The sequence below is a fragment of the Mobula birostris genome, chromosome 11 (genome assembly GCF_030028105.1).
Source record: "Mobula birostris isolate sMobBir1 chromosome 11, sMobBir1.hap1, whole genome shotgun sequence".
Lineage (NCBI taxonomy): Eukaryota > Metazoa > Chordata > Chondrichthyes > Myliobatiformes > Myliobatidae > Mobula > Mobula birostris.
The window spans coordinates 63,452,786-63,562,872 of NC_092380.1; the positions used below are offsets into that span (position 1 = coordinate 63,452,786).

At 41.2% G+C, this 110,087-nt stretch overlaps 2 protein-coding genes and 1 long non-coding RNA gene across 3 annotated transcripts; 2 read left to right on the forward strand and 1 right to left on the reverse strand.

Moving 5' to 3' along the window:
- The first annotated feature begins 1,169 nt into the window (after positions 1–1,169).
- Positions 1,170–51,033, forward strand: LOC140205518 (uncharacterized). Its single transcript, XM_072273140.1, has 17 exons — positions 1,170–1,318; positions 3,574–3,669; positions 4,397–4,731; positions 12,461–12,506; positions 15,641–15,704; positions 15,800–15,923; positions 19,842–19,887; positions 24,858–24,972; positions 27,668–27,802; positions 30,052–30,152; positions 32,481–32,592; positions 33,015–33,128; positions 39,105–39,286; positions 44,524–44,653; positions 47,014–47,211; positions 48,761–48,920; positions 50,626–51,033. Exons 1-17 carry the CDS (start codon positions 1,170–1,172, stop codon positions 50,832–50,834), a joined length of 2,316 nt encoding a protein of 771 aa, XP_072129241.1. The 3' UTR covers positions 50,835–51,033.
- LOC140205519 (uncharacterized) lies at positions 21,654–35,293 on the reverse strand. Its single transcript, XR_011887863.1, has 3 exons — positions 35,236–35,293; positions 22,073–22,192; positions 21,654–21,765 (listed from the first exon to the last, which is right to left on the reverse strand). It is a non-coding gene; the product is annotated as an uncharacterized lncRNA (long non-coding RNA).
- A 5,806-nt stretch (positions 51,034–56,839) lies between the features above and the next one.
- fth1a (ferritin, heavy polypeptide 1a) lies at positions 56,840–71,334 on the forward strand. Its single transcript, XM_072272381.1, has 4 exons — positions 56,840–57,129; positions 60,417–60,563; positions 69,204–69,329; positions 70,945–71,334. The coding sequence occupies exons 1-4, from the start codon at positions 57,028–57,030 to the stop codon at positions 71,101–71,103; spliced, it is 534 nt and encodes a 177-aa protein (XP_072128482.1). The 5' UTR covers positions 56,840–57,027; the 3' UTR covers positions 71,104–71,334.
- Positions 71,335–110,087: the final 38,753 nt, after the last annotated feature.

Genomic DNA, 110,087 nt, shown 5'->3' on the forward strand with positions numbered 1-110,087 from the left:
TTATCCCTCTTTACAAAACTGCTCAAGCTTTGTCAGATTGCATGGGGATCATGAGTGAACAGCCCTTTTCAAGTCCAGCCACAAATTCTCAATTTGTCTGGACTCTGACTTGGCCACTCCAGGACATTAACTTTGTTTTAAGCCATTCCTGTGTAGCTTTGGTTTTATGCTTGGTCATGCTGGAAAACAAATCTCCCAAGTTGCACTTCTCTTGCAGACTGCATCAGGTTTTCCTCCAGGATTTCCCTGTATTTTGCTGCATTCATTTTGCCCTCTACCATCACAAGCCTTCCAGGGCCTGCTGCAGTGAAGCATCCCCACAGCATGATGCAACCACCACCATGCTTCATGGTAATGATGGTGTGTTTTTTGAAATGCGGTGTTTAGCTTGTGCCAAACATAACATTTAGTCTGGCCAAAAAGCTCAATTTTGGTTTCATTAGACCATAGGACCTTCTTTCAGCTGACTGTGAGTTCTCCCACATGCCTTCTGGCAAACTGTAGCCACGATTTCATGAATTTTGTTTTCCAACCATGGCTTTTTCTTTCCACTCTCCCATAAAGCTACAACTGGTGAAGCAGCTGGGCAACAGTTGTTGTATGTACAGTCTCTCCCATCTCAGTCACTGAAGCTTATAACTTCTCCAGAGTTGTCATGGGTCTCTTGGAGGCCTCCCTCACTAGTCCCCTTCTTGCACAGTCACTCAGTCTTTGAGTTCTGCAGGTAGATTTACAGCGGCTGAATACTACTTATTGTGTGTGTCATGTATTGGATTGTACTGCTGTGCCAAAGTTAAATTTCATGACATATGCTGGTGATATTAAACCTAATTGTTAAGTACATATTTCGTATTACTTTAAATTTCTCTTGCATTATTCCTCGAATTTATCTTTTCTCAATGAAAATTACAAAGCAAAGTTTTTTTCAATTGCTGCCTTGGTGTTGAGCTACAAATAGAAGTTGTTAACAATTTTGTTAGTGATCTTTATGTAGTGGCAGGGAGCAGAGGGAGAAAACTACTAGAATATTGAGCCTAGTTCAGGTTAGAGTACTTAATGGACAAAGTAAATAACACATCAATGTAGTATGAAGTGTATATATAATTTGAGGCAAATAGCTTAATTATTTTCTTTTTATGGGCTTTTTTTGATTCCCATTTAGGGATGTCATGGCTTCTAGAACAGCAATCACAATGGTGGACACTGATAATGTGCTGAAGTTCTTCGGTGAGAAACTTAATGGCATTATTGAAAGTTTCAAAGAAAATGAAATATGGTTGAATGAAATCCAGGAGGAAGCTACGATGATGTTTGTCAGGTAAGAATTTTCTTGTACAACAAGTTGAGCAAAAGGATTTGTAAGCCAAAATGTCTATTATTGACAATGTTGCATTTGTATAGTGACCTAAGGTATTTTGGGGTTCACCATCAAGCAAAATTTGATGTTATTGCACAGGATGCAGCTATTCAGTATTTCATTTCTGTACTTTTTAAAAGAAGTATTTAATTGTAGCAATAAAAAGTATAAGATCAGGCAAGTGATCCAATCTTTCAATGTGAAGTTTTGCTGTTCCTCATCTAACTCTTATTGGGATATAAAAACAACTAATCCCTTTTCATACCCTTAATACCTGAACCTCAAGTATTCCATGTAATACCAAGGTCCACACCCTTAGTTGCTGCCAAGTAGCACTTCTGATTCCTTGGGAGACTTAATCTTGGTTTTGTACTTGCAAGTGGTAATTTACTTTGCCCAATTTAACAAAACTTTTTTATTGCCATAATCTCAGTTGGATTCCAGTTCTCCAATCCTTTCATTGGATGTAATCTTTTGGATACCATCACTGAAAATCATTTTAATACCATCTTTTGCCTCTTTTTTTTTTAAAAAGAAAAAAATCCTGTAGTTTATTACAAGCTGAGTATAACATTTATACTTGTCTATCATTCTTTATTGCTTCTGCCCTTAAGATCGATCATTTCCAAGCTGTAAGCATTTTTTTCCTTTCAAACTTGTTAGTTTAGCTTTTTTTTTCTTGCCTTTAGCTGAGAAAATGTTTGTGTTTTTTTTAAATCAAGTTTCCCTTTGGATTTTAAACGGAATCTGAATAAAACAGACATTTTGCTGAAGAAGGATCGATAAGTTTTTTTTTTAAAAAATGGAATGTATTAATCTTTCTGGGTTACTATTTTTGAGAATAATTTGTCTGAAGTTAATCAAATTTTAAAGGATTGGTCCAAGACATGGGGGGGGGGGAGGGAAATGAGAATCACTTTATGGGACACAAGTCCCATTGAGGAAAGGAACTGTTCCACTGGGGTGGGATTTAAATGAAAGGAACTGGGACTAGTGTCCTGACAAATTGAATAACTTGGGCTTCAAACTACGTAGTTGTGATGTGGGTTCAGGTGAACAGAAATTTTTAAAGTTTGGAAGAAGAAAATAGTGTAGGGCAGTGCTCAAGTATGGCAACAAAGGGGAAAGCATGCAAATTTAAGAATGTACCTGTACTTTGCCTTTTGCAAAAAGTCAAAATTTGAGGTCTGTTATCTGAACCTACAGAGCATTTCTGTGTGATGGGTGGCGCAAATATCATACCTGAGTGTATCTAATAACTATTTCAGAAAAAGTGAGATTGGATTTTCCACATTATTTGGCAATTTGGAAGGTAGCCGGAAAGTACAAGGTGGGATTGTTCAGGTAGCAAGAAATGATCTTGGCTTTGGTAATAATATTGACTTGGTTTGGTTGGACTTAATAAATAGCAAGAGAAATTATTTTTGTGGGAATAGTGTTTAGAGTCCTTAACATTCTATCTACTTTAGTATAGAATACAAGTTAAGAATTTGCTTAAAAAGTAGTACACAATCCTTTGAGATAAATTGTCTTTGAACTTTTTAGTGCCCTGTCATGATCAAAACATAAGCCCTACAATTAATTTAATTGTTCATTCAGGGGTATACAATTCCCCAACTCTGAAATGCAAAACATTTTAAGATAGTCTGATTTATTTTCTTTTACTTTCTCTATTTTCAGGAGGGCTGTAATGGACATTTGCTCACTGGTCAACTACTGCATTAAGATTTCTGGTCAGCATTACAGATTGGCAGTCAATTAATATTTATGTTTTTGTAATTTAATTTGTTGCCTTCTGATTGCTTTCCTACCTTGGTTCTGAAACTTATTCAAATATAGTCCTCCAACTGTTGAGATGACTTTCTATATGTGTGACCCATTCTAGATGAGGATTTGTTATGCTTCCCTTTCCAATTCTTTGAGACAAAAGACTGATCTCAAACAAAGGAATATCAACTGCTAAAGATCATGGGATCATTGCCAGAGGTTTATTGTTCTGGTGAGGAACTGGTGTTCAGACCTTTGGAATAATACGCATGCACAGATGTCTGTTGTCTAGGCTTTGGTGTCATTAGGTTGAAGGTTGTGGCTAATCCATCCAAACCTTGTGGTGGGAAACCACTGGTGCCAATAAATTGTTGTATTGGAGATGAGTATAACATCAGACTGGAGCAGATTGAAGTTATTAATAATAATAATATAAAATTGTTTATCAGTGGTTTTAATGCAGAGCCTGAACTGATGCCAAAAACTCCTTCAGAGAGGAAACGGCGTAGGAGATTTCCATCAATGGTCCAGGATCCAAATAAAAGGTAACAATGTTTAATAAAGAAATGCAGTTAAATGAAGAAATACAGTTTAACTTCAGTAGTATTGTCTAAGCACATCTTGAGCTTAATAACTTGATTTTTTTTTCCTGCTAAAAATCATCTTGTTATCCAGGTTCAAAAAAGTCTCTCAAATTGCTAATGCATGGAAGTCAATAGACAAAGTATTAGCAAATGGGGTTAGTTTGGATGGGTATTTGGTAGGCTTAGACTTGGTGGGTCAAAGGGAGTGTTTTGATGCTGTATGACTATAATTTCAGTAATAATTTGTGGAATTTTGATTTTACTTGATAGGTTGCCAAAGGTATTGATTTTTGGATAAGAATTAAAAAGGGGTGAAAGAGAAAGGAGTCTGTGCAACAAAAAACTGAAGTGTCAATTTAACATCTTAAATCCCCATCCAAAAGTTTTAACGTGGTGAAGCAGGGATTGGTGGGGGAAAATTTATTGTCATTTAAAACAAAAAAAAAAAAGACTTGGATATGAAGTTTTGTGCTTTCCATATGACTTTTTTAAATCTGAATGGATTGGAATATTTTTCTATTTTAAATATAAAGCACAAAGTGCAATACAGTATACTCGTCAGATAGACGGCTCCATCTATGGAGCAAGAAATGGTTAACATTTCAAGTTAATGACCTTCCATCAATCGTTTGATTTTGTATTTATTTTGATTATCCAAGTGTGTTTCAACCTTTTTAATATTTCTCAGGTTTTCAAGAAGCAGAAGGAGTTTAAGACGTTCCTCAGTCAAGCGGATAAAACTGAGAAACAGGGTCTTCGAGGAAGATGACAAGTGCACTAAAATGGTTGGGCAGACAGAGCCTGCAAGCCTGACTCGATCAGCATCATGTGCTGCAACAACAGTCAGTCGAGAAACCGAGAAGACTATTGTGGTCCCTGTTGCCCCTATAAATAGCAGAGTTCCATTGGTTGACCTGTCGCCCAATGGTTGCAAAAGTGCAGAATTGCATGGGAATACTGACGAGCCTTACATGGGGCAATCTGTACAGATTTCTGAATTTGTGAACTTGCCCCAGAAAGCAGGTGAGACAAAGTTTCCATCTCAGAATGTCACTGCTTTAGAATCATTAACTCCTGGTGCCACTCCAGGAAGAATGTTTTCCATGCTGGGAGAATCTAGGACAAGAGGGCACAGCCTCAGGATAGAGGGGGAACCCTTTCAAAACAGATGCTGAGAAATTTCTTTAGTCAAAGGGTGGTGAATTTGTTGCCACATGCAACTGTGGAGGTCAGGTTGTTAGGTGTGTTTACAGCAGAGCTTGATAGGTTCTTGACTAGACATGGCATCAAAGGTTACAGGGGGAAGGCTGGGAACTGGGGTTGAGGAGAGGATAGAAAACAGGATCAGCCATGATTGAATGGCAGAGCAGGCTCGATGGGCCAGATGGCCTAATTCTGCTCCTATATCTTCCGTTCACTTTCTTGAACCTTAACTGCTGTATTCCTGAAACAAATGGGTTGATAATAACTGCAAACAACAGGAATTCTGCAGATGCTGGAAATTCAAGCAACACACATCAAAGTTGCTGGTGAACACAGCAGGCCAGGCAGCATCTGTAGGAAGAGGTGCAGTCGACGTTTCAGGCCGAGACCCTTCGTCAGGACTAACTGAAGGAAGAGTGAGTAAGGGATTTGAAAGTTGGAGGGGGAGATCCAAAATGATAGGAGAAGACAGGAGGTGGAGGGATGGAGCTAAGAACTGGACAGGTGATTGGCAAAAGGGGATACGAGAGGATCATGGGACAGGAGGTCCGGGAAGAAAGACGGGGGGGGGGGGGGGAATGCAGAGGATGGGCAAGAGGTATATTCAGAGAGAGAAAAAGGAGAATGAGAGAAAGAATGTGTGCATAAAAATAAGTAACAGATGGGGTACGAGGGGGAGGTGGGGCCTAGCGGAAGTTAGAGAAGTCGATGTTCATGCCATCAGGTTGGAGGCTACCCAGACGGAATATAAGGTGTTGTTCCTCCAACCTGAGTGTGGCTTCATCTTTACAGTAGAGGAGGCCGTGGATAGACATGTCAGAATGAGAATGGGGTATGGAATTAAAATGTGTGGCCACTGGGAGATCCTGCTTTCTCTGGCGGACAATTCGAAGGTGTTCAGCAAAGCGGTCTCCCAGTCTGCGTCGGGTCTCGCCAATATATAAAAGGCCACATCGGGAGCACCGCACGCAGTATATCACCCCAGTCGACTCACAGGTGAAGTGCTGCCTCACCTGGAAGGACTGTTTGGGGCCCTGAATGGTGGTAAGGGAGGAAGTGTAAGGGCATGTGTAGCCCTTGTTCCACTTACGCGGGTAAGTGCCAGGAAGGAGATCAGTGGGGAGGGATGGGGGGGACGAATGGACAAGGGAGTTGTGTAGGGAGTGATCCCTGCGGAATGTGGGGGGGGGGAGGGAAAGATGTGCTTAGTGGTGGGATCCCGTTGGAGGTGGCGGAAGTTATGGAGAATAATATGTTGGACCTGGAGGCTGGTGGGGTGGTAGGTGAGGACCAGGGGAACCCTATTCCTAGTGGGGTGGCGGGAGGATGGAGTGAGAGCAGATGTACGTGAAATGGGGGAGATGCGTTTAAGAGCAGAGTTGATAGTGGAGGAAGGGAAGCCCCTTTCTTTAAAAAATGAAGACATCTCCCTCGTCCTAGAATGAAAAGCCTCATCCTGAGAGCAGATGCGGCGGAGACGGAGGAATTGCGAGAAAGGGATGGCGTTTTTGCAAGAGACAGGGTGAGAAGAGGAATAGTCCAGATAGCTGTGAGAGTCAGTAGGCTTATAGTAGACATCAGTGGATAAGCTGTCTCCAGAGACAGAGACCTGCTGCGTTCACCAGCAACTTTGATGTGTGTTGATAATAACTGCAGATGTTCCTAAAGGAAGTACAGGTTTCCCCCGCCATCCGAAGGTAGAGCGTTCCTATGAAACGGTTTGTAAGCCGAAATGTCATAAAGTGAAGAAGCAATTACCATTTATTTATATGGGAAAATTTTGTGAGCGTTCACAGACCCAAAAATAACCTACCAAATCATGCCAAATAACACACAAAACCGAAAATAACAGTAACATAGTAAAAGCAGGAATGATATGATAAATACACAGCCTATATAAAGTAGAAATACTTTTCCACAATCGTTACTGCACTGTTCTCCGTAGCAAAAATCTCACGCAAGCGCTCTCCAGCCAGATGTCGTGGTGCACATTGGTACCAATGACATAGCAAGGAAGAGTGAAGAGGTCCTGGACAGTGAGTATAGAGAGCTTGGTAGGAAGTTGAAAGGCAGGACCTCAAGGGTGGTAATCTCAGGATTGCTACCTGTGCTAGGTGCCAGTGAGGGTAGGAATAGGATGCTCTGGAGGAGGAACAAGTGGCTGAGGAACTGGTGTAGGGGGCAGGGTTTCAGATTTCAGGATCATTGGGACTTCTTCTGGGGCAGCTGGGACCTGTACAAGAGAGACGGGTTACACTTGAACCACAGGGGGACCAATATCCTTTCAGGGAGGTTTGTTAGTGCAATTGGGGAGGCTTTAAACTAGATTTGCAGGGGGATGGGAACCAGAGTGCCAGAGCTGACAGTGTGGCTGGGGTGAAAATAAATGATATTGAAAGTTTAAGCAAATCCGCTGATAGAAAGGTTGTGAGTGGTGGTAAAAATCTTCTGAGGTGTATATATTTCAATGCTAGGAGTATTGCAGGGAAGGTGGATGAGTTGAGGGCGTGGATTAACACGTGGAATTATGATGTAGCAATTAGTGAAACTTGGCTACAGGAGGGGCAGGACTGGCAGCTTAATATTCCAGGGTTCCGATGTTTCAGATGTGATCGAGGCAGAGGAATGAAAGGTGGGGAGTAGCATTGCTTGTTAGGGAAAATATTACAGCAGTGCTCAAGCAGGACAGATTAGAGGGCTTGTCTACTGAGTCCTTATGGGTGGAGCTGAGAAACAGGAAAGGTATGGCCACATTAGTGGGATTGTATTACAGACCACCCAATAGTCAATGAGACTTGGAAGAGCAAATCTGCAGAGAGATAGCAGGCAACTGCAGGAAACATAAAGTTGTGGTGGTAGGGGATTTTAATTTTCTATACATTGATTGAGACTCCCATACTGTTAGGGGTCTAGATGGTTTAGAGTTTGTAAAATGTGTTCAGGAAAGTTTTCTAAATCAGTATATAGAGAGACCAACTAGAGAGGATGCAATATTGGATCTCCTGTTAGGAAACGAATTAGGGCAAGTGACAGAAGTCTGTGTAGGGGAGCACTTTGGTTCCAGTGATCATAACACCATTAGTTTCAATTTGATCATGGACAAGGATAGATCTGGTCCTAGGGTTGAGGTTCTGAACTGGAAGAAGGCCAAATTTGAAGAAATGAGAAAGGATCTAAAAGGCGTGGATTGGGACAGGTTGTTCTCTGGCAAAGATGTGATTGGTAGGTGGGAAGCCTTCAAAGGGGAAATTTTGAGAGTGCAGAGTTTGTATGTTCCTGTCAGGATTAAAGGCAAATTGAATAGGAATAAGGAACCTTGGTTCTCAAGGGATATTGCAACTCTGATAAAGAAGAAGAGGGAGTTGTATGAAATGTATAGGAAACAGGGGGTAAATCAGGTGCTTGAGGAGTATAAGAAGTGCAAGAAAATACTTAAGAAAGAAACCAGGAGGGCTAAAAGAAGACATGAGGTTGCCTTGGCAGTCAAAGTGAAGGATAATCCAAAGAGCTTTTACAAGTATATTAAGAGCAAAAGGATTGTAAGGGATAAAATTGGTCCTCTTGAAGATCAGAGTGGTCGGCTTTGTGCGGAACCAAAGGAAATGGGGGAGATCTTAAATAGGTTTTTTGCGTCTGTATTTACTAAGGAAGCTGGCATGAAATCTATGGAATTGAGGGAATCAAGTAGTGAGACCATGGAAACTGTACAGATTGAAAAGGAGGAGGTGCTTGCTGTCTTGAGGAAAATTAGCGGATAAATCCCTGGGACCTGACAGTGTTCCCTCGGACCTTGAAGGAGACTAGTGTTGAAATTGCGGGGGCCCTGGCAGAAATATTTAAAATGTCGCTGTCTACGGGTGAAGTGCCGGAGGATTGGAGAGTGGCTCATGTTGTTCCGTTGTTTAAAAACGGATCGAAAAGTAATCTGGGAAATTATAGGCCGGTGAGTTTAACGTCAGTAGTAGGTAAGTTATTGGAGGGAGTACTAAGAGACAGATTCTACAAGCATTTGGATAGACAGGGGCTTATTAGGGAGAGTCAACATGGCTTTGTGCGTGGTAGGTCATGTTTGACCAATCTGTTGGAGTTTTTTGAGGAGGTTACCAGGAAAGTGGATGAGGGGAAGGCAGTGGATATTGTCTACATGGACTTCAGTAAGGCCTTTGACAAGGTCCCGCATGGGAGGTTAGTTAGGAAAATTCAGTCGCTAGGTATACATGGAGAGGTGGTAAATTGGATTAGACATTGGCTCGATGGAAGAAGCCAGAGAGTGGTGGTAGAGAATTGCTTCTCTGAGTGGAGGCCTGTGACTAGTGGTGTGCCACAGGGATCAGTGCTGGGTCCATTGTTATTTGTCATCTATATCAATGATCTGGATGATAATGTGGTAAATTGGATCAGCAAGTTTGCTGATGATACAAAGATTGGAGGTGTAGTAGACAGTGAGGAAGGTTTTCAGAGCCTGCAGAGGGACTTGGACCAGCTGGAAAAATGGGCTGAAAAATGGCAGATGGAGTTTAATACTGACAAGTGTGAGGTATTGCACGTTGGAAGGACAAACCAAGGTAGAACATACAGGGTTAATGGTAAGGCACTGAGGAGTGTAGTGGAACAGAGGGATCTGGGAATACAGATACAAAATTCCCTAAAAGTGTCGTCACAGGTAGATAGGGTCGTAAAGAGAGCTTTTGGTACATTGGCCTTTATTAATCGAAGTATTGAGTATAAGAGTTGGAATGTTATGATGAGGTTGTATAAGGCATTGGTGAGGCCGAATCTGGAGTATTGTGTTCAGTTTTGGTCACCAAATTACAGGAAGGATATAAATAAGGTTGAAAGAGTGCAGAGAAGGTTTACAAGGATGTTGCCAGGACTTGAGAAACTCAGTTACAGAGAAAGGTTGAATAGGTTAGGACTTTATTCCCTGGAGCGTAGAAGAATGAGGGGAGATTTGATAGAGGTATATAAAATTATGATGGGTATAGATAGATTGAATGCAAGTAGGCTTTTTCCACTGAGGCAAGGGGAGAAAAAAACCAGAGGACATGGGTTAAGGGTGAGGGGGAAAAGTTTAAAGGGAACATTAGGGGGGGGGCTTCTTCACAGAGTGGTGGGAGTATGCAGTGAGCTGCCAGACAAGGTGGTAAACGCGGGTTCTTTTTTAATACTTAAGAATAAATTGGACAGATACATGGATGGGAGGTGTATGGAGGGATATGGTCTGTGTGCAGGTCAGTGGGACTAGGCAGAAAATGGTTCGGCACAGCCAAGAAGGGCCAAAAGGCCTGTTTCTGTGCTATAGTTTTTCTATGGTTTCTAACTTTAAGCTATGAAGCTGCCAAATCATACCAAATAACACCTAAAAATACACAGCCGATATAAAGTAGAAATAATGTATGTACAGTGTAGTATCACTCACCGGAATTGGTTCAGCGCCGGGCACACTGATGATGGTGTGTTAGACTGAGTCGTCGCAGGTTGGGTGGTGTAGTGGCCCGCACCCTCCAGGCCGCTGACAGATACCGAACCGCGAAGCATGCAGGGGTGCAGCGGTAGCCAGGAGGTACACAGCACATCTTTAAGAAAAAAGCCGAAATAAACATGCCGATTTCCAATTGCATCGTCTCTGATCTGGGCCGACAATTACGTGTCAGGCGGCACCTAATTAATTAGCATGTTTATTTCGGCTTTTTTCTTAAGGATGTGCTGTGTGTCTCCTGGCTACTGCTGCATTCTCCGCGAATTGGTATCTGTCCGTGGCCTGGGGGTTGGGGTGTTGGGACACTGGGGTGTCATCTCGTCATCTGTTTCCATTAGAGCAGACGGCTCATCTTCTCCTATGACTGCCTGCCTCGATGTAGAAGGTCAAGGTTCGTCGTCTGATGTAGAAGGCTTGCTTGACTGCTGAGTCTCGTGCATTTTTCTATCATACAGTTCTTTGTAAGGACTGAAACCATCTTGCAAATATCTCCTAAACCGACATACCCTTTCAAAATTAAAGTCGTACTTTATCATTGCAGCAAAAATCTCACGCAGTTGCTTCACGTTCAGTTCGCTATTGAATTCGGTTTCGATTGTTATCCTTTCCTCTTCCAATTGCATCAGCTCTTTCTCTATCAGTTCTTGGTCATGGGATGCCAAAACCTCTTCAACATCATCTTCGTCAGCTTCCACAAGCCAAACTCATGTTGTCCTTGCTTCGTTCACCACAATTGAAATGCTTAATTATGTCTAGTTTTACGCTAAGTGTAACACCCTTACGAGCTCTTTTAGGCTTTTCTGACACCTTAGAACTCATCTTGCAAACGGCTGCTCACAGGTATGTGTTAAAGCAATGCCGGCGAGAATGCCGTTCCGACTCTGTGGGAGAGCGGCTGCTCGGGGCGCGCGCTGATTTTTTCGTGCACTGCCTTTCTTCGTAACAGTGAAAACACCTTCTGAAAGTGAAAACAGGGAACTAGTGTAGGTCTTTCGTAACAGTGAGGTTTCGTAAAGCGAACGTTTGAGAAGCGGGGGACACTTGTACAGTTGGTGAATAGCTTGGGTTATTGGGAGCTGAGTCATGCTGCAGATGCTGAGATCTGCATCTCTGAGGGAAAACTTAAATGTCTGCCTGTAGTAGTAGCAGAAGAAGAACACGAATGTTGATGAAGAAATGCACAGCTGGCTGTAGATCCAGTTGTGTAAGGTAGTTGGACAAGTATTCATTGACTGTTCAACAGACTAACATGGTGCAAGAATCCACCTGGAAATCATTGCACAAATCCATTGCCAGGAGAAAGAATATCTTACTTTCTTCTGCTTTCACTTGCAAGTATTGCTATCAAAAAAGATATTGAAAATGTGTTTGTCAGGGGACATCTATGGAAAGAAGCAATCTGCTCAGGAAATTCTCAAAATTTTAACCGGTTTAGCTAGTATAACTTGAGGGGATTGTCCCCATGAATGGATCATTCACTGACTGGGGTGCACACTGTAAATGTATTTTTAACTGAAATTCAAGGGGTGTGTTGGGTTGATAGGGGTAGGGGCAAACGATGAGAAAGACTGAGTGATTATGTTCTCAGAACTTGCCTACAAAGGTGGTGAACCAAAAGTCAACTGAGACCATTTCTGCCTTGCCTCATTGATAGTTTCTCCTTCCGTGTGATCTGGGTGATTTACTTTTCTCTTGCTGGAATACACTTCATTCTGAATGGCAAGTCTTGCTGTTAATGGGTTTAAAAATTCCATAATAATCAGAGGGGTAAACAATGTATTTCAAACTATTTGAAATGTGTAAACATGAAATTAAAAGTGAGAATCTATTCAAGGTTTTAAAAATACAAAGAAAATCACATCTTAACCATTGGTGTCTTCTCAACTACCTAACCTCATCAATATGCTTGAATCCTGGAGTGGTTATATTTCTGGGTTCAGTTTTTGCTTTTTGATTCCATATTTTCAAGAACTTGCCACTTCAAAAATTTTTTGCTCAATGTATCGATAACTTTTGCCAGTGTTTTGTATAATGCTGTTTTACTTCAATATTTGTCTATTTCATCCTCAGGCAATAATTTCATTGAGAAAACCAAAGAAAACTTGAACAACGAATGGTGAGGTTTTCATTTAACATCCAGACTGAAAAGAGTGCTCAATGTTTCAAATCCTTAGTGTTTTTTTGTCATATGTGGCTGTATAGAAATATGTACACATTTGTGTATTAGTTAAGTCTGATCTAGAATTGCCAGCAATGGCTTTTATTTCCACACCAGCATCATCACTGGTATTATTCAATGATGGGATGCTTGTCTTTTCCATCTCTGACCCCATTCCAAAAAAAACCTGTCAGTTTCAGTATGTGAAATGATACTCTCTCAGGCCACTTCCTGTCTACAATTTCAAATTCAAGTTTAATTGTCATTCAACCATAAACGTGAATACAGCCAAATGAAAGAGTTCCTCTGGGGCCAAGGCTACAGTACCAAAGGACACACGTGGCATGTATAGCACAGATAGTTTTGTGCTAGTGTAACTTGGTCACAGATGTACTGTGTACTGTGGATTCTGGTTAATTGGGGCAGCCGTTTATTTGGGACAACTCTGAAGGAGCAAAAACTAATTGCAAATTGCCGGGATTCCCTCCATTTATTTGGGACACTATGCTGCTTCATTAGGGCAGGAGGCTTTTGCCAAACAGGTTCTAACTAGCGTCAGTCACGCACACTTGTGTGGTTGTTAGGCACTACATGGTGCTTAGAATAAACAGTTTTTAAATGACATCAGTTGTGTGTTTTTGTTTGTGTTTTAAAATCAGTGATTTTTTTTGTCTGCCTGGTTTTCTTCATTGTGTACACTGGATGAATTCCTGTCAAAATTAAAAGCTAATACAATTTTATCAGACTGTAATACTATTGGTAGTGTTCTAATTTGTTCAATATTTCACTTAATTTGTTACCTTTTTTTTAAATATCTTTGTAACTGTTTCCATGGAACTTCAGCTAAATGGGGCTGCTTAACTGGGCCAAAATGTGCTGGCCCTGATGTGTTCTCAATTAACCTGAATTCACTGCACGTATCCCAAATCTGTGTGTCAAGGACTATAGATTGATGGTGCAGCAGTCCTTACAATGCACTGGTGCAGCTGCAAATGAATGCAATCCAACTAGTGTTCCGGCAGGCAAATGCTGAGGGCAGCATGACTGAGGGGCCTGCCCCTAAGCCAGTAGGATTTGTCAGGACTGTCAATCAGCTGATACTTAATGAGCATAAATTTACTCTTTATTCACCTGTAAATTTTATCTTCATCTCCAAATTTGTTCTCTTGCTGGTTTCATTTGTTTTTTGAGCTGCTGTTTGTTTGTTTTTTTTTGAAGTTGCACCAGCTTCTGGCGGTGTTCTGCCAACTGCAACTTCTTTCTAACCCGTTGGTCCTTGCCATATCCATACCTTTACAAGTTGTGCAATGTACATTTTGATATTTGACCATTCTACCCAGCCAAAGCCCTTTTTCCTAATGTGAATTGTTCTGTTTTTTAAAGTTCTGAGCTGCTTTCTTGAACTGATGCAGTCCTTCCTGTAAGTTCTCCATTGTACTGCTTGTTGGAGAACTCCGGTCTTTACACAGTCACATTAAAGCAGGGGTTCCCAGCTTTTATTCTGTGGAGCCTTGCCATTAACTGAGTGGTCTGTGGACCCTAGGTTGGGAACCCCTTGCATTAAAGGAATTTCCAGTTAAGGATGGTGAATGACTTGTAGATTGGTAGTACATAAACCCTTATCCTTATTTGGTGGTGGAGGTAATTGGTTTGCAAATGAAAAGAGGAATGCAGCATGAAGGAAATTGTAGACCATTCAGCCTGAACTCGGTGGTTGAGAAATTGTTGGAGTCATTTAAGGATGAGGTTATGGAGTACCTGGTGACAGGATAAGTTCGGACAAAGTTGGCATGGCTTCCTTAAGGGAAACTCTAGCCTGAAAAAATCTGTTGGAATTCTTTGAGGAGATTACAAGTAGGGTAGATAAAGGGGATGCAGTGGATGTTAGAAATTTGGACTTTTAGAAGGCCTCCACCAATGACCTCTACCACCACATAAGGATAAGACCTCCATCATGCTGTTTGATGGAGAGGTGCCCCACACGAGGCTGCTTGCCAAGTTAAGAGCCCATGCTATTTCAGGAAAGTTAATGGCATTTGAGACAGATGCAGAGAAATATCTTTAGCTAGAGGTGGTGAACTTGTTACCACAGGCATCTGTGGAGGCCAGGTTGTTGGGTATATTTAAGGTGGAGATCGATAGGTTCTTGATTGGACACAGCACCATAAGTTACGCTGAGAAGGCTGGGGAGTGGGGCTAATGAGGGGGAAAAAGGATCAGCCATGATGAAAAGGTGGAGCAGACTCAATGGGCCAAATGGCCTAATTTTGCCCCTATGTCTTGTGGTCTTAAATGAGTGAAGTCATCCCCTTTTGTTCAAGAGCCTGATGGTTAAGGGGTAGTAACTGTTCTTGAATCTGGTGGTGCGAGTCCTGAGGCTCTTGAATCTTTACCGGATTGCAACAGTGAGAAAAGAGCATGGTCTGGTTGGAGAGGATCCTTGATGAATGCTGCTTCTCTATGGCAGTGTTTCATGGAGATGTGCACAATGGTTGGGAGGATTTTACCTGTGAAGCACTGGGCCAAATCCACCACCTTTTGTAGGATTTCCACTCAAAGGCATTGGTGTCCCCGTACCAGTCTGTAATACAACCAGTCAATACTTTCTACCACACATCTATAGAAGTTTGTCACGGTTTTCAATAACGTGCTGAACCCCCACAGACTCCTGAGGAAATAGTCACTGTCATGCTTTTGACACAGTAATATTTATATGACCCAGGAACTTAAAGTTATTAACCCTCTCCACCTCTGATCCTCCAGTGATTGGTTACTGGCTTATGGACCTGGTTTTCCTCTCCTGAAGTCTGTAATCAGTTCCTTGGTCTCACTGACATTGAGTGAGAGGCAGGAAAATCGGGCTGCGAGGGAATATTAAGCCAGCCATGATCATATGCTGGAGCATACTTGGCTGGCCCAGTGGTCTCATTCTGCTCTGATGCCTTGTGGTATTAGGTCAGTAGAAATGAAGTCTTCCTTGTTATTGATCTGAGTGGTTTAACATTATTTGAGAATCATTCAATGCCTTATTCTTGTAGTAGAGTACTCAATGTCTGTGGACACTTGGGAACAAATGTATCTTGTTATTGCAGTGTTGAAGCAATTTCATTTGCACTTGAACCCGAGCAACTTGAAGAGGAGCTGCCAGCTGCACTGGTATTTATAATATAAATGATGATCTTTCTGTAGTTTTGTTTAATTTGTATTTTATCACACTTAATACCAAGATGGAGTTGTCTATTTGTATATAGGCTTCTGAAGAAGATTATAGGAACTCTCAAAATCCCACAAAAGTTGCCATCAGCAGTTCAGAGAATATGACTGTTGCTGCAGTTAAGCCACAAGCCTGCAAAACCTCAAGAATTCAAAAGAAAGGTCTGTGTATATACAGTATCTTGCTTCGTAGGTCACTGAAGCTCAACATAGTTGCATGTTGTGTTGAGTTATTGTGCTGCTTTGAGTTTTCTGTACAAAATGTGTTGGTGTTGTAGAAAGTTTCTTTAAACAGCAGTCAAGGATGTCTATAGCAGGAATAGTTGATATTTCCTTATTTCAGTAACACTATGTAAGGAAAAATATCTTTCAATAGGCAGTATAAAGAAATGTGCTTTTGCATTTTTATAAAAACGACATATAGTGGCAACAGTAGCCATTTCAAAAACGAGAGTATAACTGATGTATCTATATAATGTTTTCAGATTAATCTAATATCAGCTGAATTTGAAGAGCAAAAATTAACATGAAGTTGAACTGTACCCTTCAAATATAGCAACAATTTATATTAACTTGAATAAACATTCCAAATTTGCAGAAGTTTGCATGCCTTTTTGAAGAAAAAAAAATACACATGGAACTTTGCAAGTCTTTGTCTCATCTTCATAAGAACTGGAAAGCCCTGCTGCTCTTCCAGATAAATCCCTTTCTTGTCCTAAGACTAGCATGTTGCTTTAGGCAGAGTTATTTTGGGATACTGTTTTGTTTCAATGAGATCACTTGTCATTCTCAATGTAGACTTATTGGGCTTGATTTTTCTTTGTTGTCGAACTGGCTTTTCCATAGATTGTAAATAGCAAAGGTACCAGCAGTGATCACACGGTCAACAGACTGGATATATCTTGCAAACCTGAGAATGGTATTTATCTAAAATCTCACTCTTAATCCTCAATATTAGATTGGCACCCTTACTAAGTCGTATTGTAGAGTAACTTATTAAGTAGCATCTGTTGAATATCTTCTATAATACTGACTTTTTTTTAAACCCTCTCCATTGGTACTGCCTCTCCTACTGGCATATCCTACAGTTCTTGCACCTTTTTCCAGTTTGTGCTCTCTGCTGTGGCTTTTGTTTGTGCTCCCTCTGCCATGGTTTGTGTTCACTTTTCCTCTTTTACTGCCCCCAGTATAACCTATCCCCATGGCACACTTTTCCTTTGAGCCTTCACTGTTTTATTATAGAATGCAGTACATCCCAACGATGTCTTTTATCTATGCTACCAGTTGTATTTGAAGAAATATGAATAAATTGGTTAGCTATGTTGCTAAATCAATAGGTACATTTAATGTCAGAAATGTGTACAATATGCATCCTGAAATTATTTTTCTTTGCAAACATCCACAAAAACAGGAGTGCTCCAAAGAATGAATGACAGTTAAATGTTAGATCCCCAAAGCCCCCCCCCCAGCTACCCCCTCCCAGGCATGAGCAGCAGCAAAGCGACACCCCCCCCCACCAGCAAAAAAGCATCTGCACCCTCCACCGAGCACTCAAGCGTGCAGCAAAGCATCAATAAAGGTGGACCTTCAGTACCCCAAAGACTACTCATTCACCTGGTTATTTGACGTACCACGGGCTCTCTCGCTCCCTAAGAAAGGAAAAAGAGAAATTGTGTGTTCCTGTAGCTTTTGTTTATATAATTGATTCTTGGCAGGCTTGATTTATTACCCCAAACTCCTGTTTGTTTTTAATTCTTGCATAGCAATGTTATACTTGCTGTTTTCCAAACTCTGAGACCTTTTTAAAAACTTTATGGACTTTTTGAAGACTCCATTAGTTCTGCGATAGTGGAAATGTACAAGAAGTCGGAGGAGGTAGTGGAGGTGCTTAATGAATACTTTGCTTCAGTGTTCACCAGGGAAAAAGGGGGGTGACACAGTGGACTATAACACTTGAGTGTATAGATATTAAGAAAGAGGATGTGCTGGAGCTTTTGAAAAGTTAGATAAGTCACCGGGGCCGGTGAGATATATCCCAGACTATTGTGAAGCAAGGGAGGACATTGCTGAACTTTTTGTGGTGACCTTTGTGTCATCAGTAGGGACGAGAGAAGTATTGGAGGGTTATAAATGTTATTCCCTTGATCAAGAAAGGGAATAGAGATAACTCAGGAAACTCTAGACCAGTGAGTTTGACTTCAGTGGTGGGCAAGTTGTATGGAGAAGATCCTGAGAGGCAGGATTTATGAGCGTTTGGAGAGACATAATCTGATTAGGAATAGTCAGCATGGCTTTGTCAAGGGCAGGTCATGTCTTACAAGTCTGCTTGAATTCTTTGAGGATGTAACAAAACACATTGAAGGTAGAACAATGGATGTAGTGTATATGGATTTCACTAAGGTATTTGATAACGTTCCCCATGCAAGGCTCATTCAGAAAGTAATGAGGGATGGAATCCAAGGAGACCTTGGTTTGTGGATCCAGAATCATCTTGCCCACAGAAGGCAAAGGGTGGATGTAGATGGTTCATATTTTGCACGGAGGTCAGTGACCAGTGGTGTTCCACAGGGATCTGTTCTGGGACCCATCCTCTTTTGTGATGATTTTTCTTTGTATAAATGACCTGGATGAAGAAGTAGAAGGGTGAGTTAGTAAGTTTGTTGGGGGTATTGTGGATAGTCTGGGGGTGGAGGTTGTCAGAGGTTACAGTGGGACATTGATAGGATGCAGAACTGGGCTGAGAAGTGGCAGATGGAGTTCAACACAGATAAGTGTGAGATGGTTCATTTCGGTAGGTCCAATTTGAAGACAGAATATAATATAAATGGTTAAGACTCTTGGCAATGTGAAGGATCTGAGGGATCTTGAGGTCCGTGTCGATAGGTTGACAGTGTTGATAAGAAGCCGTATGGTGAGTTGGCCTTCATCAATCATGGGATTGAGTTCAAGAGCCATGAGGTAATGTTATGGTTATATAAGACCTTGGTCAGATCCCACTTGGAGTACTGTGCTCAGTTCTGGTCACCTCACGACAGGAAGGATGTGGATACTATAGGGAGTGCAGAGGAGATTTACAAGGATGTTCCCTGGATTGGAGGGCATACCTTGTGAGAGTAGGTTGAGTGAACTTGGCCTTTTCTCCTTGGAGTGACGGAGGATGAGAGGTGACCTGATCAAGGTGTATAAGATGATGAGAGGCATTGATCGTGTGGATAGCCGGATGCTTTTTCTTTCCCAGGGCTGAAATGGCTAACACGAGGGGCATAGTTTTACGGTGCAAGTAGGTAGAAGGGGGATGTTGGAGGTGTATTTTTCACAGTGGTGGGTGCATGGAATGCACTGTCGGCAACAGTGGTGGAAGCAGATACAATAGGGTCTTTTAAGAGCCTGTTAGATAGGTACATGGAGCTTAGAAAAAGTAGAGAGCTATGCGCTAGGGAAATTCTAGGCAGTCTCTAGAGTAGGTTGCATGGTCAGCACAATATTGTGGGCCAAAGAGCCTGTAATGTGCTGTAAATTTCTGTGTTCTGCAGCCACTTCCTATGATGGGATATCTGTTCTGGGAGTTTTTTTTTTTAAAAAGCTGTGGACCAATTAATTTGCTTAGTACATGCTTATTAAAATAAAATGTTTTGCATTCTCATTCTTTGTTTCTTGGCTAGTTTCTTTTTGAAATGCGTATGGTAAAAAGTCTACAAAATATTTGCTTGACTAATCTGGCATTTTTGTCTCCCTGTTAATTAATTTTTCCTTCCTCAACTGTTATTTTGTCTATCCTTTTTTGCAAACCATATTGGATTAGAACTGTGCAGTTTACAAATACTGGAACTGTGATGCCCAATGCTTAGAAATTCAGTGATGGAAAAATGAGCAATGAAAGGGATGAGAAAGAAATGAAAGGGATTCACTCCTTGGTTTACTTTTTAATGTACCTGAAGGGAAACTCGGTAATGTGAGTGAGGGATGGGAATGTGTTATTTTGAAATCTAAATAAATGGCATGGTTTGAAGCTGAATAACTCCAGGTACTGAAATAGGACTTTGGCAGTTGATATTTTGATTGTGTATTTAATTTTCACAGATAATATTAATTCTGATAAATTCAACTCCGCCAACCGGACTGATGGGTGAGTTTCTATATGATTCATTATGTTAGGTTTTAACTGCCTACTGAGCCTATTGTCCTAAACCTTAAACGTGCTCATCTGATATCTCTATTTAATGTACTATACTTCTATCTTCAAAAATCAAACTGATGGTTTATGTTGTTCTGTACACCTGACATCACAGGGTTGTCATAATTGAATTTCCACCAAATATCGGGGAGACCAAAGCTCTTTGGTTCTATCCCAAAATAGACTGCCTGGTATATCTGTATAGGATTATAACTGAGCTCATCTTGGTATCCAATAGCACCTATTTTTAGATCACTTGCCTATCATCTACCTTACCTTTGCTTGCCTGCATTGAAAACCACATGGCTAGCTCTAGACTGCAACACTGGGCTGAGTAGTGTTGGCCATCTGTCATTCTACCATATGAATACCCATGCTCCATTTATCCTTCATTTCTTTGCTGCAGTTCCCAATTAAGCAGTACCTAAATTCTAAAATGTTCTTAAATCCTTTAATACTTAGTCCAACTCTAAAATTTGTCCTAGTCAGATTCTATCACTCAATGACAAATTTGGAGTAACTTGTACTGGCCAATAAACTTAAGTCTGCACATCTTTGAAATGCAGGAGGAAACTATGGTTAGTCAGATTGCAGATGTCACCAAACTTGATTATAGTGGAAAGCAATGAAGATTATCTCAGATTACAGCAGGATCTAGCTCATCTTGGAAAATGGCCCAATGAATGGCAGATGGGATTTGGACAAATGTTCAGTGTTGCATTTTGGTAATGAAGCTAGTGGGTCTGCCACAATAAATGGCAGGATCATGGAGAGTTTTGTACAACTGAGATCTTGGGGTGCAGGTATCTACAGTAGTTCCCTGAAAGTGACAACACAGGTAGACAGGGTGTTGAAGGATGTTTGGCATGCTTGCTTTCATCAGAGTATTGAGTACTGGTGTAGGATCTTGTGTGGCAAATGTACAGGTCACTGAGATTGCACCTGGAGTACTGTGTGCAGCTCTCATTGCCAAGCTAAAATAAGGATGCCATTATGCTGAAAAGTATGCAGAAATATTAACAAGGTTGTTACTGGGACTCAAAGGCTTGCGTTACAAGGAAAAGCTGAGATTCCCCCAGCCAACAGAGCATGAGTTTGAGGAATGACCTTGTAGGGGTATATAACATAATGAAGGTCAAAGATGGGTGGAACAGCCAGTTTTTATCCCCAGGGTAGGGTATTCTAAAGCTATAAAGTATTTAGGGTGAGGGGAGAATTTTATAGGACAGCGAAGGATGACCTTTTTCACACAGGGTGATGGGAATGTGGAATTGGCTACCAGAAGTGGTAGAGTTGAGTACAATTGCAATATTTAAAAGACTCTTAAACACGTATATGGATTTGATGCATTTTTAGATTAGATTGAGGACATGCAGTCCTCGTTTATTGTTATTTAGTTTGGTGGCATCTGTTAGTCTCGTGAGACTATGGATCTGTGCCTGGAAAGTCTTGCTTCAGTCTGTGTTAGAGCAGCGTCTGTTGTGGCTGTAGAGTCCCACACGGGAGTGACAGTCTCGGCTGCAGCGACTGCACTTGAAGGCGCTGTCCTCCCGCGTTGTCTTGGTGCTGTTTTTCCCAGGAGTGTACTTTTCTTCAGCAGCACGCCTCAGCTTCTCTTCTCTTTTTAGACCTCTGCGTAGTTCCAGCCTCCAGTGAGAGCGATCGCTTGCGATGTTCTCCCACCTCTCAAAGTTCATTTTCAGTGACTTCATGTCTCTCTTGCAAACGTCTTTGAAACAAAGATGGGTCCGCCCTTGTGCTCTCTTGCCGGAGGCCAGTTCCTCGTACAGCAGGTCTTTCGGGACCCTCGGACAGACCAAGTCTGAAAAACTAACAAAACCACATAATTATAACATATAGTTACAACAGTGCAACAATACCATAACTTGATGAAGAACAGGCCATGACACAGTAAAAAAAAGTTCAAAGTCTCTCGAAAGTCCCACATCTCACGCAGACGGGAGAAGGAAGAAAACTCTCCCTGCCACGCCCGACCACAGTCCGACTCTGAGTCGTCCAAAAACTTCGAGCTCTGATCAGCCCCCGACACCGAGTACCGAGCACCATGTCTGTCTGAACGTTTCGACCTCAGCCTCGGTCGCCAGCAGCAGACAAAGCCGGGGATTTTGGGGCCTACCCTTCGGAGATCCTCGATCGCACAGTAGCAGCGGCAGCGAACCGGGCATTTCAGAAATTTCTCCAGATGTTCCTCTGCTTCTCACATCTGTCTTCATCAAATCAGAATTGTCCATGGCCCCTATTTAACAGAAACGATATCGTTTTTCACCGGAGAGCTGCGCGCACGTGTCTTGCTGCCATCTTCTCCTGCCTATGAGAGGGATTTAAAGGGGTATATGCCAAACCCAGGCAATTGTGACTAGGTCAGATAGACATTGTGGTTGGGATGGACAAGTTGGACTGAAAGACTGTTTCTGTACTACACAACTACAAGTAAACCCGTGATTACGGGGAAAAAAGTGCACACTTAACATGGCACCTATGATTGCACCTGAACCCAGGTCTCCGAAAGGCACTGATCTACTAGCTTTGTCATTCTGCTACCTTGTCTCCTCACCTTTTCCATTTCTGCCTCTTAATCATCCCAAATTGCTTCACTTCATCATTCAGCTGCCAAGTTTAAAGTTCTGAAATTCCCTCTTTCCCAAATTCTGCTGCCTTTAAAACCAGCCTTATCAGTTCGGTTTTGGTCATCTGCCAGCCATTTTAAAGTTTCACAAAGTAAAGTTATAAATTGGCTGGCAGTTGAGCTGAACCAAGGTGCTCTTTGTAAAGCACTTCAGGTCACTCGGTATCTTTATTGTAGCAGCATCCTTGTTGGTTTTTATCTGTTCTGCATCGTGAAGTGAAAAAAGATCAGACAAAAATGCAGCTATGGTTGTATCAAAAGTTATTTTTGATGTCGAAGAATCTATTTTCCCCATAAATGATTTTTCACAATTTTTGAGGTTGTGGATAATCATTGTATTATAGAAAACAGTACCTTTATTGTCTGATAAGAGGTAAGGGGCACAAAGTTTTGATTTAATTGAGACCAGTCTTTTAAAATGTCTGTGTAAAACTTGTTGTATTAGAGTATAATTCCCACCCCCCCCCCCACTCCCTTCATTTAATTGTGTAATAGTGATAGAACAGTGTTGGCGCTTGGCCATCTGGTTAACCCATTCGTCTAGTGATTTGAAGGTCGCTAGTTCGAGCCTTGGCTGAGACAGCGTGTGTGTCCTTGAGCAAGGCACTTAACCACACATTGCTCTGTGACGACACCGGTGCCAAGCTGTATGGGTCCTAATGCCCTTCCCTTGGACAACATTGTTGGCGTGGAGAGGGGAGACTTGCAGCATGGGGAACTGACCTTGCCCAGGCCCGCACCCTGGAAACCTTCCAAGGCACAAATCCATGTCTCATGAGACTAACGGATGCCTATTTTTTTTTTTTTAAAAAGTGATAGAACACTACAGCAGAGAAACAGGCCTTCAGCCCATCTAGTCTTTGCAGAAACATTTAAACTGCCCAGTTCCTGCACGTGGACCATAACCCTCCATACCCCTCCCATCTATGTACCTATCCAAATTCCTCTTAAATGTCAAAATCAGACCCACATCCACCACTTGCACTAGAAGCTCATTCTACACTTTCCCCACCCTCTGACTGAAGAAGTACCCCCTCAGGTTCACCTTAAACATTTCACCTTTCACCCTTGAAGTCGAGTTTTAGTCTTGCCCAACCTCAGTAGGGGGAAAAACCTTGCATTTAGCCTATCTATACCCCTCATAATTTTGTATACCTCTATTCCCTAGAACATAGAAGAAAGAGGAGAGATTTGATAAAGTCCTAAACCATTCAAACTCTCCCTATAACTAAGGTTCTAAAGTCTTGGCAGCATCTTTGTAAATATTCTCTGCACTCTTACAATCTTATTTACAGCTTTCCTGTAGGTGGGTGACCAGAACTGCACACAATTCTCCAAATTGGCCTCACCAATATCTTGACCACTTCTACACAACATCCTAACTCCTGTACTCAATATTTTAAATTATGAAGGCCAATGTGTCAAAAACTCTTTACCATCCCATCTACCTGTGAAGCCATTTTGAAGGAATTGTGGATTTGTGTTCTCAGATCTGTTCTATTGTACTTCTCACCTATACTGCTCACCATTCGAGTCCTACCCTGGTTTTCCCACTTATGTGCAATGCAGGCCACTTTTAAAGCTGGTCCAGATCCCACTGCAAGTTTTCATAGCCTGCCTTGATGTCCATTATGCCTTCAATCTTGGTGTCATCTGCAAATTTGCTGATCCAGTTTACTACGTTATCATCTAGATTGTTGGTATAGATGACAGATAACAATGAAGCCAGCACTGGTTCCTGTGGCACACCATTAATCACAGACTTCCTGTCAGAGGCAACCATTTATTACCACACTCTGGCTTCTTCTGCAAAGCTGGTGTCTAGTCTAATTTACTACCTCATCTTGAATGCCAAGCAACCTTGGCCAGCTTCCCATACAGGGCCTTGTCAAAGGCCTTGCAGAAGTCCACATAAACACTATTCTCCGCCTTGCCTTCATCAACTTTATTAGTAACTTCTTCAAAATTGCATAAAATTGGTTAGACATGAGTTGCCAAGCACAAAGTTATGTTGATTATCCCTAATCAGTCTCTGTCTATCAATGCTTGTATATCCAGTGTTGTACATCCTGAAAAGTATCAAAGCTACTGCTGTAAAATTAAAACTTTATTCTTTGGTTGTGGCAACAAGACCAATATTTAAATACCTTTGAAGGAAAGAATATGATTTTAAACTAATGCGGACTAAGGCATGGGTATGGAAAACATTTGATACGGAATCTTGTTGATTATCCAATTCAAAACTTTATTGGCTGCTTGTGTTGCTTTGTCTCAGGTGTAAGAATAGTTGCAAACATGGAGTGGAAAATGTATCTAGTGATCCTGGGGTATTGAGCAGTGAGGACCTTTTATTGAGAGGAACCGCTTCACCACCTATTTCTGCCAGTAAGGTAATTCTTGAACATGATTTTCCATAATATCCAAGTTATTTCAAGGTTTCTTTGTAAAACTTTCCAATTGAAAATGAGTGGAACAGAAGAATTTTTTTCATTTATTCATCTTGTACTTGCCAGTAAACAATGGTCACATTTACTTGTGTATAGATTTTCCCTTGTTTTCAGAATATGGTTCCTATACATGGAGGTGTTGAGGTGAATAAGCAGGTTGATTCTTTGGCCAAAAAAGCTGCTGAGAGTTCATCTGTGGATGTAGACCTTCTACTTAGCAAATCAGAAGCTAAGGGGTTGATGGAGCTAGGAATTGGAGGGATTATGGCAAGACTTGGGGATAATGAGCATAAGGAGGATGCATTTACAGAACACAAAACTGATTGATGGGAGAAGGGGAGAAATTGTATTGACTTAGAATTGGGCATACTATGCTTAATTATTGCTTGTATCTTGTTGGAAAATATCACTGGGGTGTGTAGGTGTTATTGTCATTATGAAACAGGTCATTGTGAAGCGCATAAGGTCGAAAGAAAGCAAATGCAGGCTGCACGAGTAGCTTTGGGGGTTTTGGGGTGTAAAGTAATGGAAGTGATTTAAGAAAAATTAATTTGTAATATTTCATTATTTGCAATCCATAGGGCTCTGAGGTAATTTAGTTTTCATTTGGTAAAGAACTAGAAGGGGTTTTATTTCCCAACTCTCCTACACTGCACTCCAGTCCAGTTGGTGGCAGTAAAGCACCTTAAGTTGGGCTGCCAACCACCATTAAAAGTCAGAAGAATACAACAAAATTTGTCTATTTATTTTATACCACTTCTACAGCAGAATAGTTTACCCATTTCTTCCCTTTTTAATGTACCTTTTTTGTTTCAAATTTTATATTTATAATTTCAGCAATTATGAAAAGACCAATGTATTTTGTGGCATTACTAAATAGTTTCATAAGGGGAAATTATTTTCATTCTAGTAAACACTTCTAAAGACAATTGGTAGCTTTGTCTAAAATTGGAATCGTTTTAAAGTTGGGAATGAATTTTATTCCATGTACAGCACAGGTGTGTTAACTATATCCACACTTGGCACGCAAATTGGCACATCTTTATTTGGTAGTACAGCACAGAGCTGATCCTTCGAGCCATGCCACACCAGCAACCAATCATTTAACCCTAACCTAATCACGGGACAATTTACAATGACCAATTAACCTAGCCAATACGTCTTTAGACTGTGGGAGAAAACCAGAGCTCTAGGGAAAACCCACACATCCCACGGGGAGGGTGTACAGACTCTCTACAGAATTGATCTCTGAACTCTGGAAAATCCTGAACTGTAATAGAGTCATGCTAATTGCCACGCCACCGTGGTGCCCAAGGTGGTTTTCTAGATGATTCAACCAAAAAATGCACAAAATGCATGCAGTTCAGAATAATTAGTTATTGATTAGATTGAGGATATGCAGTCCTCTTTTATTGTCATTTAGTAATGCATGCATTAAGAAATGATGCAATGTTTTTCCAGAATGATATCACAGAAACACATGACAAACTGACTGAAAAACTGACAAAAAGCACATAATTATAACATATAGTTACAACAGTGCAAAGCAATACCATAATTTGATAAGAACAGACCATGGGCACGGTAAAGTCACAGAGTCTCTCGAAAGTCCCATCTCACGCAGATGGTGAACTTCCAGCGCCGCAAATTTGCTGATGAAGCATCCGACCACAGTCTGACTCAGAGTCCGTCCAAAAATTCCGAGCCTCCGACCAGCTCTCTGGCACCAAGCACCATCTCTGCCGAGCGCTTCGACCCTGGCCCCGGCAACAGGCAATAAGCAAAGCCAAGGATTTGGGGCCTTCCCCTCCGGAGATTCTCAATCGCGCAGCGGCAGCGAAGCAGGCATTTCAGAAGTTTCTCTAGATGTTCCTCCGTGCTTCTCACGGCTGTCTTCTTCAAATCAGGATTGTGCATGGCCCCTAGTTAACACATATCGATATCATTCGGGACGGCCGTGCGCGCTGCGTCACCATCTTCTCCTCCCTCCTTGAACGTTCCTGTTCCATTAACTTAATCTTCATTCAGCAACTGTTTGAAATGTTCTTTCGGATTAGCTTTTTATATCCTTTCATTGGTTAGGATGCGCACCTTTTTTGTGCTTTAAATCTGCGCCTATTCCCATTAATAATTCTCAATCTATGTTCTTATGGCAATTTAATAAGTAAGACAAATTGAGTACAGTTTATTTGCTTTTCTTTCAATTAACTTTTTTTTGGGGTGGACTAAAATCTATTGCTTTGTTTCCTTTCATACCCTATTGAAATTCACTTTTTAACTCTTGCCTTCATTACTTTTTGTGATGGAAATTAGTCACAGTTGCTAATATGAAGAAGTTGCATTTCAGGAACATTATACCGAATGGTGTAAACTCTATTGATTTATAGAATTTATACTCTTATTATTTAGTTTGTATTGAATTTATGCTGTACTTGGAAACTTTACAATTAGCAGTGTTTGAATAAATACTCTTGTGCTTCAAAAATACAATTTTATTGGTTCAAGATGCCTTATTGTTTTCAAAACTAATCGCTTATTTTTTTTGAACAGCTTTAGACAGTTGATTCTTAAAATATTTTCTGGTTCCTCAACACCCATGTCCTATGAATTAACCCAAATGGTTTTTTTGCTTCTGTAGGTGGTTCAATCAAAGCACACAAAATTTTTTCATGCAGTTCAGAACAATCAGTTATTCAAGACTCATGTTTCTGTTGGCCGTTCACTGGTGAAGTCCTTTATTTTGCGCAAGACTCCGGTGAAAGTTGATGCCAAGGTACTGTATGTTTGTACTGCCTTAATAGTTTCATTCTCACAAATAGGCCTGAAAGAGTACAGCCTAATAATCTCAGCTGGATTTGTCACTTGCTGCTGGTGAATTTTTTTTAATGTTGGTCTGTATGTACCAATACTTTGTATTGTCTTTATTTCTGTCTATTGATCATCATTATGTGCCATGTTGAAAGATGTGGGTGGTCATGGTCTATGATCAGGATTGTTCTTAGCAAATTTTTCTATAGAAGTGATTTTTGCCATTGCCTTCTGACTTGTAAAGACACTGCCCAGGTGATACTAGTCATTATCAATACTCTTCAGAGATTGGCGTCAGTGGTTGCATAACTAGGACTTGTGAGCAGCTGGTGCATATCATGTGACCATCCACACCTGCTCCAAAGGCTCCACATGACCCTGATCAGGGGACTAAGCAGGTGCTACACCTTGTGCAAGAGTGATCCACGGGCTAGTGAAGGGAAGGAACACCTTCTACCTCATGCGGTAGCGACATATCTCCACCGTGTTTATTGAAATCTTTTATAAACCTACCGACTCCCACAGCTACCTCTTCCCACCCTATAACTTGTAAAAACATTATTTCCCTTTCAGTGCCTTTTGTCTACTCTGCATCTGTTCTCACGCAGAGGCTTTGCTTCTGAAAACATCTGAGATGTCGTCCTCCTTCAAAGAACATGTTTTCCCTTCCTCCACCATTGATGCTGCCCTCACCCACATCTCGTCTACTTCCCAGACATCTGCCCTCACACCATTTTCCCGCTACCTTAACTGGAGTAGAGTTCTTATCCCACTTGTTCTTGACTACCATCCCACGAGCCTCTGCATCCAGCATATCATTGTCTGCAACTTCCAGTCTACAACAGGATCCCACCACCACACACATCTTTACCTCCTGTAGTGCCTCCCCCATTCTCCACTTTCTGCAGGGATGGCTCTCTCTGACTTTCTTTTTCCCCTGTCCATTTGTCTCTGCCCACTGATCTCCTTCCTGACACTGCAAGTGGAACAAGTGCTACGTTTGCCCATGTGCCACCTCCCTCACCACCATTAAGACCTCAACTAGGCCTTCCAGGTGAGGTAGCACTTCACTTGCAGTTCTGTCTACTGTATCCAGTGTTCCCGGTGCTGCCACCTCTACGTTGGTGAGACCTGAAGTAGATTGGGGGGGACTGCTTTGTTGAGCACCTTTGCTCCATCTGCAATAGGGAGGATTTCCCAGTGGCCAATCATTTTTATTACACTCTATTCCCACTCCAATATATTATTCCATGGCTGCCTCTGCTGCCATGATGAGGCTATTCAGGATGGAGGAATAATGCCTCATGTCAACTGGGTAGCCTCCTACCTGATGGCATGAATATTGATTTTCTTAATTTCCTGTAACTTGTAGCTCTCTCTCTCTCTCTTCTCCCCACCCCATCTTCTCTTCTCCTCACCTGCTTATCGTACCCCTCTGGCGGTTGTTCTCCCTTCCTTCCCCCCCCCCCCCATCAGATTCCTCCTTCAGCCCTTGCCTTTTCTACCTATCACTTCCCTTCCCCTCCTGCACCCACGTGGCTTTCCCATTCATTTTTCAGCTTGTGCTCCTTCCCCCTTCCTTTCCAGTCCTGGTCTCAGCCCAAGACATCGACTGTTTATTCATTTCTGTAGATGCTGCCTGACCCGAGTTCCTCGAGCATTTTGTGTGTACTACTCTGGATTTCCCACATCTGCAGAATCTTTGTAGTCATTTAATAACTTTAAAAAATGCCAGTGTATACATGCAAAAAAACTATATGTAAAGATCCTCTTTGAGGGCTGATATGATTAGGCTTACAGTATTCTTGTAACATCTTGGCATTTCTGATTTTTTTTTTCTTTGTGAGCCTGGAACTAAAGGAGTCCTATGTAAATGAAAAGCAACAGCTGAATATTGAAAGTAGCTTAAAAACAGATGAATCCCAGCTTTACACTATTGAAAGTATTCACATGTAAATACTTCATACATTTGTGCCATTTTCCAAAACACGATTTCCACAATGTAATAATTGGAAGTGCCCAAGCCATTTAAAAAATATTCAATTAGTTCAAGAGGTAACATTTGGATTGATAACTGATTTGGTTTTACTGTGAGGAGAATTGATGCTGGCACTGTGATTAAATGTGCACTCACAATGGTAATTAATTGTACATGAGGAAAAATCTGTCTAGTTTATAGTATTCAGTTTATAATTGTGCGGTTGTATAATTTAGGAGGTGATCCATATGGCAAACCTTAAGAAACAAGAGCAAGAGGGAAAAAGAATACACAAACTGGAGGAAGAGAAAAAACACAAATTGGGAGAGTTTAAAAAGTAAGCACATTCAGATTTGATTGCAGTTTTCCATTCTGAGCTAGCTCTGCATTAGAATACATTCTGATAAAACTGCTAGGTAATGATTCTAATTACTTGTCATGACTATTGCCAGTTTATCTTCCGTTGCTGCTTGCCTCAGAAATCTCCCCCTTGCCCTGCCAGTTAGAGTTACAGCTATGATGCAATTACAAGTGAAATTTTGATACTTTTTTTTGCTAATTCTCTTTGAAACAAACCATTGAATCACATTTCATGCTAGAATTGCTTTCTATCTTTTGCTTGTGGAATTCCACAAGATTTTGTTTGTATTTAAGTTAAAGTATGAATTATTATTGGATGACTGCATCTTTTTTTTTTCTGCCAAGTTTTTTTTGGCATGTGCGTCTGTGTGCATCTGCGTGTGTGCGTCCATGCGTGCACGATGTTGGCGGGACGATGTCTTTTTTTTTTAATGCCTTTATAAGGTGTGGAGTGAGAGAGAGACTGTGGTGTGCCACTCCTCACACAAACATTACGCAGTATTTTTCCCTTTTTTATTTTGAGGTCGAGTTGCGATCTCGACACTCAACCCGGCACGGATGGAAAGCGTACTCAGGAGCAGATCCGACTGGGTTTGAACCCGGGAGCGGAGGTTCCCGGGTCCAGTGCTGATGTCATTGCGCCACCAGCCGGCCTTTTCTGCAAAGTTCGAAGTACGACCAGGATATTAGTGCTGTGTATGAATACATTAAGATGTTTAGAGGTCAAGAAGGAGGAAGTGTTGGGCCTAGTAAGGAGTATTAAGGTGAAAAGTCTCCAGCAGTTGATGAGATTTACCACAGGTTATTGAAGGAGGTGAGAGACGAGATTGCTGGGTCCTTGACCATTTTCTTCATGTCTTCAGGACAGGAGAGGTCCTGGAGGACTAGTGAGTGGCTAATGTTGTACTTCTATTTAAGAAGGGAACAAGGGGTAAATACGGGGAACCATAGACCAGTGAGTTTCGCGTTACTGGTAGGGAAATTGCTGGAGAAAATTCTTGGATAAAGATATTAGCATTTGGAAAAAGCTGTGGCCTAATTGGAGAGAACCAGATGGCTTTGTGTGGGGCACGTCATGTCTTACCAACTTGGAAGTTTTTTTTGAAGGTGTCAAGAGAGATTGAAGGTAGAGCAGTGGATGTTGTCTACATGGATTTTTAGTAAGGTGTTTAACAAAGTCCCTCGTAGAGGCTAATCCAGAAGATTAAGATGCATGGGGTCTGTAGCAAATTGTTTGCATTCAGAATGGGTTTGCACATAGAAGACAGGGTGGTGGTTGAAGGGACTTGCTCAAGCTGGTGGTCTGTAATCACTGGTATTCTACAGGGATCTGCTGTTTGTGATGTACATAAATGACCTGGATGAAAACGTAGACTAAGTTTGTGAATGATGCCAAGATTGGCAGTGTTATGGATAGTGTAGAAGACTGACAAAGAATACAACGTGATTATAGATGAGTTGCAGATAGGGGCAGAGAAATTGCAGAAGGAATTTAACCCGGATAAATGTTGAGGTGTTGCACCTTGGTAGAGCAAATGCAAGGAGACGGTACATTAAGGGCAAGATCCTGAACAGTATTGCTGAGCAGAGATCATGTGATCCAAGTTCGTAACTCCTTGTAGGCGGCTTCACAGGTCAATCGGGTGGTTAAGAAGGCTTATGGGACGCTTGCTTTGATTAGTTGAGGCATTGAGTGCAAATGTCCAGAGGTTGAGTTGCAACTTTATAAAACCTTGGCTAGGCTACATCTTCAGTGTTGCATACAGTTCTGGTCACCCCACTCTTAGAAGGATGTGGAGGCTTTGGAGAGGGTGCAGAAGAGGTTTACCAGGATGTTGCTTGGTTTAGAGGGTGTGTGCTATCATGAGAGACTGGATAAACTTAGGTTGTTTTCTTCTGAAATGGTGGAGGCTGAGGGGAGATCTGATAGAAATTTGCACGATATGAGAGGCTTAGATCAAGTGGACAGAGTACCTTTTCCCCAGGGTAGAAACAGAGGGCATGCATTGAAGGTGGGGGGGGGTAGGTCAAAGGGGACGTGAGGGGTAAGTTTATTTTTCTTAGTGGTGGATGCCTGGAGTACACTGCCCGGTTTGGTGGTAGAGGCAAATACATTTAAAAGCTTTTAAAAGACATTTGGTTAGGCACATGGATATAAGGAAGATGGAGGGATGAAGACATTATGTAGGTAGGAGGGATTAGTGTTTGGGTGTTTTTGCTTTTTAGCTGGTTCTACAAAGCTTTGTGGGCCAAATGGCCTGTTCCTGTACTGTACTGTTCTATGATTTCATATTTTCTCCCTCAGAAAACAAGAGCTACGGCTGAAACATGTCTTAGAAGCTCGTTCCAGAGTTGAGCAGCAAGAGGGAAAAAAGAAAAAGAAAATTGAACAAAAGCATTTGCAAACTGACAATAAGGTATTGTACAATTCCAAAGGCATTAGGGAGTTAGATATGGCCCTTGTGGCTACGGGGATCAGGGGGTAGGGAGGGAAGGCTGGTGCAGGGTTCTGAGTTGGATGATCAGCCATGATCATAATAAATGGCGGTGCAGGCTCGAAGGGCCGAATGGCCTACTCCTATTTTCTATGTTTCTATTAGTAAGAAAAGGAAACTATTGCTGGGGATGGGGTAATATGATGGAAAGGCGGGGAATGAGATTAACAGGATTGCTCTGAGAACTGATTCTCAGTTCATTCACCCATCAAGTCCTTAATGAAATATGACAATGTTCCTACCTATACAGTGTATTGAAACTGCTCAAAGCAAAATATTGTACCTCCCTGATGTGTTCTGTTGTATCTTGGTCACCTCGTGTAACATGCCTTGTATCATTGCAGGTGCGCAAGGAGAAATTTTCTGAAGAGAGGGCAAAAAAACTAACTCTTAAGAAGACAGAAGGAGAGTCTCAAAAGTGCCAAGAGGAAGACAGAAAACGGAGATTACTACAGATGGTAAACACAAGATTCTGCAGATGCTGGAAATCTTGAGCAATGTAGAACAAGCTGGAGGAACTCTAAGTCGGGCAGCATCCATGGAAGGCAATAAGTGGTTGACTGGGCAGAAGCTGGTAGAAGCCAGAGCAAGAAGGTTGGCGGGGGGGGGGGGGGGTGGTGGTGTGGGATGAGTATAACCTGGCAGGTGATGGGTTAGGCCAGATGAGGGGAAAGGTAGATGGGGGAGGGATGATGAAGTAAGAACCTGGGGGGGGGGGGGTGTGGAGAAGGTGGGAGAGAAAGTCTGGATCCCCTCACTCTTTTCCAGTATTGAAGGGTCTCAACCCAAAATATCAACTCCATGGATGTTCCTGACTTGTTGATTGCTACAGATGGTATTGCATTGAATACCCTTTATTAACAAATTAATTTTTCTAACTTCACATAACCTGCAGATGACATAAAATACAGTAGAGTATAATAACTTGGAAGACAAACAGAGTTTAATTCTGTCAAGTGTGAGATGATTCATTTTGCGAAGAGCACTCTCCCTCACTAATGAACACAGCATTGTGTCAGAAGTGGTTGATCGTCGATGGATTGGTGCTACAGACCAAGTGAGCACCCCAACAAGAAATGTATAGTAAGGAGGTTATTACTCAATATATCTATGAAAAATATCCAGAGATTAAACTTTAAACTGCTTATACTAGTTTGTTAGCTTGTGCCTTAAGGTACATGCAATTAGCAAAGGGTCAGGGTTGCCAGGCAACACCTTTCAAGCTACACCCAAAAGTGGATGTATTATAATAATCTGTGAGCCTCTAGCCTAGGGAAGTGCACAGAGACACAGACACTGCAGAGGTCAGAAGTCAGTGAAACTCAAAAGACTTTTATGGTCCAAATAAATAAACAAACAGGAAAATGGAGCAAATACCTGCAGTATCTGCTTGCCTAATAAAGCCCCCCCTGAGACATTTGATTTCTCTAAACCAGGGACATTGAGAGAAGGCCCAGACACTTTGAGGGGTTTAGGGTTGTAAGTAATCTCACCTGGGCTTCAAAAGAGCATAAAGTAACCATGCTGATGTACTGCATGGGAGGACTAGGACTGATGGACGCTCAGGAAAAAACACAAGCCAGTGCAGGCCAAATTAAAAGAATATTTCAAAGGGAAATGAAATATGATATGGGAGGGGGAAAAGTTCAAGTCCTGAAAACAGGAGCCAGATGAAAATCTAAATAACTTAATCACAGTATTGTATGCCCTGTCAGACGCCTGTGTTTATGGAAATCTGAAAGCTGAGCTCATTAGAGATAGGATTGTTGTTGGGCTGGTAGACACAAACCTTCGAAATCGAATTTAGAAGGCTAAGAGGGGATCTGATTGAAACATATAAGATTATTAAGGGATTGGACACGCTGGAGGCAGGGAGCATGTTTCCGCTGATGGGTGAGTCCAGAACTAGAGGCCACAGTTTAAAAATAAGGGGTTAGGCCATTTAGAACGGAGTTGAGGAAAAACTTTTTCACCCAGAGAGTGGTGGATATGTGGAATGCTCTGCCCCAGAAGGCTGTGGAGGCCAAGTATCTGGATGCTTTCAAGAAAGAGATGGATAGAGCTCTTAAAGATAGTGGAATCAAAGGTTATGGGGATAAGGCAGGAACTGGATACTGATTGTGAGTGATCAGCCATGATCACAGTGAATGGTGGTGCTGGCTCGAAGGGCCGAATGGCCTTCTCCTGCACCTATCGTCTATTGTCAGACTTCAGTTGCAGGCAAATCACACACTGGAGGAAGCTGTTTCTGTGGTCAGGTAGAATGTAAATGTTCATCAGCAACAGGCAGGACTCTGGCACAAAAACAATGTGAGGGATAGCTGAAGCTGAACAAAAGGATACAAACAAGGTGCAGTCAAAAGACTACGAAGAGGTGACATAGAGCTCAGCTCAAACAAAAGAAACAAGTGAAACAAAGAGACCATTAAAAGCAGACTGTTATAATGTTAGCAATTATTTTTCGTTTCGGTAAGGAGCACAAATTGCGTGCTATGGGTAAAGTGAACTGAATTGCTCAGTCTCAGTGACTATAATTTCAATGCAGTTCTATAGACAAGTACGTACCTAGTTTTCCTTTTTCAAGATGGGGAGATGTAGTGGTAGTTAATGGTGTTATTCCCATGCCACTGTTGGCAACTCCCACATGGGAGGAGTTCACATACTGTACAAGCAGGGTTATTGATAAAGATCAGCTGAATATCCTGCATGCTGGCTTCCTGGTATGCTCTGCACTATCCCTCAATAACAAACACAACAATTGTATGCTTGCCTCTGTTTGCCTGTGTGTAAACTTTGAAGTCCTATGTAACTGTATAACACTGGCCACATATGAACAGTTCTTGTGTATCATATTACAGGAAGGCTTTGGACCGGGTGCAGGAGAGGTTCACCTGGATGAAGAGATTGGGCAAACTTGGGTTGTTTCTCTGAATGCCGAGGGGCAATCTAATAGTGTATAAAACTGAAGCATTGATACTCGAGTGAGTCTTTATCCCAGGATGGCAATGTCAAATACTAAATAGCTTGGGTTTAAGATGAAAGGATAAAGTTTAAAAGAAGATTTGAGGCAAGATATTTTAAACTCAGACAGCAGGTACCTAGAATGTGCTGTCTGGGGCTATATGAAAACAGATCCAAAAGCGAATGTTTGGACAATGCATGAACAAGCAGAATTTAGAAGGACATGGACTTTGTGCAAGCAGGTGGGATTAATCTAGTTTGTCATTAGTATTATGGGCCAAAGGGCTTACTGTAGTTCTGTATTGTTCTCTGTTCTGACTTTGACCTTGGTATGCCTCCTTTGTATGTCTGTGTTTACTCTATGGAGAGTTTGAGGATGTAAACTGAGATCACAGCTGATTCTTATTGATGGCTATAATGCACAAAAATTAGTCAAGGCAAATTCAAAGAGTAAAATGAGTTCTTTTAAACCTGCTTTAACAGTTGGCTTAGTAAATTTCCTCAATTATAGTTATTTCAAAAGGAGAATACAAAATGCAAAAGGAGTATTTGTAGACACTTTAGTGCAACACTTTTTAAAAAAAAAAAAATGTATTTAAAAACCACAGATAATTTAGGATATATTTCCTGATGAAGGGTCTCGGCCTGAAATGTCGACTGTACCTCTCCCTAGAGATGCTGCCTGGCCTGCTGCGTTCACCAGCAACTTTGATGTGTGTTGCAGATAATTTAGGACTGCCTACATAGCTATCATAGGAATACTTTCTTGAGATGAAATGAGGGCTCTAGGAAGTTGCAAGGTAGGTATGAAGGGTTTAAGAATGGACTTAAAAGAGCTACAAAGGGGCATGCAAAGGCCTTGGTGAGCAGGATTAAGAAAAGTCAAGGCATTCTAAACATGTGAAGAATAGGAAGATGACTAGAGTGAGGGTAGGGCCAATTGGAGATAGAAGAGGAAACATGCCTGGAGTTGGAGGAGGTAGGGGAGGTCCTTAATGAATACTTTGCTTCAGTATTCATTAGTGAGTGAGATGGTCCTTGATGTTTGTAAAACAAGCTGATGTGCTAGAGCTTGTCAATTTTAAGAAAGGATATGCTGGAACCTTAGCAAAACATAAGAATAGTTAAGTCCCTAGGCTGGATGGGATATATCCCAGGTTATTACTGAAAGGGAGGAAGGAGATTGTTGCACTTTGGACTTTGGCCAGTGAAGACACAAAAATCAAAGGAGTGATACAAGATAATTGGAGGTGGCAAATGTCTGTCCTTTGGGGGAAAATGTCCATCTAGAAAAGGGAGTAAGGATAAACCTGGGAATTGTAGACCAGTTAGTCTTGCATCAGTGGTGGGCAAATTGTTTTTTTTTTAGGCTTGGGATTTATGAGCATTTGGAAAGGCAGAGTCTGATTAGGGATAGTCAGCATGGCTTGTGAGGAGTAGGTCATATCTCACGAACCTGATTGAATTCTTTGAGGATGCCACAAAGCACATTGACGAAGGACGAGCACAGGATGTGTATATAGATTTTACTAAGACCGTTAATAAGGTTCCCAGTGGCAAGCTCATTCAGAAAGTCTGGAGGTATGGGATGGGGAATTTGGCTTGTGGATTCAGAATTGGCTTTGAAGGAAAGAATTGGCTGTAGAAGGAAGAGGATGGTTGTAGATGGATCATATTCTGCTTGGAGGTCGATGACTAGTCAGGATCTGCAGGGACCTCTTCTGGGATGCCTGCTTTTTGATTTTCAACCCCCCCCCCCCCCCCATAATTATTTAGATAAAATAGTGAAAGGGTGCCTTGGTAAGTTTGCAGATGACACAAAGGTTGTGGATAGTGTAGAAGTTTGTTACAATGAGACATTGACAGGATGTAGAGCTGGGCTGAGAAGTGGCAGATGGAGTTCAACCCAGAAAAATGAAGTGATTTACTTTGGAAAGTTGCATTTGAAAGCAGAATATAAGGTTAATAGCAAGCTACATCCTCAAACAACAGGAATTCTGCAGATGCTGGAAAGTTGCTGGTGAACGCAGCAGGCCAGGCAGCATCTCTAGGAAGAGGTACAGTCGACGTTTCAGGCCGAGACCCTTCGTCAGGACTAACTGAAGGAAGAGTTAGTAAGAGATTTGAAAGTGGGAGGGGAAGATCCAAAATGATAGGAGAAGATAGGAGGGGGAGGGATGGAGCCAAGAGCTGGACAGGTAATTGGCAAAGGGAACATGAGAGGATTATGGGACACGAGGTCCAGCTAGAAAGATGGGGGGGGGGGAAACCCAGAGGATGGGCAAAGGGTATAGTCAGAGGGAGAAAAAGGAGAGCGAGAGAAAGAATGTATAAAAATAAATAACGGATGGGGTACGAGGGGGAGGTGGGGCATTTGCGGAAGTTAGAGAAGTCAATGTTCATGCCATCAGGTTGGAGGCTACCCAGACGGAATATAAGGTGTTGTTCCTCCAACCTGAGTGTGGCTTCATCTTTACAGTAGAGGAGGCCGTGGATAGACATATCAGAATGGGAATGGGATGTGGAATTAAAATGTGTGGCCACTGCGAGATCCTGCTTTCTCTGGCGGGCAGAGCGTAGGTGTTCAGCAAAGCGGTCTCCCAGTCTGTGTTGGGTCTCGCCATATATAGAAGGCCACATCGGGAGCACCGGACGCAGTATATCACCCAGCCGACTCACAGGTGAGGTGTCGCCTCACCTGGAAGGACTGTCTGGGGCCCTGAATGGTGGTAAGGGAGGAAGTGTAAGGGCATGTGTAGCACTTGTAGCTACACATCCTCAGTTGCTGCTCAAGTTGAAAGGTTGTTATGAAGGCAATTGGTGTGATGGTCTTCATTAGTCTGGGAATTGAGTTCAAGAACTGAGGTAATATTGGAGCTCTATAATAGCCTGGTTAGATATTCCACAATTGGAATAGTGTATTTAGTTCCGGTCACCTTATTGTAGGAAGAATGTAGAAGCTTTAGAGGGGGTGTAGAGAAGATTTGCTGGGATGCTACCTGGATTAGAGAGCGTGTCTTGTGTGGAAAGGTTGAGTGAGCTAGGGCAAAGGAGGATGAGACGTAACTTTATAGAGGTGTACAAGATTATAAGAGGCATAGACTGAGTGAACAGCCAGAGACTTCCCCCAGGTTGGGAATGTCTAATATGATAGGTGATTATCACAAGCATGCAATTAGCTGCATCTTGGGGGTGCATTATACTTGCCCACATCAGCTTAAATTATCTACAGGCAATCTTAACTATTAGTAAATTGGTGCTGTAGATTTCCATTTACTGTAATTTAAATGCTGATTACTTAAGCAATGTTTTAAACAACTTGTAAATGAACTTGGTGATTTGATTTTTTTTTATCTTTTGATCCATACTTAGTCAACACTTTAATTTTGCAGGTGTCCAGCATTAATTGCTTCAGATTTTGAAAAGCTGACAAGAACTGTCAGAGTGCCTTTAATTAGTGTTTGTTCAAACAGGAGGAACAACAGCAGGAGCCGCGGCACACGGAGGAGGGAGAGCTGCAGCGGCAGTGTAAACCGGCAGAGGCCAAAAAGCTTCAAGAGCTTCAGAGACCTGAGCTGAAGAGAGAACAGCATGATCTACTTTGGATTGCAGACAAGAAGTGTGAAGGAAAGCAGCAAGATAACTTCCTGGTGAAGTATGTAGTAGTATTTTTATAGCAGCTTGCATTGCACCTTTTCTTTTGATGGAAATGTTTTAACACTAAAATGACCAACTTCGGAAGAAAGAGTGAAGCATGGCTCGATCAGAAATAAAAGCAGGATGATTGACAAAGAAAAACCCCTCAGGACTGCCCAGTCAAAAAAAAACCACAATTCTAATAGATCCACCCTCCCTCCCCCGAAACCCAGAAACCATCCAATAGGCAGACAGCATGCTATTCTAATAACCTTTAACCTGTCTCCAGATAGCAGCCCCTGCTGACAAAGTAAAACGTTACCACCACCAAAAAGACATAACAAAGAATATAATAAACAGATTCCAAATATTTTCATATTATGTTTAACAATAGTTAAGACTGAATTAACGACGGCCATCTTAAATCCATTTGAAATATGCAGCCATGTATTCAAAAAAAGGATAAATCCAATCAACTAATATACTACAACTAATATTAAAGCCTGCGCGTCAGATTATAAAATTTTAAAATTAAACTTTAATTAAAATTTGAGCAAATCTGGTGACCTTCAATATTTTCATTTAATTTGATTCATAACTCTTCCAATTTTTTTCAAAGTTTTAGATTTGATCAGAAAGTCTTTCTTTTTGGTTGTATCTTCAGAATGGACTGCCCAGTCCCCTCCTTTTTTTTGTTTTTTTTTGTATAGTTCTTTTTTCATTTAAAATTCAAAGGTTTTTCTTTCCTCTTCATGAACTGATAAGAGGAGAATTGCTGTTTTCTTTTTTATTATATAATAGCTTAACACTATGTATGATTTTGATAATGTGTGTATATATTTGAGATAATTCTCCTCTTGTTTGTATTTATGTTCCTTTTAAATCAGTAAAAAGATTAATAAAGAAAATGACCAACTTCTACTCTGGTTGAGTTGGCACAATGTTGGTGGGTAAATTATTAGTGTAATGCTGAGGGACAGTACAAATTGAAGTGCATCTTGGAGTTGAGGAACTCAAGTGAATGTTGTCAAACTATTATTTGAGAGAACCAGGAAGGATTCTTTAATCCATGTGAGTATTAAAAAAGTACCTGACAATCGAATAGTCAAGTTGGCGATATCCAAAAGAAAATTACATGAATCCAAAATTGGCTCAGTGAGGAGTAGATGTTTTTAGTGACTGCAAAGGTCTTGCAATGTGAGTTTTGCATCGTAATAAAATATACGATAGCTGAAGTGAAGAGAAGCCACGCCTTGGGATACATGTACATTGACCTGCTCTGTAAACAGATCTATGAGGCCAGCAGAATATTTTATTTTGGATGAGACGTAGAAATGAGTACTGATTAGCCTCCAGCTAGGGTGCAGTGTGCACTTCAAGTCGCCACATGAAGGGAATGACATCTAGCATGAAAGGCAGCTTGGTAAGATGTTTTAAGGGTGTTGTCATGAAGCAGTTTGTACAAAACATCTGGTTGGTTAAGTAGAAAAATGGCAATCAATCCAGAAAAATGAGATTATAAATGAAATTCAACAATGCAAGTGAGGTATTTGGAGTATAATGACTGGAAGAACAAAAGAATAGACAATTGCAGAACCTTGAATGGTGGCATGGCTAGTCAACATGGTGGTGAAGGAAGTGGGATTTATTTGGGAAGGTTTTCTTTAAACAACACACTGTTTAAAAAAAACTTGATCCTAGATTGAATCAATTGCAATTGCCAATTGACTATTCTACTTTCTTCAGAAAGAAATCCATGTTTTGTTACACCCATATTGTGGAGAACATTTGAGTCACTCCCAATTTAGGATGTTAAAGGTCTGAAACAACAGTGGAATAGAAAACAGCTGTGTATTTTTAACGTAGAATAGATATTTTCTACGTTTGTTACAATCTTAACCACAGTGATCTTTTTATGATACTAAATCAACATCGTGTTAATTGCAGAGTTTGGTGGGGAGAAAAAAATTTATTTTGACTTTGCATTGCTTGCCCATTCTAGATTTAGCTTAAATTTTTGATGTGAATTGATTTTGATGCTGTACCCTTTGTGAAACATTGGGCATTTTTATAGCTGTTTACTATTTGATTCAAATGATAGTTTAAAAACTCTTGCTAATCTGGTATGCATGGAACTTTGTGCTGGTTTTCCAGCCTAATGGATGTTGTTCTGTTAATATTCAAACACTTTTGGTGCCTGTGTTTGTTGTTTTTTTTTAACATGTTATACAGAATAATACATTTTCCAGGAAGCACAGGAACTGTCACCTGGTGATCCTGATGAGTCATTAGGATTAACAAATCCTTTGTGGATTATTGAACTCTTAACATAATTGTATATGATTGGAGTATAGCTGGGTATAACTTTAGAAACTGGCCTGAACTAAAATCCCATTGTAATTCTTAAAACAAGATTTTTGGAGTGTCTATTTATATTTTTTTTTAAAAATTAGGAACTATTATTGGTCCAAAAACATTACACCAACACATTAATTTAAATACTACCAGCAGATGAAGTCAAAAACAAAGTAAATTTATAATCGAAGTATACATGATTCACTTTCTTGCAAGCATTTCCAAGAAAATAAAATGCAATATAATTTGAAAAACTGTATATAAAGACTTGCAATCAATGTGCAAATGAAAACATTTTGTGCAAATAAAATGATATAAATAATAATAAGAACACAAGTTACGGAATCCCTAAGTGATCCTGTAGGTTGTGGAATTAGTTCAGTATTGCAGTGAGTGAAGTTATCCACCTGGTTCAGATGGTTGAAGTGTAATAACTGTTCCTGGCCCTGGTAATATGGGGCCTAGGCTTTTCTACCTCCTGTATGATAGTGGAAGAGACAATGGCCTGGTTGGTGGGGTTCTTGATGAACGCTGCTTTCTTCTGGCAGTGCTCCTTGTAAATGTGTCAAATAGTGGGGAATGTTTTGCCTTTGATGGACTGGGCTGTAGATTTTTTCAATTTCTGGGCATTGGTGTTTCAATACCATGCTATGATAGTTGGGATGGTCTCCATTGTGCATCTATAGAAGTCTGTCAAAGTTTTAGATGACATGTTGAATCAGCGTAAGTTTCCCAGAAAATAGAGGCACTGTTGTGACACGTTGTGATGGCACTTTTGTGCTGGTCCCAGGAAAGATCTTCCATGGTAACTCCAAGAAATTTTAAAGTTGCTGACCCCTCTCATCTCTGATCCCTTAACAAGGACTGGTTCTTGGACTTTGGGCTTCTACCTCCTGTAGTAGATAATCAGCTCTTTGATTTTGCTGCCATTGAATGAGGCACCATTAACCAGGTTTTCAACCTCCATCCTATATGCTGATTCATCACCACCTTTGGTTCAGCCAACAGCAGTGGTGTCATCAGCAAGCTTGTGTGGCATTGGAGCTGTACTGCCACACAATCATGGGTATAAAGGCAATATAACTGGGTGCTGAGCCACAGCCTTGTGGTGCACCTCTGCTGAGTGAGATTGTGCAGGAGATGTTGTTGTGAATCCACACAAGTGAGGAAATTGAGGATCCAGTTGCACAAGAAAGTATTGAGTCCTAGGTATTGGAGCTTAATGATGAGTTTCAAGGGGATGATTGTGAATGCTGGGCTGTAGTTGATGAAGGGCATCCTGATGTATGCATCTTCATTGTCCAGATGTTCCAGCACTGAGAGAAGGGCCAATGAACTGGCATCTGCTGTTGACCTGTTATATAACCATATAACAATTACAGCATGGAAACAGGCCATCTCGGCCCTTTTAGTCTGTGCTGAACTCTTACTCTCACCTAGTCCCACCGACCTGCACTCAGCCCATAACCCTCCATTCCTTTCCTGTCCATATAGCTGTCCAATTTAACTTTAAATGACAACATCGAACCTGCCTCAACCACTTCTGCTGGAAGCTTGTTCTACACAGCTACCACTCTGAGTAAAGAAGTTCCCCCTCATGTTACCCCTAAATTTTTGCCCTTTGACTCTCAACTCATGTCCTCTTGTTTGAATCTCCCACACTCTCAATGGAAAAACCCTATCCATGTCAACTTTATCTATCCCCCTCATAATTTTAAATACTTCTATCAAGATCCCCTCAACCTTCTATGCTCCAAAGAATAAAGACCCAACTTGTTCAACCTTTCTCTGTAACTTAGGAGATGAAACCCAGGTAACATTCTAGTAAATCTTCTCTGTACTCTCTCAATTTTGTTGACATCTTTCCTATAATTCGGTGACCAGAACTGTACACAATACTCCAAATTTGGCCTTACCAATGCCTTGTACAATTTCAACACTACATCCCAACTCCTATACTCAATGCTCCAATCCATAAAGGCCAGCATACCAAAAGCTCTCTTCACCTGTGAAGATAGGCAAATTAGTGGATTCAGGTCACTCCTCGGGCAGTAGTTGGATATGCTTCAAGACGATCCTCTCAAAGCACTTAGTAACATCATATGCAAGTACTACTGGATGATAATTGAGGCAGGTTACCATGTTCTTGGGCACCAGTATTATTGAAAGTTGCTTGAAGCAGGTGGAGGCCTCTGACTGCTGAAGCAAGAGGTTGAAGATGTCCATAAACACAACAGCCAGTTGATTAACATGGGTCTTCAGTATTTGGCTGGGTATGCTGTCTGGGACAAATGCTTTTCATGGATTCACCCTCCTGAAAGGTACACTCGTGTCAACCTGAGAGAGTGAAATCACAGGGTCATTGGGGGCTGTGTAGTTCATGAAGATACCTCCATGTTCTATTGGTCAAAATGAACATCTCATCTGGGAGTGGACCTTGTTCATGTTGCTTGGTTTAGTTTTGTCAGAGCTATTGGCATTCAAGCCCTACCACAGCTGTCAAGCACTCTTCTGTCATTTAAGTTTGGTCTTCTAATACTACTTTGCCTGTGCTGATCAACTGGATGGAGCGTTTACTGAGATCTTTAACATCTCACTTTGGCACCGGGCAATGTCATTTGATTCCAGTATGTCTCTGCTTCCTGCTCTCTCCCTTCTCCTTTTCCAACCATGATTCCCAGCTCCAAAACAACATTATTTTATAAGTTGTACAATAGCAAGCTCATCAATTTAAAAAATGTTAGGTATTTTCCTTACCTGTATACCTTATTTAATGAGATCCAATTGTATAATACCTTTCAATGTTGGAGTTTAAGAATGGTAAACAATTGATAATTGTCATGCTGCATCAATATATTGAAGAACAAACTAGAATAAATTGCTAACTTTGTATTAAAACAGGGAACAGGGATGCCTGGCAAAAAAGGGGTCTGTCCAATTACAGAAAAAGCAGGAGCAGACAACATGGAAGGAAGCTCAACCAGTGAAGGAAAAGCCGTCGTCGTCTTCACAAGAGAAAGTCACATCACGGGTAAGGGGATCTCATCATGATAGGTGCAGTGGTTTTGGTCTTCATTTCACCCCTTGTTTAAACATGAAATTGGATTTTCTCAAGTTCTGTTTGTGACTTTGGGATACAAGTTGTTGAAGTAGACTTTCCATATCTGGGGTGAAACAATTGACAAGCCAGATTATAGATGGGGGCTACCACTTGGTAAATTGTAGCTATCAGAGCTGGAACTAATTACATGGGAATTGAAGGTAAAGTTGAGATCCAGCATCTGAGGTTAATTGTTGATTCCACTACTTGAGCTGGGATGCAAAATGAGTGCCTAATTTTGATTCCTAAACTTTCAGAAGTTGCTGTTGAAAGTTTGAATGCAATGCTTCCTTAAATAGTGATTAAAATATTAGTAAACTCCTGGTGCGCACACAAAGAATATCCCTGATTGAATTGAGTTAACTAATTTAAGCAGTGCCGAATAGTCCTCTGAAACCTATTGTGTTCTGTGTTAAATCTGTCTGGGTGGGATAAAGCTACACAAGACTTTTAGAATGACACAACTTGAATCTCAAACTATATTGAAACGAAGTAATGTTCCTACTATAATTATTAAAATATTACAAGAAATGTGATAAATTTAGCAAATATAATAAAATCCCAGGTACAGTCATAGCCTTTGTGTTCTACTGATCTTACATAGCGTAAATTAACTAAATCTCCAACTTGTCGTTCTGAATAACTTTAGATGTAACCTGCTTAGGGGTGGCCCCATCTGTACAGATTAATCTGACCACTCAAGTTTCTTCCCAAATTGCTGAAGTTTACCCTCAAACCTGTCTTCATAATTGTATCCATGATAATTGATCAACAAAATCCCCCCCCCTTGTGATTTATCCATCTGTGCCCAGTTTATTCTTTAAATCCATACATCTTAGCTGAAGTAGTCCAGAGACGTCTGTTTTCACAGGTTGTTTTGATTGGGAAGTTTAGAGTTAATCTGCACCTTAAAGTTCTTACTCGGTACAGTAAAGATCTTGTAGGCAGCCAAACTGTAAAGTAGAATGTAAATAGTGCCACTGAATTCTAAATTGTTTATAATCAGAAAGTACTCTTCCTCTCATCTTCAAATCAGTCTTTTTCTGTTGCTCCAGAAGGTCATATGGCATGTTGGCTAACCATTTTGTAATCAATTTTGGACAACGTTGATCAGCTTAAATACGCTTTTTCCTTGTATGAAGCTTGCTGCCTACATTGGGAAGAGTTTATACTAAAATTACACTGCCAGGAGATGAGGAAAATGCCAAAAGTTTGTGTTTGTGCAGGACTTAAAAGTAACACAAGCCAAATAAAGAGATTGTTGCAACTGACGAAAATGTAGTCTAAGATTCTGAAACATTTTTTTAAAGGAAGAATGAAAGATGCACAGCTCTGGAGGAGCATGTGAGTATTTTGGAATTGGAGCTGTACATCTTGCATAGCTGAGGATGTCCTTAATAATGAATCCAATAAATCCATGGCTGGCATGAATCCAGAATGAGAGAATAGTTATCTTGATATTTTCCAGATGGGGTGAAGAAGGGCCCTGATAGTACAAGAAATGGGTAAAATCAAAACCTGACTTATTTCTCAAACAGGTGCCAAATGTAGATCAGAGGTAAAGGGAGCTGAAAGGAAAAAGTGGACAGTATTTACATATCCCCCTGTTTTGTGAAAACAGTTTATTTGATTAGAACAAAATTAGAAACTTAATTTTTTCTGCCACTACATCCTCATGTCACTCAGTTGTCAAAAAGTTGATCCCACTTGAAACCAATGTTAGTTGGTCATCTGATTCAAAGTACAATCATTATCAAAGCATATATATTTATTGCAGTATACAATCCTGAGATTTGTCTTTCCACAAGCAGCCATGAAACAAGGAACCAATTTAAAGAAAAACATCAAACCCCAATGCGCAAAAAAAGAACAATCACACAAATGGCAAGAAGAGACTTAAGAACACAAAACACCGTATCACAAAGACACGAGGGTCCAGGCATATTTAGCTCAGTTCTGTTCAATCCATTGCCGTGTCTCTCACTGTTTGCAGGCCACAGCACTACTCCACCTTGGTCAAAATCACACAAAACAGTAACAAAATGTGACCTGTGCATTCGATTTGGTAAATCAATATAGTTGATTCTAGTAAGGATCAATTTGTTGATTACATAGGGAGGGTGAATTGGATTGGGAATTCACTCCAACACTTATCTAGCTGAATGACTGATAGAAAAATAAGCAAACTTGAGTTGGTTTGTAATTTTATTTAATTCTGAGATTGTGCATTTATTTCCCTCTGAATACATATCATTGGCTTTGGTGGCTAATATTGGTATTTTTGTTTGTAGGAAGAACAGCAAATGGGAGAGCCAGAAAGTTGGAGTTTAAAGAGTGAGAAGACTCAAAGGACATGGTTGGAACATGACCAACAAGCTGAAGAGTATAAGCTTGAAAGTTGGGTAATAAAGTTGAAGAAGAAACAAGACGGAGAAGCCACAGAAGTTGTATCCAACAAAAATGTACTGAATAAAACTATGGAGGTGCATGTGAGTATTTTGGTATTTGGGGGCTTCAAAAGACTTGTCCATTAAATCTGGTAGTAAAACCTCAAATGTATGTTTTCATCCTGAATAAAATCAATATTGTCACTCCTTAATTTATCTTTCTGTTTGTAGTTAGGATAACACTTGCCTTTATTTTAGTAACTTGTGGAATCTATAAAGCACATTTAAGGACATTCACTGCTGTTTGGAAACTCACTTAAGCCTACCTAAAGAAAGAGAACAGATTGTTATCTGGAGAGAGAAGCAAAAGAATAGGTGGTTAGGGTTGGTGGTGAGTTTACTGATGGGAAGAAGTAGGCAAGTAGAATGAACGGGTCTTTTTTTCCCTGATGAGCAAGGCCAAAGTCTTTCAATCAAACCATGATTCACTGCCATACTAAGCTCTTGTAATTTATGGAAGATTTTAAACTGAGATTTAATTATTTGTACTATTTTCATAAAGATGTACAATAATAATGCATAGATTAACCCAGTAAGAATTATGTTTTACTTTATGGTCTCCTTGTTATCAAATGGATTACTGAATACACATTTCAGGAATTGTTCTGGTCAACATCCTTGTACGTTATCTGAAACCCTTCGATAGTATTAACAGTGTAACTTATCAAATTATTGAATATTTTACCAGTTTAAATTTGTGATGAAGACCTGTATTTTGGGGATCTTATCTGCACTACTAATATAAAATCAAATTTCTATTCTTCCCTTCTCTTTCTACCTTCTCTTCCCCACTTTAAGGGAAGACATAAATTTATCACCATTGTACAGAAAGGATGTTTTGAAAAGGTGGGTGCATCCCACCGGAGATTGATTGGAAAATCATTTTTGCATTTTGCTGCCATGCCTGTTGACAGATGCATTAAATAAATAAATTCATTCAAGTGTGTGTATTCGTGTATACATTCAAATAAAAATTTCTGAATGGAAGCTTCTTTAGAAAATGGTACAGTAGTAGCAGAATAGCTAAATTACTGGGGTAGTAATCTGGAGGTTATGACTAGCAAAGCTGATGGACTTTAAATCTCTATCAGCTACGGGATTAAATGCTGCAATTAATCCTCGAATTTAAAAAATCAGATTGAATGTACAACATCTGTTCAGCAATATCTTTCAGATATGAAATCACCGTTTTGGTATTTTGGTTGTCTAGTGGTTAGCATGATGCAATTATAGCTGGAAGTGGCGGAGTTCAATTCTAATGTATAGACTCCTTACAGATGTTATCCCCATGAATGCGTGGGTTTTCTCTGGTTCCCTCTCACAGTCCAAAGACATACCAGTTAGTTGGTCATTGTAAGCTACCCCAAAGATTAGACTAGAGTTAAATCGGGGGGGGGGGGGGGGTTGCTGGGCGGCCTGGCTTGAAAGGCTGGACTGTATCTCAATTGTGATTGGCAAACCATTTTGTTCAAAATGCATGTTGGAATGGGCAATGAGTCATAGGCTTGAATATGATTTCCCAGCTCTTGGGGGAGTGAGGAGGGAGAATAGTTTGAGGTTTAATATATTGATTTGGATTTTTTTTTTTCAGCACCCTGCAGAAATGGAATCTTACAGCATGACTCCTGGTAGCTATTCCAAAGTAAAGTTGCCCAAAATAAATCTTCAGAACTATGGAATGGACTTGAACAGTGACGACTCAACAGATGATGAGGAGATGCCACGCAAACCAATCCCATCTTGGGCTGATGGTACGTGAATATTTTCAGATTGGCTTAGAAAAATTCCTATTTGTTTTTAATACATTAACTGAATTCATTAAGCTCTCCATTTAATCTCAAGGCAAAGTTTCAACTTTATTTCTAAGAAATTGTTCTGTAAATCACTTGATAATTATGTAAGCTATATTTTAAAACTATGGGAGTGCCTTTTCAAGCAATTTCTTTGTTTTGGGTAACCTTGTGTGAGATGCTAATTTCAATTGCATAATGATGGTTATTTAGTGGGTAGCTAATCCATAAATGTGCAATAATCTAAATCATATTCCTGTGTTCTTAACTAAATGATTTGGTCAACAGCAAAAGGAATATGATTTCTTGTACTTGGAGATGAAAATCATTTGATTTTACCTGCTTATTAATGATTTGTAATGTTACAAGGATGACCATTAGTAATAATGATCAGTTAGGCACGTCGGATCTGTATTTACTGAGCACATTTGTGTCTCAAATAAAAAGCATGTCAATTTACACACCGGAATCCCTTTGTGCACACGTAAGTTTCCCTGACCCTCCATGAACAGCCAAAGAATGAAAAAGGTAATATCCAGGAAAGGAGTCTACACTGACCTGATATTCCTGAGCTAAACTTTGTGTCCAGTGTGCGATTATTTATGATCTGTGATAGTTCAACTCCAGAAAGTTGTTGCTGCTTTGTATTTGAAGCTCCTTGCTTTTAAACACTACTTATTAGTTTAAATGTTGCATTTCAATCTCATTGGCTCAAGGTTGTTTGACTTGTCATCTTATTGGCTCTAGTCCAAGCCAGCATCCATTGATTGCCCTCTTCTGCAAATGACAACTGGTAATTTATGGGTTTGTTCTAAATCAGTTACCAAACCAGTAACCAGCTTGAATCAGTTGGGGTAGACACAGACCCCACCGTTCACAAACCTGCATGTTGTATCATACTGAAGAAAACCTCACAAATAACTTATTTGGAAATGAACTCTAGTTCAGCAGATTATCTAGAACATTTAAAAACTGATTCAGCTGAGCAAAGCTAGTTCACAAAATGGAGGATACAGAGCAGATTCACAAAATGGCAGCCTCCATTCCTTCAATCTGGTGGCAAGAACAAAGGCAATTGTTCTGTCTAATTCCACTGTCCTTGATTCATTCAAATTCACTGATTTGTGTACTGTAGTTTCAGACCAATAGTAATGTATAACAGTGTATGTTCAAGTGATTTTTAAAACTAGCACATTGTTTACATTGTGCAGGAGCTAGGAGGGGTTCTGTTGGTTTCTTTATAAACTATTCCATAGCTTTTCTAGATTTGAATTGACATGCTAAAAGCATTTTGTAAATTTGCTGTTTGTCTCCATCACTACTTCAGCTCTTCCACTTAGAGATTTCAATAAACCCATAAGTCTGTATGATTTTTGCCATATTTGTTATGTTTATTATGGCCTAATCTGGTCCATTTCTTTCCCCTTGCTGACCTTCATGCCTACTGTATTTGCTAATAGTTCACACCCGCTTGCTCTCCCCATGATCCTTTGACTTTGCTCAACAGTTGCTGGAGCTTTAGCATTTCCTGGATAAATATTTTTTTCCACTAACAATGTAAAGGATAATTGCTCTGACTTGTGGATTGTATTTTCAAGTTGTGTTGAGACAATTTGCCTGTTGTTATATGTTGAATGCTATAATAATGAATGTTGTTAACTGTTAGGTAAAGAACTACAGCAGGCACTGTTAGAACAGTATTATCATCCACTTAACTTGGACGAACTCTTCAGTGTCATCAAACCTCCCAACCTTGAAGCCATCTTTGGCAAAAGGAAGCCTCGTTACCTGAAACGCACAAGTTCTGCAGTGTGGCATTCACCACCTGGATCAAACGTGTTTCAGAATATATCGCGTGGTTTTGTTAAACACTGAAATGTATCTATTCTGTTTCACAATAACTTTAAGTACTGTAAGAAGTGAACAATTTCTGGTCTGCTTTGACCTTTTCTGTATTGTCTATTTAATTGTACCTGTTTGGAAAAATGTGGGCTTAGTAACCAGGGCAAGTTTCTTAAACTAATTTTATTTAATTTGCTTAAAGAGTTATGCATTTTAAGTTTGCAAATTTTATATTAAGATCACTTTCAATTGATTTGTTTATTTGGATGCAAATTCTTTGCCTTTTATCAGGGTAGTGTACAAACATTTTAATTGTGTTGGGACTGTGTCCATAAGCAGAATTTCCTAATTTGGCATAATTAATACACTCTGTATCCAGTACATTTAAGAGTAATGGGATGGCTGGGTTTGGAAACTCAATGGGTCATTAATGGGTGTTTCCTTAGAGTTGAATTGGCAGAGCATGCAAGGAGCTTTTGCTATCAATCCAGTTGTCTACTTCTCACTGCTGCTGAAATGGGTTGGCATTCACTTTCCAGCATGTCTGTCCCACAATGAATACTCCAGTGGCATCTGGTGTTTCCATGGAACTAATTTGTCTTGAAGAATATTCTTCTAGACTACCACTGTTTTCCACCCCTGCCCCCAATTCTAGAAAATCACCTATTGTGTTTAGAAATAAACAATCATTTGGATTGAGTGCATACAAAGTTCACATCCTCCTCTGTGCTATGTTAAATATAAACCTTGCTGGGATTTGTTAAGTGTTGATGTGATTTGGAGGCCTTGGAATTAGAGGAATGAAATGAAGTTCTCTCATGGAAGGTGTGTGTGTGAAAATAAGAGGGATGGTTAAGCAAGTCTTGTTTATTGTTCCTCCCCGAACAGCTTGCTGACATCTTGTTACTTGGGCTCAGATGTGCACGATGGACACTTTGGCAGATTTCTCTTGGAACTGCATGCTTTGTTTGGTGGGGGAAGGCAGGGAAGAAATTGGAAACAAGGTTTTTGTGTTTCCAGTACTGCATTGTAATAATGTGACCATTTCATACTATGAAATATTAATTATTTCAAATGCAGTCAGTTGTATTGAACCCTGCTTTATATTGTGGAAGTGTTTTTGTAAATATCCCACAGTCCAAATAATGAGGAAAATGCTTGTTTAATAAAGCTTTAGTGATAGTAAACCATTTTTTTGGTTTGAAACTGCTCAATGCCACAAATCACATTACTCCTACTTTGACTTTTTTAATGTATAACTAAATTTCAATAGTCTTTAGAACCAATTGACCAACATTTTATTCTGTGTAGCACTGCTTGACCAAGGATTGGTGAACAGCTGTTCATCTGCATTTCGTTGAGACTGATAGTTTTTAAAATGAAGATCCTATGTGAAATTTAAATTTGAAAACAGAAGTGTTTTCAGATGATGGAATCTGGAGCAAAAAAAACTGCTGGAGGAACTGGAATTTAGGCAGCATCTGTGGAGGGAAAAGAATGGTTAATGCTTCAGGAGGGAGGTTTGCCAATATGAAGGAGGGAGAGGTGAAGTAGGTCGATTGAGGATGATAGACATATACAGCCAGCTAGGGTGGAGGTGGAAGATGGGCACTGAGGCTAATGAGTGGAAAAGGAGGGCAAAAAGAACCTGCACAAGAGGGTGAAGATGGAGGTAAAGGCTAGAAAGTGCTGAGTGGAAGTATAAAAGCTGAACTTGTAAGTAAGGAAAGGTGATAGAATTGCATGAGGGCTGATGTAGAGTCTTCCTCTACCTTTACCTCTCCTATCCTACTTGGCTCGTCCTTCCTTATCCCTGTCCATTTCCATTTATTATTCCCAGCCTCTTCTAGCTCCACCCCTTCCCCTCTACCAGCTGGCTCCATCTGCTCCATCCTTCACTCAATCTAGTTCCATTATTGCTTACCAGTCCCTATCTCATTTATCCCCCTCTTACTTTTACAGTGGCTATTCTTTCTACAAGCTCTCAGACCTGATGCAGGGTCTTGACCAGAAAGGACCCTGGCTTATTGAGCAGAAAGGGTTTGTTACAATGCTGTGTCTTTTTTTAAAAATCTTGTTCCTGACCATGGATTCCAACCCTTTCCCCAGGAAGTGTTTGAAACTGAACCAGACAGATTATATACTTGGCCATCTATCTGACTCTGACATGAGTTTCTCAAGTTTTCATCTGTGTTTTTGCTGATCCACTTGATTGATCTAATGTACTCCTTTTTATCCTTGCATGCAATCTACTGGTATTACAATAAATTTGAATTTGAAAATGCTTGAGTTGGATATTTTAATGTAGAGTTGCAGCTTAATCATGAAGCCACAGCACAGAGTGGTAGCAGAAAGGAAATGTGTCACAAAATAGAACACAGGACAAAGACAACTGGGGAGTACAAATTTGTCACTTGTCTTTGTGGTCTTTACATTTTGTATGTCAAATAAACAACAGGCCCCCATGAGCACAAGATACAGATATTAGTTGTTTCTTTGTAATACTTTGTTTCTGCCATCTCTTGCCTCACCAGACTCATTTCTTGAGGTCTGATTTTGTGCTATTTCCACTTGTTCTGTCCATTCCCATAGATCCAGGACACCCCTCATGCCCTTCATTTTGATGACTTCCACTTCCCTAGTCTCAACTGGTTTATCTTTACCATGCATATATTATCTGTAAGTCTCCACTCCCCATATTGAATCTTGAACAAAGGTTGGTTCTCCATTATTCCACTCATCCACTTGGCACAACTTTGTCCTTGCCCTTTAAAATGTTTCTTCCAATTCCTGTCTGAAGATCAAAGGTGTGGGCACTGGGTATTGTCGGCTGTATAGAACAGGCCTTGTAACAAGCTCACTCCAGTTCAACTCTTGCTTCACATCAACAATGTGATGGTGCTGCTTCCTGCATTCATGTGGAACTCGTCAATTTCATCATCGTTACCATTAACTTACACCCTGCCCTCAACTTCACCCAGACCATCTGATACCTCTTCCTTTTCCTGGTTCTTGCAGTCTTCATCTTGGAATACAGACTTGCCACTGACATGTCTACAAAACACACTGAATCCCATCCTACCTTCCTTGGGGATGCCATCCTTTCAATTTCTCCATTTGTGCTCTCAAGACAAGGTCTTCTGTTTTGGGGTTTCTGAAGCATCATTTTTTTCCTGAAACAGCTTCACCTTGGCTATTAATGGAGTCTTCCACATATTTCTTCCATTTCACATATTGTTTGCCACAGACCCCTCTCCAGACAAGTGATGAGTAATTTCTAAAAAAAAGATTCTCTCCAGATTTGCGTTCATTTGTTATTTCAACGTTGCTATGTTGGTTGATCGTCATTTGGCCTCGGGTTAGATAAACCCAATCTTAAAATTGATAGTGACTTATTGTTATCTTAAAATTGATAGTGACTTATTGTTATCTTAAAATTGATAGTGACTTACTGTTAGCATTGTAAATACATGTAAGGGCAAGGTTCCCAGATAAGAACCATCCAAGTAAGACCTCAAAGGAGGAGCTGGTGGAAGATGATGATGTGACGCAGTGAAGGTGGAGAAAGACTAACAGTGAAGGGTAACACAACCAAACCCGATTAAATTTAAGGTAGCTTTTCTTCTTCAAAAATCTCTTTCTAAGCCCACTCTCTGCCACCTCCAGTTTAAATTCCATGCAGAATATTTTGGAGAATTTTTTTTTTGGCGGGGGGGGGGAACAATAATACAATGTTTTTTTCCAAAAATATACTCTATTCAGAAATATTACAAAATAAAGTTACTTACATAGAAAAAAAATTTGTTGACCCTGAGTCCTTATTCAATAGTTATTTACAATAAAATTATGCGTTGACTCTCAGTTCATATTCAAATGAAAGATGTTTACAATAAATCGTTCGTTGACTGTCAAACCTTAGTCAAGAATTAAGATTTATTTACAATAAGAATTGATTCTAATTCCTTTACGGTTCTAAACATTTTCAGCCACTACTGGGGCACCAAGTTGATTCATCTATCCGCACAGCTGATGAGGGGTATCCTTCTCCCCAGCCGACCCCTCCCACGGGTGACGAACCTTAAACTGTGGTCCTTCCCCACCGGGCCTTCGCGGTGGCTGCACCAAGCTTGAGTGCATCCCTCAGCACGTACTCATGCAGGCGAGACTGAGCCAGTCGGCAGCATTCAGTCGCGGACATCTCCATGTGCTGGGAGACCACCAAGTTTCGGGCGGACCAAAGAGCATCCTTCACCGAATTGATGATCTGCCAGCAACACTGGATGTTTGTCTCCGTGTGTGTCCCCAGAAACAGCCCGTAGATCACAGATGTCCTCGGTTATGCAGCTGCTGGGCATGAATCTTGACACCGTCCCTTCCATCCTCCAAATATTCTTTGTGAACCCACAGTGTGAAAAGAGGAGAGAGTCACTGACTCCACCTCATTACAGTCCTCCCGTGGGCAGCGGGGTGTGGAGATGACGTTCCGGAAGTACAGGAGGGATCTGACTGGGAGGGCCCCTCTCACCGCCAGCCAGGCGAGGTCTTGGTGCCTGTTGGTGAGGTCTGGCGATGAGGCATTTTGCCAGATGTACAGGACAGTCTGCTCAGGGAACCACCCCACTGAGTCCATCTCGTCCTTCTCCTGCAGTGCCTGCAGGCCATTACGTGCCGACCACTGCCTGATGTCCCTGTGGTCAAAGGCCTTGGCATGGAAGAACTTTTCTGTGAAGGACAGGTATGGAGGCAACGACCACAGTTGACAGGGGTGTTGGGTGGGGAAGGGGCCAGACCCGTCCTTCGTAGCCAGGGCGACAGGTAGAACCTGGGCACATAGTAGTACTTTGTGCCCATGTATCTGGGATCCACGCACAACCTAATGCAGCCACATACGAAGCTGGCCATCAGGGTGAGCGTGACATTGGGGACGTTCTAGCCCCCATTGTCCAGGGACTTGTGCATGGCGGCCCGTCTGACTCGCTTCATCTTCGATCCTCAGACGAATCTGAAGACGGCTCTAGTGATTTCTGAGCTGCAGGAGCGGGGGACGGGCCACACCTGTACCAAGTACAACAGACCTGAGAGCACCTCACACCTGATGACCAGGTTCTTGCCCATTATGAAAGGGACCGCCCTCCCCATAGTTCCAATTTCTGTTTCACCTTGGCTGTCCTCGCTAGCCAGTTCTTCCTGCACACCTCGGCCCCTCCAAACCAGATCCCCAACACCTTCACGTGGTCAGACCTGACGGTGAAGGGGATACCGGATCGGCCGGCCCAGTTGCCGAAGAGCATAGCTTCGCTCTTCGTGCGATTGACTTTGGCCCCTGACGCCAGCTCGAAATGTAAGCAGATGTCAGTAAGTCGGCGAACTGACCTCGGATCAGAGCAGAAGACGGTGATATCGTCCATGTACAGGGAGGTTTTCACGTGGGTCCCTCCACTGCCTGCCAGCGTCACTCCTCTAATGCCCTCATCCCTCCTGATGGCTTCAGCAAAGGGTTCAATGCAGCAGACAAGCAAGACAGGGGAGAGGGGACAGCCCTGCCTGACTCCAGACCTGATGGGGAAGCTGTCTGTTGACATGGACTGCAGTACAGATGTCGGTGTACAGCAGTCTGATCCAATTCAACAATAATACACTGTTACATAGAAAATACAGTGCTGATGAAGATGCAAGGGCCATGTTGAGCTGGATTGAGAGAGCAAGAGCTCAGCTTTATCGTTTATTAGTCTTACGAAGCGGGACTGAAGCGTGGCGCCTGGTCCAGCGCATGGAGATTAGAAGATGCACCCATCTGGGAGTGGTATTGCACTGGACTGCTCCTAAAAGGATAACAAAATCTACACCTGGCTGGATAATCCGGGAGTGAAGGGAGAATGTGTTCTAACGAAGGTTCAGCCAGCCAGCGTTAATTTTGGAAACGCGCAACGGCTGCAGCGCGCGCACGGGCCAGCACGTGGGAGCGGCGCGCGGCGGGTACGTTTGAATTGTCCGGAAGTTCTTGCCGAGCACGCACGCGTCCCAAGGGTACGCATGCGCGTCGGGGCCCCTGTCCCGCAGAGAAGGTCAGTCAGTGAAGGGGAAACCGAGGGAGCGAGTGTTCCTGCTTCAACAGTGATTGAACGGAACCTTCATTCCCAGCCGCTTTTTCCACGGACACCATCTTCGCATATTCTGCTATACTCTAAGCTTTTTTTTCCCCCTCTCCCCTTCTTCGCTAATCGAAATGAGCTCCCAGGTACGACAGAATTATCACCCTGACTGCGAGGCCGCCGTTAGTCGGCAGATCAACCTGGAGCTGTACGCGTCCTACGTCTACCTCTCCATGGTGAGTGCCGGTGTAGATGAGGGGCGCGGTAGTCCGAGGAGAGAGGGGGCTTTTGCCGCATCATTGCTGAGCCGGAGGGTGGGGGGGGGGGAGAGCTGCGTAATGTCGAAGGCGAGGGGAGGATGAGGTATGTGTGGTTATCTGGTGTTTTCTAACACTGGGACGGCTGAGGAAAGGGCACCCTGAAGGCCCTGAGCATTAGTGTTGTGCTTCCCCGGTAGCTCAGCACACGGTGAAAGAAAGAAGAGCAGGTGGAGTGCGCGGGAATCCGCCTTTTTACAACATCCAAGAAGTGCGTAATGGTCGTGTGAGTAATGAACTATTTTAAGGTTATGTGACGTGATTAAGTGGAGCAGCCATCTTGCACCCTGCAGACTAGAATCAATAATAGAGAAATTTCTTCTGTGGTGGTGCTCGATAGGATTGTCGGCAACGAACTTGGATCGATTCCTGCTTTCATCAACTTAATGCTTCCCTCCCTCCCCCGCTCCGTTATGTTTCAAAGGATGAGCGATGTCCTTTGCATTGCATCATCCCTTCCAAGAACGCCAGGCTAGATGGTATGACATTCTGTATGGAAGGCGTCCAGAAAAAAAAATTAAAGGGAATGTGATTTATTTTTTGTTTTATTTCAGTGTACAACGCGGTAAGTTCCATTGCTACTTGCTCGGTATTACTCGTTACCGAAAAAGCTGAAAGGTTTCGTAGATTTTACAGTTTTTATTACAGGATAACCGTCTGGTTATCCTGGTTGAAATCGAATAGAATGACTGAATATTTTGTGTTTGCTTTATTCAAGGTTAGCAACTTAAGGTTTACCGTTTGGTTGGAGTGGTGTTTCTGAATAGTATAGAACAGGCTTGGATGGACTGCTAAAAGTTGCAGCATTTGGTCAGCGCAGCCCGAATTCTGTGTTGTGCATATTCGGCTTCACAGCATTCTGGTAACGCAACCTGTCCATGTAAGAGGTACTTTGCCATTTTATTGTTGCAACACAGATTTGAGGACGTGCTGGTAAACTGTGGCCTGGAGTAATTGTTACGCTTGTTATGTATTTTTGAAATTCTTAATTATTTCTTTAATGGAGGGAACTTGTATTTTTGCATCTCCCAGAATTTGCTCAACTCTTTTTCTGTGCAAGTGACCGGAATAACAGTGGGATAAGTTCCAGCAACATACCGTGGGCAACACAGTGGCGTAGTGGTTCACACAACACTTTACAGCACTAGCGACCCTGCCACAGTCCTGTAAGGAGTTAGTACGTTCTTCCTGTGACCACATGGGTTTCTCTGGGTTTCTTCTCACAGAGGTTAATTGGTCATTAGGCTAGGGTTAAAATGGGGGTTGCCCTGCAACTATTCCGCATTGTATCTCAATAAATAAATAAAAAGTATATCAAGTTAATAAATTTTCAATTATCAATGTTCCACCTGCTCTGATTTTGTTTAATAACTCCGAGTGATACCTTCCAAATGTGCAAACACACCACATCCACGAGTTTCACTCTTTTATTCTGCTAGTTATTACCTGAAACTATTTTAGATATATTTATTAAATCCATGTTACTCAGCCTGAATTTTGAGTCCTGATATAATTTCCTTAATTGGTTCTTGCATTTTCCCTTCAGCTGGATCATACTAACTGTTTCCTGTCTCTCCTTTCTGAAATGAGTTACATTTGCTATCTGCCAATCTCAAATCTACTCTACAAGTTGAATTTTTGGAAGATGGCAGCCAGTGCACATCTCCAAAGCCCTTTTTCCAAAACCTTGTGCAGCATCAGATGCTTGGGCTTTATGGCTTTTGGTGTCATTTATTACTGCAATATTGTTTGGAAAAAATATATTAATATTATTCAGCTTCACATTCACCCTTGACCTAGTGTTTTGTTATTGCTGTGTAAGTTCATCTTGTGACAAAATAATTTATTTAATTTATTTGTTTAATTTCTTTGTTTAAACACAGACTGTTTAGGGAGCATTCTGGAGTTATGTGAATATAGCAGATATCAATTCAAACAAGAACCAGTCTTAAGTTCTCAATGTAATTTGTAAATTTCCAGCAGTAAATTGAAGTTAAACTGGTCCACAGACTAAGATAATTTGCAAAATGGTGACCATGAACTGTTTGTATATGTATCAGCCAAACTTTAAGACAGTGTTAATTGCTGTGCTGCAATCTGGCCACTATTACCATTGTAAATAAGGTCAGGGAAGCTTGCAATTAGCAAATTTATTTGACCATTCAGAGGTGTCTTGCACTGTAGGTATCCAATTCAGAGGAAGCATTGTGAACCCAAAGTATTGAAGTAAACAATGTCATTGTCATTATTGAAACTGTTGAATCACCTACTGTTACCATTGATCAAAAGTATATAAAAATGTGATGTACCTTGAGTTTGAGAGACTACTGTGAGTGTCTCCACAAGAGTGCCTGCTTGTTATAATGAATAAAGACTTCAATATCACCAGCTTCAGTGTCTCAACGGTGACATTAATCACAATTGCAACACAGACGGTGGTGGGTATTTTATTTATTTAGAGATAAGTGCAGAATGGGCCCTTCTGGCCCTTCAAACTGTGCTACTCAACAACTCCTAATTTAATCCTAACCTAATCAAGGGACAGTTTACAATGACCAATTAAACTTCTAGTTATGTATTTGGACTGTAAGAGGAAACCAGAGCACCCAGTAAACACCCACACATACCACAGGGTGAATGTACAAACTCCTTACAGGCGACGCCAGCATTGAACTCTGAACTCCAATGAGCTCTAGTAATGTCGCACTGCTACGCTACCATGTGCTTATGGAACAAGCTGCCTGTTGCACTGTCAAAAAGCAACTGGGACTGTCAGAGTCCACTTGTGATCATAGTGGAGAAAGCAAAGGCTTAGTTTGATAGTACATACAGTTTTATATAAAAACGTGGCAGCTGTTTTGTGATTTGGGTGAACTGGACAGGCTGATCGTTGTCAATATAATTTGATGTAAGTTAGAATACTCTTGGATCAAAGAAAACCTCACACGGTGTCCATTTATGATCACTGGCCACTTGGAGAAGGAAACAACTTTTGTGTACATAAGATTCTAGCCAATGAATATTAGTTTGTATGTGCAACTTTTTTTCCCCAAGAACAATGGAGCTGTTTTATGTGATCTAGGGTGATTCTAGCTATGGAACCACGGTTAATTGTGTAGGGTGTTAATTACCGAAGTCATTTGGGGAGTATGAACTAAATAAGTATTTTATTTGTTCTTAGAATATCCATTGTACATTTTTTCCAGTCCTATTACTTTGACCGTGATGACATTGCATTGAAGAACTTCGCCAGTTTTTTTCTGGAGCAGTCTCATGAGGAGCGTGAGCATGCTGAAAAGTTGATGAAGCTACAGAATCAGCGAGGAGGCCGCACTTTACTCCAGGACATCAAGGTTGGAAAAGCTCTTTAATAAAACCCAGTGATTTCTTTCCGTGTTTAAATGTTCCATTAATAATTTGGACTGTAAGGGCAATCTGATGATTTAACTGGTTAGTAACTTTAACATAGCAGATATGATTCCAGGAGCGTCACAGAAATATGTACAACATGATTTTATGTTTTATGTTTTGAGAAATATTTTCATAGACCTGATGAAAGAAAGTTCTAGAACTTTTGCAGTTGAATGTAAACCACAAATGGTGGGATGAGGGTAGGCCAGAGGGTGAAATCAACACAGTACAGAGTTGTTGGATTGGAGGCAATTATAGATAAAGGGGTGATTGCAAATATTGAAATTGAGGCTTTGCTAAATGTGTTGTCAGTATAAATCATACAAGTCAAAAAGTACAGTGATTGGGACTAGGAATAAGCTAGGACATGAACAGCAGACGTTTGGACCATCTTTAGAGAGTAGAATGAGGGAAGCTAGTTCAGAAGGATGTGTCAAATAGTTGAGACCAAGGCTAGCGTCCACACTAGTGTTGGGGCTTCCATTTGTGATATATGTTAATGACTTATATGTGAATAATGGAGGTATGGTAATTAAGTTTGCAGATGATATGAAATTATTGTTGATAGTGAAGAAGGCTAAGGCTATTAAATTGAACTTCCTGAGGAGACTGAGGTCTTTTGGATTATGGAGGCCTGCCCTTCACATGTTCTACCAGGCTGTTGTTGCCAGTACAATCTTCTGTGGGGGTGGTGTGTTGGGACAATGGCATCAACAGAGGTGTCACCAACAGGCTGATTAGATAGGCTGGCTCTGATATAGGAATCAAACTGGACACACTGGAGGTTGTGGTAGAACAAAGGGCCCTACGGAAAATCCTGGCAATTCTGGACACTGTTTCTCACCCTCTGCATGTCACCTTGGCTGAACAGAGGAGCACTTTTACTAATAGACTAAGCAACTGCGTTGCTCCAAAGAGCGCTACAGGAGGTCATTCTTACTCTTGACCATTAGGCTCTATAATGAGTCAACCCCCTCCAGTTAGTGTGTTTGAGTAACTTTTTAAATTCTTTATTGCTTCTCTAATATTTGTATATCTGTGCACTTGTAATGATACTGTGACACTAATTTCCTTTGGGATCAATAAAGTATCTATTGCATGATATAGATCAGCTAGAATGTTGGGTGGAGCAATGGCACGTGGAAGTTAATCTGACAAGTGTGAGGTGATGCATTTTTTTTTGGGAGGTGCAAACAAGGGTAGCAAATACACATTAAATGACAGGAGTCTGGGGCATGTTGATGACAGAGATCTTGGAAGTGCTATCACAGGTCAATCTGGGAAGATCCAGGTTTCAGCAGAGTTCTGTTCCTAGATTGGAAATAAGCAAAGATGGTCAGCGGGAGAGGATCACAGAAACAGCAGGCTTGGGAAGAGTGCCCCCAGCCAGTCTCACTGACTTTGGTGAGTGAGCACGTGTATTTGCTCAACTGGAGTGAGAACGGAGGGAGAGAAGGCATGTTGAAATGTCCATTTCCATTCAACAGAAGATGCCTGCAGCCTTGCAACAGCCAGTAAATCCATCCCAACAGTTTCTAAATGTTCATTCTTAAGTACGGGGTACCCAAAATCAGGCACTCAAACCCTGAGGAGGACCTGTAATGTGGTGAAGAAGGAATATGTGATGCTTTCCTTCAACTGGGCACAGAATATAAGAACTAGGATGTCATGTTGTTACAACTTTATAAAATATTGGTTGTAGCGTGGTGATCAGGAGTACACTTAATAGGAAGGATAAGATTGCTCTGGAGAGGATGCAGAATACATTCACCAGGATGTTGCATGGATTGGTATGTTTTAGTTATAAGAGAGGTTAGATAGGTTGGGGTTGTTTTTCCTATAACAGAGGAACCGAGAGGTGTTAGACAAGGGTGTGTTTTCTCCCCTGATTTGTTTAATGTGTACAGTGAAACAATATTACAAAAAATAAGAGACATCTTAGGTATCAAAGTTGGCGGTGAAAACATCAATAATTTCAGATATGCAGGTGATACTGTGTTAATTGCAAGTACGGAGGAAGAACTACAAAACTTAATTGATATAGTTGTTGAAGAAAGTGCAAAAATGGGTCTCTCTATCAATTGCAAAAAGACAATGTATGGTGATATCCAAAAAGAAGGAGAATCCTATCTGCAGGCTGAAAATAAACGGAGAAGACATAAAACAAGTACAGAACTTTTGCTGCTTGGGAAGCTGGGTGACATCAGATGGCAGGTGTGACATGGACATCAAAAGAAGAATAGGGATGGCAAAAGACACCTTTACAAGAATGAAGAGTATACTGACCAACACTAAACTAGGCATGACAACCCACCTCAGAGTACTGAAATGTTACGTTTATCCAGTTATGTTATATGGCTCAGAATGTTGGACAATATCTAGTAACATGAGGAAACGAATTGAAACAGCAGAGATGTGGTTTTTGAGGAGGATGCATAGAATGTCACGGATGAAACGAATATCTAACGAGGATGTCATGAACAGAGCAAGCACAAAAAGAGAAATAATGTATGAGGTCATTAAAAGGCAACATGACTTCATTGGACATGTGATTAGGAAAGAGGAGTTAGAATGCACGATAATTATGTGAAAGATTGAAGGGAAGAAACAAGAGGAAGACAAAGACAAATGATGATAGAGACAGCAGCCAGAGAACTGGAAATGAATACCAATGAATTGATCCACTTGACCCGAAACAGGAGTGTGTGGGCCATGGCAGTCAAAGCTCAAACTGGGCACGGCACCTGATGATGATGACAGGAGGCAGATGGCTGATTGATAGGGTTGTATTACATTAAGAGGATGAACATTTTTTTCCCCCTGTTGAAGTGTATCCAAACTGAGGGCACAGGTTTAAGAAGAGGGATTGAAGTTTAGAGTCTTTGAGGAGGCTTTTTTTTCCTCCAGAGTCTAGATTGTGCTGTCCAAAAAAGGTATGGCGGCATATAATTGCACAGAATTTAAGAATCATCCGGAGAAGTACTTGACTTGCTAAGCAATGGAGATTACAACGTAATGTGGTTAAATGAGATTGGTATAGATAGGTGCAAGGGTGGCATTAACATAGTGGACCAGAGGGCTTGTATCTGTACAGTCTAATTCTGACTCTTAATTTTAGACAACAGCAAGGGAGAGGAATTTGGGACAGGGAGCGGTTTGTGAAGGAGACTGAACAATGGCTGCTTGTTTCTCAATATTTTAACTAGAGAAATTTTCTGTTCGTTACTCCTTGATGGCATTCAACACAGCACAAATCCACACAACACAAGTCAACAAGCTTCAAAACCTGGATCTCTGTACCTCCCTCTGCAACTGGTTTCTTGATTTCCTCATCGGAAGACCACAGTCAGTACCGATTAGTGATAAGGTCTCTTTCTTGCTGACAGTCAACCTTAATGCACTACTCTTCTCCCAGTACACTCATGGCAGTATGCTCGCTATAAATTTGTTGATGGTACCACTGTTATTGGCAGAGAGTCAGATGCTGACAATGAAGTGTACTAGATTGAAATAGATCAGCTGGTCAAATGCTGTTGTAGTAACAACCTTGCACTCAAGGTCAGCAAGACCAAAGAATTGATTGTGGACTTGAGGAAGGGGAAGCTGGGAGAACACACACCTATCCTCATTGAGGGGTCAGCGGCGGAAAGAGTGAGCAATATCTAACCTTTGGGCATCAGCATCTCAGTGGATCTGTCTTTGGCCAACCATACTTATGCAATCACAACAGAGGCAAGCCAGCAGAATTTGATTAGGAGTTTGAGGAGATTTAGGCTACGTCCACACTACGCCAGATTATTTTGAAAACGAAGCTTTTTCTCTTCGTTTTGACCCTCCATCCACATTGAATTGGCGTTTTCATCCCCTGGAAATGGAGCTTTTCTAAAACACTCTCTAGAGTGTGTAAATTTGAAAACAATTGTTGTGCGTTGTAGTGTGGATGGGGTAAACGGAGAGATTTAAAAATGCTGTCATGACAACACCACAACAACAATGCTTTTTCTGCTTCTGCTTGGTACTGCGCAAGCGCTGCTAGACAGCTGTTATAACGCGCAGTCAGTGTGAACGGCGTGAGAGTCAAATTGTAAAGTAAGCTTCTTTGACTATTTAAAAACGCTGTCATGGTGTGCCAGAACAGATGGCAGCAGTGCGGCATTTCATTGTTTTCTTGAAAGCAATCACCCACACAGCCTAACAATTTCAGAACAGACAGCAACGAGACTGAAGCCAGAAGAGTTAGAAATGTACTCACCAAATACTTTGACCCGTAGCTTACTGAATAAATAAGTATACTGTTTTCTGTCCTTGCTTATATGAAGGTGGTTTACCTATTTATGCAAGTACTTCTCTGACAATAGATGTGTAACAGCCTAATGTAACATTGTATGGAAATACAAGATAACACTGATGCAGACATGTTTTATACATTTAACAAGGTGCTTTATTATTGCAACAGAGTTAGTCAGTTTTTCAATGTTTGTCGTCAGCTGGGTCATACTGTCTGTGAACTCCCTGTTGGTTGCCTCCATACGTTCCAGTATTTGTTGTTTATTTAGTTTTAAGTCCTGCGTGAGAGCCAACAGCAATTCCTTGAAAGTTTTTCTAGTCTGTAACTGGACAAACGCGAACCAAGTATACTGTTTCCTCATTGCCTGTTTTCTGTGTGTCCTGCGCATGCCCAGTAGGAAATTTGCCTAAATATCCGTTCTAATGTGGACGGAGATATTTTGAAAAACGCTTGGTGTGGATGCCTGTAGTTTTTACTCGAAACCAGTGTTTTCAAAATTATCTGGTCTAGTGTGGATGTAGCCTTAGTATGTCACCAAAGTCTCCAGCACATTTCTAAAGGTGTGCCATAGAGAGAGCATTCTGACTAGATGTTTCACTGTCTGCTATGGAAGCACCAATGCACAGGATTGTAAGAGGCTTCATATGGTTGTCGACTCTTTGCCAGCTACATCACGAGCACAAGCCTCACAGTCATTGAGAAAACCTTTGAAAAGGTGGCACCTCAAGAAGCTGACATCCATCGTGAAGGACCCTCACTATTGGGGCGTGCCCTCCTCTCAGTACTGTCAGGGAGAGGTACAGGAGCCTGAAACCCCATACTTGATGTTTTAGGAACAATTTCTTCCCACCTGCATCAGATTTCTGAATGGTTCATGAACTAATGAACACTACCTCACTATTCCTTTTAAACATAGAACAGTACAGCACAGTACAGGCCCTTCGGCCCACAATGTGCCGACCCTTAAACCCTGCCTCCCATATAACCCCCCACCTTAAATTCCTCCATATACCTGGCTAGTAGTCTCTTAAATTTCACTAGTGTATCTGCCTCCACCACTGACTCAAGCAGTGCATTCCACTCTCTGAATAAAAAACCTTCCTCTAATATCGCCCATGAACTTCCCACCCCTTACCTTAAAGGCATGTCCTCTTGTACTGAGCAGTGGTGCACTAATATTTTTTATATAATAACTTATAATTTGTTACATTTGCACTGTACTGCCACAAAATTACAAATTTCATGACTTTGGTCAGTGACAATAAGTATAATTCTGATTAAACAAGCCAGGCAGTGAAGGGAGGTGAGAAGTGGTGAAGTGAAGTTTAAACCAAATAAATGAAGTCCCGTTCAAATAGACTTGTTGGGGGTGTTGAGAGGGGGTTGCTGTAGTCAGCTATATCGAAGATGGAAACTTAATGGGTCAAGCAGTTTTCTTTGTTAAAATCTTAATATATTAGTGCATTTGATCAGAACTATTTTGTTACTGAGGCAAAGCAGAACCTGGACTGAAAGAATTCATGCAGAGTTCTGCATAAAACAGACATGAGCTTTGGAATAGTGAGAACCATTTTCTGGCAGCAGATTTTAAGAAAGTTTAGGGATTGGGGTAGAGGGAATAAACTGCAGGATAAATTGCATACTCTCTACCTGAGGGCTTAGTGAGTGAGGGAAGGAGTTCCTGTTTCCATCTCTTTTGGCTGCCCATGCTTGTCTGTCCTTCTATTTCTCTTGCAGACCAACAAGGACTATTAGTAAAATGCTGATAATTTAGCAGTCCCTTTCTTCTTGTGTCCTGTGGAAGTGTAACACAAGTTGTGGACTTGTTCTCAGAATACACACTGATAGGATTGTTGTATCCAGAATGTTCTCCTGATGTGTTTGGAAAACACTCTCAGGCATCCAGCCAGCTGAACTAAGCAGAGCTCCAATTGCAAAGACTTGTTTACTCCACCTGTTTCTGTTGAGAGCTGGGGCAGTGCACATTTGTACCAAATAATGTACCACTCCAGGAGACCACGTGGATGGCAGCACTGTTGGATTTACAAACTAGTACTACTTAACACCTTCTCTATGAATTTAAGAATGTAAAAGTGTTGCACAGTTTTTTGTAATTTTTTTATACTATGAATAAAGTTTATTTTCAACTTAAATATAATTGTAGTTTATATTTGTACGAAAATGTTGTGCAGCATATGGACTTTGACAATTTAATTAAGTCAGTTTCTCAACTATATTGTGGGCAGCCATTTATAGCATAAACTTCCATCTCATTACCGAGACGCTGTCTCGTGCTCAACAATGATCAGCTTTACTGTCCCATGTACCTCAGAATTTTTTTAGTGGGCAAACTAAAAAAAAACTTAATAGAAATATGCATTGCGTTGCATTAAGCTGTATTCTGAGACAAATGACTTGTGATTTTTTAAATATTAAATTTATATTTTGACAGATTGAAAATTCATCTTGAAAACATAATTTCCCTTTTGTTTTTGTGTCATTCGGAGGCTGAAGCTTTGTATTTGTTGTGTGAATGGCTTATTGAGTAAAATTGCCAGGTTGCTTACAATCTAAAATATTAGAAACATAACAATCCTTGATTATTTTATTTGCATTTTGCATGTGACTTTCCAAGTATTTTCAACCCTCTTATATTTGACTACAAGTAATTTCTGTTCAGTGTAGCAGCTTTCAGTGAACACAAATTGGCTCCAGTGAGATTTTCAATGCATGATTTTCAAGGCATGATTCTCAAGCATTGTGCTGACCCAAAGATGTTGAGTGATTTGCATCTTGCCACAGATGATATGCAGTTCTACGTCTCCATTTTGCCATGTTGTCTTTTACTTGCTTTTTCACTGCAAAGAACACCTAAGCAGCCAGTTGTTTTACTAAGCTAAAGGTAAGTATTCACCATATAGTGTTAAATATGGAGATGTTGTCACACATACTCTTGTAAGGATATCACCAATTGCATAGATTCCATTGAATTAAAAAAAAAATGCCGATGTGTTGTGCAAGAGGAAGTATATCCTAAAATACAATAATGACATGGTCTACAGTGAAAGAGGAACAAGCAACTGGCAGGATGAGTCCTTTGGTTATTGAGAGATTTGCTTGATGTGTGATCGTCCTTTCGTACTGCTTAGTGACCTCCAGTGTTCTTCCATCCTAGCGAATTACATATAGTTTTCCAATCCAGTGTACTATATGCACTGGGGAGACGGTCTATTATTGTCACGTACTAAGATAGAGTGTAAACCTTTGTTAGCATGCCATTCAGATACATCATTTTGCACACAAGTAAAGCGAGGTTGTGCAAGGGAAGAACAGTGTTTAATATGTCGTGAGTACAGTAAAAGTGCAGTGCAGATAGACAAATAAGGTGCAAAGTCTATGCTAAGATCAACTGAGAGATCAGGAGTTTTCTATTATACAAGTGGATAAAAATTAGGTGACCATTATACATCTGTTCTATTCACACCTTTAAATCCATGTGACTTGTACCAAAAATTCCACTTGGATACCTTGGTTCTTTAATAGCTTTTTCTTTACCTGTCCTCTGAAAGGAGGGGAAAACAGGTCCATAATCCTTGGCTCTGTTGATGAAGTGTTGTCAGGATACTTGTACGATATTATCGGAACATAAGAAATACAGTGTGTGCGGCATTTTGCCCTCCAAACCATCTGTGCTGTTAATGATATCATCATGATTGATCTTTTGCCTCAGCACCAGCTTCTACCCTATTTCCAATTTCCTTCAATCTCTTGATTTCAATTTTAAACAGCTAGCCTCTGACATTGAGAATGATGCCAGGTTCTGTATATGCCAGCCAAGGGCACCATTCCTCCCATGTCTACCCTGTCTCACCCTTCTAGATCTTAGCATTGGGAAAATGGAATCTATTGCCTTTCCTAACCTTTGTTAATTCCACGCTTGCTGTAGTCATTGTTTTTAAGTAATTTAGATAAGGCTCACATTTGTAAATGGTTTTGAGTTTGGATCATGAAAATCAGTGTAATTTAACTTTTACAGCTAGGATTTAATGCAGCTTTCTCTTTATGTATGTGCAAAGTAATCTATTAATATTTGTGCATACTTTTGCCATATAACCTAGTTTTTGTTTGGACTTGGCCTACAGGATATCACCAATCCATGATAAATATTCAATTGTATATACTAATTTACTAATTCTACTGGCTTCTGGTGCTTGGTTAGAGGTCAGCAACTGTGTTTGACCATTTTTGTAATTTCTATAATACTTTGAATTAATCGCATTTATTTTTTTTTCAGAAACCAGATCGTGATGAATGGGGAAGTGGCTTGGATGCAATGGTATGCTCTTTGGAATTGGAGAAGAGTGTGAATCAGTCACTTTTGGAGTTGCATAAACTGGCTACAGATAGGAATGACCCACATGTATGTATTTTTCAACCATAGTTACTGGTCTGTGATCCTTGATAGTTTTATCATTTCTTAACCAAAGTGTATCATAGGTGTGGTCTTAACTGAAAACTAGGTGTGGCTACTGAATCAGCTAAATTATTAGAGGGCTGAATAATTAGTTTTTGGATTAATGCCAATGTTTGCTGTGTTTGAATAATTTTGGTGGAAGCTTTTGAACAATTCTGCTTAGACTGTAGATTGGCCATGAACTATATTCAGAGAGCATTTTTAATTAACACTAAGGCTATGATTCTTCTAAGAGGGAAGTAAAAAGCAGATAGGACTAGCTACCAATGTATGAAGAACATATGGGATTTATACTGAGCTTTTTGGAGGGTGGAGGGGTCAGTATTTTAGTTATGCATACTTATTATTGATAAACTTCGTAGTTTTGTACTTCAATTGAGAAAAGGTGCTTATGAAATCTTAATACAATTTATTTAACAATTACATGATAAGAGCAAGTTTTTTGCTAAAGAAATAACAATGTTTAATGTATACATCAGCCTCTCAAAGTAAAAATGGACGCACTTGCTTCGTTTTTTTTGATCCAACTGTTTAATTGTTATTTTCTTTGCACCTTAAAATTGCTTGTATTTCATATAACTACTAATACACAAGTAACTGCTTGGTATGCTTCCTAGTGGCCACAGTATGTATATGCAGTTGTCTCCTCATGGTTACATTTGTATGGTTCTAGAAGCTTCTCTTGGGACTGCATTATTTGAATAGGGGATTTCTGATTAGCTGATTCTTACCTGCAATTTTGAATGGAATTTTTCTTAGCCATTGAGTATATAAAAAAAAATAGCTGACCATTTTTGTCTTTCTCCTTTGACTCTTTCTGTGTTCAGTTAGTAGACATCTATCACTGTGGATTTTCAACTCCTTTTTTTTCTATTAACACTGAATAAAATGATTGTAAAGCACCAAGTTCCAGACTTCTGAAAGCACCTTGGATCAGATATCAGAATCTAACATGTCTGCTGAACATGGGTAAATTATTGAATGCAGAATGAGGAAAAACAAATAACATTTGCTAATTTCATTAAGCAGCACGAGAAAATGGTTACTGGTTTTAAATGCAGTTGTACAACTTGCGGATAACAGTAATCTCAATACATCATAATCCATACTTTAACGTGGAATAGGGATGTTTCTTGAACAAATGGAATTCTTGTATTCACCTTTTTATTGGTTCAGATGTGTGGTTTGAATTTGTTATTTATGTACAAATTCAATTTTGTCTTGTTCCAAGCAAGGCAATCAGATGCAGTTGACAATGAGCATGTATTTCCTATTTGTGTTCTTTTCTTGATGATGAGTGATTCAGGATGGTGTCAATTCTATGAAAATCCTTTCAGTACATTTCTTAACTGGAAATTGGTCATGATGTGTACTCTGGATAGAACCATAAGTGCCAGGGGATGTTGGATTGCGGAGGGAAGTCATATCTATTTCTGATCTAGCTTGCCTGTGTAAGTGGCTGTTAGCAGCAAATGAATGGAAATTTTGCTATCGTTAAACTGGTTATCTTTGTTTTTAAATGCTGAATGCTGTTGAGTTAATGTTCTTTTTTTTTCTGCAGCTTTGTGACTTTTTGGAGACCCACTACTTGGATGAACAAGTTAAGTCCATCAAGCTACTAGGAGACCATGTAACCAACTTGCGACGATTGGGTGCCCCTGAAAATGGCATGGCTGAATACTTGTTCGATAAGCACACCTTGGGTAAAGACAGCAGTTGAATGCCTGAATTGTTTCCAGTCCCTGCTGCTCATAGCACTGTCTGTAAACCTCAGTGCATGTATAAGCTTATTTGTAGTCTGTCTAGTTTTCACACTATTTAATTATGTAATTGATTATATCACCATAAACTGAAGTGGATTCTATTAAGCTGTCTCCTGATGGATTTATTGAAGTGTACTCGTTTTAAAAAAAAAAGTTTTGACTGACCAGAATAAAGCAACTCAAAAGTGTTCTTGTGCTTTTGCTTTCTTCATTTTTAAAAACAAGACTTTATAGTAGACAATGAGTGTTTGTAATCTCACAGTTGTCTATTTTTCTCTGCCTGTATCTTCGTGAATATAGTCTTGCCTGTTTCATATTAAGATAAAAATAATGAACTGGGATGCAAGTGATATTTGCAGGGTCTAATTGCATTAGATGTTATATCCTTGAAGTTTATCCTAGGAATCGTATTTTTCAACCACTGCAGTTCATGTTTTTCAAGAACCTCACTAGTGCATCTTCCTAAACTGATAGAAAATGGTTAAAACTTATCGCAAGCCCCTATATGTAGAAAACACATTGAGCATTCGATAACTAAAGATAGTTGGCTGAAGTACAAGCTTTAACATTTATGGTGGGGGGAAAAGTAAAAAGAACTTTAGGAAAAAAAGAGGCAAAAGGTTAGGAATTAACACAGGATTACTGGATGTGGTTGATTGAGACTTTGCCAAGAACTGAACAATGTCATAATCAAATTCATAAGAGTAAAAATTTGGAATGTGAAAAGAAGGTAGAGGTGAAGCTAGTAAAATGCCCCTGAGGGTGAAGATAATATTACATTAGTATAAATGTTCAGATTGATCAGTTTATGGACAAGTTAAATTTTGGTTTTGGAGTAACTTGTTTCCCCTATGTTCTTGACCCCACTCCCACTAATAGCAACAGCTTCTAACTACTCTGCCTAAACCCTTTCTGGTTTTTAGATGCTTTTTATTTGTTTTATTTAGTTAGAGACGTAGTGAGGAATAGGCCCTTCTGGCCTTTCCTGCTGTGCTACCTCAGCAACCCCCAATCTAACTGTAGCCTAAATCACTGGGCAATTTCCAATGACTAATTAACCTACTAACCAGTATGTGTTTGGACTGTGGGGGGGGGGGGGGGGGGAGAACTGAAGCACCTGGAAAAAACCCATGCATTCCATGGGGAGGACGTACAGATGACATCAGAATTGAATGCCAAACTCTGCCCAAGCGATAATAGTGTTACACTAACCACTACACTACCACCGTGCCCTTTTATTAGGTTATCTCTGTTCTAAAGTGACAGCTCTAGTTGAAATCTATTATCTCTGAGAAAATCAATGGTAAATCTTCATTTCCCAAACCCCTTACATCTAATGTTGCTTCTGTTTGATAGCCCTCCATCCCAAATCTGATATCTTGCATTCTGCATTAGTATGTCAGTAGAAAATAGCAAAATTTAGATTTCCAAACATTCTTTTTCCAAAAAAAATTAGAAACTTTTGTAGTTTGTTAAAGTAACATTAAATAATAGATCACTTTTTAAAATAAAAGTTGATTACTTTGTAAGTATATAGTCTAGTGCATGATTCAAAAAGATAAATGTGCTAATGATCAATGACATAATGAATGAACTAAAATGATTAACTGCAACAGAAGCAGGGTGTAGAAGGAATCGAAGTGGGCGAAGGACAACCAAACTAAAAGGTGAGGGTGCGGCAGCTGTGCTAGTTTAACCTTCAAATCATCAATTCTTGCACCATGGCAAGAGTGAGTATAGCAACAAGCCACAAGGTGATTATCCTGAATCAGTAAGTCTCTTCCAAGCAGAAATTTAATGGCAGACAGCAGTTTCAATATATGCTGTACAAGCTTTTCTGAAGAAGCACAAAGAAAGGTTGAGGACTGGAAACAGTGGTTGCCCATGGAAACTGCAGCAGATGAGAGATACAGCAAACTAACAACCCTATAAAAAAGCCCAGCACTACTATCAACTCCAAACTCTCAGAAATCATTGAAGCCCAAGTACACCCCTTTACAGTCTGGAGAAGTCTTGTTGGGAGAATTGCTGCCAAAAAAACATTCTTCTGAAGTGGAAACAAAGCCAAGACACTCATCTTGAACAAAAAGACAAGGATTGGGGTGCTGAACAATGCAGCAAGTTCTCTGGACTGACAAGTCAAAATGTGAAATTTTTGCTTCAAACAGGAGGCTGTTCGTAGAACAGCTGGACAGCGCTACATGGATGAGTATCTGCAGCCAAAAGTGAAAGTTTCACGGCGAAGGTTCCCTGCAGGTTTGGGGCTGCAATTCTGCAAATGGAGTTGGTGATTTGGTCAGAATTAATGGAATCAACGCTGAGAAGCGGATTTTCATCCTTCACACAATGCCATCAAGGAAGTGTCTGGTCTCAATTTCATTCTGCAGCAGGACAATGACTCCAAACACATGGCCAAGGACATAAAGAACTATCTTCAGTGAAAAGAAGAACAAGGAGTTCTGCAATAGATAGTATGGCTTCCACAGAGCCCTGATCTCAAAATCATTGACGCTGTCTGAGATTAGCTGGAGACACAGCAAATGTCTACAGAAGAACTGTGGCAAATTCTCCAAGATGCTTAGAACAGTCTACCAGCGGATTTTTTTTCTTATAAAACTGCACCTAAGAAAATTGTTGCAATTTTAAAGGCAAGGGTGGTCACACCAAATATTGATTTGATTCAGTTGTCTTTTAGTGTTCACTGCTCTTCTTCATATTTTTTTTGATATTTAGGAACTTGAATTTATTTTTGAAAGCATCTTCACTTTAAATGTGACAGACTTTTACACAGTACTGTAGGTTTACAGTGCATGCATGTAAATTAATCTTTGATATTCTTGTACTCTTATTCTGGCACTGTCCTAAACTTTGTTTCTTCTGGTGTTGTTTATCTCAGCTTCTATTCACTTATGCATCCTTTTTACTGCCCCCTTCCTGTGCTCAGATGTGGTGGAAATATTCCATTTTGTCTTAATAAAGATTTGGTTTACAATTGAGGAGTAAGTTGAAGTTGCACACTCTTAACTTTAGGTTGTGGTTAAGGTGAACTTCGAAACTTCCATAAAATAGCTTGCTATGTTCTATCTTTTTGTGCTGGCACTCAATGACCTATAATCACTCCTACAAGTAAGCATTTGCTAGATTTTAAAATTCCATCTACTTGTGCAAATTCCCATAGGTTTGTGATTGACACATTCTAAGAGACATCAGCTGGTTGAGTGGAGGAAATGGAAATGGTTCCTACTGTCAGAAGATAAGGCTCCCTTTGTGCAAAGTTGATTCAGGCCTCTTTTGCCAAAATATTCTGCACAACACAAACATGAATAAAAGCAAGATCTGGTTTGCATACCATTGGATATCACAGTACAACTATGGCCACCTATTAGGAATAAACATTCTTAAGTACATATTGAATATACTCTATAAACAAGTACTTCTACAATGTTATAGATTTTTCACACTGCCAGGTGTTTTGTCAACTTTGTAAGTGAATCCATATCTCAGGAGTCACCTCTCAATGCAGGCAAGTGAATTAGCACAGTCTTTGACTGTCTGACAAATACCGTGTTTGAAGATGATTTAAAATCTGACACAACAGTTAGGGTCTATGCAGCGGCATAGACTATTCCATGTTCCATCATGCAAAGAGATTACTAAGCGGGCAATGGAAAACAGTCATTTTGGCATTTTCTGGTTTGTTTCAAATTTCCTGCGTCTGCTTTTTCTTTGCTTCAATAATCGAGAACCTGGAGTTCGTTTGTGGGAAGGAGTCACCACCTCCCAATTCATTCACAGCCTGCCCTGTTTAGACGTAGAATCCGTAAGTCCTACGTTGTCCTCACCAAGACTTTCCTCAGTACCCACAGAAGTGGGCAACAAAGGCGCCCTTCACTCCGGAGACTGCCGAAGCAGATTCATGCCCTGTCCCGTCTGGTTGATCGAACAGCAGAGGGCACCACTAATGAAAGCAAGGCTGCCGCTCAGCTCCGGCACTCAGTTTTTACCGAGGAAGAAAATTCCAGAAACGAACGCAGCAGAAACTACCAGCTGTTTCCGTAAATACTACATTGAACGCTGTCTTCATCGCGTAAACACTTCTTGCGCCGTATATTGAAAGAAAAGGTGCGCGCTTAGTGAAATGAGTTTCCCGAGATGCTAAACATCAAAAAATTACTGAGACACAACTTTGACCAAAAAATCCGATACAAATAATCACAGTAGAAAGGATGCCCTGGGTCGCTGTAGCACAGTGACAATTTCCTACGGAGGCTGAGAACCGATGGGTTAGAAGAAAACGCCAGATAATTAGGATAGTTTTTACCACTCTAATTGTACTTTTTTGCCCTCCTCCCAATTTTCTAACTAGTTTGTGAGCTGCCCATTCGGACCGACAGACATTTTCACTGACTTAAAGGTACACACCGCAGGAGCGCAGGAGGGTGGCTGCTCTTTGGGGAAAATTCCTTCTTCTCAGACATACTTACTATGTACGTTCTCTATATATGCTTAGTTTCCCCCCCGCCCCCATAGTGAACTTTCTTTTTAAAGGTCAGAGGGATTAATTCTCCAAAATCAGTACATATTCCATCTCATCAGTCCAGATAAAGGGTCTGAACCTCAAACTTCGACTGTTTATTTCCCTCCACATACGATGCCTGACCCATTGTGTTTGCTGCTCCATGTTCCCTATACAGTATCCAGTTGTTAGTGCTTCATTTTATACTAAACAGATTGTTTCCTGCAACATCTCATAGACAGCATATTGTTAGGTTAATTTGCCACTGTAAATTGCCCCTGGTGATGGAATTGATGGGAATAGGGAAGGGGCATGAGATTGCATTGTAAACTGACATAAACTTGAGAGCCTAATTGTTCAGTTTTATTGTCATTCAACTATATGGTCATGGTCCGGTCTGTGAAGTCCGCATTCCGGTTCACGGTCTGGTCCATCGATCCTTGTTCTGGGTTTTCCTGTTTTCTCCCTTGTTCTGTTGGGTGCCTGAATTGAAGCACCTGATTCTCTTTTCAGTCTGGCACATAAGTACCTCTGCAAACCAGGGATTGTTTTCTGGATTGTTCCCTTCCCTTCCCCTTCCGCCTAAAACCTTCGACTGCAGCCTCATCAAGTTCAACTGCCGGAGTGAGACTGGAGCCTTGCCATGCCAAGAGAAGGAACTACTTATCATTGAGTTTGGAACTGTTGCTTTGTGTTCCCGTGTTTAGTGTTCGTGTTCTGTGTACGAGTCCCGGCCCTACGTCCTGTGCTTCCCAAGGAGGGATCCCGGCTCTGTGTTCTGTGTTCCAAGTTCCAGGTGCTATGTTCTAGTCCTGTCCAAGTCAAGGCTTCGTGTTCTTGTCCAGTCCAGGAGTCCCTCATCCAGTCCAAGAGTCCCTTGGCTAGTATCCCTCGGCAGTTCCCTCGGCTAGTATCCTCAGCAGTCATCCTGGCCTTTTGTCCTAGAAAGGGTCCCGGCCCTGCGCTCCAAGGAGGAGTCCCAGCTCTGTACCCAAGAACCTAACCAAGCCAAGCCCAAGAGCCGAGCCAAATCTAGTTCAAGAGCCACGTCCTGTTCTGGAGATTCCTTGCCCAGCTCAGGAGTACCTCGCCCAGCCTGGTGCTGGAGTTCCCTCATCCTATCCAGGAGTCTCTTGTCCTGTCCAAGCCAAGTCCTAGAACCACGTCCTGTCCATGCCAAGTCCTAGAACCTCATCTTGTCTAAGCCTACTCCAAAAACCTTGTCCTGTCCAAGTTATGGTTTTGTGTTCTTGTCCTGTCCATGTGCCTCATCCTTTGCAGGAGTTCCACGTCCAGTCCTGTAGCCATGTCTCATCCTCACCTAGATCCGCGGTCTGAGCCAGAGTCAAGACACAGGTTCTGGGTCCTTGTCCAGTCTCTGGCTCGGAGTCCTAGCCCAGGCTTCTTGTTCCTAGTTCCACGCCTGGGTCCTGTGTTTCCAGTCTTAGTCCTAGCCCAGGCCCGGTGTCCTTGTCTCGTCCAGGGCCTGTGTCCATGTCCAGTGTTGTTTCTTCCTGACTCCCCTTGCTTTCTTGATACACCTTGTCCTGTTCCTAGTACTTCAGTGTCTGTGTCTTGCATTTGAGTCCGCAATCAACGCCCCCCCCCTTATGACACATATACATGTATACTGCCAAATGAAACAACTTCCTCCAGTCCAAGGTGCACAACACAGTACACATATAACTCACACACAACACATAAAGCAATATTACCACAAATAAATTAACAAATAATAAGGTGCCACAAGTTAAAAAGTAAACAGTAAAATGCTACTGGCACTTCATGCGTATTGAGTCCTGGGTGGTGGCAGGAGTTCAGTAGTCTCATTTCCAGGAGGAAAAAGCTGCTTCCCATTCTAGCAGTACTTGTCCTAACACTTTGATACCTTCTGCCTCATGGCAGGGGGGTCAAAGAGATTGTTGGGCAGGGTATAGGAGGGATCACTGACAATGCTAAGGGCCCTGCTCCTGAGAAGTATCTTGGATAGGTGGGAGGAGACCCTGATGATCCACTCAGCAGTCCTTGAGATCGTTTGTAGAGTCTTGCGGGCAGATGCATTGCAATTCCCGTACCAGATGGTAATGCAATTGATCAGGACACTCCCAATGTTGCTCCTGTAAAAATTGGTTAGAATGGGGGGGGTGTGGTGGAGCCTCCCTCGCTTCAGTTTTGTCAGCAAGTGGAGACACTAGGCCGCCATTGTAGAAAGGAAATATGGGACGTAGAATTGTTAGCTGAAATTAGACTCTCATAGGATTATTAATACAAGTTTTCAGAGGTTACATGTTATTAGGAGAGTAATGGAAGCATCACATCTTGCTAATTAGCAAACAAGTGGAATTCACTGTACTGATATTGTTGGTATTAGTTAAATTTTATTTTTTAGCAAACTCATGTTATTGATTCCAACTTATCCCGTGATAGAACAGTAAATATTGCTGAGTTATCTAAAGATTCAGGAGGATTTTAAAATCCTTGTAGGGTCTCGCCACTTCACAATCCAGCATTTTGTGTGTGCTGCTTGGATTTCCAGCATCTGCACATTTTCTCTTGTTCACGATAAACTTGTTTCATTGCGAGCAGCATTACGTTATTGTGCAAGTAAGATGCCATTAGCAATGAGGGCATGTTTATTCAATTTGTCCTCAGTATTCAGCACAAGAACAATATCTGATGTTGCTTAAAAATTATAAGTAGGTTGGTTATTATAGCTCAGGAATATTAAGAACCAATCTGAAGCATTTTTGGTGTACACTATGGTTTTAGTATACAGCCATGCATCCTGGTAAGGAATTACACTGATAGAATGGAGCTTCAATGCATGCGCTGCCAGAAATACTACAGTTTGAAGAAACTTCCTTGTTCTTAGTCCCCGAGCATTTGTTCTGTTGGGAAGCACAGGAGTTTGCACATTGTTTGTGTTTACTGCTCTCCCTGTGAATGCCTGTTGTTTTTGACTAAATTTTGCCTGTTATTTAGTCCTGAATCTGTGAAGTAGTCTGCTGTTAATGTCAGAAATAAACTTCATTCATTATGACTGACATATATTCCGCATTTCCCCAGTAATTTCTGCAATTTATCGCAGGGAATTTTTTGTGGGGAATCAATTTCACTGTGAAGCATGGGGAAAAGGTGAAATGGTAGAACTGACCTCTTTGCCTCTTCGCCGCTTTGATTTTTTTGGGTGGCACTGTAGCACAGCTAGTTTAGCTGCTGCCTGATTGTGCCTGTATTTTGACCATTTTGTGTTTTATTTCATTCATATAGTACTAGTTTCTGTAGTACTATGAATTTCAGTCAGCATTAATTTTATTTCCCTGATGTTAATCTTGCTCAGTATTGCCCTATGGATATTACAACTCTTCTCATGGCAGACATTTCCCACATTGCTGAACGAACCTACCGCCAATAGCTTTTCTTTTTAATCCCTTAAATCCTGGCCTAGGCATCTCAAACTTATCAAGAACTGCAACTTAGGCCATGCACATCATTTCATATTATTGGTGCAAATTTATTGGTGTAGTAACTAGAGTATTATACACATAATCCATCTACTTTTTAAGTCAAAAGTACTCTATTGCTTCTGATCATAACTCTTTGTCTTAAGTCTTACATATAACTCTGCGGCTATATAGTCAGTGGCTATATTTCATTATGTGTTTGAGGAGCTTTGGCATCACCAAAGACTAGCAAATTTCTACAGAGGAACTGTGAAGAGCATCTGAAGTGTTGCATCACTGTCTGGTATGGAGGGACCAATGCACAGGATCAGAAAAAGTTTTAGTGTGTTGTAAACTTAGCCAGCTCCCATCGTAGGCATCAGTCTCCTCCACATTGAGGATATCTTCAAAAGACTCAAAGGTTCAAAGGAAATTTATTTCAAAAGTATGTAAATATAACCTTATGCTACCTTGAGATTAATTTTCTATTGGGCATTCACAGTAGAACAAAGATATATGTAGAGTCAATGAAAAAACTACACACAAAGACTGACAAACAGCCAATGTGCAAAAGAAGGCAAACTGCAAATACAAATCAATCAATCAATAAATAAATAAAACTGAGATCATGAGTTGTGGTGTCCTTGAAAGTGAGTCCATACGTTGTGGAGTCAGTTCAACGTTGAGGTGAGTGACGTAATCCGTGCTGGTTCAGGAACCTGATGGTTAAAGGGTAACTACAGTTCCTGAACCAGGTGGTGTGGGACCTTAGGCTCTTGAACCTCTTTCCCGATGTCAGCAGCAAGAAGAGAGCATGGCCTGGATGGGTGGGAGTCCGTGATGATGGATGCTGCTTTCTCATGGCAATGCTTCTTGTAGATGTGCTCAGCGGTGGAGAGGGCTTTTTCTGTGATGGATAGGGTTGTATGCACTGTATTCACTGCTTTTTTTGTAGGCTTTTCTATTTTTGAGCTTTACTGTTTCATAGCAAGCTGTGATTCACCTGGTCCAGGATTCTCTCTCCTGTGCATTGTAGAAGTTTGTCAAAAGTGTAGATACCATGCCAAATCTGTGCAAACTTCTAAGAAAGTAAAAGTGCCGCTGTGCCTTCTTTGTAATGGCACTTCCATGCTTGTCCCAGTGCGATGGTATTAAGTGTGCTGATTGTGAAGTTCTCAACTCAAACGAAAACCTTCAGCTGTTTGACCGATTATTCGCAACAGACACATCCCAGGTCCCTCCAGATGAGGTGAGAAACATGCATACCTGCACACAACGTTAGTGATCAGGACCAGGAGAAGGAGAGGAGCAAAGATAATGTGATCAGGGCAGTCCTTGCTCTTCACTCTTTCAGGGTTGAGGACAAGCCAGAGGAATAGGTAAAGAGGCATGTATGAGGCAGTGTGTAGTAAAGCAGATGTATGATAAATAATCCACAGTATAGTCCAGGTATGGGAGTTAGCGGAATCTTACGAGTGGAGCCGTTATGCAAAAAGCAGAGATCACCAAACTTCCATCCTAGAAGGAGCACCATGAAAATAATAATTATAATAGCTAGGAGATTTGTCCATGGGAAAACTGCAAAAGAAAATCTTTAATCCAATTTAAAGTAGTGTCAATTCACCTGGAAATTTCATTTGCTGCTGCAGAAGCTGAATATGCAACAGCTGGAAAGGTCTAAGCTATAGTTAAAGCAGGGAGCGTAAAGCCAGTCAGGGGCTCAGTGTGAGTCTGCAAAGGAAGCTTGTGAAAGGACTGCCTCACTCATCTTATTGCATCAGTTTAGTTACTCCCATTATGTGTAGAGAAATGTTGTTTTAATTTGACTGTTTCTTCTGGCCATTCTTGGCAAATATCAAATCTTAGAACATTCTTTGTTACATCCATCATAAATCATTCCTTAAAACTGGACTTGTGTATGGACTTGTCTTGAGATGCACAACATAGATTAAATCATCAGATAATTTCAAGAGTCATTTCTCCATAATCCTATTAAAAGTAAAGCACAACAAGAGCAACATTTCTCCCTGGAATTTAAATCTTTCTTTCTCTGAAAACAACAATGCATTTTGTGTATATTATCTCTGGACAATGTAGCTATGAAATGAATAGGAATTTTTATGTTTCTTTTTAGATATTAACATGTGCTTTACCTTTTTAATGCATCTCACCACACTCTCCTCTTCCTGTTGAGAGTGGTGGGCCCATGTACCGGTCTAATATAAGGGTCCGTTCATTCTGGGGAATAAATGCTGCTGGGGCAGGTTTGCTGTTATCTGCAGAAACAGTTTTACTTACAGTTGTGTTTCCCTTCCTGGTCTCGACTACCACACTCCTACCATTGATAACCTAGGTAACAAGTCAAGGAGGTTTCCATCTAGGACCGGAACTAAGGTCAGAATTATCTTTAATGGAATTTATTTTCTTGGACCCAGTCCCCTTTTTGTGGTCTCCAAACTGTCTTGTCAGGTTCTTTGCTTTCTCTTGAATTGCCATAAACTCTCCCAATTCCTTGAGGAGAGCTGTAGGCGATGGCTGGCCTGAGTTTGCAATCAGGTGTATATTTAGGTGGACATTGTACATTGAGAAATAAGGTGTACGATTCTTGTCTACTCCTATGTTTGCAATTGGCACTTTGTTTATGGACAGTTGCACTTCACAAACAAGTGTAGTTTACTTTGTCTCTGGAGTAGACCAGTTTTTGCCAGGCCTCTTCAATCTCTTGACTCCTTCACTCCAATATGCCACTTGATTGGTCTCATGGCAGTGCCACAGGATGCCCTGTTACCACCTCAAATCGACTTAGTTTAGTTTTCTTGTTTGGGGTTGCTCTGATGCTAGATAAGACCATAGGAAGAGATACAAGCCATAGTACTCCTTCCTCATGGTACATAATCAAACACTGTTTGATGACTCTAGTCGTCCACTTGACTTGCCTGATAACTCTGGGTGATTTGGAAATGAAAAGTCTGTTCAATGTTCATCAGCCAACAATATTCTTGATAAACACTCCCAGTGAAATGTGTTCCTTGGTCAGAGTCAATATGACATAGCAATCCCCATCTGGGAATATAGTCCTTGATCAGAGTTTTTGCCCTGTGTGTGGCAGTGATTTTCCTTGTCGGAATAGCTTCTGCCCATCATGAAAACCCATCCACTAGTACCAGTATGTCTGGTACCCTTGACACATTAGCAAAGTAACGTCGTCCACTTGTAAGTGTAAAAGTGGACCAGATGGGGCAGAAACATTTAATTATGGTAGCTTTCCTGCTGCTCCAGGATTTGTTATCTGGTACGTCAAGCATCATTGAAACATTTGTTGAGCTTGTGCCCTGAACTTTGGACTCCACCACCATTGGGAGAATCTGTTGATTATCTTTTGAACTCCAATGTGTCCTAGGGAGTATATCTGCTGTGCCAGGTAAGCAATTGGAGCTACCAGTGTATGACTCTTGCCATATCTCCACACTCCATCATTGTTTAACTTCCCACCATTCTCCACCCAGAACGACTTTTCCTGTGGAGAGCATTGAGCTTGCATCTCTTGAATACAGAGGTCTACTTCATTTCCATAATTCCAGTTGTTAGGTTCTTTTACTATTTCCTGTACCGTCTCTTCGCAATTTCATCTGTGAATGCATTTCCACAGCTTTCCATTGTAGTCACTTTGGATTAACTTTTACATTTTAATACAGCCATTAATGTGGCATAACTTCCAGCGCCTTCCAGAATTATTCTTTGTATAGCCATTAGAGACTGTTAAATCCATATAAAAACTACTTAAAATACAAGCAGGTAATTAATTGTTAAACTGCAAATAAAATGACAATTAACCAGACTAATCTAAGAATTAAACAATCAGATCCAACAACAGGTTGGAGGAGGACAGCCACATGATCAGGTTTCCTGAAATGTAGTCTTGGGATGGAATGGTAGGCGTCTCTGACAGCAGTCTAGTTGTCAGGTGTTGGGACCCCTGGTGCTGCAGGTGATGTGCAGATGATAATTGGGCAGACATTTATTCAAGCTAGTATGATTGAAGGAAATGATTGAAAGGTGTCAGGGTAGGCACTTTCTTTTTTGCTAATCATAGCACTCGGAAGGATGTGGAAGCATTGGAAAGGGTACAGAGGAAATTTACCAGGATGCTGCCTGGTTTAGAGAGTATGTATTATGATCAGAGATTAAGGGAGCTAGGGCTTTAATCTTTGGAGAGAAGGAGGATGAGAGGAGGCATGATAGAGGTATACAAGATATTAAGAGGAATAGATGGAGTGGACAGCCAGCGCCTCTTCCCGAGGGCACCACTGCTCAATACAAGAGCACATGGCTTTAAGGTAAGGGGTGGGAAGTTCAAGGGGGATTTTAGAGGAAGGTTTTTTACTCAGAGAGTGGTTGGTGCATGGAATGCACTGCCTGAGTCAGCGGTGGAGGCAGATACACCAGTGAAATTTAAGAGACTGCTAGACTCTTATATGGAGGAATTTAAGGTGGGGGGTTATTTGGGAGGCAGGGTTTAAGGGTCGGCACAACATTGTGGGCTGAAGGGCCTGTACTGTGCTGTACTATTCTATGTTCGATATACATTGAGTGCTTGCTTAACGTCTGCCTTTGGTGGTATGTAAATTGTGATGCATCAAAAGGGCAGAAGATCCATCATCGAGGACCTCCATCAGCCAGGACGTGCTCTCTTCTCGTTACTACCATCATGGAGAAGATATAGGAGCCTGAAGGCACAGACTTGGCATTTTCAGGACAGTTTCTTCCCCTCCACCATCAGATTTCTGAATGGTCCAATCAGAAAACCACTTCTGAATGTGTGAACTGCTTTTAGTACTGCTTATCATTTATAGTCAATTTTGTGTATCGCACTGTACTGCTGCCACAATGCAACAAATTTTATTACATCTGTCAGTGATAATAAACTAGATTCTTATCCTGATTCTGAAGTCTGAAAAATGTTGTCTCATTTTTACTGTGTACTGTACCAGCAGTTATGGTCAAAATGACAATAAAAAGTGACTTGACTTGAAGCACAGAATTGTATATGGAAAATCAATAATTGTACTGGAAACACCGAAGAAGTCAGTGACCATCTGTGGAAAGAGAAATATGGTTAACTCATAAGGCTTAATACCCTTCATTATTTTGGACCTCCAGCATCTTCATTTAAAAAAAAATCTTTTCTTATACTGTAATTATGCTGTTTGATGTCTGATGCTGCAGTTCTCTGGAGATGTTTCTCATTCATTGAAACTGTATAATGCTGATCTTGTAAAGGATTTTGTGCACAAAATCCACTCACCTGCTTTTCTGCCGCTGAGTCACTAAAGTGCACTAATTTCACTCCTATCATGAGACATGCTGCAGTTGGACGCTGAGTCACCAATGCTGGCAGCAGCTTGCGTGATTGGTGTGCAAGCAATGATTAGCAGCACCCTGTAGACTTATCTTCTCAGGCCAAAGAATGCAGGTCAGGGTGATACAAACCCCTTATCTATATTTTCGTTTAGTCAGCACCCTTCCCAGTATTCATTTTCTTTCTGAGAATGTTCCTCTAGCTGTATCTGTTTTCTATTCAGCAGGTACCTATCTCCGACTATCACAAATTTAGGGTGGCTCTGAATAAATTTGATAGTTGGGGCTGTACAGTATTTGATGTTGCAGAGGTATTATACATGTTACTCACTGTTCTCGCTTGATCAGACTATTTGCATGGTTTCCTGAATGCGCTTTTATTTTGGGCTGGGGTTCAACAGAGTGTCAAGTCATCGTAGTTTTACCAGTTAACCATGTGAATCTATATGTTGGTAGCTATCAAATGTTTTTTTTCTCTCTGCCATTGAACTTCTGACTCACCGGGCATTTCTATGGATTTTTTTTCTGTCTTCCCTTTCAAATTCCTGCTAACTCCTACCATATTCTGTATTCACTTTTATATCATCTTTCTCTCATTTTGCCACCTGTTAATATCAGTTGTCTTTTAATCATATCCCATTATCTATAAAGGTATTTCACAGATTTGTTTAATTTCTTAGTTATTTATTTTTTCTCTTGAGCTTTTTCTATTTTTAAGTGATCATTCATTGGACCTTCTGGTCCTGAATAAGTTCCATGACCTGAACCCAGTTTATCTACACACGCTGGCTGATCCAGTGAGTATTTTCAGTTTTTCCCCATTGTATATTCAGATTTCTAGTTTATTTAACATTACGTTAATAGCTGTTTTACTATAGAATATTGCACCTAAATCCAAACTTTATATCCTTGTGGCACTCTGCTGTAAGTGTCATTAAGAAATGATCTAGTATATTTTCTCTTAACCTTGTTCTATTGTTAGTGAGGACAAGCAACTCAGCTGAAACCTAGCCTAGACTAATTCATTGCAACTTTGCAGTCTGTGTGGCTCACACATACTGGAGTGGTATTTACCAGTTGCAGTACTGGTAATGTTAATGATAAAATCGATTTGCAGCTATGTTCGGTCTTTATTGGTCCGACTCACTTGTATAGATCAATTCAATTCAAGTTTAATTGTTATTCAACCTTACAAGAATACCCCTGAATACAGCAAAAGATACAGTCAGAGTCTTCCGGCTTAAGATGGTGCTGGTGAACTTCAGTGACTTCTGGCTGGTGGCTAACGAAACAAGGAAAACAACTACATACTTGGTTAATCACTCTTTTTTCTGGCAAACATTCATTGCAAGCAATAGTCTGTAACTTCCCTTTGGACTTGGAGGCAACTTGATGTGGCAGAACCAAAGCGAAGCAAAGTGGTGGGCCCATCACCGAGACTGAGAAAGACCCAAGGTTTGATTGATTTAAATGCTGGGCTGAATGGGAAAGGTTGGGAATGGGAAAGTCTGAATTGAGGTGGTGAGGTCTGGGTCCCAGAGCATACTGAGACAACTCAACCTGATGTCTGGACGTTGATTTAGGCCAGATTGAAAAGGTCAGGGTGTCGGAGCCTGAGGCAAGGGTCAGGCTGGTTCAGCTCACTGCTCAGCGATGTTTACTCGGTTCTGCGTTGAACAACGGGTCTCGTACTCTCTTTGTGGACCATAGTTCAGAATGCTATTTGCTTGCAGTTATTGTTTGCATGATTTATTTTCCTCTCTGCACATTGGATATTTGACAGTCTTTTTTTATGGCTTCTTTTGTGTTTCTTTGTTTCGTGGCTGCCTGTTAGGAGACAAATCTCAAGGTTGTATATAGTATACATACAGTCCTTTGATAATAAATGTACTTTGAACTTTGAAACAGGACAGCGCTTATCCAGGGCCAAGGTACAAAACACAGTACCAACCGTCACATGCAGCACAATGCCCACATAGCATGTACAAGATAGCAAGCACATGTACGAGATCAGTAAGATACAGTCACACAATAAAATCTCCTGATTTCGAGCCATGAATGCTGCAGAAATCTGCTGTCGACCACAATGCGGCTTGTTTTTTGCGGAGTGAACACTGGGAAGGTAACGCTGACTCCGGCCTTTACGCCACGCCACATCACCCTGGCTTTGACGCTTCTCTCCTGGTGGGTGGCAACAGGCGACACTGTGGCTTGAGGCCTAATCCTCTGTACGACCGAGGCAGCGCAGCTCCCCTGCTGTCTGCCAATAAATCAGTGAATCACACTTGCAGGATTCCACATTAACAATGTTCAAAAATGTGATGTATGGACCTATTTCTTTGATGACAATAGATGTGTCCGGTGTAAAACTGAAAATGGAGCTGGATACACGGTCAGCTTTGTCTAAAGTTCCAGAGGCTGGCTACAACAGACTGTTTTCAAATATACCATTACAGAAGATCTCAGTGATGCTAAAGACTTACACAGGTGAAAAAGTGTCTCACAAAGGCAAACTGAAAGTAAATGTGATGTATGGAGGCCAAGCTCAACAGCTGGAGCTTTATGTATTGGAAAGTGGAGGGCCAGCACTCTTTGCACGTAAGTGGTTGAGAAAAATCCAACTAGACTGGCACTCAATCAAAGCTCTCAGTATGACATCAACAGGCAACGGCAGCCCAAATGGTAGCACTAACCAGAGACTGTCACAGCTGCTCAATGCTAATGAGAAGGTGTTTGAGAAGGGATTGGTAAACTCAAAGGCATGAAGGCCTTAATTGAAATGGATGAAAGAGCAACACCAAAATTCCATAAAGCACGTCCAAAGCCTGACACACTATGTCCTAAAGTGGATGCTGAACTGCAGAGCTTGCAGACATCTGAAATCGTCTCCAAGGTGGAGTGGAGTGATTGGGCTATACCCATTGTCCCGGTGATCAAGATATGGAAGGCTGGAGTCATTCGCATATGTGGGGATTTCAAGGTGAACATCGACCCAGTGCTGCGTACTGTGCAGTATCCTCTGCCACGAACAGAAGACATTTTTGCATTGTTGGCAGGTGGTGAGAGGTTTTTAAAGATTGTCTTGTCACAAGCCTATCTGAAAATGGAGACTGAGGAGTCAAGCATGAAGTTCCTCACAATTGACACTCACAAGGGACTGTTCCAGTATTTTGCCTTTGGCATTGCATCAGCTCCAGTAACTTAGCAAAGAGCAATGGACTAGGTGCTCCAAGATATCCCACGAGCACAATGTTACCTTGATGACATCATTGTGACTGGCAAAAAATGATGAAGATCTCCTCCAAAAGCTTGACAAAATGCTTACAAGGCTGAGTGAGTACGGTCTGCCTGCAAAAGAGAGAGAAATGTGAGTTTTTCAAGAATGAAATCTCTGATTGTGGACATGCCATTGACATGCATGGCTTACATAAGTCACAAGAGAGGAATGAAGCAGTGCTGCAGGCACCCAAACTGGGAAATGTATCACAACTCAGGTCATACTTGGGCCTTGTAAACTACTACCACCAGTTTCTCCCAAACATTGCTACAGTGCTTCATCCATTCAGCAGACTGTTACAAACAGGAGCAAAGCGGGAATGGTCAGAAAGATGTGAAAAAGCATTCAAGGAAACAAAGAGACTAATAACATCTGATTAACTGCTCACCCATTATGACCCGTCCCTGTCCATCAGACTGGCATGTGATGTGTTCCCTTATGGCTTTGGAGCTGTTTTCTTACACATTATGAAAGATGGATCTGAACAGTGTTTGCTGCAGGATTCCTGATGAGCACAGAGCCTAATTACGCACAGATCAACCAAGAAGCCCTTAGTCTAGTATGGGGAATAAAGAAGTTCCATCACTACCACTATGGACAAGAGTTTACACTAGTGACAGTTCACCAGCCCCTTTTGTCCGTTTTCAGTCCCAGGAAGGGAATTCCAGAAATGACTGCTATCCAGTTACAACATTGGGCACTATTCCTAGGAGCCCACCCTTATAACATAGAGTTCAAGGGTACCAAACAACACAGCAATGCTGCTGGCTTGTCACATCTTCCACTATTGGCGACTGAAGACGAAAAGTTTTCATACTGTGACCCAGCAGAGGTATTCCACACCACATTGGTGGACCAGTTGCTGGTAACAAATTCTGAAATACAAAGGGAAACAAGGAATGACCTGATATTGTCAAAAGTCTATGAAACCACAATGCAAGGGTGGCCAGCTCATGGTAACCCTATATTTCCAGAGTTCTCAGTGAGACAAACCAATTGTCAGTATGTTAAATAACGTTGATGTATGGATCTCAGGTTGTGGTTCCCTCAAATCTGTGCATTAGAGTGTTGGAGAATCTGCATGAAGGACATCTGGGTACAGTCAGGATGACGAGTCTTGCCTGGAGCTATGTGTGCTGGTTGGGAGTGTTACGTACCCCGTAACTGGGTTGCCAAACCAGCAGAAATGGATCACTCAGTTGGAGTCTGGATTACTAGAACTAAGAAAGTTTTATTAAAGAAACAAGCAACACAGTACTCTAATCAAAAGGATAATGAATGCAACAGTTCAGCAATGATAAACATACATGTACACAGAATTCAGATAACAGGATCAATCAAGCCCTATCGTTGTCTAGGGGCAAATGACCAGTTTCAAAGTGACGCAAAGTTCAGTTCAGTTCGCAGTAATCGCTGCCATGGGAGATGGACAGTGTGGGGGAAGGAGAGAGAGAGCAAAAACGAATGAATATTCAAATGGCTTCCACACACAGACCTTCGCAGTCAGCTGTCGGGCGAGTCCTTTGTGATGTCTTCTGAGGTCACCGACCGTGACCCCTCCGTTTCCGGATACGATCGTTTCCCTGCACTGAACCTGGCACCCAGGCAAGGGTGGACACACACCAGGTTCCCGCCGATCGTTCCTTTCCATCCTGAGCGACTAAGGCTTGATCCCGCGATCAGCCGTCCAAAAGCTTCCCACCAACTTGTGAGAGGCGCACCGCTTCCAGGGTCTCGTTACCTCGGGTGTCGTGTGTGTCCTGCCTTAGCGAACCTGTCCCTTTTTATCCCCCTGCTGGGGTATCGCCTGTCCATCACTTCAAACAGTTCAGGGTTCAAAGGGAGAGTCGCTCTTGACAGCTCCCTCCTTCTGTTACTCTCTCTCCCGTCCCTTCATTACACATCTCCAAATGCTGCTCCATTGTTTTTCCTTATCTCTCTCTCTCCTGAAGACAGGTGGCAGACCAAATGCTGATCACACAGGACAGCTAACATCTTAATCTATGTGTATTCTTGTCACAGGAGTAGATGAACAGATTGAAGGCTTGGCCAAAAAGTTCAAAATGCACCCCCATGGGCACAGTTACACCCATGGGAGTGGCTGTTGTCACCGTGGCAAAGAGTACATATTGACTTTGCTGGGCCATTCATGGACTCCATGTTTTTGATTGCTGTGGATGCTCATTCGAAGTGGCTGGAAGTTATACCAATGAAGTCAACCACATCAGCAAAGTCTGTCTCTGCTCTGAGGACTACCTTTGCCAGAAACGGCTTATCAGATCAAATTGCAAGTGAAAACGGACTAGAATACATTTCAGAAGGATTCCGACTGTTCATGCAGAAAAATGGTATCAGACATTTCAAGTCAGCTCCACACTCCCCAGCAATGAATGGGTTAGCTGAAAAGTTTATCCAAACCCTCAAGAAGCCCATTAAAGTGATGGATAGGGAGGTCATTTCTCTACAGCACAATGTGGACAACTTTGTTCTTGTATATTGGAACTCTGTTCATGCGACATCAAATCAAACACCTGCTGTTCATGAACAGGAATCTGAGATCTCACATAGACCTCCTGAAACCAGATCTATGGAGGGAAGTACAGAATAAGCAGTTCAGCTAGTTGCCAAGTGAAGCAGCAAGGAGCTTCGAGATTGGACAGGAAATCCTAGCACATGACTACTGAGAAGACAAGCAGACACCTGGGAGGATAGCTCCAAGAACATGACCACTGAAGTACACAGTGGATGCTGGAGATCAGACATGGAGGCTTCATGTGAACCAGACACTGGATGCTCAATCGAAGAACACACCCAAATTGACTGCCTCCAATAAGATGGATACGTTACAGTCACTTTCAGTGATAATAATGTCACTGCCAGCAATGAGACACTGGAAACCGAGAATGTTGTTTTGGGCAACTACCAAACCTGGTGCCACTTCACAGGCCCAGAGGCGCTACTCTGAAAGAAACAGAGCAACGCCCAAAAGACTGAACCTTTAGAACTATGAAGCTATGAACTATGAACTATGAAATTGAATGTTTTGTAGACATACAGTTTTATGTTGCATTAATCGAAAGGGGGTTAAAGTGTAATGTATTTCTTTTAGAGTAATGACCCCCCCATCCCTGACCCCCGCACTACGCATCAGTCTGTTGTCCGCACGTGCGCGCTTGTCTACGCACATGTATTATTCTCTCTCTTGCTCGTTGCAATGTAAATAAACCGGTTAAAACCATTTCCCTCATGCATGCTTTTATTTAATATATATGTAGATGTGCACAGACACAACAAAAAAGATTTTGCAATCACGAGAAAAGCGACTAAAACTAGATTGCAAGCCTCCTCCGCGCACCGGCTCCTTGCGCAGCCTCTCTGCCGCGAGTAGCGGTATGATCTGCAGCAAGTGCCGCTCTTTCAGCCTCTCTGCTGACAAGCAACTCGCTGATGGGAGTAGACCTGCAGTACTTAATGTCCAGCAGGATCTTGCGATCATAAGAAAATAAGTTTAAAAAGGACAGTAGCAATCTTTGTTAACCCCGTAGAAAATGCTGCCTTCGAAGTAAGGGTTCAAATTAAAGTACTAGACTTTATCTTCTCTGCAAAATACTGTGTGTCTCCATCGACTGTGAGTACAAGAAATAGTAGAGAGGGGCTGAGTATCTGATGGTTGTGACTTACTTGATTTTGAATTCAAAGTCTTCACATGCAACACACAAGGCAGGAGGAAAACTGCCCACTTGTCTGGTTGAATATAAGGCAATCTCCATACCATCCAGGACAAAATAGCTCACCAGACTTGTACCCTAAACATTCATTCTACTAATCATTGTTACATAGCGGTGTGGTAGAGTACTGGTTAGCACAACACTTTACGGTATTGGCGACCAGGGTTCAATTCCTGCCACTGCCTGTTAGGAGTTTGTACATTCTCCTCCTGACGACATAGGTTCCAAAAATATACCAGTTGTTAGGTTAATTGATAAGTATAGATCGATACATCATTAGGCTAGGATTAAATCGGGGGATTGCTTGGTGTCCTGGCTGGATGGACCAAAAGGGCCTACTCCGCACTGTATCTCAATAAATAGCGTCTTCAGTTTGTTTCAATTACAAAATCAACTGGATTTGCTTCCTTAGGCAACTCCGACTTTCCAGCTATGTGATCTCTACCATGGGAACATCACCCCCTGTTCTCAGTCACACCCCAAATGAGTTTACTAGGTTGAAATCCTACTCAAGAGTACTGAGGGAGTACCTTCCCAGTGGTTGAAGAAGGTGCCTTCTCAGAGGTTGTTACGCATAGGCAATTAATTTATGGTTTGCCAATGATACTGAGATCTGCAAAAAATAAAAAGAAATTCACAGTCCTTACCATACTAATGCAAATTCTTAGCACTTCACTAGTAAAAAGGACAATGATAAGGAATGTCAGTAATGGTGAACAAAAGCATCAGTTGTGGATTTTCACTATTATGTTTTGTTTCTGAACAACAAGTAACAATCAGATATGATTACATTACCGGCTCTAGTTAAAGGGATCACAGTGACACAAGCCTTAACAGAATAATAGTGCAGTTTTCTTGGCAAAAAATATATAATTTAAATTATAATGTTGAGTATGTCAAAGCAGAGTTACGGTATATCAGATGCATTTGAATGAAGCATTAAAATATTTAGAATTTTGTTGAAGTGGTGAAGTTTGTTAATACTAAACAAATTACACTTTAAGTTTTGCTCAGCTGCATTCATGTATGGTTGAATGATAACTAAACTTGAATTTGATTTGATTTGGGTGCTCTGTGGACTTGGGAAAAATCAAAACATTTCCATTATGAATAAACCATACCTTCATAAACAAGAGAAAATCTGCAAATGCTGGAAATCCAAGCAACACACGCAAAATACTGGAGGAACTCAGCAGGCCAGGCAGCATCTATGGAGAAGAGTATAGTTGATCTTTCGGGCTGTGACCCTTCAGCAGGACTCATTGGAGTCCAGATGAAGGGTCTTGGCACAAAATATAGACTGTACTCTTTTCTAAAACATGCCTTCTGTTGCCTGAGACCTTAAGTTGGAACTGTTCTACATTCTACCAACAGGAATTAAGTAAATACCCAAGCAGCAATTAATCTACATGAAAGCTTCTTATAAGTTTAGTCCTTCATGTATACTGTACCTTCATATCTCTGTCATTTCATTTCTTAAACTTGCTGTGACTTGTAACCATCTGTCTTGAACACTCCAAAAATTTCCAGGGAAGAAAATTCCATCAAATAAGGGAAGATCAAAGCCATCATCTTTAGTCCACAATATAAACCCTGTTCCCCAAGCATTGATTGCATTCAATCTCCCTGCATCTGTTTGATTCTGAACAAGACAGCTTCAGTCCTCATGGCATCGCTGATCTCCAACCGCATCTTTGCGACACCATTTTTACCTCCGCAACATTGCTTTACATCATGCCACTGGATGTTATGCCCTTAAATCCTCCAACTTCATTGGTTGGGTTTCCATTTAACAATCCTGAGATATCCTAATGCATAGAAAGTTACCTTCTCCTGTGACTACTTACTACTTACTATTGGCTCTCAGTTGACTAAAGCTTGTGTTTCAAAATTCCCAACCTTCTTATCAAATGTTGAAGTGTCTTCTTCCACTCTCTTTTATTGCAAACTTTTTCAGCTATATAGTGCTGCCAGATCTCTGTGATCCTCTAAACCTGACCATTTGAGCATCCCTAGTGCCTGCTGGTAGCTTCATAAACCCCCCAAACTCTGGAATTTCCCCCTTAAATTTCTCCTCCTTTTTTCTGCTCCTGCTCCTGCTCCTAAGGAAAGCAAATAAAAAGTTGGTTGCCTGCTGAACAGCTGCTTTGACAGCTTCATACCAAATTTTGTTTATTATGTTCTTATAAGTGACTTGGATGTGTTAGATACACTATATATATGTGTAAATTATTGTTTGCACATTACATTTCTAATTGAATCTCTGACCACTGGCTCTCCATGTCTGTTTCAGAATTAGAATTAGGTTATTGTCATGGGCATGTGTTGTGAAATCTGTTAACTTAGCAGCAGCAGTACAATGCAATATGTGATAATATAGAAAGAAAAAATAAGTACATCAATTGCAGTAAGTATATATATGTATATTAAATAATTAGTGCAAAACAGAAATAATATATTAAAATATTGAGGTAATGTTCATGTTTCAATGTTCATTTAGGAATCAGATGGCAGAGGGGAAGAAGCTGTTCCTGAATCACTGAGTGTGTGCCTTCAGGCTTCTGTACCTCCTTCCTGATGGTAACAATGAAAAAAATGCATGTCCTGCGTGGTGGGGGTCCTTCATAATGGAGGCAATGCTCCTTGAAGATGTCTTGGATACTACGGAGGCTAGTACCCATGATGGAGCTGACTAATTTTAGAACTTTCAGTAGTTCCCTTTCGTCCTGTGCAGTATCCACCCCTCCCACCACCCCACTACACCAGACAGTGATGTAGCTTGTCAGAATGCTCTCCATGGTACATCTATAGAAATTTTTGAGTGTTTTAGGTGACAAACCAAATATCTTCAAACTCCTAATGAAATATAGCTGCTGTCTTTGCCTTCTTTATAGCTGCATCAATATATTGGGACCAGGTTAGATCCTCAGAGACACTGACACCCAGGAACTTGAAACTGCTCACTCTCTCCACTTCTGATCCCTCTATGAGAATTGGTTCGTGTTCCCTTGTTTTACCCTTCCTGAAGTCCACAATCAGCTCTTTCATCTTCCTGACGTTGAGGTCAAGGTTGTTGCTGTGACTCCACTCCACTAGTTGGCATATCTCACTCCTGTATGCCTTCTCATCTGCATCTGAGATTCTACCAACAATCAGACATCCCACCCCGCAAAAACCATTTCAGGGAGGTAGCACCACTGTCCCCCGCAACCCCAAATCCCCATACCTCCCACCCGGTCCACCTCCAAGGGTGTATGTAATACTTTGTTTAGTGCTTTTGTCTAATCTGTAAACCAAGTTGGGTATATGCAGAAAATGTGACATTAAAGTATGTACTTAGAATAAAAAAATGACGGCATGATACTATAAGTACATATTTTACAACTTTAAGCAAGTCTACAGGGAGCTTGGCCTCATCATGTAGGACATCAATAGAGTAGCTCCTTAGCAGCTAGCCAGCTAGTTTAAATAACGTTAGTTATGCTAATGAACAAATGACACCTGTTAAACTCACTTGGACATGTCTTTTACATTTTAACCCACCATGGACAATCGAAAAGTCACTGTTGCAAACAGTGCAGTGAGTAACACTGTCATTATTTTTGAGGTCGACTGTAAAGCCCACCATGGAGAAAATTGATAGGTCTACTTAGCACGAAGGGAGACCAATCAGGATGCTTCCTCTCCCTCTCCCTCTCCCTCTCAAAAAAATTGATTTCCGGGATATTGTATATAATTTGCGGGTGTCAGGGAGCTGCCATCAATATGCGGGAGACTTCCAGAACTGCCGGGAGAGGTGGGATGTCTGAACAATGGTTGTATCATCAACAAATTTATAGATGGCATTTGAGCTATACCTAGCCAAATAGTCATGGGTATAGAGAATGTAGAGCAGTGGGCTAAGCACACACCCCTGAGGTGCGCCAGTGTTGATTGTCAGCGAGGAGAAGAACTTATTACCAATTTGCACACATTGTGGTCTTCTGGTTAGGAATTTGAGGATCCAATTGCAGAGGGAGGTACAGAGGCCCAGGTTCTATAGCTTATCAATCAGGACCCTGGGAATGATGGTGTTAAAAGCTGAGCTATAGTCAATGAACAGCATCCTGACATAGTTGTTTGAATTGTCCAGGTGATCTAAGGCTGTGTGAAGAGCTGTTGAGATTGCATCTGCCATTGATCTATTGTGGCAATAGGCAAATTGCACTGGGTCCAGGTCCTTGCTGAGACAGAAGTTGATTCTAGTCATGACCAACCTCTCAAAGCAGCTCATCACTGGAGATGTGAGTGTGACTGGACAATAGTCATTAAGGCAGCTCACACAACTCTTCTTAGGCACTGGTTTAATTGTTGCCTTTTTGAAGCAGGTGGGAACGTGATTTTAGCAGTGAGAGGTTAAAAATGTCCTTGAATACTTCTGCCAGTTGGATGGCACAGGTTTTCAGAGTCTTACCAGGTACTCCATCAGGGCCTGTCGCCTTGTGAAGGTTCACCCTTCTGAAAGACAGCCTGACATTAGCCTTGGGGCAGAGATCACAGGGTCACTGTGTGCAGCAGGGATCTTCGCAGCTGTAGTTATATTCTCCCTTTCAAAGTGGGCATAGAAGGTGTTGAGTTCATCTGGCAGTGAAGCATTGCTGCCATGCATGCTATTTGGATTCGCTTTGTAGGAAGTAATGTCCTGCAGGCCCTGCAGAGTTGTCGTCCATCCAATGTCACCTCTAACCTTGCTTGGAATTGTTTCTTTGCTCTTGAAATAGCCCTCTGCAAATCACACCTGGTTTTCTGGTACAGACCTGGGTCACCAGACTTGAATGCCACAGATCTAGCCCTCAGCAGACGACGTACCTCCTGGTTCATCAGTGGCTTTTGGTTTGAGAATGTGCGCCAAGTTTTTATAGACACACACTCACGCACACAGGTTTTAATGAAGTTGGGAACAACTGCGGCACACTTATCCAGATTCGAAGATGAACCCCTGAATGCAGTCCAGTTCACTGATTCAAAGCAGTCCTGTAAATGCTTCTTTGCTTCCCTTGTCCATCCTTTCTGGGTCTCACTACAGGTGCTGCAGTCTTCAGTCTCTGCCTATACTCAGGGAATAGAAGTACAGCCAGGTGATCAGACTTTCTGAAGTGTGAGTGTGGAATAGCACGGTAGGCATTCTTAATGGTGATGTAACAGTGGTCCAGTGTGTTGTTTCCTCTGATATTGCAAGTGAACTGTTGATGGTAATTATTCAGTGACATTTTCAAGCTGGCCTGGTTAAAATCCTCCAAAATGATGGAGAAGGCATCAGGATGTGCTGTTTTTTGCGTGTTGATCACATTGCTCAGATCATCTAGAGCCTGTTTGACATTGGCCTGAGGTGGAATGTACATCACTACCTCCGATTCCACATGACTTTTTCTCCTTGCAAACAATTTATGCCTCCATGTATCTCTAATCCTACTGAAATTCTGTATGTCATTTCTAGGCGGGAGGGGAGAGAGCAGCGCACCGCACGTGCGCAGCCCTCCGGTAAAAAATGATATCGTATCCGTTAAGTAGGGGCCATGGACAATTCTGATTTGATGGAGAAGGACGTGAAAGTACAGAGGAACATCTGGAGACATTTCTGAAATGCTCGTTCGTTGCTGCCATTACTGCGTGTTCGGGAATCTTTTGGAGGGTAGGCCTCAAAATCCCCAGCTTTGCCTGCTGTTGGTGACCGAGATTGAGGTTGAATCGTTCGGACAGAGATGGCGCTTGGTACTCGGTGTCAGAGAGCTGATTCAGAGGCTTGAAGTTTTCGGATGACTCAGAGACGGATTGTGGTCGGGCATGGCAGGGAGAGTTTTTCTTCCTTCTCCTGTCTGCGTGAGATGTGGGACATTTGAGAGACTTTGAACTTTTACTGTGCTCATGGACTTCATCAAGTTATGGTATTGTTGCACTGTTGTAACTATATGTTATAATTAGGTGGTTTTGTCAATTTTTTCAGTCTTGGCCTGTCCTGTGTTTTGTGATATCACGCCGGGGGAAATATTGTATCATTTCTTAATGCATGCATTACTAAATGACAACAAAAGAGGACTGCGTGTCTTCATAATCTAGTTCTTTAGTAAGTCTTTTCCTTCATTTGAAATAATAATATCACTCTCAGTCCATGTTCTGGTTTTCAGTTTATGTTCTGCTCCTGAGCCCAGTTGCATTTTCAGCTTTTCAGCCTGTCCATTTGCAGCCATCTCAGTCTTTTCAGACCAAAATCACCTCTTTTTTGCCATTTGCTTCTACATCTCTCAGTATTTCCAGTTCATTAACTGACCTCTTTCTTTAACCTCCTATTTTTCTTTCTCTCTGACACTCTATCCTTATATCTTAAGTTTTGACTCTCTCTCTGAAACTGCAATTTTTTTTGGGGGGGGTGTTTTCTTGTTTTTTAATAACTTGTGCAGCAGAAACTTGTAGCAGGGCAAATATTAATCTTCTTGTTTAAGAACAATGACGTGTATAAATTGGCTGTTAAAGATGCTAAACTGTGTGTATACCAGCAAGGAAGTTGGTTATGATATTCGCATTCAGAGAAATATTTGCGTGCAATTGAACTAATAAAGTCCCTGAGAGATTAACTGGTTGGGTTGATAAGTAATTAACCAACAAATGAAATTCTATGTATAAAGCGAAATGTACCTGGACGAGCCTTTCAGAGAAAAGAAGGATGAGGAAAGCAGAATGAGTAAGTAAGGTGGAACAATAGGACTCAGCATCTCCCTCTTACCTTCCTGACCAACAGACCACAATCAGGCAGCAGCACTTCTTCCAGGACTATTCTTAATATCAATGCCCCACAAGACCTCTTTTTAATTTACTCTGTATGCACTCGTGACTGTGTGGCCAGATTCTGCTCTTACCCCATTTACAAGTTTGTAGATGACACATATCAGTAACAGGAAGGAGAGTGAGCTCCTAGTAGCATGAAGTCAAGACAGTAATGTCAGCAAAACAAAAGAGCTGGTCATTGATTTCAGGAAGCAGGGCAGAGTACACGCCCTTGTCTGTATCAGTGGTGCCGAGGTGGAGTGGTGTAAATATCACCAACAACTTGTCCAGGTCCAAGCACATGAACGTTGTGGCCAAGAGAGTATATCAGCGACTCTACTTCCTCAGAAGGTTAAGGCAGAAACCCTCATCAACTTTCACTAAGCACTGTGGAGAGTATCTGATCTGCATGCATCACATCTTGATGTGGTGGCTGCCCTGTCCAAGACCGCAAGAAATTGCAGAGATTTATGAATACAGCTCTGTTGATCATGAAAACCCAGCTTGTTATGTTCTTAACTACAAAACATTTAACTAATTCAAAGGAAGACATGAGAGTCCGAATTGTGAGTCTAACTTTGTGTTTACTTTAAGCAAGGCACGCACGTATCACAGGGTACTGTGATGATGTATGCAATTCATGCATTTATACATATAATCTGCAATGAATTATTTAAATGAACAGGAAGGCTTTATCAACCAATATATGTATAAGATTACTCAAATATTATTGAAATATTAAATACCCTTCACTGAGTCAATCTACACCCACTGCTGCCTTTAGAAGGCAGTCAACATAATCAAGGCCCCCTCTCTTCTGGGTCGTTCCCCTCCCATGGGGCAGAAGACACAAAAGCTTGAGAGCACAATCTACCAGGCTCAAGGAAGGCTTCTACCCTGCTGTTATAAGACTTTTGAACAGGCCACTTGTATGCTAAAGATGAAATCTTGATCTTCCAGTCTGCCTTGTCATCGCCCTTGCACGGCCCATGTCTACCTGTAGCTGCAGTTTGCCTCTCGATGCAATCTCACTGGCTCTCCAATGAGCCTTGGATCACCTGGGCAATAGTAATACTGCTATAGTGATAGTATACAATAGTCAGGCTACTGTTTATTGACTACAGCTCAAAATTCCTCACAGTCATACCCTCTGTTCTAATCAATAAGATCCAAAACCTGCACCTCCCTCTGCAACTGGATGCTTGACTGCCTCACCAGGAGACCACAGTCTGTGCACATCAGAAATATCATCTCCTCCTCGCTGGCAATCGACACCAGCGCACCTTGAGGATGTGTGCTTAGCCTACTGCTATTCTCTCCTTTTCTCTCAACGTCAGTAACAGCAAGGAATTGATTGTGGACTTCAGGATGGGGTAATCGAGGGAACACACACTAGACTTCATCAAGGGATCAGAAGTGGAAAGGGTGAGTAGTTTCAAGTTCCTGGCTGTCAACATCTCTGGGGATCTATCCTGGACCCAACTATATTGATGCAGCTATAAAGAAGACACAGCTGTGGATATATTTCATTAGGAGTTTGAGGAGAATTGGCACATCACCAAAGACACTTGCAAATTTCTACAGATGTACCTTGGAGAGCATTCTAACTGGTTGCATCATCGTCTGGTATTGAGGGGCCTCAGAACAGGATTAGAGATAGTTGCAGAAAGTTGTAAGCACAGCCAACTCTATCAAGGGCACTTAGCCTCCCCAGCATTGAGGACAACTTCAAAACGTGATTCCTCAAAAAGGTGGCAGCCATTATAAAGGATCCCCATCACCAACATATGACACGGCACATAATGAATGAATGAAATAGTAAGGAACTCCATGGCAAGAAAGATTAATACTATCTTAAAGAGATTTCAAATGAATGCTGCAGTGAGAGATCTGATATGATATGATCTATGATGATGTCTGTGGGAAGCAGTGGCTTGGTGTTCATTGTTAATATTCTTGATGAACATGATTATGAGCCCTGAAACATTCATTGCTGTGATAAAAGTAGAACTTCCTCATTTTAAATCACACACCGTATATCTTGACTGATATGAAAAATAAAGCTTTTTGCATTTAACTTAGTAAAGATGAAAGAAGTAACAAATTGAATAATTTTGAAAAGATGTAATGCGAACATAATTATGAAAATGAGGAATTACGTTCTATAAATGTAAAATTGATGAGTTATGGTGATGGTAAACAGGAGATTGCTGACAGGTTTCTTCAAAAGTAGAGGAGCTGCAGGTTTATTTGTATTAGTGCAGAAATTGAATTGAAGTGGAGAAGCCTGTTTATCATAGAATCTTTGCACATTGCTGAGAAAAATTAGAAATTGGTAGATAATAAGATGTTGCAATACGTCACTTAGAACGTGACAAATAGATAAAAGCAGGTTGCCAAGGTTGTTATCAGACTTTGGCCAGTCCTGGCCTATAACATAAGATTATAAGAACTAGAAGTAGGAATAGGTCATAATTCTCCTCGTGCTTCATGTGCCTTACAATAAAAACATAGTTGATCTTTTGCCTCAGGACACTTCTTGTGAAAACTTTTGATACCCATTGATTTCCAGAATATCCAAATATCTATCAATCATGAACTATCATAAACTAGTATGATAGAGCTGAGGATGAGCCAGCAGGTTCACAAGTAGATGATGGGTGTAACACGGGTGTAAGGAAGGACAAGCCAATGATTGGGTACAAATGCAGACAGAGCAAAGAGTAAAATTGTATTAAAATTCAAAAGGGCGAAGAATGCAGGACTGAAGGTGCTGTATTTAAATGCACATAGCATTTGGAATAAGGTGGACAAACATGTGGCGTGATTAGAGATTATGATGTGGGCATCACTGAACCGTAGCTGAAAGAAAGTTATAGTTGGGAGTTTAACATCAAAGGATATACTTCGTATTGCAAGGACTGGCAGGAAGGCATAGGTGGTGGTGTGGCCCTGCTGGTAAGAGATGGAATTACATCTTTAGAAAGAGGTAACATAGGGTCAGAGAATGTTGAATCTTTGTGAGTGGAGTTAACAAACTGCAAGGGTTAAAACAAAAACATCATGGGAATTCTATATAGATCTCCAAATAGTAGTCAAGATGTGGGATTGAGATTGCAATGGAAGCTGAAAGAGACATGAAATAAGGGTAATGTCACAATTGTAATGGGGGACTTCAATATGCAAGGGCATTGGAAAAATCAGGTCAGTGTTGGATTGCAAGAGAGGGAAATTGCTGAATACCTAAGAGATGGCTTTTTTAGAACAGCTTGTGCTTGAGACTACTAAGGGAAAGGCTATCTTAGATTGGGTGTTGTGTAATAACCCAGATCTTATTAGGGAGCTTAATGTAAAGGAACCCTTAGGAGACAAAGATCATAATATGATTGAATTCATACTGCAATTTGAGAGGGAGAAGCATAAGTCACATGTATGAGTATCCTAATGGAATAAAAGGAATTACAGAGGCCTGAGAGAGGAGCTTACCCAGGTGAATTGGAGGAGGATACTGGCAGGGCTGATGGTGGAGCAGAGGTATTGAGGTGTCTGGGAATAGTTCATAAGATGCAAGACAGATATGTCCCACAGAAGAAGTTCTCAAATGGGCAGGGGTAGATAACCGTAGCTGCCAAGGGAAGTTAAGGACTGTATAAAATCCAAGGAAAGGACATATATGGTAGCAAAAGTGAGTGGGAAGATGGATGATTGGGAAGCTTTTAAAATCCAGCAAAAGGCAATTAAAAAGCCATAAGAAGGGAAAAGATGAAATATGAGGGCAAACTAGCCAATAATATAAAGCAGGATACTAAAAAAATTCTTTCAGTTATATAAAGAGTAAAAGGAAGGTGAGAGTTGATATTGGACCACTGGAAAATGATGCTGGTGAGGTAGTAATGGGAACAAAGAAGTGGCAGATGAACTTAATGAGTACTTTGCATCAGTCTTCACTGTGGAAGACACTAGTAGTGTGCCAGAGGTCTGTGAGTGTCAGGGAGCAGGACTAAGTGTCATTGCTATTACAAAGGAAAAAGTGCTAGGCAAACTCAAAGGTCTTAAGGTGGATAAGTTACCTGGACCAGATGGACTACATCCCAGGGTCCTGAGAGAGGTTGCTGGGATGTCCTTACATGAAAAATGGATCGATTTTTAGTGAGAGAACCACCTCATCCAGAGGAATCAGTGGTGTCTCAGCCTGAGCCTGTCTTAATTGAAAGTGACATGCAGAAAGAAGTAAGTGGGGATGAGGATGACAGCAGTTCATCAAAAGAGTGTGAGGGCGAAGTAGAGGAATAAGAAATGGAGCAGGATTTGGAAGAGAACGTGGATGAAGCTGCTCTTAGTGCTAGTGGGAATACTGTTAGCGATGTTAGCCAGCAGCCTGAGGAAGGACCCCATCGGCCAGCACTGAAAAAGTACCCTTCGCTGCTCGCAACAGTCTGGCAATCAGCAAAGGAGTTTTATTCATGGCTGGTGTGACTGGCTGGAATATTCGATCACGAAAGACACTACGTTCTGCTTCGCATGCAGGCATTTCCTGTGTGGAGGACATGGGTTCCATTCTGAGTCTACCTTCATTGTCACTGGTTACTGCAACTGGCGGAAAGCTACAACAGCTTTCAAAACCCACCATGTAAGTGCAGCTCATAAGTTTGCTATGGAGGCATGGGCCGAATTCAGATTGAGAAAACAAGATGGTCCAAGATTGGGAAATATGCTTGATGAAGGACATGCAAAAATTGTCCAAGAAAATCGTGAGTATATGAGAGCAGTGGTTGAGTCTCTATGCTATACTGCGTGCTAAGGCATTGCCCAGTGAGGACACCAGGAGGATGATGGATCTGGCAACAGGAGAAACTTTGTTGAGTTGCTCAGTATGATTGGACAGTTTGATAAGATTGCAGCTAAAAAAATAGAGGACAATCCTGGAAATGCAAAAAACACCCATCACAATATCCAAAATGAAATTATGGGTATTATGGCAGATATGGTCAGATGTCAAATAAGTGCAGAAGTCAAGGAGGCTGGACATTTTGCCATCATGGTGAATGAAAGTAAAGACTTGAGTAAAAAGGAGCAAATATCAGTGGTGGTGTGGTATTCGAATAACAAAACAGTGCTTGAAGAATTCTTGCACTTCACTCCAGCAGAAGGGTTGGACACAGAGTCTTCTTAAAAGCATTGAACAGACACTCACCCAGTGTGTTATTGATAAGAACGTATGTATAGATCAGTGTTATGATGAGGCGGAAGTGATGTCCGGGTGAAATAATGGGGTACAAGAGAGGTTCAAGAAAGTGGTCCCACAGGCATTATATATACATTGCCATGCTCACAGACTTAACCTTGTTTTAGTAGATGTTGTGAGCAATGTACAAGTGGGCAGGTGAGTTTTTTGAAACTGTGCAGCTGCTTTACAACTTCTTTTCAAACTCTGTTGCCCACGATCTTTTCATGAAGAAACAGAGAGAACTGGAATCAACTGCACAGCCCGTGGAGTTGAAGAAATTGTCAGGTACACGTTGGGCATGGCAGTATACAGCTTTGTGGGCTATAAGGAAATCACTCCCTGCAATTCTAGCTATACCACAGGATATTATGGGTCAACCAAATGCATGGAGGAGGCCAGAGCTGTAAATGGATTGATTGACGAGCAGTGTGCTTTACTTCTCACTCTGTTTGAGGATTTATTCCGAGTCACCAAGTTCATGTCAGACCAGCTACAATCTCCCAGTTTGGAGCTTTCATCCACTGTGGACTTGGCTCAGTCTGTTATTAATGCACTCTCAGCAAAACAGGGAGAGGAATCATGGAGTGAAATTCAGACAAGAGCTAGGGACCTGTGTGTCAAGGCCAGTATACAGAGCAGACCACATGAAAGGAGACAGGCCCAGCCACCCCGCTGCCTACATGATTTTGTTGTTGAGGCCCAAACTGAACGCACACCTGTCACATCCCCTGATGACCTTTGCAAGCACTGTTTCTATCTGGTTATAGACAGACTTCTGACTGAAATGAAAAGACGGTTCTCAATTGAGACTGGGGTTGTTCTGACTGGAGTCTCAGCATTGAGTTCCAAACACAAGTTCTTCCTAGACACGAATTGTCTTTGGCCAATGGCCCAATACTATGGAGTGACTGAAGTGAACCTGACTGCAGAGCTACATCAGGTTTGGCGTCTGCTGGAAACAAAACAAAAGCAAGGACAGACAGTGAATGACACTGTGGAATTTCTAGCTCTAATGAGACCCTACCGCGACACATTTATAGATTTATACAAACTAATCTGCATATCACTGACTCTGCCTGTGACATCTGTCTCATGCGAACAGAGTTTCTCTTGCCTCAGACACCTGAAAAACTACCTAAGGAATAGCAGCGGCGATGCTCGGAACAGCAGCTTGACCCTGTTGGCCATAAACAGCTGGAGGACCAAAGCACTTGACATCCTGAAAATCATTGATGCTTTCGCCACCAATCACAACAACAGACAGATTGTGCTTCTCTGAAAACATCAATGGTGAGAGCAGTTGATTTTTTTTTTAAATTTGGTGCAAGACTAATGCTGATTATTATTATTATTTTGTGGTGGATACCCCATAGTCCTTATGTTTCCTGCAAATCCCAAAATATTACATTTACTGCTATTAAGCCTACTGGTTTTGCTTAGACTTCCAAGCGGTGATTCTGTTGATTTTTGTTTTAAATTCAGTAGCCGAATTAATTGAGGTATTGCACAGTCAGAGTACGATTTGTCCAACTCCTGGTAAAGCCTTGCATCTGTTGTTTGCCCTATTTGACTTTAATAACAGTGTATCTTTTGGCATTTTCTGTCTATGTAATGCGAATAGCAGTGGACATTGTGGGTTAGTGTTGTGTTTTTCAGTTGAAAAGCACGCATTTGACGCTGATTGCGGGATTGGTGCGTGATTCACGTTGTGCGCTGTGGGTCGGATGCTCTGTTGGTTTGTTTGTTTATGCTCTGTGTAGCCCGGGTTGTCTCCGATGCTGTTGACACTGTCACAGTTCACTTCTATATTATATTTATCAATTGCTGTTGCTTGTGAATCAACAGAGGCATTTATATTAGGCACATAATGCTTGAAACTGACTTTTGAATGCCACGCGTCTGGCCTTGTGAATACATATTACCATACAGTACATCCCTCAGCACCATCACTGAATAATTCAGCCCCACTGTAGCACCAGCAAGAAAAAATCTCTGGCGCCGCCGCTGGTTGGTTACCAGTGGAGTTCCACAGGGTTCGGTGTTGGGACTGCTGCTTTTTACGATGTATGTCAATGATTTGGACTACAGTATTAATGGATTTGTGGCTATGATACAAAGATAGGTAGAGGAGTGAGTAGTGTTGTGGAAACACTAAGCCTGCAGAGAGACTTAGATAGTTTAGGGGAATGGGCAAGTAAGTGGCAAATGAAATACAATGTTGGAAGGTGTACGGTCATGCACTTTGGTAGAAGTAATAAATGGGCAGACTATTATTTAGATGTGGAGAGAATTCAAAATGCAGAGATGCAGAGGGCCTTAGGAGACCTTGTGCAAGATAGCCTGAAGGTTAACCTCCAGGTTGAGTCGGTTGTGAAGAATGCGAATGCAATGTTGGCATTCATTTCTAGAGATATAGAATATAAGAGCAGGGATGTGATGTTGAGGCTCTATAAGGCACTCATGAGACTACACTGTGGAGTTTGTTGGCACGAGCAGCTGTGGAGGCCAAGTCATTGGGTATATTTAAGGCAGAGATAGATAGGTTCTTGATTAGCCAGGGTATCAAAGGGAATGGGGAGAAGGCAGGGGAGTGAGGATGACAGGAAGAATTGGATCAGCCATGACTGAATGGTGGAGCAGACTCAATGGGCTGAATAGCCTACTTCTGCTCCTATATCTTATGGTCTTATGGTAAAGTTGTTGAAAGTAAAATCAAACACACAGTGGAGGACAAAGGGTTACTGGTGCCTTAAAACCATTCGCTTTGGGCAGACGGGGCTCATCAGCCGTAGTTGGCAGCTCATCCAGGATAAGGAACACTCTGACCTGAAACCTCCCTGCAGCTATACCCACCCATGGGGAAGTCTTCGGGAAACCTCAGGAGCTGGAGTCCCCCGGGCAGTGCTACACTGAGTTCAATGCTGACTGGTAACTCCTGCGATGCTGCTGGTACCAAACTCCAAACTGTATCGACCTCTGCCGTTCCTTTGGATTCATCAATTGCATGGAGTGGAGGAGGGGGGTGAGCCCACTGCATGGGCCCCAGCTTGCTCTGCATATCATACTGCCCTGGCTTGCATATACGGTTATGTGTCAGGGAAACAGCAAGGACACAGCATCTATGGTTGAACCCAACCAACCGAGGGCCTCCAAATACTAATGGAGAGATGATGGGGACATAAAAATCACAAGTGAAACTCAGAAAAATATTTTGAGCAGATTACTGGGCTACCTAACACTTACAAGCAAATATCCTACCTAGTTTCTTTCTGAGGCTCTAGAACTAGTCTTTGGCTGTCTTTTTAAACCTACATTAGTTTTCTATTCAGTTGCTTCCAAAGCTAATTTATAACATTTCTGCATCTGAAAATACTGTTTATATTTTATATGTTGACAGTCTTAATCTTAGAAAGAAAGACAATCTTAATTATAGACTACTTCTATCTTCATTGATTCCTACACAAAATGGAAGAGTTCTCAAACATTTAACTGAAAATCCTATAAGGTCTCATTGCAACTTCTTGTATTACAGTTTTCTTCCTCAATAAGACTCCAAAGGATGGTCATACTTCCCCATAGCGTAGCCCTCTTAGATCAGGATTCAGACTGAAAGTCCTCCCTTCAAATACTCTACATCTTTCTTGTAATGCAAAACCAAACTGGAACATGGGATCCCAAACAATTAGTAAGGCACATGGTATGCACACCTTTACTGCATGAAGAGTCAAATGCACGAATAAAGGCATCTTCCTGAAATTATATAGAACAATGGCGAGTCTGCGAAAGAAATATTGTGCATAGGTCTGGTTTCTCTATCTAGAGAAAGAAAATATGCAAAAGTGGAAGTGCAATGAAGATTCTGGGAGAAGGGAGGTTTATTGCATCTGCAGTGATTAAGCGGACTTATCTTGTGAGCTTAGAAGAATGAGAGGTGATCTAATTGAAACATAATAAATTCTCGTGGAGCTATAAACAGTAAAACCAGAGGTCACAATTTTGAAATAATGTATCAATTGTTCAGTACTGAAAATGAAACTAATTTCTTCAGAGAGTGCAAATTGTTGGAGTTCTCTGCCAAGAATGCTACAGTGTCTCAGTCCATAAGACTATAAGACGTAGGAGCAGAATTAGGCCATTCAGCCCATTGAGTCTGCTTCATGGCTGATCCCAGATCCCACTCAACCCCATACAGCTAACTTCTCGCCATACCCTTTGATGTCCTAAATGATCAGGAAGCTCTCAAATTTCTCAACAGAGCATTCCACAGATTCACTACTCTCTGGCTAAAACGATTCCTCCTTACCTCTGTTCTAAAAGTCGCACCTCAGTTTTGAGTCTGTACCGTCTAGTTCTTGATACCCCCACCATATGAAACATCCTCTCCATATCCACCTTATCTAGTCCCTTCAACATTCAGTAGGTTTCAATGAGATCCCCCTTATTTTTCTTAATTCCAGTGAGTGCAGGTCCAAAGCTGCCAAACGGTCCTCATATGTTAACCCCTTCATTCCCAGAATCATCCTCGTGAACTTCCTCTGGACTCTTTCCAAGAACTACACCTCCTTTCTGAGGTATGAGGTCCAAAACTGTTGACAATACTCCAAGTGTGGCCTGACTAGTGTCTTATAAAGCTTCAGCATTATTTCCTTATTTTTATATTCTATTTCCCTTGAAATAAATGCTAACATTGCATTTGCCTTCTTTACCACAGACCCAACCTGTAAATTAACTTACTGATAGTTTTGCATGAGGACTGCGAATTCCCTCTGCACCTCTGATGTTTGAATTTTCTCCCCATTTAGATAATAGTCTGCACTATTGTTCTTTTTACCAAAATTCAAAATCATACATTTTGAAGTGCAGAAAATAATGCACGTGCCAGGCCCATGCTAGCTTGTAAAAGCACAATGTGTGTGTGTGTGTGTGTGTGGCATCCGTTAGTCTCGCGAGACCATGGATCTGCGCCTGGATGTATACTATCAATCTCTTGTGTGAGTGAGAGTGAATGACATCACCACCTTAAGTGATCTTAGATCAGTTTAACTGATCTGAGGACAGCAACGGCAAGACATTGACAATGAACGAATAAGCAGAAGTGTAGAGTGGAGCTGACCTTAGACCAGCACAGAGTTTATAACTTTATTGCTGTGTGGGTGCTGTGGTAATTGGGGGGCGCTGTTTCACTAGATCAACTGGAGAAACAAGTTGTATTCAGTCCTATACAGAGAGAAAGCAAAGCAGCTGCAGTTTGTATGTCAAATTTCAGTTAATTTCTTGGTAGTGCTATGGTGGTGCTATTGTAATTTCTGCTGGGGCTATAGCACCAGCTAGCACCACCTCAGTACCGTCCCTGTAACCTGCAGGCAGCCAGAATAGGATCCCTTTATACCCAATCTCTGTTTTCTGCCTACCAGCTAATGCTGCACCCATGCTAGTAACTTCCCTGTAGTTCCATGGACTCTTATCTTGCTAAGCAGCCTCATGTGCAGCACCTTGTCAAAGGCCTCTTGAAAATCCAAGTACACCACATCGACTGCATCTCCTTTGTCTACCCTGCTTGTAATTTCCTCAAAGAATTGCAGTAGGTTAGTCAGGCAGGATTTCTCTTTCAGGAAACCACGCCGGCTTTTGCCTATCTTGTTATGTGCCTCCAGGTACTCCATAATCTCATTCCTAACAATTGATTCCAACAACTTCCCAACCACTGATGTCAGGCAAACAGGTCTATAGTTTCCTTTCTGCTGCCTCCCACCCTTCTTAAACAGTGGAGTAACATTTACAATTTTCCCAGTCATTCGGTACAATGCCAGAATCTATCAATTCTTAAAAGATCATTGTTAATGCCTCCACAATCTCTCCAACTACTTCCTTCAGAACCCGAGGGTGCATTCCATCAGGTGCAGGAGATTTAACCACCCTCAGACCATTAAGCTTCCTGAACACCTTTTCAGTTGTAATTTTCACTGCTCAAACTTCACTTCCCTGACACTCTTGAATGTCCGCTATACTGCAGATGTCTTCCACTGTGAAGACTGATGCAAAATACTCATTCAGTTCCTCTGCCATCTCTGCATCTCTCATTACAATATCTCCAGCATCATTTTGCATTGGTTCCATATCTACTCTCGACTCTCTTTTACCCATTATATACTTAAAAAAGCTTTTAGTATCTTCTTTGATATTAGTCGCCAGCTTCCTCTCATAATTCATCTTCTCCTTCTGAATGACCTTCTTAGTTTCCTTCTTTAAGTTTTTAAAAGCTCCCCAGTCCTCTATCTTTCCACTAGCTCTGGCTTCCTTGTATGCCTTCTCTTTTGCTTTTACTTGGCTCTGACTTCACTTGTCAGTCACCGTAGTGCCTTTCTTCCCTTTGAAAAATTCTTCTTATTTGGAATATATCTGTCTTGCACTTCCCTCATTTTTCACAGAAACTCCAGCCATTGCTGCTCTGCTGTCCTTGCTGCAAATGTCTCTTTCCAGTCAACGTCGGCCAGTTCCCCTCTCATGTCATTGTAATTTTCTCTATTCCACTGAAATACTGACACATTGGATTTTATTTTTTCCCTCTCAGCTTTCAATGTGAACTCGATC

Excerpts from the sequence above, each read along its gene's own strand:
- LOC140205518 (XM_072273140.1), top strand. The coding sequence starts at position 1,170 with ATGGCTTCTAGAACAGCAATCACAATGGTGGACACTGATAATGTGCTG. Across the intron at positions 3,670-4,396 it reads GTCCAGGATCCAAATAAAAG|GTTTTCAAGAAGCAGAAGGA; the intron begins GTAACAATGTTT and ends AATATTTCTCAG. Across the intron at positions 4,732-12,460 it reads GAACTTGCCCCAGAAAGCAG|GCAATAATTTCATTGAGAAA; the intron begins GTGAGACAAAGT and ends TTTCATCCTCAG.
- fth1a (XM_072272381.1), top strand. The coding sequence starts at position 57,028 with ATGAGCTCCCAGGTACGACAGAATTATCACCCTGACTGCGAGGCCGCC. Across the intron at positions 57,130-60,416 it reads CCTACGTCTACCTCTCCATG|TCCTATTACTTTGACCGTGA; the intron begins GTGAGTGCCGGT and ends CATTTTTTCCAG. Across the intron at positions 60,564-69,203 it reads CTTTACTCCAGGACATCAAG|AAACCAGATCGTGATGAATG; the intron begins GTTGGAAAAGCT and ends TTTTTTTTTCAG.